Source organism: Leopardus geoffroyi, chromosome A1 (genome assembly GCF_018350155.1).
Source record: "Leopardus geoffroyi isolate Oge1 chromosome A1, O.geoffroyi_Oge1_pat1.0, whole genome shotgun sequence".
NCBI classification, from domain to species: Eukaryota; Metazoa; Chordata; class Mammalia; order Carnivora; family Felidae; genus Leopardus; species Leopardus geoffroyi.
This window is the reverse complement of record NC_059326.1, coordinates 196,295,531-196,406,133: the sequence shown is the minus strand read 5'-3', so window position 1 is coordinate 196,406,133 and position 110,603 is coordinate 196,295,531. Positions and strand designations below refer to the sequence as shown.

The 110,603-nt window shown below is 50.8% G+C and overlaps 3 protein-coding genes across 11 annotated transcripts; 1 reads left to right on the top strand and 2 right to left on the bottom strand.

Annotated features, from left to right (window-relative positions):
* The first annotated feature begins 6,758 nt into the window (after nucleotides 1–6,758).
* Nucleotides 6,759–44,212, top strand: TCOF1 (treacle ribosome biogenesis factor 1). 8 transcript variants are annotated; one of them, XM_045437134.1, is made up of 28 exons: nucleotides 6,766–6,992; nucleotides 9,348–9,403; nucleotides 12,438–12,577; nucleotides 14,596–14,669; nucleotides 15,419–15,605; nucleotides 16,211–16,284; nucleotides 17,798–18,028; nucleotides 19,264–19,476; nucleotides 19,680–19,907; nucleotides 20,080–20,244; nucleotides 20,417–20,599; nucleotides 20,760–21,011; nucleotides 21,102–21,299; nucleotides 25,913–26,050; nucleotides 26,246–26,431; nucleotides 26,511–26,714; nucleotides 26,875–27,015; nucleotides 29,455–29,565; nucleotides 33,826–34,012; nucleotides 35,284–35,402; nucleotides 36,869–36,982; nucleotides 37,315–37,561; nucleotides 38,082–38,167; nucleotides 38,678–38,858; nucleotides 40,759–41,307; nucleotides 42,185–42,282; nucleotides 42,958–43,001; nucleotides 43,814–44,212. In XM_045437134.1, the coding sequence occupies exons 1-27, from the start codon at nucleotides 6,885–6,887 to the stop codon at nucleotides 42,982–42,984; spliced, it is 4,497 nt and encodes a 1,498-aa protein (XP_045293090.1). In that variant the 5' UTR covers nucleotides 6,766–6,884; the 3' UTR covers nucleotides 42,985–43,001; nucleotides 43,814–44,212. The 8 variants fall into 8 exon arrangements, with proteins under 8 accessions (XP_045293095.1, XP_045293090.1, XP_045293093.1 ...); XM_045437135.1 differs by having other exon boundaries at nucleotides 6,800–6,992; nucleotides 38,085–38,167; XM_045437136.1 differs by having other exon boundaries at nucleotides 6,809–6,992; nucleotides 29,458–29,565.
* Nucleotides 44,213–45,378: 1,166 nt separating this feature from the next.
* Nucleotides 45,379–54,413, bottom strand: CD74 (CD74 molecule). Of its 2 annotated transcripts, XM_045437142.1 has the most exons (9): nucleotides 54,195–54,413; nucleotides 50,092–50,264; nucleotides 49,843–49,922; nucleotides 49,241–49,303; nucleotides 48,424–48,519; nucleotides 48,015–48,102; nucleotides 46,778–46,969; nucleotides 46,251–46,313; nucleotides 45,379–45,992 (listed from the first exon to the last, which is right to left on the bottom strand). In XM_045437142.1, the coding sequence occupies exons 1-9, from the start codon at nucleotides 54,269–54,271 to the stop codon at nucleotides 45,982–45,984; spliced, it is 843 nt and encodes a 280-aa protein (XP_045293098.1). In that variant the 5' UTR covers nucleotides 54,272–54,413; the 3' UTR covers nucleotides 45,379–45,981. The 2 variants fall into 2 exon arrangements, with proteins under 2 accessions (XP_045293098.1, XP_045293099.1); XM_045437143.1 differs by lacking the exon at nucleotides 46,778–46,969 and having other exon boundaries at nucleotides 54,195–54,391.
* Nucleotides 54,414–77,175: 22,762 nt separating this feature from the next.
* Nucleotides 77,176–84,288, bottom strand: RPS14 (ribosomal protein S14). The gene is made up of 5 exons (XM_045437145.1): nucleotides 83,998–84,288; nucleotides 81,313–81,463; nucleotides 80,547–80,708; nucleotides 78,323–78,399; nucleotides 77,176–77,296 (listed from the first exon to the last, which is right to left on the bottom strand). Exons 2-5 carry the CDS (start codon nucleotides 81,459–81,461, stop codon nucleotides 77,229–77,231), a joined length of 456 nt encoding a protein of 151 aa, XP_045293101.1. The 5' UTR covers nucleotides 81,462–81,463; nucleotides 83,998–84,288; the 3' UTR covers nucleotides 77,176–77,228.
* Between the last annotated feature and the right edge of the window lie 26,315 nt (nucleotides 84,289–110,603).

Sequence of the window (110,603 nt, the reverse complement as noted above, 5' to 3'; positions counted from 1 at the left end):
ACAGAGACGCAAACTGAGGCATGAGGAGAGGGGCAGCTTGCCAACGGTCACGCCAGTGGGGTGAACCTCATATTCCCACAGGCGTCTACACTGGAGATAAAGCGTGGACACCAAAGGGCTTGTGGTGGGCCTCAGTTACCCTAGTGACCTTGACCTTTAGGGAGACCTTTCTTTGGTTGTACACTGCCCCCTCCTGGTGGGTCCTTCTGCAATGTGGCTCCTCCTGGACCACGCGGCCAAGCGAGGCCCCCTCCTTGCAAGGCAGAGTTGACTGTGCGGAGGTGACACGCTGAGGCAGTCAGGGAAGGCACCGTTAAAGAGGTGGTGTTTGCACTTGGCTTTGAAGAATGACCAGACAGGGATGAGCCTGAACGCCTATCAGGCAGCTGTGATTTATTCTCCTGGTCAGCGGTTCACCCAGAGGAGGTTTGATAAGCAGGGGAGAGATGCGATGCCGATGCCGAATGCAGTGTGGAGAATGGACAGGGGAGGGGGGAGCGGGGCAGATACAGCTGGAGTCAAGGGACGTGTGGCAGTGGTCCAGGGAAGTGGGGTAGGGCCTGCCTCGGCCTCTACCCCACTGGGACCTCACCAGGTTAATTCCTGCCTCTGGGCCTGTTTCCTTACCCGTGAGAGGAGAAAGCCAAGCTCCATGTCCTCCAAAGACTCTCTTCCAGCTCTGAGAAATAAAACCACGTAAATCAGAAATTATGCCGATGAGGTTGTGAATGGCTCCACCCTTTTGGCAGTTAATCCGGCTTTAGCTATTAAAATAAACCAGAGCATCCCCTCTGGCCTACTTTCATTCCATTCTACAAAAATTAAAGCTCCAGTCTGTAAGGACGTATTTACCAGGGTGTTAGAGCGGTGCTGTCGTATTAGCCAGAAAATGGGAAGTGAATAACCTAGGCCATGCATGCTATCTCCCCCCTCTGTCCGTCAGGAGTCCCCCGACCCTGTAGCCGGTGTCCATCCAAGCCCTGCCCCGCACTCACCAGCTTCACGGCCTGGGCCTTAACTCGCTGAGCCTCACTTTCCTCCTCTGTAAACAGGGCAGGGAACCAGTTACCTGCTCCATAGGGTGCCCTGAGGGCTAAGCCAGGAAGTGCTCCCCACAGCACAGAGCCGGCTCATGGTTCAGGAGCTGCCACTCTTACTCAAAAGGCTGTGGCAGACCCCAGCGTCTGGAGAAATGGCTCTGATATATCACTAAGGGAAAAGCGTGAGTTGCAGCGAGAAAGAGAAGAGTAATGAAAACACGCAAACGGGAAGGGAGGATTAAAACCCTATGCAGGGTGTCTGTCTGTGTTGGTCTGAGGGAAGGGAGGAGGTGAAGGGACTTGACCCCAGGCCCCTGAGGTTACCAGCCCATTAGGGGAGGTTCTGGAGGGGCAGGGCAAGTGGGCTGGGAGTGGATGAGATGGAGGGAAGGACTAACTTGGTCTTTATACATCCCTGAATTGTTTGACTTATGATTTCAGTAATCACTTTTAAACCTTTTGTAAACCGTTAAAATCTCCGATGAGGCTGAAGAAAAAAGAAAGCAAGAAATTGTCATCCAGGGAGAGGGAAGGAGGCTATGGGAAACCTCCCGGCCCAAGTGATTTGGCCCAAGGCTAACCCATTGTTACAGTGAATGAAGGGGCCATCTTTGGGTCCAGGGGGCAAAGGCAGTCTTCCCAGATGGGCTGCTCTCTTGAGAGTTCCAGTGCCAGAAGGGCCTTTGTCTAACCTCTTCAACCAAAACAACTGTTGAAGATCAGAGAGGGCAAGAGACTGGCCCAAGTTCACACAGCAGAGCCTGGCCAAAAAGGCAGTTTCCTGACTCCTGGCTCAGTAGCCACCACCCTATATGATGCTACCTTCCAACTCTGTGCGGGAGCCATCCTGCTGGGAAAAGAAGAATATCATGTCCCACCTGCTTAACTTCTTTCCGCTCCGCTGACAGTCCTTTCTTCTCTCATTTCCTGAGTGCTCTCGCTGTGCCCTGCTTGAGAATTCAAGGTGACTAAGGCATGCTGCTTACCCGAGAGGCACTCATCGTCGAGTGGTCTGGAAGCTTCTGGTTTCTACCACTAACAAAGACATCTTTTTCTAAATGGTAAAAAAAAAAAAAAAAAAAAAAAAATGCTCTGAGGCTAATTTTTTTTTTTTAATGTACTGTTTTGTTTGCTGCTGTCTTAATTGTTGCCATGTTATATTTTATCAGTTTAATGTTTTAATTTTGTGCTTGGGCGCTGAGGCAATTCAGTGAAGGGTATCATTCAGAAAATCAAGAAAATTAAAAAAAAAAAAAAAATTCCACAGAAGAGGAAGCCTCCCAGGAGCTGAGGACAAAGCATAAGTGTCTGAAATGAATTTTATTAGGAACAAAACAAAATCAAACAACCTGTTGCCAGACAGAAGGTATTAGACCATCCTGGTTTGGTTTTGTTTTTAATTTAATATCAGTTCTTCATTTTTCCCAACGTCAGCCCAAGAGTCATCATCCCGTTCCCTTTACATTGCCTTCTAGAAGCTTCCCCATTTCTGCTTCCAGGCCTGTACTCACAGTGTGTGTCCTGCCTGATCTGCCCTCTTTCTTCTTCAGGAGATAGGCTATATGCTCTAACCACCCTTGCGTTTGCCAATATTTGTTGACAGGTGTTGGGATAACACAGCCGGCAAGACAACCCCACATCTGCCTTCAGGGAATTGATATCCTACAAAGGAGTTCTTTCTCAACGGGGGTGATGATACCACAAGGGAGTGAAAATTAGTTCTTGGAGCGGTGAAAAACATCTTTGGTTTTTCCCAAAGATTTGTATGATCATCAGCCTGTTGACTAGCTCAGTCGGTGGCCCATCCAGCCACCCAGTCAGGCACCCGGGCATTGCCATCAGTTTGAGTCGTCAACCATCTCCAGGCTCAGGTTGCTGGTTATCAGCCTCAGGGTCGCCCAATCCACAAAGGCTTCCCCTCTCTCCCTGCAAACTGACTCCGTCTGTCTCCACTGCCCTCCCTGCCCAGAGCCCAGAGGTTGGGCACCTCTCTTGCCAACACTTTAGACCTCTGTGCCCCTTTCCCCCACCCATCTGGCAAAACCCGAGGCCTCCGGATAAACCCCACTAAGTACCTTCCCCCGGCCTGCACCTGGGTGGGAGAGCTACGAAGGGGGATATCACTCAGTGGGATGGGACAGGACACACATAAATTAACGATCGCCAGCCTCAACTGGGTTGTCAACACTGGGGATTTTGTGGGCAAGTTTGCTTCTCAACTCAGAATGCTCATTCTCCTCCTTCCTCCAGACTCTTCACCACCTCTTCCTCGCTCTCAGCAGAAGACCTTGCCTCCCACTTTGCAGAAAAAATAGAAGCTCAAGATGAAATCTCCCTTAACATCCCACTACAAACCTACATCTACATCTGCACCCGTCCTCTCTTTGTTCCTTCTTTTGGTTTTAGAGAAGTCATCCCTCCCCCTCTCTGAGACCAACCCCTCCACCCACGTGCCTGATCCTTCGCACATGCCCGTGAACATCACTCACTGATTTTCTCCCCTATTCCCTACACCCCTAATTAAACTCTCTCCCCTTGATCTGCCTTTAAACAAACCCAGCTCTCTTGCGCCTTAGAACACACCTCCCCCAACACGCACACACTGACCCTGTCACACTGTCTCTCTCGTCCGCTTCACTCAGAAACTTTTCAAAGACCCACAACCTCCCTCATCCCTCCTTCAGTCATCAGACCGCTGCCACCTGACTTTCCCCATCACACACACACAGAAGTGGAACTCCCGAAAGCCATCAACAATCGCCATACCTGTCATTAACCCAACGCTCCTGGCTCTCTCCTCACCCCATCTGACTTAGAGCATTCCCCATGGGCTCGCCCCACTTTCCTGAAGCTCTGTCCTTGCCTTCCTTCCCTACACCCACGGTCCTGGGTTTTCTCCTGTCTGTTCACTCCTTCTCAGTCTTTGCAGACACAACCTCCTTTGTGCAGCCCTAACCTGTGGGTTTGCCTCTGAGCTCCATCCCGGGTCCCCCTTCTCTCCTCTGCCCCTGTTCTGCTCCCTGGGCAATCGGCCCTCATCCACATTCACGATGAGCATCTCTCTACTGACAGTTCCCCGTCTTCACGGGAGTCCAAACCCAGGCTTCCAAGTGCCTACTCAACACCTGGACTCGACGTCTCAAAAGCATTGCAAGCTCCACGTGGCTAAAGTGGAACTTGTGCTTTTCATGTCCCCCTCACCACCCTCCCCTCCTCGCTCTGCCCCCACCCCAGTCCTCTCCCAGCGGTCTCTCTTTCGCAGCGAAAGTAGCTGCCTGCCAGGCTGCACAGAAACCTCAGAGTCCATCCTGACACTCTCTCTCCATTCCAACACAGCTCGATGACAATTTTACTTCCTGATGACTCTGGAATCTTCCACCACACTCCACCTTCACTGCCACCGGCATCGCCCCATTATATTCTCTCTGGATGCCTGCCTGTGCTCCTACCCCTCACTTGGCTTCCAGCATGTACACATACACACCCTACTGCACTCTCCACTGAGAATTCACACAGGTCACATTAAAATGAAAAATCATCCTGTCCTTCTTGGACCTACACTGTCAAGTGGCTTCCTATCATATTTAAGATGAAAAGAAAGATCCTTAATGTGGAACCTGCCTCTGTCCACCTTCCATATTCCCCAATCCCCCTGTTCCTCTACGCCCTGCTACCAAGGGCCGTTCTCGCCTCTTCTCTAAGCTGCACCTTCTGCCTCAGGCCCTTTGCACTGGTTCTTCCCTCTTCCTAGGAGTCTTCCCCTCCCATCCTCACCTATACATAGTTCATATTTCCTCACAAATATCACTTCCTCAGGGAGTCCTTCCTTAACCCCTCCTTCCTGTTAAATGCTCTCACGACAATGGTTAACATACATAGAAGCACAGCACTATTGTTCGGAGCCCTTCTGAGCATTTCTGTTTAGAAGGCAGTTACTCCTCGTGACAACCCTATGATGTAGAAAGTATAATTATCTCTATTTTACAGATGAAGAAGCTGAGGCACAGAGAAGTTATGTAACTTATCCAAGGTTCCCTGGTGAACAAGAAGCAAAGCCAGAATCTGAACCCTAGCCCTGTGACTCCTGCCCTGTGTTTACTGTTCCATAAGAAAACTCTATCCTTTTCCTATCTGCATGTCCTCGCTGTTTGTAACAATGTGTCTGTATGACTGTTTGTTTAGCGTGTCTCCAGCGTGTCTCCCGCTTTAGACTCTAAACTCTGTTGGGGCGAAGATTACTTCAGCCCCCATAGTAGGTGCTCAATAAATATTTTTTGGTAAATGGCTGAATGCAGACTCGTCTCCTCCCCCTTTCTCACTCACTGCATTCAGTCACCTAGCCCTGGCCCTGGTTCTTCCCAGAGCAGCAGTAACCCTAGGAGGTTCAGTTATGTGTTTATGTGCATCCTAAAACTGGAAGGAAAATGTTACGTCTGTACACATTCAAAATTTTCTACAGCAGGGTGCCTGGGTGGCTCAGTCCGTTGAGCGTCAGACTTGATTTCAGCTCAGGTCATGATCCCTGGGTCATGGATCAAGCCCTGCATCGAGCTCTGTGCTGAGTATGGAGTCTGTTTAGGATTCTCTCTCTCTCCTTCTGCCCCTCTGAAAAAAAAAAAAAAAAAGGGAAAAAATATTTTTAATTCTCTACAGCAAAGTCTAGGTGGTTCATGCTGTCTCCAGTTTCTCAATGGGTTCATGAAGTTAAAAAGAACTGATGCAAATATTCCCCAACCTACTTCATCCTCTCCCTGCCAACCTCTCCTCAACAAGTACAACAACCTCACATCTAGTTTTTGCTCTCCACGCATCCATCTCTGCATTTTGATGATAGCAATCTTTTAAAAACACAAACCCAGGTCACCCTCCTACATAAAACCGGAGATTCTCTATCACCCTTGGAACAAAGTGCAGGCTCTGCTGGGCAGGAGAGGGTGCTGTAGGGCCTATTTCTTCCCCCATCCTCCTGTGTCCTTACTCTTCCCGCTTTCCCACAACTACAGCCCACCAGCACAGACTGGGTTCTATGTTTGGGCTTCCCAGCCTATACCGGGTGGTTTCTCCTGTCTGTATACAGGCACTGCCCTCTACCTGGAATGCCAGTCCTGTCTGCTGCAGAATCAGAAATTCCTATTGCATCTTTAAGCCTCAAGCTAGATATCTCTTTGGGGTTAGGTGCCCCTCCTCCCTGCGTCCATAGGCTGTGCCTATCCCTGACAATGCGCTCAAGGCATTGAACCATAGTTGCTTGGTTACCGACTCTCCTCCTTTTGAGCTTTGAGGGCAGCCACCATTTCTTAGTCATCTTTTTATCCCTCCATTCTAGGTGAACACTAGCCTAAGGTATGGTGCTCAAAAACGGTTTATGCAGTGAATGAATAATTATAAGTAGTCATGGGCCCTAAAAAAAATCTGTGAAATGAGTAAGAGTGGATAACTAGAAGTTCGGGACCAGAGAGAGATGCAGATTTAAGATGTTCAGAGATGGGTAAGACCCTATCGCACCCGTCAGAGCTAACATGGAAGACAAATGCCTGCAGTGAACGAGTCTGGACGAGGTAAGGGGGAATCATTCATCTCAAGGCTGGGAGGAGGGTCTAGGTCTCAACACGCCCTCCTCCCGCCAATGGGAGGCCTCGTAACCCTCCAAGCCCCAGCCCCTTTCACCCGCTTGGGGCGGGGCCGGCCACTCCAGGAGATAAGACTACACTTCCCGGCGTGCCTCGCGGCCAGGGCAAACGAGGAGCCGGAAGTGGGCCGCGCGAGGTCTAAGGGCACGAGGGAAGTGGCGGGCGGGGACTCAGGGGGGCGTGCAGGTGAGCCGACTGGCAGGGGTTTGCCGGCATGGCTGAGGCCAGGAAGCGGCGGGAGCTTCTTCCCCTGATCTACCAGCATCTGCTACAGGCGGGCTACGTGCGCGCGGCGCGGGAAGTGAAGGAGCAGAGTGGCCAGGTGAGCGTGCGCGGGCCGTGTGCGAGGGCCGCGTGCTAGATCTGGAGAGGTGCTGCCTGCGCCCCCTCCCGTGGCGGCCTGGCGTGCGCCCAGAGCCGGACTCTGCGGTGGCCCGGGAAGCGACCAGGGGTACCGAAGGAGCCGCAGCCTCTGCACACTTCGGCCCCCTGTCGCTCTGGGCCTCAGTTTCCCGAGCTGTGCAGTGGGCGGGCCGGGATGGGAGATCCGACGCGGAGGGCTTTGTAATTCCCGCGCCCCTTACCTCCACCCCTTCCTGGTAGCGGCGGTTTAAAGTTTCCGAAGTCTCTGGCCACGTGGCTCCGCGGGCCGAGAAGGTTGCTGAGAGCCTGAGGGGTGGATTGCGACCAGCCCCCAGGGGAGGGTGAGGAGGCGAAAGAGGGAACCGAGGCGAAGGGGCTCGTGGCCCCTTAGTTGAGCTGAAGCTCGGGCCCTTATCCCTCCCGTATGGAGTCGGGCAGCTTTGGGATTCGAGCTTGTGGTGGAGTCATTGCACACTTCATTCATTCTTTTCAGCAACTCCTGAACTAGCGCTCAGGGTGCTGATGATAGAGTGTTGAGCACAGTCCCCCGGCCCTACTAGAGTTTACGGCCTAAATCCAGTAGGGGAGGTAGACGTAAAGAATCGCAAAAGTAACTGTACACTTAACACATTAAGTGCCAAGAATGAGAGGCGTAGGGCGATAAGACAGGGATGGCAAGTTAGTTGCCTGGGTCAGGGACACCCAGGACAGCTTTCCTGAGGAAATGGATGTTGATTTGAGACCTGAGAGAAGAGAGGTGGATATTCAGGCAGAGGGGCACATGCCCTGTGGTGGGAGGGAACTCGTTGCATTTGTACTGACCTCTGGAAATTCCATCGTGGCTGAAGGGTGGAGTGCAGGGTGACCGGGGGGCTGGCTGGAGCCCCACGGTAGTCTGGTCTTCATCTGAAGAGCAGTGGTAAGCCACTGGAGAGTTTTAAATTGGTAAGGTGGATATTGACCTGATTAGTCAGCCCTCTGGCTGTGGTGTAGGCTCTGGTCCTGATGCTTGCTCCCAGGATCTGCATAGACTAAAGGGTGATGGGCCCTAAGACATGATCCAAGCTTTTCCCAACCCTCTCTGGACCTTGACTGCCTTGGGCAAGAAACATTACCCGTCTTCACTGGGGCATTTGCCGAGGCAAAAGTATCCTGTCCTCATGGAGCTTACATCACAGCAGGGGCAGACAGATGACAAATCTTTAAAAACAAAAACAAAAAAAACCAAAGATACAGTGTGTCAGGTGATCATATGAGCCATAAAAATAAGGCAGGCAAGGAGGATAAGGAATGTCAGGGTTCAGTTATAAATAGGGTGATCAGGAAGCCCCACTGAGAAGGTGACATTTGGGCAGAGACCTGAAGGAAGTGAGGGAGTGAGCTGTGTGGTTAGCAGGAGAGAGCATTCTAGACAGACAGAATAGCAAGCCCGGATGGGGCCGGTGGCCTGACACATTTGAGGGACAATGAGGAGGCCAGAGTGCCTGGGGCAGAGCAGGGTAAAATAGACTATTGGAGTCTCCCTGTTATCAGCTCATGTGCTGGGCACTGACTAGAATATCTTGTTCAGGCCCGACAGCACCCTGGGTGCTGCTCTTATCCCTGTGTTAGAAAGAAGGAGCCTGAAGTGTGAAGAGGTGAAGAGATGAGCTCAGCCAGTTAACACAGGAGCTCTGCCTGACTCCAGATGTACCCTCTTGGCCACCCTGCCCACGTCCCTGACACTGCTGTCACCTTATGTTGCTTTACTCAACCTCCCTGGGGCGCTTGACACCCTCGGTTCTTGACATTTGCAGAGTGGGCCATCTGGCCTCAGCTCCAAAGGGCTGGATTCCACCCGCTTCCCTCTGCGTCTGTCAAGGGACTAGCGCCGTTTGGTTTAGTCTCTTCCCAGCGGATGAGTGGACTGCGGTCATGCCACCTGGATACCTTGGATGTCTGGGCTGTGGTTCATACTGCCCTGGGACGATTGACCCACCTGACCGTTAAAAGACTTTAGAAAGGTCAGGGGTAGAAAAAGCCCCGTCTTGTGGCCTCTGAGCGTGGTGAGTGTCAGGGAGCTGGATAATGCTAGCCTGGCACATTCCAACTCCAGGTTCTCAAAGGTACCCCTCACTAATGTGTTATCTTAAAAGGTTTTGGCTGGAAGGACTTGCCCTGCTTGTCTCTGGAAGGTTTGAGCGGCACTGACGGGGCCAAGCAGACATATTTCCCTGAGCAAAAAGTCTCCCATGAGGCTGTGGAGAGTTGGGCCCAAAGAGGACCCTTATTGTGCGGGGGGGTTAATTGCTGCTTTCTCTTTACTTCTCTGCAGAAAAGTTTCCTGGCTCAGCCTGTAACCCTTCTGGACATCTATACTCACTGGCAACAGTAAGTCCGACGGGGCCTCAAGAGTGGAGTAGGGACAGCCCAAGCTGTCAGCTTGAAATAAGCTAGGATACTAATCTGGTCTGCAGTCTGCCTCCATAGCCCAGTGTGGACACCAGTGTTGCCCCCAGGAAGCCAGGTCGCACACGGGGGTGCCCGATAGGGAGAAAGGACGTTGGGAGCCGTAATCAGTGCTCTTAAGGACCAGAGCTTCTCGGCCGCTTGTTACTCATCCAGTCAACAAACACGTATTGCGTACCTACCTCCTAAATGCTGGGTCCTGCCCTAAGTATGGAGACACTGTCATGAGTGAGACAGACATGGTTCCTTCTTTCCTGGAGCTGATATTGGAGTCAGGGAGGTAGGCATGCCTCAACGAATGAAAGAAAGAAATGTAAAATTAAAATGATGGTAAAGCTTATGAAGAGGACTTGGTGCCAAAACCAGGTTAGCCTAGCCTCATTTAGGGGTTTAAGGAAGGTTTCCCTGTGGTGACCTTTGATTTGAGAGCTGCGGGGAGCGGGGAGTAAACCAGGGAGTAGTAGGTCTCATGAGGCAGGAGTTCACCTGGCATTGAGAACTGTGGGTGCCGAAGCCTATAGCTGCAGCCACAGGACGGATAAGGCCGGGCAGTTGGTGGGGCCCACCTCACTCCGGATCTGAACGTCTGTGGTGAGGAGCTGTGTCTTTGCCCCAAGAGCAGCGGAAGCCCCGGAAGAGGGGAGTAGAGAGCAGCGAGGTCACTGCAGGACAGCTTGGCTAGTCGGGGTGTGGACACCATCATCCAGGCAAGAGCTTGTGGCGCTTAGACAGGAATAATGGGGTAGACAGTCAGCCGATTCCAGGAATATTAGGGGGTGAGACTGGGAGCTGGGGATGGTCTAGAGGGGCAGTCTCGTTGACTCCCAGGTGCCTGGCTTGTGCACCTGCATGGAAGGTGGGCCTGAGTGTGGAGCTGGAAGCGAATGCAATTGGAGGGAAAGATTTCAAGGACCTGTTGAGTGCGAAATGTCTGAAACATGCAGAAAGGAGGAAGGGGTGATAATCCAAGGGCATATCAACAAAGGAATGGTTTGGGAGGGAGGGAGGGGATAATCATTGTCTCCACAAAGTGGCCTGACCCACAGTCAACCAGGGAAGTGAAGGGCCTACAATCATGTCCCATGGGGAATGATTGGAAAATACTGAATTGTCCAGGGTGGAAAAGAGCAAAGGGGCAGGTGATGTGTCTGCACATCTTTGAGGACAAAGGGAGTGGGGCGTTCTGTGGGGCTCTGAGAGGCTGAAGTAGGACCCATATGTACCGTTTTAGGGAGACAGGTTTCAATTTCCGAATAGAAGCACTTGGTCATCAGAGCTGTCCAGAAATGAGATAGGCTATGGTTCCCTATCATCAGAGGTGTGTAAGGAAAGGCAAGAATGGTGTGGAAGAGATCGCAGCTTCCAATGGAGAGCTAAGGTCTTTGAAAGTCCTGTCAGTTCTCAGTTCTTGGCTTTCCTCTGCTCCTAAGGTAAGGTCAGAGTGTAGGGCCCACCCTGCACTTCCTCTCCATCACCGCCTCCAACTTGCCCAGGTGTCTGGGTATGACAGCACTTCCTTCCTTAGAGAACTGCCTCAGTGAGCCCTTCCTTGTCACTGGCCCCTTCTGTGGGTGAGGGGTACTAACAAGAACGAGGACCTCACACCCACCAGAGGTGGCCTCGCCTGATGGTTCCCAGCAAAGTTCAAACCCAACAACTAGCTGTGTGAGCTTGGGCAGACTTGGCTTCCTTGAGTCTGTATGTTCATCTTTATCTGTAAAATATAATAATAGTAAATCAGGGGGCATCTGGGTGGCTCAGTCAGTCAGGCATCTGACTTTGGATCTCATCTCAGGTCTTGATTCTGAAGTTCAAAGGTCGTGAGTTCAAGCCTGGTGTTGGGTTTTGCGCTGGACTTGAAGCCTATTTAAAAACATAAGTAAATAAAATAAAATAAAATAAAATAAAATGGTAGTAAATCAGGTGCTAAACCTGACCATCAGAGGCATTTGTCCCGTAGGTATTTATTGAGCAGCTACTATGCATCAGAACTGTTCTTGATATATCTGGAAACAACCAGAGAGAAATCCCTGTCCTTGTGAAACATTCTGTTGGGAGGAGGGAGAGCGGCAGAATGAATTGATAAGTGTAATAAATGAAACCTGTTTTTCAGGGGGGATTCCCAACAAGTGGCCTTCCTGGGAACAAGGGACCCACATCCCAAACTGTGGTAGAGCATGTCTATCCCAGCTGGAGAACATGGGACATAGACAGTGATTCCCTTGGGAGGGTGAGGTCACAGGAGCTGGTACTTGAAAGTTCCAGGGACTGAGCCTTCTGGGTGCTTGTCCTGCCGATGCCCAAAACTTACTCTTTGACCCTGAGCAAGTCACTGAGTCGTTCATTTTTTGAGAAGTGTGCTATGTGCTGAAGATACTTAACGAGCTAGCAGAGGTTCCTGCCAGCCCCTCCCCCCGCCCCGGGTTTGACCTTGTAGTGAGGGAGTCAGGCAGGAAGTAAGTAGAATAACAGGAGAGAGAAAAGTGCTCTGAAGAAAATGAAACAGGATGACAGAGTGGAGAATGTCAGGGGGAGGGGAATCATGATCAGGGAGGGGCTTTGAAGAAGCTGTATTGGAGCTGAGGCCTAAGGGACAAGAAGGAGCAGGGCTTCCAGAAAGAGGGCACTATAGGTGCTCTAAGTTCTGGAGGAGGGAGAACCCAGATGATTCTATGAACAGCCCGCAGGTGCTGGCACATACCAGTCAGTGATGGTTAGCTGCTGTGACTATGCAATGTCACCAGCCCTTACTGATTATTTTGGAGACTAATAGTTGTAAAACCAGTGTATGAAATGGGTGAAAAGGCAGAATACAAGTGTATCTACGCTGTTTTCAAACTCTGTGCGAATTTCCTGGCAGGGGTTGGGGGCGGGGGGGGGGGGTGTCTTTCTTGTCAAATCTCCTGGCCTTGCCCTTGTCACCTGGTTGGTACAGCCAGTCACCCTTGTCCTGCAGGACGTCAGAGGTTGGCCAGAAGCGGAAGGCAGAGGAAGATGCAGCGCTGCAGGCTAAGAAGACCCGTGTGTCCGACCCCATTAGCAGCTCAGAGAGCTCAGAAGAGGAGGAGGAGGCAGAGGCCGAGACCGCCAAAGCCAGTACGAGTCCCGCGCCCCGGGGGAGCCTCGGTCATTGGTGTTGGTGGGAGCTCAGCCCAGGGCCCTGCAGCTCTGGGGAACAGGCTTTTGGATATTGGGTTGTTCCAGGGGAGAATCCACCTCCAGGTTCCCCTCCAGTGGGCCCTGGGAAGACCAGGACCTTCTAGAGAGAAGGCTGGAGGCCCCCACATATCTACTGCAGTATTTATTTGAATCCTTTCTCGTGGCAGACGTTGTGTCCGAGGTACTGGGAATCCAGTGGTGAACAAAAACTTAGCTGGGCCCTTACAGCCTAATTTGGGGTACAACAGCTACATAAGCCCCCAGGTGATTCTGACAGGTGGAAAGAAGCCTGCGTTTGTAGAAAACCTGCTGGAAAGATTGCAGAGAGGGCAGTTGGCAGGCACCTTTTCTGCGTCACCTGTGGCTGCTGGGGGAGCGGGTGGCTTTCCTGTTGTTTTGGATGTGTGCGGGTTAGCCCTGGAAGGCTGTCCCGGGCACTCTGGTTTCAGAGCATTGGCAGGGTTGACCCCGTGAGGCCTTCACAGCCCCTTCTCCCCAAGTCCTCCCGACAGTTTGTGTTTTAACCAACAGACTTTTGACTCCACAGAGGAATCATCCTTTTTCTCTGCAAGGTTATTAGCTTTTGCTTACATAGAAGGTGATTTCTTGATTCTTAAATGTATTTTCTGATTGTAAAGGAAATACGGGATTCATTACAGATATGCAAATTACTTGTTAAAAAGGCAGGAAAAAAAATTACCCACATTCTTGCCACCTACGATTTGGCAAATTATTCTTCCATTTATTTTTCCTGAGCATGTTTTTAAAAATATTCAAGATTGTATTAAATACATATCTTATATCTTCATCTTTTAAAATCATAAATGCAAAACAAGTCCACTTTGAACTATATGTAAGCATATGGAAGAAAAATGAGAGGTTTTCTATTCTATCCTGGATGGGTCCCTTTTACCCCCTGAATGCATCCTGGTGGGTAGCTTTAAAACTGTCCTGTGCATCTAGTCATACAGATAGCCGTGCATACGTGCATGTCCACACCAACACACTATGTAAAAGCAAAAATTGTTCAATTTCATACTGACTGATATTTGATCTTAATGGATTTTTATTTCATGAATTTTTTCTACGATAAGGGAATCGTTGCAAGAAACACGCTGAAATGTTTGTGGGCAACATGATATGATGTCTGGCATTTTTTTTTCAGAATAGTACTTGATGGGGAAGGGTACTGGAGAGGCCGGTTGACATCACACAGGCCACAAGCTGGTAATGGCTGGGACTGTGTGGTTCGCTGTACTTCCTCTCTACTTACAGATGTGTCTAAAAAAGAGAGGGAGATGGAGTTAAATGCCAGGAAGAGAGTCAGACCGTGCCATTCATCTCAGCAGTGTCCCATGTCACAGCATACCTTAGAAATCTTACCCTGTCTGACATTTGGGGAGACAAGTTTCCTGCTGGAAGATCACCCAGAATCTGTAGGTCTCAACATCTCACCAGTTCCCGGTCTCATAGTTCAGCTCCTTTTCCCAGTACAAACTGTTGAAATCCCAAGCAGCTTTCTCTGTGGACCAGGGGCTGGCTGCCTGACTGCTGCCGCTGTCCTGCTGAGTGACTCTCGGGGCCGCAGCGTGGTAGCCTGTGGGGATGGCCCACCCTGAAGTCATGTGGTGCCTTCGAGGGGGTCTGCAGCAGCACTGTGAGCCAGCGCTTCCTTTTCTGGGGTCTTCGGTGTCTCGTGCCATCAGAGAGTTGGGGCTCCATGGGGGATGCACACCCGTGGCTTTCGTGGTGCCCCAGTCTCCCGTTCCTGGTGGATGTGGCTCGTGCACCCCAGAGCTCTTTCCCACAAGTCTGGGCTCAGTCTCAGATGCTCAGGCCAGCACCAGGCACAGCCATACCAATTGAATCGTTAGGTGAGCTGAAACCTGTTGGCTGTTCTTAAGTGAGAAAAAAAAGCTCATCTGGTTCATGCAGCGGGTGTCTGTGTCTTGCAGCCCCAAGACTGGCGCCCACCAACTCCTCGGTTCCAGGGGCAGTTGTGCCATCAGGCACGAAAGAAAAAGCCAGGGTGAGTAGGACCACCTCCAAGCTGTCGCCCTTTGGGAGTTACGTGCCCTGTAGGGGGACAGTCCCCTGTGTCAGAGAAGGACAGGGTTGTGAGCAGTTACCCAACCTGGATTCAGTTCTGGGCCTTTATCACCAGCTGTGTGATCCTGGTGACTCCTTTACCTCTCTGGGCCTCAGTTACCTTTTCTGTAAAATGGAGGTGATGCCCCACTGCTTTGGGCCGCTGGGCACATCATGCACCTGTAACAATTTCTTTCCTCCTTCATCCTTGCATTCACCTGTTCAGCCAACGGCCTGTTACTGATCCAGTTACTTTCCAGGGACCGTGGGAGGCAGTGGGGGCACCACAGTGAGTAAGACACCTGTGGGTCTGAAAGCTGGAAAACCATTTTCTAGACTGCAGCTCCTGAGAAGGTAGAATACCGTTGCTGGTAGTCCACAAAGCAGCATCACAGACGTGTAAAGCACACGTCCCTGAGATACCTGGAGCGCCAACTACAGCACGAGGTAGTGAGGACAGCCGCAGCAGGCTGCCAGTTATCGCTTAGCCAGTAAATCCTGGGTCCCTAGAGCTGTAATTTGGTTTTCTCCGTGCCTCTGTGAGGGGAGGTACCGTTCTCAGCCCCATCTTAAAGGTGAAGAAACAGACCAAGGGGGGTAATCTGTCCGAACTCCTACGCCTGGGAAGCGGTCTGTGCTGGTCATTCACCAGGCCACACCCAGCGTGTCTGTCACCCCTGTCCTTTGTAGGCAAAGACCAAGAAGGCCGGCAAGGTGGTGAACTCCACACTGCATCCTGCCGCTGGGAAGGCGGTGGCCCACCTTCTGTCTGGGAGGTCACCTAAGAAGTCAGCAGGGCCTTCAGCGAATACCATCCTGGCCTCAGAAACTGAGGAGGAGGGCAGTGTCCAGGCCCTCAGAACCACGGCCAAGCCTGGTGAGCGTCCCCAACTTGTAGACGCCAAGCCCTCTGAGTTTGGGCTGGGGAGGCAGGCCCGGCACTGCTTTGTCAAGCTCTGGGACGTTCTGGAATTTAGAGGTCTGTCTCCATGGCAGTAAGGTCCCGCGGCACCGCAATAAGGGAGGGTCTGCTGCAGGGACATGTCAGGCTTTGCTAAGAGAGTGTGAGCAGCCCAGGTGATGGTGGAGCATTTTCTGGTTTATTGCTCTCAGCTGGGTACAGGGCCCACTGTGGAGGCTGAGGCTAAACCGAGGCCTGGGTTCGCTCCAGTTTCTCGTGTGAAATAGGCGTTTGCCCTGCCTGCCTCAGTGTGATGATGGAAGGAGATGCCCGGACTAGCAGACGGTGGCTTGTGTGTGGTAGGACCTAGCATGAGCCTTCCCGGGGTCACAGAGGTGTGGGCAACACAAGCGTACGAGTGGCACGTGCCTCAGCTGTGGGGCTTCAAGGTAGGTGGGGCTGGAGGTCCGCACTCGGGAAGCGAGCACAGGCACCTGCGTCTCATTTCCTGGCTTGGTAGAGAGCCGGGGAGGGGAGTCCGGAAGGGCAGGCCCTCAGTCCTGTCCTGCTTCGTCCCCCAGGAATGGCATCGGCCAGCCAGGCTGACAGCTCCAGCGAGGAGACCTCCACCTCGAGCGATGAGACATATGTGGAGGTAATTGCCACCCGTCCTCAGGAGCTGCCTCTGCAAACCTCTAACCCTCCCAGGGGCCTGGCCAGGGCTTCGCACACCAGCGGGGCCAAATCAACCGAGCAAGTGTTTCAGGGTGACCGGGAGCTGGAAAGGCTGAGGCCTGGGGAGCAGAGCCAGATGCTGTCGTCACACCGCGGGTGTGAAAAAGGTCTAGGGTTGTGGGGGAGAGACGCCGTCCAGCCTGTGAGACCAGGGAAGGCTTCCTGGGAGAGGTGGCACTGGAGCAGGGCCTTGACGCACAGGGGATTCTCCAGGAAGGGATGTGGGGGCAGGGTTCAAGCAGGAAGACCTGCATGAGCCCAGGGGCAGGCGGGTGGCCATCCTGCGGTGTGGCACGGGTGAGTTGGGCGAGGCTGCTGAGTGGTTCTGGGTGGATGCCAGGCCTGGGCGCTTGGTCAGAGACGGTCAGGTCTTGGTCTGTGGCCTCATCTCTGCTCTGAACTGTGACCCGGAAGTCCTTCCTTATTTTGCAGCTGGGCCTTGGGAATCTAGTGGCAGCACGAGGTGCATGATTGCTGCTGCTATGGGGACGTGGGAGGTGGGGGGGGGGGTCCCTCAGAAGTCTGTCCGCAGTGCTCATGGTTACTATAAAAGGAGAATGTAGAGAGCCCTGAGGGGCCCTAACAAGAATGTGAATGAGGTGAAAGTGCCTTAATTAAGAGGAGATCAGAGGTAGGCAGGGGCCACATCCCTGGGGTGCCTGGAGTACTTACCTCCTGTCTCACCCAGTAACCTGGAGACCTTCCTCCCATCTACCCAAGGCCTATCCTCTTCCCACGTCCATCCCCACTTTCAGGCGCTGGGTACAGCCATAAGAGCACCCAGGCTCCCGTTCCTACTTGGCCCTGGGAAACCAGCAGCCAAACACACAGCCTTGGGGGGCCAGAGGCCAGCAGAGGGCCCTGGCAGCAGCGAGGAGTTTGCGATTGAGGAGATGGCTGCCCCAGAAACCCAGGGTCAGGTGAAATCTACCTGATGACAGATGTGGAGGTAGGGCACTGCCTGCCTTAGGAACGTCAGAATTTTAGAAGTCTAAGAGCCCGTGGAGGAAAGGAATGTGCCCAGGGTACCTCGGCAAGACTGGCATTCAGATCCTGGCCTCCCAGCCCCTGGGAAGGCCGCCATGATCGGATACCCCTGTAGTTGAAGGGGCAGATAGGGTGGGCCTTCTGGTTGAGAGAGGCTGCCCCTGTGTGCCAGGCAGCAGGGGAGCATAGTGGATGGGAGTTCTGCCCCCAAGGCGACACAGACATGGGTTCTAGTCGTGACTTTGCCCTTAGTATTGGTCTTGAGTGACTTAACCTCCCTGAGCTTCTTGTCCCTCTCTGGAAAATGGGTGTAAAGATAGCATCTGACTCAGAGTTCTTTGAGATTTGGATGATGTTAGGAAAGGGGTTTGTAAACCATGAAGCCTCTCATAGCCCTCAGAGGCAAAGATTATTACTTCGTCTCTAATTGCATCCTCTTGTTCCAGGTGAAATCTTCAGTAAAACCACCCCAGATCAAAACCTCACCAGCCCCTGCCAAGGACTCCCTAGGGAGAGGGGCAGCCCCAACCCCTGGGAAGGCAGGGGATGTGACACCCCAAGTCAGAGGAGGTGCCCTGACCCTAGCCAGCAAGGCCAAGAAGCCAGAAGAGGACTCGGAGAGCAGTGAGGAGTCGTCTGAGAGTGAGGAGGGGGCCCCTTTGGAGCCGCCCCACCAGGTGAGTCCTGGGGGCAGACCACCCCTCGGCGTCCTCAGGTCCCCCGAGGCTGCCGAATGGCTATATAAGGAGCACCTCGTCTCCTCTGCCAGATAAGACCGACCTTGGGGTTTGGGGAGCAGGAGGTGGGGGTATGAAAATGAAGGACAAGGGCAGCTGGGCTTGTCAGTCCCCTATGGAAATTGCCTTCTTGTGTGAACCGCAGCCTGGAAGAGCTACTTCCCACAGGGTGGCCTTGCACCCTCCTCTCTGTCAGCAACTCCCCTTTACCTCAGTTTCCCTGTCTCGAGAATGGGATATGGCCAGCCGGTCCTATTGTGAAGGGACTTAAGTTTTAATTGCCTAGTCCTCTGGCTTCTTCGGCCAAATCATGGCTTCTTAGCTAACAGGAATCTTTACCTTCCATCTTTCGAGACCCACTCCTCTGGGCTGGGTGGCCAAGACTCTGGGTGCATCTGAAGGGAAAGCAGAGGGGCTGGGAAGCTGTTGGAGTCGGAGAGCCAGGAGGAGGAAGCATCAGACAGTGGTGGTAAAAGGCCCCGAAGCTGGCCCGGTGAGGCCCAGGAGTGGAGGTCCCAGCCCAGGGCCGGATGGTAAAGGAGAGATACAATAAGTAAAATAAAGTTCATCTTGCTGGGTGGTAATGAGGAAGGTAAGGGGGCGAGGGGCGGGCTGTAGGAATGGTCATTAAAACAGCGGCTTAGGGAAGGCCTTACAGAGACGTTGCAGGCCTGAAGGAGCAGGGCGGGGGTGTGTGCCACGTGGACATTTGGACAACGGTCGTTCTGCTGGGGAGCACGGCAAGTGCCCGGGCCCTGATGTGGCAGTGGGAGAGAGAATTGTGACCCGGAGTACAGTGGTAGACCACGCCAGCCGTGGAGCCTGTGCTCTCAGGGCTCGCCCGCTGACGGGAGCCCCGCCGAGGGAGCCTCTCTCTGATGCCTGTGTGTGGATGACTCCGGGAGCGGTGCAGGGGTGTCGGGGAGAACTGCCGCGAGGAACTGGTGTGTATCTCGGACCTAGAGGAGGAGGCAGTGGTGGCCAAGTGAGCTGGGCAAGGCTGCGAAGGCCCCGGGAGTGAGAGAGAAGCTGTCGGGCCGGGCCTGAGCCCCAGTCCAGGTGGAGAGTGAGAAGCACAGGGGGCTCTCGTGAGCCCCAGCTAAGGCCTAGGCTTCGTCCTGATGGCACACTGGAGGGTGAGGAGGGCAACAAAACCTCCCTTTCTCTCTTACTAGGCGAAGGCCTCGGAGAAAATTGTCCAGGCCAGGGCTGCCTCGGGCCCCGTTAAGGGGACCCCTGGGAAAGGGGCCACCCCAGCACCCCCTGGGAGGACAGGGCCTGCAGCTGCCCAGGCCAAGTCAGGGAAGCCAGAGGAGGATTCAGAGAGCAGCAGTGAGGAGGAGTCTGACAGCGAGGAGGAGCCGCCAGCTGCCAAGACGCCACTTCAGGTGAGAGTCCATGAAGCCGTGCCCCTCCGCAGGAGGCCTTCTGAGGACCGGTTCCACTCTCTGTCTGCCAGGGCCCTAGACACGCTTGGAGCCCTACCTCTTCTCCCCTGCGGTGTGTGTGGCGTCCTTTGCCCTGTCCAGCCTCTTGTGTCTCCTCATGTCCACCCTTGTGCTCCCTCCCGATTCTGCTTGTCTCCCTCCAGGTGAAACCTTCAGGGAAGACCCCCCAGGTCAAAGCTGCCGCAGCCTCTGCCAAGGAGTCCCCTAGGAAAGGGGCCCCTCCAGTGCCCCCTGGCAAGGCAGGGCCTACAGCTGCCCAGGCTCAGGTGGGGAAGGGGAAGGGGGAAGAAGACCCAGAGAGCAGCACTGAGGAGTCCGACAGCGAGGGGGAAGCGCCAGCAGCCGTGCCCCTAGCCACGAGCCCTGTTCAGGTGAGGCTGCAGGACGCCCCGCAACGGCGCAGTCTGCCCCGTTCTGGAGAGCCTGTCTGTCGGCTTGTCCTCCCCTTCCACACCTTGGGTCCCGTGCCCTGCATTTGCTCTCCTCACCTGGTCTTCCCTCACGGCTAGTCTCCTGCCCTGATCCTGTCTTTTGCTACGCCAGGCAAAGCCCTTGGGGCAAAAATCCCAGGTCAGAGCAGCCTCCGGTCCCATGAAGGGGCCCCCTCAGAAGGCAGGGCCTGCAGCCACCCAAGCAGGGAAGCAGGAGGAGGACTCAGGGAGCAGCAGCGAGGAGGAGTCAGACAGCGAGGGGGAGGCGCCGGCCCAGGTGAGGCTCCTGCCTGTAAGTTTCTTCCTTCCCCCTCAATGTCAGGAGCCATCTCCCCCCCCCCCCCCCCACACCTACACGCTGACTCTGTTTGCCCTCTTGGTTTCTGGTGTCTCTGCACACAGCCATACTTTGTGCTCCCTCCCCTGATCCTGTGTGTCTCTCTCTGCAGGCAAAGTCCTCGGGGAAGATCATCCAGGTCACAGCTCCCTCACGTCCTGCCACTGGGCCCCCTCAGAAGGCAGGGCCTGCAGCCACCCAGGGCAAGGCCGAAAAGTGCAAGGACGAGTCAGAGAGCAGTGAGGAGGAGTCAGACAGTGAAGAGGAGGCGCCTACAGCCGTGGCTCCAGCCCAGGTGGGCCCGGGAGGGGCTGCCCCACGGCCTGACCTGAGCCACTGGCACCCGTCGGCTCCCCGGGGAGCTGTGGGGAGGCATGGTGGTGGGGCTCTGCCCCAGAACAGATGGGGGCTCTGAGCTCAGACTCCTTCTTTAGCTTCTGACTTCTTCCTCTCAGGCAAAACCAGCTATGAAAACACCCCAGACCCAGGCCCCTCCAAAGAAGGGCACCCCTGTTACCCCTGCACCTGCCAAGGTTCCCCCGGTGCGAGTGGGCACGCCGGCCCCTTGGAAGGCAGGAGCCACATCCTCTCCAGCCTGCGCCTCATCCCCAGCTCTGGCCAGGGGCGGCCAAAGGCCCAAGGCCTCTTCAAGCAGCGAGGAGTCGGAGAGTGAGGAGGAGACCACTCCTGCCCCACCAGCAGGACAGGTGAGGCCAAGTTGGTCTGGCAGATTCGGGGCTATGCCTCTCATCGCCCTTTGACCTCCTGAGATACGTGTCTCTTCCTTGTCATTGCAGGCAAAGTCTGCGGGTAAAAGCGTCCCGGTGAAAGCTGCCTCTGCACCCACCAAGGGGTCCTCGGGCCAAGGGGCTGTCCCAGTACCCGCTGGGAAGGCAGGGCCTGCAATGGCCCCGGCTAAAGCTGAGGTTCAGGAAGATTCAGAGAGCAGTGAGGAGGAATCAGACAGTGAGAAGGTGACTGCAGCCCCAGCCCAGGTGAGGCCTGGGAAGAGCCAGCCCATCCCGCCCACACCAGGGCCCGGGGCAAGGGTGAGGAGGGGCTTTTCTGGGCTGGGCTTGCCCCTGGCTATGCAGAAGCCTCGAGGGCAGCCTCAGCTCAGCCTGGTTCCCCACTTTTCACTCGGTCTCCTCCCCTGTCAGAGGTGTAGTCTCCCCCGTGGCCTTCTCAGCTCCCATTGAGACTCCTTATGCCACCCGCAAGCTCTGTGGAGCGCTCCTCTGCCTGGTGCTGCCCTGTCTCCCTCAGGGAGTTCCCAGTCTAGATGGGGGCGTGGATGTGCACACAGGCTAGTCCAGCATAATGTGATAAGGTGGAAAATAGGTCACGTACCTGGGTTACAGCACTGCAGGTGGGTAGCATCTCGGGGTTTCCCCAGAGGGAAGGCCTCCTGGAGGAAGTGGCATTGGAATTGTAGGCTTGAAAGATCTGGCCAGGGGAAATGGAGTGTTCCAGGCAAAGAAGCCTGCCTGTTCCCGGAGGGTGGGAGAGTGCCTGGCCTGAGGGAGCTGCCCCGAGCAGAGCATTTTGGTGGGATCACTGGGGGAAATGATGCAGTGGCAGACAGAGCAGGGGGCTTGGAGCCAGACTGCCTGGGTTCAAGTCCTGGCCCCGTTTCCTACCAGTTGATTCCTACCTATCAGGGCCTTTATTGACTCTTCTGTAAATTGGAAATTAGCTGTCACAGGGTTGAGAATTTAATGAGATCTCACCTACCGTACCCAGCAAGGGCCCTGTGCACACAGCAAGCTCACTCCTCTGCCTCCCTGAGGGTGGGCCAGGCTGATGGGGAACAGAATCAGGAGTCCCCTCCCAGCCTGGAAGGGTTGAGCTGGGAAAAGTGAAGATGGCTCACACCTCATGCTCACCCATGGTTTATTTGTAATTGTCACTCTTTTTTTCCCCCCCAATAACCACTCACAAGTTAGTCATTTCTATTTTCCCTGTACCAGAGCACGTGTTTTCTATGGGATTTTCTTTTGTCCCCCTCTCACAGTTGCCTTGTGGGACCCAGGGTCCTGTGATTCCCCTGTGATTTGACAGGTGCGTGTGGGCCCTGTTGGAGTCCCAGCCCAGCAGCTCTTGTCCCGTTTCCACGCTGCAGACACATTCCAGACCAACACCTGAAAAGTTTCACTGTGCCCATCGCCTAAGTATTTGTCTCCCCATCTGAACCTCCCACCAATACCATTAGATAGGTGTTCATTTGCTTTCGTTTCTGGAGGAGGAAATTAGAGCTTAGAAGAGTTGTTTGCTGACCAGCTTCAGCTCAGCAAGCCAATGAGGGTCAGCTGGGCCTGCGCCCCAGCATGCCCGCCTCAGAAGCCTTTGCCTTTTATGCTTCCTCCTGCTACATTTTGGCCCAAACTTTTCCAACCACAGACATGATTATGTTGTGGGGCCTTACTTCCTCCCAAGGTGCAAAACAAAGCGGCTAATCCCTCTCTAGGGGCCCAGCCTTCTAGCCTGGTGCCCTGTCAGGAGATGGTGCCTTGCCTAATTTCAAGAGGCCTGAATTGCCCCCACTGAGACCGGCGGGTCTGATGGGAATCTTGTCTGGAGGATAAGGCTAATTAAGTCCCTGTTATGGGGTTAGGAGGATTAAATGAAATAATACTTGTGTGGCCTCACTCTCAAAATGCTGTCTGTACATACTAAGTAGGTTCCACACTGCTCAGTGTAGCTGGGTCAGAAGTGAGACACGTAGTTGCTGGTCTGCTCAGAGACCTCACACAGCTCAAAGGAAACCATCGTTCAAAATAACGTAACAAAGACAGGATTGGTTCTGGAAAACCAGATGTGCCAGAGACCAAAGAAGGAGGTGATTCTTGATTGAAATGCTATAGGAAGAGAGCCTTTGTGTGAGAAGGGTGGGAGAGCTGGTCAGTCAGAGTGTGAGGAATGGCTGTGTGAGTGGTAGAGTGCCTTTGGAGTCTGACCTCGCCTTGTATGTTGATCTTCCGTCCTGTGATGACGTTACATTTGCTTATCAATTTTCATGGCTTTTATAGATTCCCTAGGGTTTTTTTATATACAGATCTTGTTGTCTGTGAATAAGGACAGCTTCACTTTTTCCTCTTCAATCTAGACGGCTTTTATTTCTTTTTCTTGTCTTACTGCACTGGCTAGAACCTCCAGTACAGTGCTGAATAGCAGTGGTGAGAGCAGACACCTTTGCCTTGTTTTTAATTTAGGGCACAGCACTCAGTCTTTCACTGTTTAATAGGATGTCAGCTATAAATTTTTCAAAGAGTCCCTTTATCAGGATGAGAAAGTTCTTTTTCTTTTTTTAAAGATTTTATCTTTAGGTAATCTCTGCACCCTCATGGGGCTCGAATCCACAACCCCGAGGTCAAGAGTCACATGTTCTACTGACCAAGCCAGCCACGTGCCCCAAGCTCTTTTCTATTCCTAGTTTGTTGAGAGTTTTTATTAGTTGAATTTTTGTCAAATGCTTTTTTCTGTTCAAGTGATCTTACTGGTTTTTTTCCTTTGTTCTATTAATGCAGTGTATTACGCTTAGTTGGTTTTCAGGTGTTAAATCAACCTTTTGTTTTTGTGATAAATCCCACTTGGTCATGGTGTATACTCCTTTTTCTTGCCAGGTTTGGTTTGCTCATCATTTGTTAAGGGTTTTTGTGTTTATATCCATAAGGAATACTAGTCTATAGATTTCATGTGATGTCTTAGCCTGGCTTTGGTATTGCCCAGATAACTGGCCTCAGAAAATAAGTTGGGTGGTATTCTCTCCTTTGTTTTCTGAAGGTTTATGTTGGATTGGTATTATTTCTTCCTTAGTAGAATTCACCAATACAGCCATCTGGGCCTGTATTTTTTGTGTGTGGAAGATTTTTGTTTTTTTAGTGTTTATTTTTGAGAGAGAGCACGCAAGCTGGGAAGAGGGGCAGAGAGAGCTGGGGACAGAGGATCCAAAGCCGGATCTTCGGTAACAGCAGCGAGCCCAGTGTGGGGCTCAAACTCAAGAACTGTGAGATCATGACCTGAGCCAAAGTCGGAAGCTCAACCTACTGAGCCACCCAGGCACCCCAAGGCGGAATCTTCAATTGTTTATCGTAACTCTTGTTTTTCTTTTTTTCTTTTTCTTACTTTTTAAAAATTTATTTACATATTTATTTTGAGAGAGCATACACAAGAGGGTGGGGGTGCTGGTTAGGGAGAGAAAATCCTAAGCAGGCTAGTCGAACACACACATACCACCCCCCCGCTCCCCACTGACATCATGAAGCCCTACACCCTACTCAGGACCCATCTCACAAAATGTGAGATCATGACCTGAGCAGAAAAAAGCAGTTGGAGGCCACCCGGGTCCTTCTCCTTTTTTTCTAATGTAAGTGTTTAATGCAGTGAATTTCCCTGTAAGGACTGCATTAACTTTATCCCATGAATTTTGAAATGTTGGGTTTTTTATTATTCTTTGACCCATGGGTTATTTAGAAGTGGGTTAACTTCCAAATATCTGGGACTATGCAGATTACTTTTTGTGATTGATTTCTAATTTAATCCCATTGTGGCAGGAGAACATATTTGGTATGATTTCAGCCCTTTTAAGTTTACTGAGACTTGTTAGGTCAACTTTGTCCTGGTGTCTTTTGTTTTCTTAAATGTAGGTAAACACATTACTCCCCTCAGGATGACTTTTTGGTGCTGATGAGCACCTTGACCTTTATCAGACACAGTCTGTGCTCTAGAGGGTTTTCTTTCTTGAAGTCCTGATTCTTAATTTCACTTGGTCTTGTGTGGATGAGGGAAGCTGGGCTGTGGGGGATGTCACTGATTAGGTGGCCTCTCTGAATGAGGCAGGGGCCTAGACAGGCTGTCAAATTCCTCATTCTGCTTTACATCAGCAGGCTTTGCTTTCATACTCTTATCAACAATCTCACAGTCAGAGATTTTATTCTTTGTTGCTCTCATCTCTCTAGTCTGTGTTTGCTTGGATACCCCAACAGGCTTTTTGGGGATCACCTGGATAGCCGCTAAGATTAGGTGAAATGGAAGAAACAACAGTGGTTTTCTATCTTGTTCTGCCATGCTGAGTGTCGGCTCCCTCCTCATAGACTAAGATGGCTGCTTGAGCTCCAGCTGTTACCTCAGCATTTCTTCCAGTTGGGAGGAAGAAGACACATGTTTTTTTGCATGTGTAAGGATGTCGAATAGTGTACTCAACTTCCATTCTGTTAGCCAGAAGTTAAATTCATGGCTGCCTGGCTGAAAAGGGGCCTGGAAAACACCTGTGCTCTGGGTAGGCTTGTACTTAGCTAACATTAAGAAAAGTGCTCACGATAATAAGTTTACAAGAGTGCTTATTATGTGCCAGGCACCATGTTAAACATTATGAATCTGTCATTTAATCCTCATAATAACCCTGTGGGTGGGCCTTGTTATGACCTCCATTTTACAGAGGAGGAAACTGAGGTCCAGTGAGGTCAGTGATTTGTCCAACTTCACACAGCCATTAAATGGAGGAACAAGAATCCAAGCTCGGGCCTCCGACTCCAGAATCCGTGTTCTTGGCTAACCACCCTGTTGCACCTCACCTTGTCCGTTCTGTCATCCCTGTTTCTCCTTCCAGGTGAAGACCTCAGCGAAAACCCCACAGACCAAAGCCAACCCAGCTTCCACCAGAACAGCTTCAGCCAAAGGGGCAGCGTCTGCTCCCGGAAAAGTGGCCACTGCAGCAGCTCAAGCCAAACAGGAGTCCCCGGCCAAGGCAAGGGGGACCAGAAGCCCCGGGAGGTGCCAGAGGTGGGGTGGAGAGGAGGACCAAGCAGTTGCCTCCTCCTGGACAAGGGCCCTGCGCGGGCGGAAGGGACTTCCGTACGGTCACATTGTGGGTGGGGCTTAATCGAAGTGGAACCCTGTTTTCGACTTCCTTCCCCAATACACTTACCTCTTCACGATTCAGGTAAAGCCAACAGCAAGAACCCCCCAGAGCAATGCTGTCTCAGTGAGGGGCCAGGGGTCTGTGGCAGCTCTGGGGAAAGCAGTGACCACGGCAGCCCAGGCCCAGCCGGGGCCAGTCGGGGGCCCACAGGAGGGCTCGGAGAGCAGCGAAGAGGAGTCAGACAGTGACGGGGGAGCCCCCGCTCAGGTGAGGCCCGGGATGGACCGAGAGCAGCCCCATGCTGTCCCTTTCACTCCCTCCCCTGACTCTGTTTCTCTCACTCCAGGCGAAGCCCTCGGGGAAGACCCCCCAGGTCAGAACTGCCTCAGCCCCTGGCAAGGGGTTCGCCAGGAAAGGGGCTGCAGCAGTCTCCCCCGGGAAGTCAGGAGCCGTGGCCACCCAGGCCAGGAAGCCAGAGGAGGACTCGGAGAGCAGCAGTGAGGAGGAGTCTGACAGTGAGGAGGAGGAGGCGGCGGCGGCACCAGCCCAGGTGAGGCCTAACGAGGAGGCGGCTGCCACGTGGGGCCTCTGAGCCACTGCCACCCACTCCTCGCTCAGAACTTGGGTTCGGGGCCAGGTGAGGAACGAAGACCAGATCGAGGCTGCGACTCCCGGATCCTTATCCCACCTGCTGTCTTCCATGTCTCTAGGTGAAACCTGCTGTAAACCCCCCCCAGAGCAAGGCCTCCCTGACGAAAGGTGTCGCAGGCACTCCTAAATCTACCAAGGCTCCCCCAGCACGAGTGGACATACCAGCCCCACAGAAGCCTAGGCCAACGACTCCTGCCAAGGTAAATGAGGCCAAGAATCCAGAGATGTCACAGGGAGTCTTGAGGAGACTTGGACTGGGAGGCAGGTACCATGCATCCCCTGGGGAGCTGGAGGGAGACCCGTCCCTCACCTGGGCCCTCATGTAGGCGTGTACATCTCTCCACGGAGAGCTCATCTGGTGTGAAGCCTGGGGAGTGGAGAGAGGGGGCTAATGAGGAACCAACTTTTTTTTCCGGACGGTCTTCCTTCTGTTTGCAGAATGCAGCAGGAGCAGCTGTGTCCTGTAGAAGTCCAGGGGGGACAAACTCCAGGACTTCTCGGGCTCAGACATGTGCTGGAAATGATGTACATAGGACTGGTGGTCAGCATCGAGCCTCGGTGTCAGGAGAGACCGTAGCGGGTGGTGGCAGCCAGGGCAAACTGGAGAGCTCTTGCCCCATCTAGAAACACAGTCCCTGTCAGCTCCAGCAGCCAGTTGTGACCTTGTAGAAATGTACCCTTCGGGTGGCCAGATCTTCGTGTTGTTTTTTGGTTTTTTGTTCTTAATGTATGTTTATTTTTGAGAGAGACGGAGACAGAAGGCGAGTGGGTTGAGCAGAGACAGAGGGAGACACAGAATCCAAAGCAGGCTCCAGGCTCTGACCTGTCAGCACAGAGCCTGACGCGGGGCTCGAACTCATGACCATGAGATCATGGCCTGAGCCAAAGTCAGATGCTTAACCGACTGCACCACCCAGCTGCCCCCAGATCTTCATTTCTTAAGGGGAATCGCTGTGCCAGGCTGAGCCCCATCCCCTCTTAGGTTCCTGTTTTCTTCACATGTAAAACAAGTACCAGGAAGTCTGTTGAGCACTCCTAGCACTGATTTCTGCCTTCAATGCACAAGACCAACTACGAGTGCCCTCTCTTGCTGGTAGACCTAGAGGGATAAAAGATGTTGGCCCTGCCCTCAATGGGACTTGTAGTCAGTAGGGCAAGGTGAAGTGGCTGTATTATTGAGGAATATTCTGGTAGTGCTCTGTCCGATGGAACTGGGAGAACAGGTCTCTGAGAGGCCAAAAGAGATGATTGAGCAGAACTTGAAGGAAGGAAGACCAGGGGTTCACCAGACAAAAAAGTGGAGCTAGGCACTCTGGAGCCCGAGGGCAGGGGTTGCCAAGGGGAAGGGATGTGAAGTCAGGTGTGTTCCACAAAGGCCAGCCATCCTGTAGGCAATACTCACTTCTAGTTGCTCGTTACCAGTACCATTTTTGGGGGGCCTCGGTGCCAGACTAAGACACAAGGGTCCCGGCCGTGTTTAGACATGCAGTATTTTGGTGTGTTTTTGTTTAAGTTTCAAGTGGTTTCCTGTATCAGGACATCTGAATCTTCAGGAGAAAACCTAACTGCAAGAGCTTAAAGGGGATTGGCCATCTCCTGTTTTTGGGTACAACGTTTTGGGGTAACGCTGCTCTAAAGGTGGTCCATTCAGCTCGGCATCATTAGTAACCTCGATTTCTTATGCTCTACCTGCCTCATTGTCGGGGCAGGGCTGCAGCACCTGCAGAAAAGCTAGGAAGTCCCCCAGCTGACCTCCTTACCCCTTATCTCCTTGTCCAGATCTAGGACATGTACTTCCCCTGACCAAAAAAAAAAAAAAACCAACCCCAAACTGCTCATTGGTAAGGGTCTTGTGGTTCTGTGATTGGCTGGGAGAAAGGGCCACCCTCCTCAGAGCCTGGTGGGGGGCAGAGAGACTACCAGAGCAGAGTTGGGGTTCTGCTAGCAAGGAACACATGGGGGCATGGCAGTTGCAGCGTGGGTTGTAGCTGACCCATTTAAAGATTAGGAAGTGACACCATTTTCGGGATCTTCTAGTGTCTCTTGAGAAATTGGATTCGGGCAACCTAGGTGGCTCAGCCACTTTGGTGCTGGGCTGAGTAGTGAAGAGGGGCCTCTGCCCTGCCCTGGGCTCCCCTGAGCTGGTTTCCCCCGGTGCCTGCTCCTCTGGCCCCCCGACAGCAGCTTCTGCCCAGCCAGCCTTCCTCGTGTGTGCCTGGCCTGGCAGGAGGGGATGGCAGCCTTGGGCCACCTCCAGCTGGCTCCTGCCTTTTCCCTGGGGGTGTTACAGCCAGATGTGAGCTGTGCTGGGGCCGCTGGCTCACCTCTGCAACCTCATCCTGGGCTGCTCTGTCCTCATTCAGACGCCTGGCCAACAGCACTCCAGCCCCCAGCTGTTAGTGGGTCTGACTCGCGCGTCCCTTTCAAGAGTACACTCGGGAAGGGGTGTTCGCAGAGTGGAAGCCTGTGTTTCCACTGGCTATGGGGCAGGCCAAGCCGGCAGCTGTCCTCCTGTGCGTGTAGTAAGGGGCTGTGCTGCCTTCCATGGACAGCCAGCGTGTGTGAGGGTCATTGCTCACTGGCTGCGGTCCCCCTCAGCTAACACCTTCTCTCCCCTACCCGTCTGCTTGTCCCCTCAGAAGGAGAGTGACTCCAAAACTGCCAGAAGCAAGACCCTGGCCCCAGCACGTCCAGAGAAGAATGCCAGAAGGTCCTCGGAGAGCAGTGGCGAGGAGCTCCCGGCCAACCAGGTAGGCCCTGCCTTCTCTTTGAGACACTGCAGACTCAGAGCAGGGCAGTGGGCCTCGGGTGGGTGGAGTGGGGGCGAGGGCAGCTCTTTGCCATTTAAACGGCACTTCACAATTTCCTGGACTCTTCCCTCTGTTTTGATACATCCATCTTCACAGTAACCCCTGGGAGGGGGGCAACAGAGCATCCTTGAACATTAGGCTTCAGAGCCAGTGTAGGGTCAACACCAGCTCTCCCGGCCACCAGTTCCGTGACCACGGGCACATCTTAACCATTCTGAGGCCCAGACATTTCCACTGAAGCAGGCAGAGTAACAGTCCCCCTCCTGTGTCTGTGCTCTGCTGTAGGAGGGCACGTGCTTTTGCCCATTTGCTGTGTCAGGAGTCAGAGCCCAGTGAGTTGAAGTCAATTCCCCAAATACCCGTGACCCATAAGAAGCCAAGGCAGAGGTAGACGCCGGCCCCCTGCCTCCCTGTATCTCTCTGCTTCGTGTGTGGCGCTGGGAGCCTTCCCCACGGGGTTTGTCTGAAGCCAGGGGGCAGACCGTGCTGGCGCACCTGTGGCACACGTTCACGTGCTCTGCTGCACCCCAAGCCCTCCCCAGCTGCACCCCTGAGGTTGGGACCAAGCCCCCCGGGTCTCCCCAGCTTCCTAAGTCTACAAGACTGGTGTTCAGGCCTGTGTGAACCCCAGCCTTTCTAGCAATTTCTAAAATTGCCCTTTGTCCTCTATCCCCAAGTGCCTAGAAGCTTCTGCCAGGTCCCCTCAGGGACGCAAGTCCTCCAGTTACCAGATGAGTGGGGTCTCCTTAACCGTCTCCCGCACATACCATACCATGTGCTGACCAGTCCATCAGCAAGTTCACAGGTGCTTGCACACCCCGAGTGGTGGGGCACGGGGTTCACTGCCTTTCTCTTCTCAGTAGCAAGGATTATAAAAATCCTGATGAATGGCTACATCTGACGTTGTTGGTCACTTTGTGTGTGCCAAGCACTGTGCTAAACGCCATACTTCGTTATTCTGTGTAATTCTTACAACAGCCCTGTGAGGGTAGGTCCCTCTTTTATTCCCATTTTAAGGAGGAAGGAATGAGGCTCAGAGAAGTCGAGCGACCTACCCCAGCATCACACGGCCAGTGCCAAGTGGACAGACCTGGCGTTTGAACCCAGGCCGTCCGTGCTCTGCCCGCTGCCCAACACTGCCTCCCCACTCCTCTCCAGGGAGGGAGGAAGGCGGTTCAGCATTGCCCTCTAGCTCTCCATGGCACCCTTACGAGGCCGCCTTCTCTGTGCCTTCTCTGCTCCGGATCGGGACAGCTGGGAGGGAGGGGGCCGCCTCGCCCTTCTCTGCGGGGGCGGACTAACACAATTACAATGAACATCACGCTTAAACTGAACCATTTAATTGGTACGTTAGTCCTGAAGATTCTGGAGTCCCTGTTAAAAAAGAAGGACAAAAGTTGACATTTTGCGCGTTTCCCTAGGATTCAGGGAAGACGGCACAGCCTGGGGAAGCCGCAGCCTCCTCCTGACGGGGGGTTTTAGCGCCTCGTCCTCAGCGCGCTGTGATTATCATCATTATTATGCATTTGTCAAGCACTTCTCTATTGACAAGTTTCACTCTGTCTTTATTATTAGCCCATCAGTGGGGAAAAGGGATCGATGCCAGGGTAGTGGGCAGAGCCTCAGGCTGGGAGGCGGGGAGGGGATTGTGACTCCATTCCCAGGCTCCCTCACTGTGCCTCAGTCTCCCCACCTGCAGGGATGGGCTCCAGCCTCTTTCTCTGAGAGGAATTCCTGGGGGTGGTCTGTGGCTCAGCCCTGTGGTGCTGGCATTGCTAACCCCAGGCGAGGGTCTGTGCTAGGTCTGGGGCAGGTACTGTATTAAGAAGACCTAAGCCCTGCCTTCAGAGTTTCAGGTGGAGTCAGAGAAAAAGGCCTGTAAGGAGCTAAATTAGGGCATTAAGCGGGAGCCCTGGCATGGTTGGTCCTAGAAGGAGCTCCTGTCTGGTGCCTGGAGAACTAACTTCCAGTACGGCTCTGGCACAGTTTGCTGGTCACCCTGAGTGAGGCCACTTGCCCTCTCTTGAGCCTCAGCCTTCTCAGCCCGTGGGGTGACATTCCCTGGGGGCTGGGGAACCACCGAAGCTCCAGGCTCCTCCTTGGAGGGTGGGATTTCCTGGCCCCTTAGGGCAGGGCTGGCCCAGGACCTGTTAACTAGCCCCAGGCAGCTCTCTGAGGCTCTTGGGGTGCTTTCTTGGCTCTGTTCTCCCCTGCCCCCTGCGGGGTTAACAGCCTGGGCTAGTCGGCCCCCTCCCCCACTCTGCCTCAGACTGGAATGAGGGCACAGTTGGAGAGCTCAGCTCTGACAGAAGATCCCCAGGTTTGCTTCTGCAGTGGGAAGGGAGTCCCTGCATTCCCTCTGGGCCCTTGGTGCCCACAGGGCCGCCCAGCCTAACGTTCAGGCTGCCTCAGCTTCCAGTGAGTCTTTGACTGTCACCTCTGTATGTGTATGATGTGCTTTGCAGTTTCCAAAGCGAATCAGAGCCCCTCTGGTGAGCAAGCCCAGGCTGGGATTACTAATAGCCCTTTCAACAGGTGGGAAACTGAGGCCCACGAAGCTCAGGGGTTGGGCCACATGGTGAAGTCTGGCAGAGGGAGGATCAGAGGCGGGTTTCCCCTCATCTGTGGGTTGCATGACCCACCTTTTCAACTATCCACTGCCACTGGACTACTGTCGTGTCCCTGCCCTCCGAGCCAGGCCCCCTGCGCCGCCCCCGGCCCAGAGGCCATGTGGGCAGGTGGAGCAGGGAGGAGGAGGCGTTTGCTGCCGAGCTCCTTTTAACATCCCAGACGCTATTGTTTGCCTTGGTGCGTTCGGTGCCTCTCTTCATCCCCGACAATCTGTTCTTCTGTCTTCTCACATATATATAGATCCCCCCTCCCTCAACTGTAAGCCTTCTCCCACTTTCCATCCTTCTCTCTTTCATCATGTGGGAAGGCAGGCTCTGGAAGTGGCAGATCAGAGCAGCCGCGGGGGAGGCTGTTTGGCAAGGGTAGGAAGGGCCCCAGCCCAGCAAAGCTTCCAACCTCCGCAGTTACCCCTCTGCTTTACTTTTCACGGTGCCTCTCCCACTGCCCCCCTGCGCCCTGGAGGTAGGCAGGGTGGTGAGGTGGGCAAGACTGGGCCCCAGACGTCGGCCTTAGGCAACTTCCTCCTGCTGCTCCTGCTTCCTGCGTTTCCCCCCAGGCCAGACAGGGAGTGGAGCTCAGACCGAGTCTGACCCGAGGGTGGAAGGTGGGCTCATCTGGCGGCCTGACTCCTGGCTCCATGCGTGCGAGGGGTGGGCATATCCACTGGAGCTGTGACCCCAGCCTGGTCCGCGGGATCCCGAGGAGCTGCCGCTTTCTCTTGTCTTTTGCTGTCTCTCTGGAAGATGGAAAGCCTGCCCAAAGATAGAACAGCATCAAAGAACCCCCACGTGTCTTCCCCAGCCTCAGCGGGTCTGCATTCGTGACCAGGCTCGCTTCACACAAACCCTCCGCTCCTTCCCCAGTACCCCGGCTTCCTTTTTTTTAAAGGACAGCCACCATCCAACGTCACCCCTGAGAAGCTGACCCACAAAGTCAGTGTCTCCATTTCCCGGATTGTCTCATGAGTAATACTCTTTACATCTGGTGTGTTCCATGGAGTCCCTTAGGTCTTAATGTGTTGGGTATTTCCCCCGTGCGGTTTGTTTGTTGAAGACATTGGCTCTGTGTCGCTGGGTGGTGGCACCCTGGGCCGCGTCTCAGGAAGCCGCATCAGAGTCTCTGGGGTGGGGGCAGCTCGATGATGCACAGCTCCTCAGGTGAATGTGTGTTAAGGCCCAGGCAGCTGAGGGGCGTGGTGCTTAGAGCACCCTGCTGGGCAGGCATCTGGCCCTGGCTGTGTTTCAGTTAAGCTGTGCGCCCTTGGGCAGTTCTTTTCTCCTCTCTGAGCTTAGTTTTCTCACCTGTACAATGGAGCTTCTGCTGCTGACCTCAGGGGTTCCTGTGAAGGTCCAATGGGCTCCTATTGAGCCGTGAGGTACTGTGCAGGTCTTAGCAGGTGCATGGCCTGAGGGTGAGCCGGGAGTGCCCTGGGCGGCTGCAATGGCCTCTGCCTTCCCAGCGGCCCTGAGCTCTCTGGACCCCTTGCCCTGTAAACCCCCACCCAACTTCCCCTTTGCCTGGCCAAGCCTTTAATCACTCGGGGGGTATGTTTTGTTTTTGTTTTTCAAGGTGATTAAACCCCCTCTGATTTTTGTCGACCCTAATCGTAGTCCAGCTGGCCCAGCTGCTACCGCCACACAAGCCCCAGCTGCAAACACCCCGAGGAAGGCCCGGGCCTCGGAGAGCACAGCCAGGAGCTCCTCCTCTGAGAGCGAGGATGAGGATGTGATCCCTGCTACGCAGTGCTCCATTCCCGGTGAGCACAGGCCTGTAATGCAGGGCTGACTCCCCTGCCGCACCTGCCAGGCTCACCTGGGAGGGACCGCCGGCACGTAACATACGTACGCACGCACACACGCATGCACCAGCCAGTACATCCACATGCACAGACCCCATCGAGGCCCGGAGGGGAGAGGATGCTGACAGAGTCAACACAGCATGTTGGTCAGGTGGGGCTTGGTTCATCCCTATAAGGAACTACCTCCGATCTCCATTTCTGGAGGAGTATTTGCCATGACTTCTGTGTGCTGACTCCAAGGGGTGGAACCCACGCTAGTGGCTAGGAGCTGCAGAGCAAGTTTGTACATAATCTAAGGAAGGGCTTTGTAGTGAATGACGGCCTGAACAGGGAGAATGGTAGTGAGCCTCCTGTTCTTGCTCGTATGTAAGGAGGGTTAGGTGATCCCCAGCCAACCATTGTAAGCAAGGATTGCATCTGTCAGGGGGAGATAGTGCCATATCTGGGGTTTCTTTTACTTCTGAGAATCTGTGGTACGACCGACGACATCAGGAAAGTGGTTAATATTGTAATGCTTTTTGTGAAGATAGTAATAATACCTGATCTTGGTAGGCTAATTAAACACAGAGCAGCACAAAAGAAAGAATGTCCCTGTAACCCCACTGTCTGGAATAATTGTTGATGTTTTATAGCTGTTAACTTTACAAAAACTTAAGCTTTGTATGTGTTTTTGTAAAGTGAGATCACACTGTATGTTACCCTCAGGAATTTTTACATATTTTGACGTTACGTATTTACCACGGGATGCCTGCTGGCCACAAGGCAGTCCCTCGGGTGGACTTAGCCTAGTTTACGTAGGCAGGGCCGTACTAGAGGGAGCGAAAGGTTTTGTCTGGGGGCTCTGGGACTAGCACGAGTGGTGCTGCGGTGAACACGTGGACCTGAGCCTTTGCGGATGACCGTGCTATTGTTGTGGAGACTCTTCTAAATGCACAGAGTCCCATTTGGTACCGGTGCTCCCCACCATTACTCAAAGTAGTGGCCTGGCCAGCTGAGGGGGAGCATCGTCGAAGACAGAAGAATGGGGAGGGGCAAAGGGAAATCCTGGGGTCACTGCCACAGCACCCTGAGCTTGTAACGTGAGATGGTGACAGCTCCTCCGTGCAAGACTGAGGGAGGGCATTACACAGGCTTCTGCGGATGACATGAGCCCTGGGCCAGGTCCCCAGGCTGATATCGGGGATCGCTCTTGCGTGCACTGACTTACATCCCGCCCCGCTCCGTCTCAGCCACTAGAACAAACGCGACCACGCTCGTGGCCCACCCAAGGCCCGCTGTCAGAGCCAGCAGCAGTGAGGCGTCTGGTCGGGTATCGGAAGGCAAGAAACAGGAGGCACCAGTCGCTCAGGTACCTGGCAGGCAAGGGAGAGGGAGGGCCGTGCAGGCCAGCAAGGGTGAGGGGCCCTCTGTCCCCTCGGTACCCGCACATGCTGCTGGGTGGGACTGCCATTGCTTTTGTCCACCACCCACCCCCAGCCCTGACCGGGTTCCTGGATTCCTTTGAGCTAGGAGGAAGCGTCCTCCGAAGCACGGTGTCCGGGCCGAGCCGGCGCTGCCCCGCGCACCCCTCGGCAGCCGTTCTGGCTCGGCTGTGCTTTTGGTTTCTTTTTCTCTCTCAGTTTGGAATTGCCGGGAACAAACCTTGCACTTTTGTAGCGTGGATAGCGGTGACTTCCTAGCTTTCACCACTTTCAGTGCATTTCTGTTGGGTCTTTGCCTAAATCCAGAAGCCTGAGCAGGGTAGAGTTAATGGCTCGCTGTTCAAACAACGGAGCTGAGTGCTGCCCTTCAACAAGACAGTTGAGATTTGTCCAGGATTATTCAGGGCCCGAACCCAGGTCTCCTCACAGCCGGTCCATTGCTCCTGGGGCCATAGCGGTTAGTTTTTCTGTCCCGTTGCACCTCATCCCTTCTGAGAGGGCAGGAGGGAGCACCCTGAGAGGGTGTTGGGTGGGTGGCTGGGCTTCGGTCACTGCACCCAACAGCCTGCACCCATTCGGCCGTTCAGCCAGCAGATGGTGCCAGGCACTGGGGATGCAGCAGGAAGAAGGCAGGGAGCGTCCCTACCCTCACAGGCCATCAAACGAGGACGCCAGAAAATAAAAGTACTCACCAACTGGTGGGTGCTTGAAGGAAAGAATATAAGCTAGAGAACAATGGGATGGGCCGCTTTAGGAAGGATCGGCAGGACTGGCCTCCCCAAGGAGGCTACAGAAGCAGGCGAGCCAGGGAGTTCTCCAGCCAGGGAAACGCAGGTGCTGGGACCCTCAGGGGAGGTGCTTGGGGGTAAGAGACGGAGGAAGCAGTAAGGCGAGAGGGGCCGGTCCGGACAGGCCATGATGGGGGCCACGCGGCAGCAGAGGGGGCCTGGAGGTTTTCAGAGGGAGCCCTGCCCAGCTCTCTTCCAGTTCTCTCTCCCCGACTACTGGCGCATGTGGGAAGCAGGAGCGGCAGGCACCAGGGAGACTTTGAGGAGGCTGTTGCAGCCACCCAGCTAGAGACTTGTCCCTTGTGAAGGCTTCGGATTGGGTTGGGGGACTTTGGGTAGGGGCCCGGCTGCTTCCGACCCCTGGGCTAGAAGCCTTTGGATCCTCTGAGAACGATACGATTAGCTTATAACCTGAAGCCTGGCTCCATTTTCTGCCCACATGGTGGCATTGCCCCTTTGACTGTCCCTCAGTCCCCCACTCCAGCCCCATGGCTCCTTGTGCAGTTACAGGTCCCCTCCCGTGCCAGCCAGTATCTGCCCAGGGCACGGCAGAGATGGCATCCTAAGAACTTGGGAGTCTCAGGGCTGCCTGTGGCTGTCCACAGGTGACAAAGAGGAACCCTGCTCACCTCCCGCTGACTCAGGCCGCCCTGAAGGTCCTTGCCCAGAAAGCCAGTGAGGCCCAGCCTCCTGCTGCCAGGACCCCGTCTTCAAGTGGGGTGAGCTGGGGGAGCCGGGTGGTGTTGGGGCCCAGGCCCCACCCTGGAGGGGACAGTGATGAACGATTACAGAGCGCAGAAGGGAGGGCCCAGGAAGGGGCCCGAGTCCCAGGGCCAGCATTTGCCTGCCGTGTGACTGTGACGTGCACACTTGTCTCGTCCCCATACCCCGCACTCTCTGCTCCCTGGTCTGAGCATCTGTGGGAGGGCTGAGGCCTGGGTGCAAAGCAGCTAACAGTCGCCTAGCCGTAGGGTAACTGGGTGTTCGGGAGGCACCAAGATTTATTTCCCTTCTTTTTTTTTCCTTCCACTCTCTTTTTTCACCAAATTAGGTTGACGGTGCTTTGGGAACACTCCCTGTGATGAGTCCCCAGAGAGCCCCTGTGCAGGCCAAAGTGACCAACAAGTTCAGGAAACCTGAGGTTCCTGTGGTCCAGCAGGCTACGGCCACCCCTGCAGGACGCCCCAGAGCCAAGGCCTCTGATACCTCCAACGACAGTGAGGACAGCAGCGGCAGCTCTTCAGGGAGTGAGGAGGATGCTGATGGGCCCCAGATGGTCCCCTCGGCCCACAGACTGGGTGAGGGTCCCAGGAGGGGAAGGCTCGGCGGGCCCAGAGGAGGGGAGTGATGGCCTGGTGGAGCCCTGAGTTTAGGCCTGTGCTCTGGATCTTCACTTGTTCTGCATCCTGGGCCTAGTCATCCCATGCTGGGCCTCAGTTTCCCCACCTGTGCAACCCCATGAGGAGGTTGGTCCAAGTGATATCAGACTCCGCTGTTTGACCACTCCCAGCTTTTTCGTACCAGGCTCGTAACTGGTCTCCCAACATTCCAGGGGCATGCCCCCTTCCCCACCCCCAGAAAAGCAGAGAAGCGGAAGTAGGGCCTCAGGAATTAGAACAGAAGGTTTTGGCATTTGGATGTCTTACTTAGAAGGCTGCAAACAGCCGTTGACCCTGGAAGGGAGTCATAGGAGCAGGTAAAGCCTTGGGCGGGAGGGCGGGGGGCATGTGGAAATCTCAGGCCTTCCTGGGGCCTCCCGGAGGGCTCTGCCTCACCCCACGCAGCCGGCCTCCCAACAGGGTGCCTGTGCTCCTCCAGTAGGTCCGGCCCCCTCCACAACGGAGACCTTGGTGGAGGAGACCACAGCAGAGTCCAGTGAGGACGAGGTGGTGGCACCCTCTCAGGTAACTGCCAGGGAGAGGGCTGGCACCTCAGGGGCCTTGGGGCGGGAGCTCGAGGCCACCTGATGCCTGTTAGGCCGAAGCCATCCCCCGCGGCAGGGCCTGGTGTCCCCGAGGCCAGGCTGTCTCCTCCGCTGAGGCTCTATTTCAGCCTAAGGCCATGAATAGTGGACTCGGAGTCTGTAGAAAGGGCTTGCCTTGATTTTAGATGAGTCCCGGAAGGGAAGATATTTTGTAACAGATGGGATTTCTTTAAGGTTATCTTCTGTACACGGCAAGCGCTAGTGATTTTCCATTCGCCTTAGCTGTAAGAAATTGTCTTTTTAAATGTGCCTGACGAAAATAGGTACTAATTAAAATAGTGCAGGAGACCCATACAAAGGGCTAATGTGCCCACCACCGACAGGGTGGCCCGACCTTAGGGGCTCCCCATTTAGGGGCACCCCAGCAGGCCCTGTGCTCCAGGGCTAGGTGGGGCAGGGTTCCAACCTCGTTCACAGTGGGTTTCTTCAGTCTCTCCTCTCAGGTTATGTGACCCCTGGGCCAACTCTGGCCAATTCCCAGGCTTCAAAGGCCACTCCCAGGACAGATCTCGACCCCTCGGCTTCCTCTACTCCCGCCACCAAAGATGCCCCAGACGGCAAGCAGGAAGTGGAGCCCCAACAAGTAGCAGGCACCATATCCCCTAAAACAGGTGAGTCAAGGGCCACAGGAAAGACACAGGGGGACCCAGGGGGACAAGGCAGTGGGCCCCTTCTTTTTCTCCCTCAGGAATAGTCCCACCACCGATAGGGTTGTGTGTGTCACCAGGACCTTTCCAAGCGGGGCCTGGTGCCCCAACGCCCAGGTGTCTGGCCGTTATGATACGAGACAGCCTGGAAGTCGGGTTATCCAGCTTTGTGGGATGCTGGTGCATCTGGTAGGGTGAGCCCTGCCTTAGAGCAGTCTTGCCTCTTTCTAGCTGTGCCTGTTGACAACTGGGCTCGTGGTACGGGGTGTAAGGACTCGGGAGCTCAGACAAAAGGCAGGAGCCACGTTTGGAGAAGTTGCTAGCACATGGCAGAGACCCCCGGTGATGGACTGATTTGTTGTAAAGCCTCAGACAAGACCCTGGGCCACTCTAGGCTTGTGTGTCTTAACAACACAGGGCAGGGTAGATCCATCTAGTCAGCGTCAAGGCATGGCACATACAGAAAATAGTCACGTGGTATTAGGGCAGACTAGAGTGCTGAGGTCACCCGGCCATGGGCATCAGCCAGCCCTGACTTGCCAGGGCTAAGGGACAGGGATCTCAGGTGGGCATGCCTGGGCCAGCTCTAGGGATTCAGTCCCCAGCTTTGGTGTTCCAGGGTATTTGTAGACAGGAAGCAGACAAGTGGGCTTCTGGAGGAGGAGGTTGCCAGCAAAAACTCTGCCCTCCTCAGCTGCCTTCTCCAACCCCGACCTTTGCCAGGAAGCAGCAGAGGACCGAATTGGGCCTCCCTCTGTCCCGGGACCCCCTCCGCTCAGCCTGTCGTGTCCACCTCCCCTCGCCCACCACAGCCCTGGAGCCAGAGCCGCTTCAGAGTTTGCTCCCGGGGCCCAGTGCATGCTGTGGGGCACAGCCCCCAGCCCTGTGATGCGGAGCTTGGCCGAGTCACCTGCGCACCTTCCAGAGCCCTGCGTGTAGGCATTCTCGTGCCCGTGAAGCCCAGAACACAGTAGAGAGCTGCCGAGTCCCCCGGGAAGTTAGGGGCAGCGTTGGGACACTGCCGACGTCGGCCCCCGCATACACCCCTTCCGTGGCTGTAGCTGCAGCTTGCCGGCACGGGTCAGCAGAGGAGTCATTGCTCACTTTCTTCCCCAGTGTTCTTTGTGAGAGGCGGGTGCGACAGGGAGACATTTTAGAGGGGGCTGTGGAAGGCTTTTTTCACACGTGTAGTCAGCACACAATTATCAAAGGAGAGCAGAGGCGTGGAAAATTCTAAACAAAGGCTGTACCAGAAGTCACTCTGGCAGGCAGCAAACCTGCTTAGTCAGCCGCCACGTGCTTATACAGCATGCCCGTCACCCCCCAAGCTGCCCTGTCCCCTGACCAGCTTTCACCGTGAGTCTCTGACTTGGAATAGGGCCCTCCTTGTTCATCTGAGCTCTTACTTTACAAACAGGGAGACTGAGACCCTGGGAGGCGCGTAGTCCCACAGCCAGCTGGCGGTAGTCAAACCTGGAATCCAAGGCCCTTGCCTCCCAGCTCTGGACTTCTGACTGGACAAGACCATCTCCCTCCTGTCTGACCTTGCGTTCTGTTGACAGATTCAGGCCCCTTCCTCAATTAACATTCTGGAGTCTTTCTCCACCCCCAACCTGACTCGGGTTTTTTGTGTGAGGAGACAAGAGAGTGAAGTTTAAAACAGTAAAGAAAAGAGCTAAGTTAAAAGCTGCTGGAAAGGTGTGAGCCAGGAGACCCCGCTGGGGCAGAGTGACCACTGGGCTGCCTTTTCCCTGTCTGTACCACATCAGGGGAGGTCGGTCGTGTCCCTAGACCCTTGGCTCTTACACAGTGAGTCTGTTTCCTGACTCTCCCTGATCTGTGACCCCATATCCTCTCTCCATAGGCAGAAGACAGGCTGGTCCCACGCCTCAGAAGCCCCGGAAGCCCAAGAAGGAGGCTGGGAGCCCCCAAGCATCCACGCTGGCGCTGCAGGGCGACATCAGCCGGCGCCTCCTGAATGAGCCCTGGCCCCTGAACGAGGCCCAGCTCCAGGCCTCGGTGGTCAAGGTCCTGACGGAGCTGCTGGAGCAGGAAAGGAAGAAGGCTGTGGATGCCGCCAAGGAGAGCAGCAGGAAGGCCCGGGGGGGCCGCAAGCGGAAGCTGTCGGGGGACCAGACGGCTGCCAGGGCCCCCAAGAGCAAGAAGAAGAAGCAGCCGGTGGCCGGGGGAAGCGGGGAGGGTGCAGTCTCGCCAGAAAAGGCCTCCGGGACTCCTAAGGGGAAATCCAAGAGAGCCGGAGTGAGTGGTGACATCAAGGAGAAGAAGGAAAAAGAGTCTCCTGGCTCTCAGGGGGCCAAGGAGAGGCCAGAAGGGGAGCCGGGGACGCTGAAGGTGGAGGGTGGAGACCAGGGCAACCCCAAGAGCAAGAAAGAGAAGAAGAAATCCGACAAGAGTAAGTGGTGGACCGCAGCCAGGAGCGCGCTTCCTGCTGAGAGCGGGTCCCCGCTTGGCCAGCCCGGGCGAGCGCTCAGTTGCACAGAAGGGAAGGGCTGAGGAATGTTTGTTTGCAGCCCCCGGGCAGGTAGTGGCAAAGCCAGAACTGGACCCCAGAGCGGCTCTGACTTCTGGGGCGATGCTCCGGCTTCTCAGGGCCCCAGGCACCTAGGTAGCAGGTTCCCCTCAGAGCTCCCAGAAGCGGCCCCCTCTCGAGCTCTGTACATGCCCGCATGCAGTGGAACCCCCTGTCATCCCCACGCTAGCCCTGTACCTTAGGTGACATTCCCATTTATGGGTAGAATGTAGCTTTTTAAAATAAACATGTACGGGGCGCCTGGGTGGCGCAGTCGGTTAAGCGTCCGACTTCAGCCAGGTCACGATCTCGCGGTCCGGGAGTTCGAGCCCCGCGTCAGGCTCTGGGCTGATGGCTCAGAGCCTGGAGCCTGTTTCCGATTCTGTGTCTCCCTCTCTCTCTGCCCCTCCCCCGTTCATGCTGTGTCTCTCTCTGTCCCAAAAATAAATAAACGTTGAAAAAAAAAATTTAAAAAAAAAAAAAAATAAAATAAACATGTAGAGGTTTTAGAAAGTGAGTTAAAAATAGTCCAAGTGGTCTGTGGATGGGGCAGAAACCCTGAGGTGGGCCCCACGGGCTCTCAGGCCAGGGCAGGTGGTCACAGAGCCCTATGGGTCTGTGTTGGGATGGTTCCCTGATGTGTGGGGAGAGCCCGGACCTGGTTTCGGCAGGAGTGGGTTCTAGGACCCTGGAGACCTGCCCTGTCTCCATACTGACCCCGCCGCTTCTGGTACTAAAGAGGTTTACTTTCTTTCCTTAGAAAAAAAAGACAAGGAAAAAAAGGAAAAGAAGAAGAAAGCAAAAAAGGCCTCAACCAAAGACCCTGACTCGCCATTCCAGAAGAAAAAGAAGAAAAAGGTAGCGTGAGTTCCTCAGGGGTCTCTGGCCAGAAAAAGGATCCAGACCCCATCCTGTGCATGTCAAGAGTATGGGTGGGGTGAACCAGACCTGGTCCCTGCCCCCTTTCCATTCTCGGGGTCCAGAGGTTGGGGGTTTGCGGGTTGTGACACACTGGAGAGGACCAGGGGAAGGCAGGTGCCACCTGAGGAGGGACAAGGTCTGTGCATGTAGAAGCCGTGAGGTCTGTGAGGTAGAAGGATGTTCTTGGGGTGGGTGCAGGAGAGCCCCCAGGAGGCTGGAGGCCAGCCAGGTAGGCTGAGGTGAGAGGAAACCTTCCCTGGGATGTGTGTACCCCAGCTCGCAGGGTATCCCCACCACAGAATTATGGGTTCCAAAGACCGATCACATGAGGTGGTGGGAGTGGAGGGGGCTCCACACCTTATATGGGTGCAGTTCTCTCCTCAGCCAGCGGGGCTTCAGCTGTGCTCAGAAAAGCTGAGCATCTGTTACTCAGAGACCCAGGCTCCTTCCTGGCCAGATGGGGCCCCATCCCTGCCCTTGGGGACCCCTATATCTGTTCTCGGGGAGCCACGAATCCTCAGGAGGGAACCATCATATCGCTCCCGGTGGGGGCAGCATGGGGGGAGGGGGGGAGATGCTTCCAGTACATGCTTCTACTTGTCTCCCTCACAGAAGAAGACAGCGGAGCAGACTGTGTGAGGGGCACAAGAGGACAGGTATGCTTCCTGGCCCGGGGATCCCTGCTGACCTCCCCTCCCCCGTGAGGGTGGGAGGGCAGCTCTAGCATCTGGCGCGGTCACAGGGGGCCGGGCAGGCGGGCTGGAGAAAGTGGTTCCGTCCCTCAAGGTCAGTGGGACCAGCGAGGTGATGCCAGAAGTCAGAGCTGCAGAATCAGAAGAGTCCAGAACAGCAATGGCAGTGACCAACACGGGGCTCCCTGGGTGCCCGCGCGGCTCGTGCCTTAGGAGCCGGGCACGGGGCTAGTGCCTCTTTGTGTATGGGGATGAGGCTTGAGGTCAGATAGGGCTTGGACTCTCCCCACCACTGTCTAGTTCCTTTTCCTTTTGATTTTGTAACTTTGAGGGCATCGTCCGAGGCAGAGGAAGAGACAGTTTAGTCAGGCCAGGCCATTCCTGGGGATCTGGGCTCGCTCTCGGGGTGGTGGTAGGAGGGATTGAGTGTTCCACCCGACTGATCGGCCCCAGCAGCCAGCAGCCTCCTGGAAATGGGGGTAGCCCAGCCTGCCTGGGTGTGGTGAGGGTTAAGTGGATCGCTAGAGCACTCAGCCCAGTTCCTGGGACGCGGGCAGGGCCACCAAGTGCCCTCTGTGGTTAATGCTCCTTCCCTGCATCAGAGATACCAGGTCTTGCTTTTGTTTTCTTCTCTTCGGAGAAAAGGGTCAGAAATCTTCCATCTGGGTGTTTCCTTCACCCAGGGATTTCTTAGCCGGGCGGTGACCAGCCCCGTGCCTCTGCCCTCTGCCCACCATGGGTTGGAATTGAATCTTTAAGCTTCCCTCCCTCCCCAGAAGACGACAGCCAGCTGCAGTGTCCGTGCTGGCCGAGCGAGGGAGCCCTGCAGAGAGGCTGGTCCGAGGAGGAAGAGGAGGAAATGCATCCAGATCCAGTGACCTCCACTCACTGATTCCACGTCTGACTTCTGTCCTGACACCGAACGCTTCATATAGATGTGTACAGTATATATATATATTTTTTTAAGTGACCTGCCTCCCCCTTCAAACCCAACATGCCCAGAGGCCTCGGGACTTTGCACCTCTTTGCCCTGCAGACCTAGCGAGGCCCAGCCTACAGCTCCTTCCATCCCTGGTCTCTGGCTGATGCTGAGGCCTTGTCCTCCTCGATCAGTTTTTTCCCTGTTTTGTTTGTGGTTTTTTTGTAACAACTCAAAATAAAAGGCTTGAAGGAAAGGTGGGAGTTCCTAGTGCATCGGGGACAGACGTTTTGCAGCTGACCTATTCTTGGAAGGGAGAGTCTGGCCGACACCTGCAGGTGAACAAACCATCGCTCAGGATTTGTTCTTTACACATCAAGGCTCTGGGATGCTTTGGTGAGTGGGACAGACAGGTTGCCAGAGGAGACTCTGCAAAGTGCCCCAAGGTATTGAATCGGTGGGGAAGGAAAGGTTCCTGGAAGAAAGGGCGTCTCAGCTAAGGGGACCTCAAGCACGGTCGTGGTCGATTTGCTAGGGCAGGCCAGGCAAGTACTCAGAGGCACGAAATGGAAGCGGGGGGGGGGGGGGGGGGGGGTACTTTCCCAGCCACCTTTTGAAGTTAGGGTTTGAGCTGGAGGCAGGCCCTCTCGGGGAACCACGGGCAGAGGAGGAGCAGGAAAACCAGATAGGCCTGAGGTGCCCTCGTGTCCAGGTAACAGAGGTTCTGTGATGGTGACGGTGAGAAACAAGGAACACAAAAGAGCTGTCCGGGTGATCTCTGTATGACTTGGGGAGGGCAGCAGTGCGGTTGCCCAGAGCAGCGTAGAGCACCAGAAGTCATGGCGATTTCTCTCCAAAGCTTCGAGCCTTCTGCTAGAGTGGGAGGCCGTGCAGATAGAGTGCTGGGCCGGAGGCCTTGGGAGACCCAGGGTGGCATCCGGCTGCGCCCTTAACCTGGGGCCCTGCCCCCGTGCTTGCCTCTGTCCCTGCACCAAGTGTGTCGGTCTAGAGCAGGTACGGTTTTGATAGGCGTGAGCCCCCTGGTTCTCCACAGCCCCCACTCGCTGGCAGGCCTGACACCGGGCCTGGGTCATTGCCGTCTGTCCTCACACTCGTACTGTTCTTAGTACAGAAATGAGAACAGGGATCTGGGAAAATGGCAGCTGGACCGAGAGGAGCTTGCACTTAAAGAGCGATGGGCAAGAGCCTATTTCTTTTTGGAAGCAGAGTATTTCTGTGCGTTAACATGGAGACCCAAGTATGTCTGTATCTAAAGAGTGCACCCCCACAGCCCGCCTGGCCCCACGGGCCTCTGGGGGGCTCCCTGGGCTGCGCCCTCCCACCCACACCGCTGGATTCAAGGTCTCTGTTACCTCCTTGGGATAAATGAACCAGATCCCAACAACAGTCAGGAACCAGAAGTGGTCTACTTACTATGTTTTATTCTCAGAGCCTCAGCCCTGGGGGCTAATGACAAGCTTGACTGCACACAGGGAACTGGGGGTTGGCAGAAAGGGAGGTGGGGTTGTGGAGAGGCTGGTTCTTCCTGGGTGAGTGTCGCTAGAGGGAAAGAGTGGCTCCTCCCCCCCTAGTTAAATAGGCTACAAAGCCAAGGCCGAAAGAGAGCGACAGCAAACATGTTGGGTGTAGGGAAGCATTGTGCCCTCTCCCTGCACCTTCCCACTTCGTCCATGGGCCTGGATCTTGGGGCTCCATGTTGGAGGCTGAACTGGGGGTCAGCCTAGCTCTTGGTTCACCTTTGTGGGCCGTGCATCCCTGCTGATGTATGGGGTTTGGGCAGCAGGGCCCGCGTCGTTAAATCTGTGCTGCTCTGACAGGACGCGTGTCCAAGGACGATGGAGAGCCAGGTGCCAGGGTGTCATGGAAGGAGGCGCAGAAGGGGAGCTGGTGAGCAGGGGAGCGGTGTGTAAGGGAGGGGAGAGGGGCTAGGGTGGGAGGAGAGAGGGGAGCAGGGAAGCAGTGGCCATGCAGGGCTGGTTGTGTGCTGGCATCTGTGTCTGCTGTTCACATGACCACTATGGAGAAGAGAAGCAGCCGGTTAGGGTTGAGGTCCCCTGTTGTCCCTGACCCTTCCCAGCACCCTGGGATCTCAGAGCAGTTGAGGACTTGCCACCCCTGCAGCCCCTAGAGGTGGTGCTCGTGTGAAATGGTTGTCCCCGGGGAGGTTGGAGAATGACCCAGGGTCATGCTGCACTGGCCATTCATCCGTGAGGGATTCGGCCCCTCTAGGGATACGTTGCTGGGGACCAAATGTCCCCTGCAGGAGCCCTTACCTTGGCCCAGGTCCGGCTTGGTCATGCCCAGCCCAGATGACAGGTCTTCAATGTCCACTGACTCTGCAAAGGAGTAGCAAGTCCATTTGTCACTTGGCAGTCCAGCCTCCCACACCCACTGGCGAGGGGCCTGGGTCATTCTTCCCAGCCCAGCCACGGGACTCTTGTCGGATGGCAACAACCAGGCGTGGTCGGGGAAGGCCACGGGAGGGGATGATGACACAGGATGGGTGGGCCTGTAGGACTCCCGGATGCACTGTGGGTGGTGCAGGGCTGCGTGAGCATCACAGGTGAGGGACAGAAGGACAGACGAGTAAGTAGATGAGTGGAAGTGAGGAGAGAAAAGGTGGATGGACAAACACGTGAGGAATGCACGGGTAGGTGGATGGATAAAGGGGTGGCTGAGCGGCTGCCCCCAGGAGCTCGACTGTCCGGGCCACGTGTGCGCCAGGAGGGACTTCTCGCCCCGCAGCCTTCCTGGACCTTCCTGCTCCTTTGACACTCCCTGGCCGAGTAGGCACTCTTACCACTGCAGTTACGGTGCCCGTGGCTCCTGGTGTGGGGGACCTCGGTGCCGTTGGGGAAGACGCACCAGCAGTAGCCGGTGCTCCCATAGCACTGGAGCGGCTTATAGTTGCCGTTCTCGTCGCACTGGGGCCTGAACGTGCCAGGGTGGACGGCGGGAATGCGGCTGACCTCTTCCTGGCACTTGGTCAGTACTGAAGCGACAGGCATGGCGAAGACAGTGAGTGAGCAGGCCCTGGGCCAGGGTCTCGGCAGAATGAGAGATCCACATACCACTGCTGTGGGCCTGATGCCTTCTGCCCAAGTGGCCGCGCTCACTCTACCCATTGCACAGATGGGGAAACTAAGGCATGGACCAACAAAGTCTGAGATCAAAGAGGAAGTGAATGGCCATGTGGCTGATTTATCCCAGAACTTGATGATTTCTTCTGACACAAGGCCTATTAAAGTTTGGGATCGCACTTGTGAGTCTTATTTGTAGGGAAAAGCAATGGGCGTCTCGGGAAGTCTGAGCTGCTGTTACCGGGGTTATCCAAGTACAAATTGGGGCTTTGTTGAGGATGTAGAGGGAATTCAAACATTAGCTGGGAGTTGGTCGAGATGACACTGAACGTGCCTTCTGTGAACCTATGACGGAAAAATCGGAGGCCTAGGGTGGGGCGGGCCACTGTTCTTCTACTTCCAGACCTGACGCCCAGAAGGAAGACCCTGGCCCAGAGTTGCATGGCAAATTAGTGCCAGGATGGAGACCTGGCACTCTGCGATGCTTCAGGGCTGAAAATCCTGCCATACGTTGTCCACAAGATGGGAGAACCCCAAGGCCCTCTTGTCCGGCACCTGCTGTCTGTGAGCGTGAGGAGGTCCCTCTGAAGGTGGGGTCATGAGCCCTCCCAGCCCCCTCAGGAACCTGTGCAGTGTGGAGCGGGGAAGACCTTGTGATGACACCTGGGATGTTTTGGGCGGTTTTGCTCCAGGCCAACTTGTGCAGCGCTGACCTCCGCAAAGGAGGTCATCCCCTAAAAGGAGGCCTCTGCCTTGTGGGCCCTCAGGCAGAATGGGGGCTGGGGGTGGGGGGAGCAGCCAAGGCCAGAAGGAACAGGCAGGAAAGGCAGAAATGAGAGCCCTGGAGAGTCCCAGTGCTTGGGTCAGGGAGTGATCAGGTCCTACCCTCTGCAGCTCCAGGAGAGTCCCGAGGGAGCCCCCAGAAGCGCTGGCAGCCCGAGGCTCCCACTCCCATACCTTTCAGTGGAATGTCGGCGGGGTGCTTCTCCAGGGGGTTCTTGCTCATTTCAAACAAGAGCCACTGATACATCCAGTTCTCGAAGACCTGATGGGATGAGGCAAGGGGTCAGGCTCATCAGCCCCCTCCAACCTTCCCTGGCTTTGCCCCTGGGGACAGACATGGAGGGTCTGACAGGGACTCAACACCCCAGAGTCCAGCTGCAGCCCGGACCCACGGAGTTTGGTCTAGGTGGTTCCTCAGCTGCAGCCCTCCTCATGGCTGTGGCTTTGTTGGTGTTGGCCAGACTGCTGCAGCTCCCTGGGGATGGCTTCCCCGGACCCCACCCCCCTCCCTGTACAGCACCTTTTCCCAGCCCTGTCCTAATGTCGGGAACCAGAGGGAGCCAGTGTGGGGAAACCTGCTGACCTTCCAATCCAGGGTCCCCATGGTGTTCTTAAGGTGTTTCAGGTTCTCCGGGAAGTTCCCCTTCAGCTGCGGGTACACCTTCAGAGGGTCACCCTCCTGCAGGGTAGCAAGGCAGGAGGGAAGGTTTAAAAAGTGCTCCCCGGCAGGCACGGTGAAATGTGCAGCCCGTGTTCCCCTGGACCCTTGCCGTAACGGAGCCAGTGGGGACGGGAGGCGGCAAGGGCCGACCAGCGGCACAGCTACGTGATCCCCAGGCTGGGAGTAGAGAAACCCAGGTTCCAGGCCCGGATCTACCACTAACCCCCAGTCTTCTTTCTACTCCTTGCAGACTCTTCCTCACCTTTCAGGCCTCCCCTCCTCCACACCCCCTCCCCTGCCGTCACTCAGTCGGGTCCTCTGCTTCTTTCCATGCAAAGCTCCCTGCATGTCCCTCATCACCTGGTCACTTGTCTGCCTCCCACACTAGTCTGGGACTCCCATGGGATTAGAAGCGAGTCTGAGTGTTTCCCAGTGTGAGCCCAGAGCCTTGCAGTGCCTGGCACAGAGTAGACATGCAGAAGAAATTTGGGGAGGAAAAAGTGGGCATCTTGAGCAAGTCACTCCTGGGCTTTGGGCCTCAGATTCTCTAACACTCAAAAAAGGGGATGGCAGGGCTAGACTATGACATTGAAGGGTTACACTGGCATTCGTTCACTGATCCGGTGAGCCTGTCCTGAACGTCTCCTGTGAGCCCAGAATGGTGCAGGCCTTCGAGCAGGCTTTCCCTTCAGGGGAAACCAGGGTGGGTGGGCAGGGTCACTGGCTGGGTCCCACTCACCAGGAGCATGTGCATCACGTGGTCCTGTGTCATGTTGCCGTACTTGGTGGCGTTCTGCACGGGCTGTGGAAGGAAAGAAAAGGGGGTTACCAGCACTGGCCCACAGAGGAGGCGCCCTGCAGCAGAGCCAGCAGCTGGAGTCTGGGTAAGAGGCCCAGGTGCTCAACAGGAACAGGCCCATCTCTGCCACCTCCAAGCATGAGAGCTCAAGCCACTCACTTTACCTTCCTGCATCAAGGTCCTTATTGGTCAAATCTGCATAAGCTTTCCTGTCCAGGACTTTGGGGACAACAGATTGTTTTATGAACAAAACCATTACCCATCTAGGACATCAAGAGCTTTGGGAAAGAGGGGACTGAGATGCTCTGGGAAACGAGAAGCACTTTGTAAGCACCCCAGGGATGGCCCCCAGAGGCTCTTTCCTCCCCCACTCCTGGGAGCCCTCTTCTTCCTAGGGTGGGCCCTGTCCCACCCCTCACAGCGGTCCACTCCCCCTAGCCATGCTTTTCCTGGCTCAGCAGTCCTCCCCTGTCCCTTGGCACCTGCCCTCCATCTGGGCTACGTAACACCTCCCCGCTCCACCGTCCTGGGGTCGTCCTTACCGCCTGGAGCAGGCCTTGCATGGGCATCGTCTGCATCAGCATGGGGGTGGCCACCCGCAACTTGTTCAAAGGCTTGGCAGCTGTGGGAACAGGAGGTACATACAGTATGAGCGTGGGTGGCCCCAGTGCCCAGGGAAGAGAGTACTCAGATGAGGGAGAAGAAGGCAGGCCCGGCCGGGTGCTGGAATGGGGTCTCTGAAGCCAAGGGACGTGGGGTGGGGGAGGTCAGGATGGAGGCGGGGCACGCACGCTTGGGAAGCTTCATGCGCAGGTTCTCCAGCTGCAGGTTCTGTGCGGTGACCGTCAGCTTGTCCAGCCGGCCCTGTTGCTGGTACAGGAAGTAGGCAGTGGTGGCCTGGCCAGCCAGGAGCAGAGCCACCAGGACAGAAAAGCCTGTGTACAGGGCTCCTCGGCTGCACTTGCTGTTGGGGGGATGGAGAGATAGGTCAGAGGAGAGTCCACAGAGGTGGCTGCCCCAAGGACTGACAGAGTGGGGGGATGCCCCATTTCTATCAGTCCCTCCACCCCCTCGGCTACCCCTAACACACACACACACACACACACTTTAAGCACAAACAAGTGCCAACGGGCATGCAGCTTGAAAACATTCCCCAAGCCCCGTATTTCCAACCATTACTGTTCCTACGGTCCGCCTAAGCAGAAATCCTAGATCTATCCCCTGGACTTAGGATGAGTGGGGAAGAGCCAGGGACAAGTGCCTTGTCCTTTCTACCAGGGGATTTCCTGAGGATCAGGATTGCCCTCCAGGGGAAGGTAGTTTTCATCCCCCACCTACCCAACCCCCGCGGTGAAATCAGAGAAAAAGGAAAGAAGTGGGACCTGGACAGCAGAGTATGTGGCCCACCTAAAAACGAGAAGTGAGGCCTTGACATTTCAGGGGCAGGTTGGGGGCACTGGACGATGTCAGACTAGAACAGGGCCAGGCACCACCCCCTCTGGGGGCACATCCTCTGCCCCAGACTCTCAGTGTCTTTGAGCAAATCTCTGCTGTTCTTTGGGCCTGTCATGTGGATGCCTCTCACCTCAGCAATTCTAGGATCTGGTAGTTTTCTTCTTTGAAGTAAGATCTGACTGTGACCACAGAAAATATTTCAAATGATGATACCTACCCAGGGGGAATTTCAGCGGGAGTGTGGCGCTGAGCTCCCTGTGTAACTGGGAGAGTGTCTCACATTCCCTAAACTGGATGGCCCTACTGGGAGGAGTAGCCAGATCTCAGCCCTTGGAGCTGTTGGCCTTGGATACGGTTTGCCAGGGCACATGGACGTGGTACAGTTTAGGGAAGGTAAGGATCCTGTGCCAGGAACCTGAGAGTTCCTGGCCTGTTTTCTCCCACCTCACCCCAGAGGCGGGACTACTAACTAGAACCCCGGTGGGAACTGTCTGGAAACTAGGGACGAGACTGCATTCTGCTTACTGCAGGAACAAGAACACTTTAGGAAACTCCAGGAGACCCTTCTGCATAGTAACTCATGACATCACAAACAGAGCTCATTCTCATTGGCTCTCTGCTTGCCAGTCCTCTGCATTTTCTGGGCCAAGGTCCAGACCAAAAGATTGTTGTTCTGTTAGGACAAAGCAAACACCCTGCATGGGGAAGAGGAGACCAGACAGGAGGGGAAAATGAAAACAAATCCCACTTCTAGGGCTTCTCAAGGAATAGGGGTAGCCAGCCCCTAAAGTTTGTAAAAAGTCCACCCAAGCCAGGGTCTTGTCTGGGCTCAAGCTCTCCAGCTCATTACCTACAGGCTCACGTGCGCCCCTTCCGCAACCCCACACCCAGTCTAATTCTAGTCTTAGGAGAAACTGAACGTCAGTTTCTCATATGAGCATAAGAATCTACACAGCCATATTGGAGATAAGGCCTGGTATGGAACCCTGGCTCTGCACCCCCTTATCTCAGGGACGAGGGGCAAGTCACTTAACCCCTCTGAGTGAGTAACCTGAGATAGGAACAGCTACTCAAAGGGTTGTTACAGAAAATAAGATCCTGAGGGTAAAGCCCTTGGCTCCATACCTAGGCACACAACACTGAACACTCTCAGGAGTTAAGAGTTAAAACTTAGCATCTGGTTTCCTTCCTCTTTTTGCATCTTGAATGCGGTCCCCTGGTTCTGAATAACTGCCAACTCTTGTCCCCTCTATATTCATTTCCTCCTTTCCACTACTTCCTTCTTAAATAAACAATAATAACCGGCTGAAGTCAGGAGCCAACCAGAACTAGCAGGAATCATGATACAAATGTTGCCAGGCAGAAGTGCTCACAAAAGGGTCTGAGATCAGCTCAAGGCTGGGAAGGACTGAGCACACAGGGCAGGTCAGTTTTAGAAGCAGTAACTAAACTAAAAGGAAAACCAGACAAAGATTTGAGGAGAGGGCACCCTCTCTGTACACTGAGCCCATGCTGGGTCTGCAACTCACTGGGTGGCCTGAACTCAGAGGGCCTCCATCTCCCCTCCCTGCAAATCATGCTTCCAGATGGGGGCCAGATGGTAGTGAGCTCACACTTTGAAATCAGGCTAGTCCTGGGTTCAAATTCTGACTCCAACACTCACTAGCTGTGATAACTTAGGTAAGTTGCTAACTAACAAAGCCTCAATTTTCTCTTATGTAAAAATGGGGATGGGGTGCCTGGGTGGCTCAGTTGGTTAAGAATCCAACTCGATCTCAGCTCAAGTCTTGATCTCAGGCTTGTAAGTTCAAGCCCTGCACTGGGCTCTGTGCTGGGTGTGACGCCTACTTAAAAAATTAATTAATTAATGAATTAATAATAAATAAGTAAATAAATAAATAAATAATGTGGGGATGAGAAAAGTACCCGACTCTAGGGTTACTTTGAGAATTAGGATTGGGTTTAGCACATAATTAATCACAGTAATTACTAACAGTGACTGAGGACTAGTAACAGGTAGACAGTGAAAGGGGACTATTATCGTGGCTAGTATCATCATTGTCTATTTTTACTGAGACCCAGAGAGAAGCAGTGATTTGTTGCCTGGTCACCTGTCTCGCAGAATGCAGTTCCTCATGACATCTCTGAGCGTCTCTCCCAAATCTCTTTCTGCCTGGTAACAGCTGACATCACAGCTCTAAATCCCTGTAATTTGCAAATTACCTTTTTTTTTTTAAGATTCTATTTTTAAGTCACCTCTACACCTAATGTGGGGTTCGAACCCACAACCCTGAGATCAAGAGTCACATGCTCTAGTGTCTGAGCCAATCAGGACCCTCAATTTGCAAATTACTTTTTGAAGACTGAGGACTATGGGGACACAGGGTAACTGCATTCTTTTTTTTTTTTTTAATGTTTATTTTTGAGGGAGAGATAGAAGGGAAGGGGCGCAGAGAGGGGGAGCAAGAGGGAGAGAGAAAGAGAAGGAGAGAGAGGAAGAGAGGGGGAGAGAGAAGGAGAGAGGGAGAGAGAGAGAGAGAGAAGGAGAGAGGGAGAGAGAGAGAGAGAGAGAAGGAGAGAGGGAGAGAGAGAGAGAGAGAGAGAAGGAGAGAGGGAGAGACAGAGAGAGAGAGAGAGAGAGAGAGAGAGAGAGAGAGGGAGGGAGGGAGGGAGGGAGACCCAGAATCTGAACAGGGTAGCTGCATTCTAACCCTGCTTTTTTTCAGGAAACTTCTGGATGAGAGAATCCTGGGGCTGGGAGAGGGGTCCCGGGGTCCTCTGGGTGGCTGCTCTGGCCCCTTGCTACAAAGGAGAGGGACACAGGCAGGGCATGCCCACATCAACCTTCAGTGCCTTCTACAAATTTAGCCAGAGTCCCCCTTTGCCTTTCCCCGACCCCTTCCAGCATCTCTCAATCCCTCCTGTAATGGCGGACACGTCCATCTACTCAACAAACACCTGTGACTATACTTCCCTGATACAAACTCATACACTGGTCCGTGGGAATTAGAGAGAAACCCCACTGTGATGAGCTGCTTCTACCATCCTCTTTGCGAAACTCTGTTTCTCCATCTAGGATCCATAGCATTTTCCAAATCTCGTCCAAAGTTTCTAACCTAGGATTCACAGTCCAGCTTCCCGAGGTCTGTGAAGCCTGTGATATTGTTTGAAACTCTAGGGAGAGAATCCGGGGCTCTCTCCTGATTTTCAGAAGCGTATCGTGCAAAGAAATATAAAACTCCTGCCCTCAAGAAGCCCCCTCATTGTACAGGAGGGAGAACAGAAGACCTGAGCAGGCCAGAGACTTGCTCAACATCACCCAGAGTCAGGGCCTGAATCTAGCCGTCCTGCGGCTCCCCATCTAGTGCTCCTCCCGCAGCACCTGGGCACGGCTGTGCGGTCCGGGATTTGTGTGCTCTCTCCCGAAGCTCACACATACCTCTCCGGGGCTGCAGGGCGCTGGCCCAGAATGGGCAGCTGCTCATGGTTGGAGATAAGGTCGCGCTGGTCTTCCATGGTTCTGGCCTCTAGTCTTCCCCACCACACCTGCTGCTGCTGCTGCCTCCTGGGTGTCTGGGACCCTGAACCCGTGGCCACCTCTTGAAGTCGGGGCTGAGGAGGAATCTGATTCGTCCACAGGAGGCCACTCCGCCCACTAGTTAAAGTGGAAGTGAGAACCACAGAGCTGGAAATACCCCCACTTGGGCAAAGCTGCCTTTAACAGGGCAGGATGAGGGGGTGGTGATGCTCCCCAGACAGGTGAAAAGGCCAGCATACTTCCATTGGTTGCTCAGGGCCCTCGTCACTTGTTTCCGGGCAGACCTTTGGATTCATAAGGCACTTTGGATATTTCAACAAACAGGCAAATGTTCACTCCCTAGACAGGAAACCACTTTGAAAGAGAAAATGCCTTTGTCTCCCCTGTTCCCCCATAGATAGCTGGGTGCAGAAAGAGAGAGGAAACGGTGGGCTCAGTGATCCCCCTGCTGCTTCCTAACTTGAGCATTTCATGAACTGAGTCCATGTTTCTAAGGCTCTGGGACTAACATTAACTGCCACTTACTAAGTCCTCCTTTGTGCCAGGCACAGTGCTAATTGTTTTACATGCTTTGTTTCATTTGATCTTTACAGTGACTCTTTGAAGCCTGTTTTATTTTATTATTTCCATTTATAGGGAGGGACACAGAGGCTTTTGAGAGGTTATGTGCTTGCCTAAGATCATGCATCCAAAAAGTGGGGAGTCTAGGTTTTTAACCACTCGGCTCTTCCGTCATGCTGATGTCCAAACCACGTATTTCAAATTCAGGACAGTGGGGGCCTCTGCGGAAGGCCTGAGAAGGGAGATTTAACTGTGTTGGCAAGGTTTTATTTCTTACTATCTGTGGCTCACATACCACATTTGTTTTATTAATCTTTATGTCTTTTATGTGTTTCAAAATTTACATTAGTAATTTTTAAAATAATTTTAACAGCTTTTAAAGACTCTGTGGTTTGGGGTGCCTGCGTGGCTCAGTCAGTTAAGTGCCCAACTCTTGGTTTCAGCTCAGGTCATGATCTCATAGTTTGTGACTTTCAGCCCGACATCAGGCTCTGTGCTAACAGCACAGAGCCTGCTTGGGATCCTTTCCCTCTCTCTCTGCCCCTCCCCTGCTCACATTCTTTCTCTTTCTCTCTCTCTCTCAAAACAAATAAATAAAGTAAAAAAAAAAACATAAAACCTGTTAAAAATAAAAACAAAATAGACTTTGTGGTTTGAAGATTCAATGAGTCTAAGATTTCAAAAGTCAAGGGAGATAGTATATGTATTTTGAGGAGACGGAGAAGAGCAGACATGGCCTTCAATGCACCAGACCGGAGTTCAAATTCCAAGTCAGGAAGACCTAGCCCATGACCTGAGCCAGTGCCTTGACCTTTCTGAATTGTTTCTCTCCTTTGTAAAGGAAGGACGATAATACTAAACTTGCTAAGTTGTAAGAGTAAATAAGCATTTAGCACAGAGCCTGGTAACCATAGGAGATGCTCAAGAAATGAAACTGTTACTCAGATATTTACTAGTTAAGATATTTTCTGGATAATCAAGACAAATGAAATTATGTATCCATACAAACTTGAACACAAATGTTCATAATAGCCCTCAAGTGGAAATAACCCAAACCCAAAGTCACTAGATAAACAGATTGTGGTTCACCCATACAATGGATACTACTTGCAAAAAAAGGAATGAACTATTGATACATATACAATCTGGATGAATCTCAAAATAAGTATACTATATGAAAGAAGCCAGAACAAAAGAGTATATACTGTATGATTCCATTTAGATAAAGTTCTAGGAAATGCAAACTAACTTACAGTGATAGCAAAGAAATGAGTAGTTACCTAAGGATTGAGGGGGTGTACGGGTGCCTGGGTGGCTCAGTAGGTTAAGCGTCCAACTTCAGCTCAGGTCATGATCTCGTGGTTTGTGAGTTGAAGCCCCACGTCGGGCTCTGTGCTGAAAGCTCAGAGCCTGGAGCTCACTTCAGATTCCATCTGCCCCTCTCCTGCTCACACTGTGTCTCTCTCAAAAATAAGTAAATATTGGGGTGCCTGGGTGGCGCAGTCGGTTAAGCGTCCGACTTCAGCCAGGTCACGATCTCGCGGTCCGTGAGTTCGAGCCCCACGTCGGGCTCTGGGCTGATGGCTCGGAGCCTGGAGCCTGTTTCCGATTCTGTGTCTCCCTCTCTCTCTGCCCCTCCCCCGTTCATGCTCTGTCTCTCTCTGTCCCAAAAATAAATAAACGTTGAAAAAATAAATAAATAAATATTAAAAAAAATTTTTTAATGAAAAAAAAGGATTGAGAGGGTGTGGTGCAGGAAGGGACAAGAAGGAGGGATGACAAAGTGGCACAAAGAAACTTTGGGGGCACTATCTTGATTGCAGAGCTTTATTCATGATGTATGCACATGTCAAAGCTTACCAAATTGTACACTTTAAATACACAAAATTTATTATGTATCAATCATACCTCAATAAAGCTATTTTTAAAATAAGACTTTTGGGGGCACCTGGGTGGCTCAGTCAGTTAAGTGTCCGACTTCGGCTCAGGTCATGATCTCATCATTGGTGAGTTCGAGCCCCGCATTGGGCTCTGTGCTGACAGCTCGGAGCCTGGCACCTGCTTCAGATTCAGTGTCTCCCTCTCTCTCTGACCCTCCCCTGCTCATGCTCTGTCTCTCTCTCCTTCAAAAATAAATAAAAACATTAAAAAAATTTTTTTAATAAAATAAGACTTTTTAAAAACATTCCTTTTTTTTTTTAAGTTTATTTATTTATTTTGAGAGAGAGAGCAAGCAGGAGAGGGGTAGAGAGAGGGAGAGAGAATCCCAAGCAGGCTCCAAATAGGGCTCAAATTCACAAACCATGTGGTTTCTAAGCTGAAACCAAGAGTAGGATGCTTAACTGACTGAGCCACCCAGGAGCCCCTTTTAAAAACATTTCTTAACCCTCTCTCTCTGCCCCTCCCCCGTTCATGCTCTGTCTCTCTCTGTCCCAAAAATAAATAAACGTTGAAAAAAAAATTAAAAAAAAAAAAAAAAAAAAAAAGAAGGGGCGCCTGGGTGGCGCAGTCGGTTAAGCGTCCAACTTCAGCCAGGTCACGATCTCGCGGTCCGTGAGTTCGAGCCCCGCGTCAGGCTCTGGGCTGATGGCTCAGAGCCTGGAGTCTGTTTCCGATTCTGTGTCTCCCTCTCTCTCTGCCCCTCCCCCGTTCATGCTCTGTCTCTCTCTGTCCCAAAAATAAATAAACGTTGAAAAAAAAAATTAAAAAAAATAAATAAAAACATTTCTTAAAACACAAGCGACAAAGAAAAATAGTGTGTTGTACTTCAAAAGTCACTATAAAGAAAGTAAAGAGTCAGCCCCCAAATAAGAGAAAACATTTACAAATTATATATCTGATAAGGGTCTAATGTCCAGATTATATAAAGAGGTATTAGAACTCAATAGTCAAAAGACAACCTAATTTCAAATGGGCAAAGGATTTAAGCACATCTTTCTCCAAAGATGTACAAATGGCCAATAAGCACATGAAAAGATGCTCCACATTATGAGTTATTAAGGAAATGCAAATCACAGCCACAATGAGGTGCCACCTCACACCCACTATGGTGGCTGTAACCGAAAAGACAGACAATAACGAGTGTTGACAAAGATGTGGAAAGAGTGAAACTGCCATATTGCTGGTGGGAATGTAAAATAGTACAGCTGGGGCGCCTGGCTGGCTCAGCCACAGAGAATGCCACTCTTGATCTCAAGGTCCTAAGTTTGAGCCCAACATTGGTGGTAGAGTTTACCTTTTAAAAAATAAAATAAGGGGCACCTGGGTGGCTCAACTGGTTAAGAGTGACTCTTGGTTTCAGCGCAGGTCGTGATCTCATGGTTGTTAGATTCTCTCCTTCCCTCTCCCTCTGCCCCTCCCCACTTGCTCTCTCTTTCTCAAAATAAACTTTAAAAAATTATGGGGCGCCTGGGTGGCTCAGTCGGTTAAGCGGCCGACTTCGGCTCAGGTCATTATCTCGCGGTCTGTGAGTTCGAGCCCCGTGTTGGGCTCTGTTCTGACAGCTCAGAGCCTGGAGCCTGTTTCAGATTCTGTGTCTCCCTCTTTCTGACCCTCCCCCGTTCATGCTCTGTCTCTCCCTGTCTCAAAAATAAATAAAACGTTAAAAAAAAATTTTTTTTAATTAAAAAAAAAATTAAAACATGGTACCACTACTTTGAAAAACAATTTGACAACTCCTCAAAAAATTAAACAGGGTTACCATATGAGCCAGTAACTCTGCTCCTAGATCTGGCACAAGAGAAATGAAAGCATACCCCCACACAAAAACCCGCACACAAATGTTCTTAGCACCATTGTTCTTCATACCCCTAAAGTGAAAACAACCCAAATGTCCATCAACTGATGAGTGAATAAAATGTGGCATATCCATACAATAGAATATTATTTAGCCATAAAGAGGAGGTAATATATCAACAGAACTGTTTTTTTTTTTTTCAGAAACAATGAAGTACTGATTCATGCCACTAAATGTTTGAATTTGGAAAACATCATGCTAAATGAAATAAACCAGACACAAAAGGCTACATACTGTATGATCTATTTCTGTGAAATGTCTGGATTTCCATAGAGAGAGAAATCCATAGAGAGAGAAAGTAGATCAGTGGTCGCCGGGGGCTGGGTGGGGAGGGGAGGATAGAGAATGATTGCTAATGGGTAGGAGGTTTCCTTTTGGGTGATGAATATATTCTAGAATTAGATAGTGGTGATGGTTACATGACTTTGTGGATATATGGAAAACCACTGAGTTGTACAATTTTAAAAGCTTGAATACTGTGTTAGGTGAATTATAGCTCAATTTAAAAAAAGATTTCTTGGTAATGATGGCTAGAACACACATATAGCTTCACTTCCTCTCTCAAATGACATTTTTTTTTTTTTAATTTAAACTATAAGGACAAGGAGGACAGAAGAGAAAGCAGCAGCAGAATTTTGGAAGCTGGAGAGCATATACACTAGAGGTAACTCCTGTAGCAGATCCAGAAAGCTAAATCCTAAACCTGCAGCTAGAAAAGCTGACAAGCCACCTATTTCCATGGCAGATGTAAATCTGCTCAGGAACTGGGATATTAGGCAACTGGGTAGGAGTAAAGGTGGGGCTAAGAAGAGGAGGATTGGTTGGAAGTCTGCTTACCAAACAGTTGGATACCCACTTCCTTTCCTGCCATAAGTTCCTCCTCCCTCTCTCAGGGAAGACTGGAAGTTTATCCTCTGGCACAGCATAGGACATGGGCTGGTACTAAAGCTAAGAGTCCCAGCCTTCTCCCCACTCCCGGTTCCCCAAATGCTAGAAGGCAGGCCTGTCCCTCCAGGCAGTACATGAGAAGATCCTTCTTTGGGGAACATGACCATCCCAGGAGAAATGACCTAAAAATTCTGACATTGGGGGTTCCTCAATGAAACGGATAATGCTATAGGGGAGCTCTCAGTGGATAAGCCCTACTCATGGATCACAGCTTCTACTTGGTTTTTTAGATAATCAAGGGTTATAGAATATCTGAAGAAAGCCTCTAACATAAAAGAGAATGAACAAAACAAATAACCAAACCCCCAAAAAGCACCACGGAGGAACAAAATGGCCATGATTAGCATTAGAGACATAAAATATGATACTATACCCATGAACAAGAATAGATGCCCTTAGAAGAAAAACACAGCTGAAAAAAAAAAAAGAAGAAAAACACAGCTATTGAAGATTAAAAGCACAAGGGCAGATATTAAACAATTGGTAGATGGAAGATAAAGGTTTTTTTTTTCATTTCTCAGAAAGATAAATTTCCCACAAAGACAAAAAGAAAAACTGGAAAGAAAAGAAAAGAGAATTAAAGACCAGTTTGGGAAGCCCAACAGCCAAATATCAGAGTTCCAGAAATAGAGAACAGAAAATCAAGGGGAAGAAATCATCAGTGAAATAAGTCAGTACAATTTCCAGAATTCAAGGGCATAAATTTCCAAACTGAAAGGGCCCAGGGAAGACCAAGGAAAAAGCATGAAAATAGTCTCAAACCAAGGCACATTATGGCGAGGCTTCAGAAAAATAGAGACAAAGAAAAGATTCCGCAAATTCCAAATTTCCAAAAAGGAAAAAACATGTACAAAACACCAGGAATCACAATGACTTTGGACTTCTTAACAGCAACCCTGCAAACCAGAAGATAATGGAGCAATGTCCTCAAAATTCTACGGGAAAGTTATTTCCACCCTGGCATCTTCACTGAGCCAAATTATCAAATATGTGAGGGTGTCATGAAGATATTCTCAGACATTCAAGATCTCAAAATTTTTCCTTTCTCAGAAAGCTTCAGGAAGGTATGCTCCACCAAAATGAAGGCGTTCACTAAAAATACAAGGAGACCTGAGACACAGGAAACTGAAATTCCACTTGTGAGACAGAATAGGGATCCCCAAGAGGGTGGTGCACAGAAATTCTAGGAGTCAAACGAAAACATCTACATTGGATCAGGCCCAAAGGCTCTGAAAGACATCTCAATGTGACAAAATTGATACATATCTGATATGTCTGATAGATATATGATATGTACTGAGAGGCAATTTAGGTAGTTTTTGGAGAGTATAAAATTAAATTATGATAATTTCACTGAAAATTAAGTAAGTGAAGGAACATTCATACACTGTTGGTGGGACGCAAACTGGTGCAGCCACTCTGGAAAACACTATGGAGTTTCCTCAAAAAGTTAAAAATAGAAGTACCTCATGATCCGGTAATTGCACTACTGGATATTTACCCCCAAAATGCAAAAACACTAATTCAAAGGGATACAGCACCCCTATGTTTATTGCAGTATTATTTACAACAGCCAAATTATGGAAGCAGCCTAAGTGTCCATCAACAGATGAACCGATAAAGAAGATGTGGCACATATACACAATGGAATATTATTCAGTCATTAAAGAGAATGAAATCTTGCCATTTGCAACAACATGGATAGAAGCAGAGAGTAGAATCTTAAGCAAAATGTCAGAGAAAGACATATATCATATGATTTCACTTATATGTGGAATTTAAGAAACAAGAAAACAAGGGAAAAGAAAAAAGAGAGAGAAAGACAAACCAAGAAACAGATTCTTAACTGTAGAGAACTGATAGTTACTGGAGGGGAGGTGGGTGGAAGGATGGGTAAAAAAGGTGATGGGGGAATTAAAGAACACGTTTATCATGATGAGCCCTGAGTAATGTACACCTGAAACTAATATAACACTGTATGTTAACTGTACTGGAATTAAAATTAAAAACTTAATTTAAAAAAACAACAAAAAAAGAAAGGCTGCTGGGTGGCTCAGTCCATTGAGCAACCCTCTCTTGATTTCAGCTCAGGTAATGATTCCAGGGTTGTGGAAGCAAGCCCTAAGTCGAGCTCACGCTGAATGTGGAGACTGCTTAAGATTCTCTCTCCCTCTGCCCCTCCCTGACTCCTGCTCTCTCTCTCTCTCAAAAAAAAAAAAAAAAAAAAAAAAAAAAAAAAATAATAATAATAATAAAATTTAAATAAAAAAATTTAAAAAGGGGTGCCTCGGTGATTCAGTCAGTTGAGTAACCAACTTTTGGTTTCGGCTCAAGTCATGATCTCAAGGTTCATGGGTTTGAACCCCACATGGGTCTCCGTGCTGATGGTGTGGAGCCTGCTTGGGATTTTCTCTCTCTCCCTCTCTCTCTGTGCCTCCCCTGCTCATATGCACATTCTCTCTCTCTCACAAAATAAATAAATAACCTTAAAAATTTTTTGAATACAAAATAAAAGAAAACAGGGGCACCTGAGTGGCTCAGTCAGTTAAGCAGCCGACTCTTGATTTCAGCTCAGATCATGATCTCGTGGTCATGGGATTGGGCCCCAAGTCAAGCTCCATACTAGATGTGGAGCCTGCTTAAGATTCTCTCTCCCTGTCTCTCTACCCGTCCCCTGCTCACATGCTCTTGAAAGAAAGAAAGAAAGAAAGAGAGAAAGAAAGAAAGAAAGAAAGAAAGAAAGAAAGAAAGAAAGAAAGAAAGAAAGAAAGAAAGAAAGAAAATTAAGCAAATGAAAAACCAAGACAACTATTAAGTCTTGGGAAAACAGAAGTTATATATCAAATCAATAATAATCCTAGTATAGTATGTAACTCATATTATTGTTACTATGTAACTCATATTATTGTCATAATATGGTAAACACTGAATGCTGATCATAAATAACCAAACATATAATAGAGGTATAAGGGAGGAGGAAAGGACAAGAAAGAGTGACATAGAAGGACAGAAGAGGAAAGAAGTCTAAATCCTCATCTTCCACTGTGAAAAACCAACCAGATAATGTTTAAAATTGAAAAATCAGGAAGTAAAATCAGAAGTTATTTAGAGATACAGAGATAGATACCAAAAGAATCAGCTAAAAACGTTTAACTGGTATAAAGAGGAAGATGAGGAAATGCTATTTTTCATAGTAAGCCTTACAGAAGTATTTGATTCTTTGACTATGTAAATTTTTGTAACTTTGATACAAAGGAAAACTAAATTTAAAAATAATGAAAAAAGGGGCACCTGGGTGGCTCAGCCGGTTGAAGCCTCCGACTTCAGCTCAGGTCATGATCTCACGGTTTGTGGGTTTGAGCCCCATGTTGGGCTCTGTGCTGACAGCTCCGAGCCTGGAGCCTGCTTCAATTCTGTGTCTCCCTCTCTCTCTGCCCCTCCCCTGCTTGCACCCTGTCTCTCTTTCTCTCAAAAATAAATAAACATTAAAAAAATTGTTTTTAAATAATGAAAAAATACATCAAATTCAATTGATTGTAAGCTGACTGTGAAAACAAAATGGCAGGCCAAAACCTTTTCCTTGTGAAGCAACTTTAGGCTAAGGCCAAAAATGACCCCAAAAGTCAACCTGCTCTTGCGTGCAGGAGACTGGAGACTAATTCCAGCCAGGAGGGTGGACCCCAAGACTGAGTTTCTCCAGGGTGGGTGGGAGAGGGCTCTAGGCCCCACTGCCTACTGAAGGAACCCTATGCCACCCCTCTCCCTGCATTGGGAAGGAGACAAAGTGGTGAGGAGCAGGAAGACTTGGTATCTAACACATCCTTAAGGTTAACGCAGGATTCAACGACCCCGTTGTTCAGATGGGGAAAGTCTGGCTCAGAAAGGGGAAAGGAACTGGCCCAAGGCCATACAGCGAGGTCACAAAACGCTGGGTCTGGCCCCTGCAGTTACACAAAAGAGCCAAGAGCCAGTCTGAGGCAGACTTCCTGTATTCACGTCCAAGTTCTAGTAGTTGGATCACAGGGCAGAGAAAACGAAAATACAAGGTAGGTGTGTTGGAGACATCAAGAGAAACCAAGGAAATGTTCAAAGACTACTGGGATTTGTCAGAAGGATCCAGGATCCAAATGGAATGGGCAGCTGTCAGTGAAACATGGGACATTTCCAGAATCAATCAGAATAATTTACCTGCTCTTTAGAAGAAACTATAGTCCCACCCCAGGTGATAAAGAAAAATTCTTCTTAAAAAAAAATTTTTTTTTAATCTTTATTTTTGAGAGACAGAGACAGAGTGTGAACGGGGAGGGGCAGAGAGAGAGGGAGACGCAGAATCTGAAGCAGGCACCAGGCTCTGAGCTCTCAGCACAGAGTCCAGTGCGGGGCTCAAACTCACGAAACGCAAGTTCATGACCTGAGCCGAAGTCAGATGCTTAACAGACTGAGCCACATAATGCTCCCAATAGTCTTCTTTTTTTCCAAATGTTTATTTATTTTGAGAGAGAGAGAGAGAGAGAGTGTGTGTGTGAGCCAGGGAGGAGCAGAGAAAGAAGGAGACAGAGGATCAGAAGTGAGCTCTGTGCTGACAGCAGAGAACCCAACGCAGGCTGGAACTCACAGAACGTTGAGATCATGACCTGAGCTGAAGTTGGACGTTCAACCAACTTAGCCACCCAGGCGCCTCAAAGAAAAATTCTTCTTTACACAAGAATACAAGAAAACCAACATAAAAGAAAAGATAGAATTAGAAAATCACCTTTTAATAACCTCCAGTGCAATAGCTGGTTCAGGTAAGGGCCACCAATGGATGCCAAAACCATGAGATGAAAGGTTGGAGAAAGAAAGGATATCATGCACTGAAGCAGCATCCCAAAGGTCCTCACTGATTGCAAAGAGGGAAAGGCACTTTACGAGGGTGTAATCCTGCTATCAGCACCAAGTGATCAAACTTAGCATCACCAATCGTGGGACAGTCTGACAACAGGTTTCCTAATGGGATATAACACTGAGCATCAGCTGGGAAATATCTTTGCTAAAACATCATTAACCTGAATCTACCTTTTTTTTTTTTAATAAGTTTATTTATTTAAGAGAGAGAGAACTGGGGAGGTGCCGAGAGGTGGGGGGAGAGAATCCCAGGCAGGCCCCATGCTATCAGCATGGAGTCTGACACAGGGCTCAAACCCACAAACCGTGAGATCAAGACCTGAGCCGAAACCAATCGCTGGATGCCTAACCAACTGAACCACTCAGGCATTCCAACCTGAATCTCCCTTTAGACCTAAGTTTCAGTTTACAGTAGTTAGAAGAATAGAAGAACAAGTGAAATGACACCAGAAGGAAAAAGACAAATCCAAGGACAGTCCACAAGACAATGACTGTTACCATCAAAGAGTCAATGCCATGAGAAAGTGTGTGTGTGGACAGGGTTCTGTATTTTAAAAGATTTAAGAAATAAAAAAGAAAAAGAAATGTAGGGATACCTAGCTGGCTCAATCAAGGGAGCATGCAACTCTTGACCTCAGGGTTGTGAGTCCAAACCCCATGTTGGGTGTAGAGATTACTTACAAATAAAATCTTTAGGGGCGCCTGGGTGGCTCAGTCGGTTAAGCATCCGAGTTCAGCTCAGGTCACGATCTCACAGTCTGTGAGTTTGAGCCCCACGTCAGGCTCTGTGCTGACAGCTCAGAGCCTGGAGCCTGTTTCAGACTCTGTGTCTCCCTCTCTCTCTGCCCCTCCCCCATTCTCATTCTGTCTCTTAAAAATAAGTAAACATTAAAAATCAAAATCTTTCAAAAAATAAAAGATTTACAAAATTTAATAACCAGGTGCAATTTATAAATCTTGACAAGATTCTGGTTTGGGAAAAAAAAGCTACAAAAGATATTTTTGAGAGGCCGAGGAAATGTGAATCTGGATTGAATATTAGAGGATATTTCGAAATTGTTACTGCTTGTCTCAGCAATAAGTGTGAAAGTGGAATTTTTGGCTGTTAAGTGATTATGTTTTCAGGAGCTGAAGACTGAATGAAGTACTTGGAGGTGACATGACTTGATGTTTCCAACTTATTTTCAAATGGTTCAGAAAAAAAGATACAGATAGATAAGAGGTAAAATTAACTAACAACGGTTGATCATAGATGGTGGGTATAGGAACGATAAACTTTTCTGTATGTTTAAAGTTTTGCATAATAAATGGTTGGCGGAATGGTTTTCAAAGCCTACACAGGAACCGTGTTGGGTACTAAGAAGACACTATGTTGCCATCACTGTTACCTTGACACTTGTGGGGGCAGCGGGCTCTTTTACAGCACAGGCACATGTGCATCGTAATCTTTATTGGACTTTCTCAATAACTATTCAAAAGGTTTTTTGGGTTTTTTTTCATAGGAAAAAATTCCAGCTCTACCACTTACTAGATGGGTGATTTTATGCCAATTACTTAACTCCCTTTTGCCTCAGTTTCCTCAAATGGGCATGCTAATAGAACCTATCTTATTGGGTTGCTGGGAGAATTGAAGGAGTCAACACACACATGCCTGCCATAGAGACTAAGTGTGCAGAATTTAGGTAGTTCGGTGATATGATTTCCCTGCAAACTTGCCACGTCTGAATTAGGGACCCTGCCTGTGTACAGAGATTTGGAGCCACTCAAGGAAAGGGAGCAGCAGGCGTGTTTGTCTGAGCATGTGTATCCTCCCACCAGGGAACTTCCTGGGAGTCTCGAGATGTACCCTTCAAGCTAGTCAGTTGAAATGCCTGCTCTCCCTTGGTGTGGACACTCTAGGCTCCACAGGTGTGAGTTCCCGCCAGTTCATTTGGGTGAGCCAGGAGGTGGACTCTCTCAGGACCTCAGGCCCATCCTGTTCTCCTCCTCAGTCCCCAAGTCTCTGAGAGGGCGGAGCCACCCCAGGTAGCAGGCCGGCAGTGCGTATCCAGCCCTGCCCACCACCCCGCATGGCCTGGCCATTCTTTTGGTGGGAGGTCTCCAAGGACTCTGGTACACTTGGGCTGTGAACACAGAGCCAGGAAAGGGGCTCTTCGTGGGGAAGGAACAGGTCCGGGCTCCAGTCCCACATCTGCTATACCTGCCCCAGGCAAGTTACTTACTTCACTTCTTCCATTCACTCATTTAACACTTATTTATTGCACATCTTCTTGGTGCCAGGCACCGTCTTGGGTACTTGGGCTACATCAACAAACAAAGCAGACAACCATCTCTGCCCTTATGGAATTTACATCCTAGTGGGAGATAAGCAAGTAAACTATACTGTTTGTTAGAGAGAGATGAGCAAGCTGGGCAAAAGGGAAGGTATTGCTGGGGCAGGTGGATAGGGGTAGGGTGCAGTACTTTATAGGGTGTTGGAATGCGCCTCACTGGCAAGGCCAGATTTGAGCATAGGCTTGAGGGTGAGGTTGTCTACTATGCCCACGTCTGGGGGAAGAGTGTCCTCGGCAAAAGAAAGCCAGAGAAAAGGTCCCATGGTGGGGATGTGCTTGGCATGGTTGAGGAATGGCAAGGAGGCTAGTGTGGCTGGAGTGGAGCCTCTGAGATGGAGAGAAAGTGCACGAGGTCAGTGATGTCTGGTGCCAGGCCCTCTTCATGGTCTGGTGTGGCCATCTTCATGACTTTGACTTTTACCCTGAGTGAAATCAGGAGCCATGGGAAGCCTTTGAACAGAGGAATGCTGTTATAATTGTGTTTGGCTTTTTTTTTTAAAGAATGCTTTGTTTTAATGTTTATTTTTGAGAGAGAGAGAGAGAGGAAAGGAAGGAATGAGGGAGAAGGCAAACAGAGACACAGAATCCGAAGTAGACCCCAGGCTCTGAGCTGTCAGCATAAAGCCCAACATGAGGTGTGAACCCATGAACCATGAGATCATGGCCTGAGCCAAAGCCGGATGTTTAATCAACCCAGCCACCCAGGTGCCCCTCTGATTGTGTTTTAAAAGGGTGGCTTGGGCTGCTGCTTTGAGAATCTCATTGGACTGCTGTGAAGGTCTAAGGAGAGCCTGGATGGAAAACACTTTGTAACAAAAAGCCCTGAATACAGTACAATGCTCTGGGGGAAAAGAGACTAGCTGTTCTGCTTCTTCCCATCTTATCCAAGAGACACTCGAGTAAGGAAAGGATTTGACTTGCCCAAGGTCAGATGCTCTACAATCAATTTAGCATCTGGAACTCCTGGACTCTTCTCCCAGGTGCCATCTGGCAGGTAGGTAAATAGCTTTTGGAATTGTGGTCTCAGTGAGTGCATCTGAACAGGACCGACTGAGTGGTTCTCCCCCATGATTCGTTCATCCAGCAAATATGGATCAAGCACAAGTTCTCCACCCGGCATTAGGATATAGGGGCAATCGAAGACACCTGGTGAGGGCTGAGCCCCAGTCTTTTATGGAGCAGGAGTCAGATATCGGTCAGAGACCAGGCCACCAGTGGCTGGGGGTAAGCTTAGGGGTCGGGGGTCAGTCCATGGCTGGAAATCAGCATGAGGCTGGAGGCAGAGACCAGTCAGGAGGCTGTGGTAAAAAGCCAAGCTGGAGAGGCAAGGCCTGGTGGAGCCTGTGGCTGGGAGCATGAGGAAAGGGAACGAAGAGTAAAAACGTCAGGAGGAAAGTCCACAGGACTTGGGGGAGACTGGGTATGAAGAAAAGGGTGGGACCAAGATGCTGCTGAGCATTCCTACTTGGGTGACAGAGATGATGTCATTCACAGAAACAGGAAGTCCTTGGCACATCTGAGGAACAGAAAGAAAAGCTATACGTCTGAGCATAGTGATGCAAGGGGGGGTGCGGTTTCAAATATTGTTGCCGAGACGGGCAGGGGCCAGATCATACAGACTTGGGTCTTAGGGGGTAGTATTCCAAAACAATGGGAAGCTAGCAGAGGGTGTCAGGCAGTGAGGGACTGTGCTTGGTTGATGTTTTAAAATCATTTGTGGCATATAGATTTAAGGGGGGCAGGAGTGGGAGCCTGGAGACCAGTTAGGATGAAGTAGCTTAGGCGAGAGATGGTGTTTTCCGGTGGTGGTGGAGACAGGGAGAAGTGGATGGATTCCATAGCTGTTTTGAAGGGAGAGATGTCAGGTGTGGGCATGAGATCAAAGGCAGTGCCTGGGTTTGGGGTGTACAATGGATGGTGCCATTCATCAAGACAGGGAAGATGGGAAAGCACATTCTGGGATAGGCAGACTCCAGAGTTCGGCTCTGGCTATGTTCTGTGTGACATCCACATGTAGACATCAGGTAGATGGTTGAAGGTACCACACTGACACTTAAAAAAAGAGTGAACACGGACATTTGTAAATGGTTAACTCGCAGATGGTATTTAAAGCCATGGGACTAGGGCTGAGCCCTGGGGACCCTCAACATTTAGAGACTGGATGGAGGAGCAGCCCTGACCAGTGCGGAGAAGTCGTCAGGGAGGAGAAGGAAAACCAGGAGAGGGTGCACTCATAGACCCCAATAAGGGAGTGGGGGGGAGGGTTTACTGCGCCCGATGCTGCTCAGAGAACCAGGCGGAGAAGAAGCCCCATGGGCTCGACCACATGGGGGCCACGGGAGATGGAGACAAGAGCAGGTCGGCAAATTGGGTCAGGAGGTGAATGGGAGGGGAGGAAGTGATACCAGCATGAAGGGGGGGGGGGGGCAGGGAGTTGGGGGCCAGCAGCTGGAAGAGGACTCAGGTCACGGCTCTCGAGCATGTTTTGTGGATGGGAAAGATGAGGGAAGGGGGCAGGGGCTTAATGGTGCTGAGGAGGAGGGGCCTGCCCAGCTCCTGCGCGGGGCGTCCTGAGGTGCTTCTGCACAAGCTGCCCCTCCAAGAAAGGCCGCTCTGCCATCCAGCCTCCTCCGCAGCGCCTCCCCTCCACGGCCTTTCTTCTTCTCCTCCTCACCACCCGGACCTCCTGCCTCAGCACGGCAGCTCATTCCCCCAGTGCTGCCACCACCAGCACCATCCACTGGATTTGAGCTAAGTGAAACTTCCGGAAGTATACCAAGGCCTTTGTTCCTGGCTTTCATTCCCTCCTAGGGTCTCACCTCTTTGAGTGCAACTTATTCCCACATGGTTGCTCATTGTATTGTCACAACAGCCCTGCGAGCCTCAGGGGGGTTTAGGAGATGTACAAGTACAGCTAAGCGCGCGGCTAGTAAGTGGCGAAGCTGGGACTTGAACACACGTCTAGGCTGTCTGCAGAGCCTCTCACGCCTTTTGGCCAGTCTTGGTGAAGGCGATGCCTCCTGTACTCCTGTTTCCATGCGATGGGTTTGAAAGGCAGATGGGATTCTTTCCCCATCTGTGTTTCAGGGGGGCAATTTCTACAATTACTCTCCAGACAAGCTAAGTACCAGTTCACCAGGCTTCTGTCCTGCCCAGGAATGACCCTTTCTGAACATTTCCTCACATCCCTGAGAATCTGTTTGCATGCCTTCAGAGACAGAGAGCATATTACTACATCCACGAGCAGCCTATTCTAGGCAGGAGGATAGCAGAGCAATCCAAAAACAGACTCCGACCCCAGATGCTTTGGCTGAATCTCAACTAGTATCCTGTGCCTGTTTCCTCACCTGCAAAATGGTAATGATAGAAGTGCCTACTTCCTAGTGTGATTACGAGGATTAATCAGATGCTACATTTACATGGCCTGGGAAGTACATCATAAATTTCACTTATGAGCATCATCATCATGTTTCCTGAGGGCAAGCTACAACTCACTTTACTGCAACCTCCACTTGTCAGGCCCTTGGAATTCTACCCTCTTCTTCATTCACCTGCAGTTTAATCCTGTTGTTCTGCAGTCCTCAATTTTTATTTTCTCCTGACGCCAGGTTTGGTTTTTTGGGTGGTTTTTTTTTTTTTCGTAAGCTCAGTTATTTATCACGCAAACGTGATTTTCCTAAGATCATGATTTCTCCTTGACAGAGTCACTGGTTGTTTGCCAGGCAAGCGCAACAGTACCAAGCACATAACTAGGCTTGGAGAATGACAGCTTAAGGCCTCACCTCCCACCCTCACAAGCCCACTTGTCGGCTCCCAGGCTTTTGCGCTCCCTGGATTTGGAACCCTGTGAGCGGGCCCACGTGACTGCTTATCTACCATCGGGGCAAGATTATGTCATGACTGAGAGCCCAGATTCTGGAGACAGAGCCAAGTTCAAATCCAGACTCTTCTGCTTACTTGCAACATGTCATCTTGGCCAAGACACTCAGTGTTCCTGAGCCTCAGTTTCTTCATCTGCAAAAATGAGATGATACTACCCTTGTTTACTTTATCAGGTGCTATGAGGATTAAGATAATGTATATAAAACCCTCAGCACAGTTCTTACCTCAATAAACATTTGCCATGAATGTTCTAGGGCTATGCCATCTAATAGAGCAGTCACTAGCTCTCTATATGTGGCAGTTGAAGCCTTAAACGTGGCTAGTCTGAACTGAGATGTGCTGTTAAGCACAGAATACACATTGGATTTCAAAGACTTAGTATAAGAAAAGAATGTAAAATCCTTTGATAACTTTTTATATTGCTTATATGTTGAAATGAAAACATTTTGGATATATTGTATTAAATAAAATATATTATAATTAATGTCATTTTTTCTATTAATAGGTCTTCTAGAAAATTTGGAATTACATGTGGCTCAGTTTTGTTGCTTACATTATATTTCTTTTGGACAGTACTACGATGGTGGGGCTTCTGTCATTTCGGGTGGGCGATGGTGGGGGTGGTTGTATTTTTTTTTGTTTTCCAGTGTGGCAGGGGGGAACAGTATAAGTGGTTTTGAGGTATTCGAATTTTAGTGGCTGTATCTGTCTCTTATAGATGGTATTTGAGCTGCAAAGGCTCTTTGGAGATTAAGTAGGCCAATCTTCTCTCTCTAAAGATGGGGGAACTGGGGCGCCTGGGTGGCTCAGTCGGTTGGGCGGCCGACTTCGGCTCAGGTCATGATCTCGCAGTCCGTGAGTTCAAGCCCCGCGTCGGGCTCTGTGCTGACAGCTCAGAGCCTGGAGCCTGTTTCAGATTCTGTGTCTCCCTCTCTCTGACCCTCCCCCATTCATGCTCTGTCTCTCACTGTCTCAAAAATAAATAAACGTTAAAAAAAAAAAAAATTTTTTTTTTAAATAAATAAATAAAGATGGGGGAACTGAGGCCTACCCAGAGGCCCATGGGATATGCCTAGGGCCAGAGAATTAATGATAGCAGAACTCAAATCAGAACCCAGATACCTTCCCCATCCCAGCAAGCGGCTGCAGGTCAGAATAATGCTGCCACCTGGTGGTCACCCATAGATGAGCGTCACAAGCCAGGGCGGCAGCTAGGCTCCCTCAGAAGCAGGACTCAGCTGCCATCTACTTCCCTGTCCTCTGCAGAAGCTGGAACAGGAAGGACCCTCCTCCAACCTCCTTCCAGTCTGACTGCACAGAGCCCCAGCTTGCCAGGGGTATGAAAGTGTAGTGATTAAGGGCACTATCTGTGATTACAGACAAGTGAAGGATTAAATCCCAACACTACTCCTCCTAGCTATGAGGCCCTGCAAAAGCCACTTATCTCTGATCCTTGGTTTCCCCGTACGTAAAATGTGGGTAATAATAGAGCTTACCTCAAAGTTATTAAATTTGAGTCAACAAATATCTACAAAGCACCACCACTTATACACTGTTCCTGGTACTGGGATATAGCAGTGAACCTAAAAAGACAAGCCCATGGTTCTCAGTGTGCCCTTTAGACCACTGAGAGCAGCAGCACCTGAAAACTTGTTAGAAATGCAAATCTTCAGGCCTCCATCCCAGATCTACTGATTCTGAATCTGACACATGCTCAAGGTTGAGAACCACTAGACTTGGACACATAGATTATATATCAGGTGGGGTTAAGTGATATGAATATGGCAAATAAATGGCTAAGTATCTTGAGAATAATGGCCGGGGGTGGGGGTTAGGTGGGGAACACTAATTGATCTGTGAGGGTCAGGGAGAGCCTACCTGATAAGGTGACAAGTTCCAGCAGACATCTGAAAGCAATTATCTAGAGGAAAGGTTAGAAGGACATGCCGTTTCCCCTTCAAAACACATCCTATATTTATAATAAGTCCTGGGGATAGAAGACAGGTGACTATAGTTAATTATTAAAAAAAAAAGACTTCCTGCAAACTGCATACATTCTACTTATATCCTCTTGGCCACAACTTAGTCAGATGGACCACACCTAACCACCTGAGGAGTCTTTATTCTGATAAACCATATATCCAGCTAAAAACCGAGAGTCCTATTTACAATAGAAAATGAAGAAAAAGCATTTTGGTGAACAATGGTTTCTGCCATACTAAGAGATTCTGATGTAACCAGCCTTTGGGAGTCTGGTTTATACTTGTATGCCTCCAATGATGGGGGATCCCTATCTCATGAAAATTTTATCCCCTCTTTGAGCAGCTCGTTTAGAAAACTCTTTGATAACTCAAGTCTACCTCTCTGTAATTCCTACCACCGTGGGACTACACGGAACAAGACTGCTTGCTCCCTCTTCCCCAAGGGAGAATTTACCTATTTTAAGTCCCCTATACATCTTCTCTTTGAACCACCTAAGGTCAATGGCTTCCCCCCTTGGGAAGGGTTTTCCTGATCCGGCATTAAGAGATTAAAAATGACCTTGACAGTAACCTCATGGATGACAGGGAGCCACATCATCACCCAGGTCCATGAAGATGAAGTGGAAGTCTAGTGCTCTACCTCAAGCAGAATGTGAAGGAAGCCAAGCAGGAATTGGGGAGTTCCAGTCTTGTTGGACTTTTGTATTTCTTCAGGTTTATTTTGTAGTTCAGAAATTCTTCCTTCTGTTGGCTCTAATCTGCCATTGAACCCGTCCACTGAGTAGTTAATTTCAGTAACTTTGTATTTTTCGTTGGTTCCTTTTCGAAGACATCTGATTATATCTTGCCTACTTTTTTATTCCATTATTTCTTTAAGCATTTCATATGTAGTTATTTTATTTTTTTTAATATACTTTAATGTTTGTTTATTTTTGAGAGAGACAGAGACAGAATGCGAGTGGATTAGGGGCAGAAAGAGAGGGAGACACAGAATCAGAAACAGGCTCCAGGCTGTCGACACAGAGCCCAACACAGGGCTCGAAGTCACGAGGCTTGAGATCATGACCTGAGCCAAAGTCGGATGCTCAACCGACTGAGCCACCCAAGCGCCCCTGTAGTTATTTTTTTATTTCAGAGAGAGAGTGTGAGCTGGGGAGAGGGGCAGAGGGAGATAATCTTAAACAGACTCCACAATCAGTGCAGAGCCTGATGGGAGAATCAATCCCACCACCCCAGGATTATGACCTGAGCCGATATCAAGAGTTGGAATGCACAACCAACTGAACCAACCACCCAAGTGCCCTGTTAGGTAGTTTTACATTTTGATAATTTTAATATGAACTCTTTGGGGGTATATAAATCTTTTGTTTCTGTTTGGGGTGCTTATTTTCATGTGTTCGTATCTTTTTTGGGAGTGGAGGGAGCAGGAGTCATATTTGGTTGAACCTAATCTGTGAAAAACCACTGGGCTTCAATTGTGCTTCTGTCCAGAGGAGCTTTTGCTTTTTATCAAGAGCCCTGACACAGTCCTACTTAGGACTTATTAGCCCAGAAATCTGAGGATTTCTGGCTTATTGTGAAGGTCAAGCTCAGCTCCCTCACCGTGGGGCCGAGGATAGGGAGAGGGGCAGAGCCTAAACTTAACTTCCTGGCACTGACTTAGTATTTGCCTTAAGAGTTACCCCAACTTTCTTTGCTGACAGCTATTCCCCAATCCATATCAACTTGATGAACTTTTCTTTCGTTTCTTGAATGCCCCTGGGTATTTTTTTAAAATTTTTAAAAATTATTTTAAGTAGGTTCCACACCCAGTGTGGAGCCCAACACAGGGCTTGAGCTCATGACCCTGAGATCCAAGTCGAGCTGACATGGAGAGTTGGCCACTTAACCCACTGAGCCACCCAGGTGCTCCTCCTTTATTTCTTTGAAGTCCAGGAATGCATGTTTGTTTTAATTTATCAAGGATCTAGAAATAGAAATGCTTTTTTAAACTATCTAGTTTGCAGAATCTATGTAGTCTACAGTAGGGGAAAGCCCATTCACCTATTCAGTGATTCATTCGACAAGGCATTATGGAGCCCATACTTATCCAAAAGCTGGGGCTGAGGGCTGGGTGGGAGGCACTGGACAAGACCCACTTTACCTTCTCAGAGCTCACACATTAGTGGGGAAAATAGGCTAGAATGCAGGGGGACGGTGGTGGCACATGGGAAGTGGGGGGTGCAGTGGGAATTCAATAGAGAAGCGCCTCGAGGGGCAACCAGGAAAATAACTCTGAGAGAGGGATGAAGAACAGATTCTAACAGATGAGAAGACAGTGAGGTGACATGGGGGAGAGTAGATGCTGAAGAAGCCAAGCTGGGAAGGGATGTGAGCAGAAGACCGAAGGCACAGAGAATTGGAAAAGCAAAAGGACTAGGTTTGGCTTGGGCAGAGTGAGAGCGTCAAGTATGGGCAGGACCAGGTAACAAAGCATGTGGTCTAGGGCTAGGCATGGAGACTTGTTTGGTAGACTTACAAGAGCTCAGGTCAGAGAAAGGAGCCAGGAGGGCAGGAGGGACCATTTCTCAGGCCCTGGCTGGGGCTGCAGCTGCAGCCCACAACATCAGGCTCACCTGCCAAGGCTGGGCTCCCGTGGTTCGTGGTCTCAGGCGGGGAACAGCTCCTCCAGTCCTGCCTTGCATGTCTGTGGCCGACAGACTGCTGTTTCAACCTAAGCTGTGCAAACTGGCTCTCCTTGCAAACAAAACCCTGAGAGGAACAGCTTTCAAAGACCTGGCTGACTGCATCTCTGGTTACCAGGAAACAACAGTACAAGTTGCAAAGTCCCATCACAGGAAATAAAAAGAATGCTCTAGCAACCGCCAGCATTTTTCCACCAGGATTCCAGCCAGCTGTCATTCAGGCTCCTTGGCATAAGAACTCAACAAGCTTAAGAATAGTGGGAGCTTCTTCAGAGCCAGGCACTGTGCTAAACACTTTAATCTTACTTAATTCTTATGATACCCTAAGAGGCAGCCATTATCACAGGAAGTTTCACTAAATGGTCAAGCGGTTAAGTAATTTGCCTAAAGTTAGTCTGAAGCTGGGAACTAGGTATTTTCGTCCAGGCATGTTCACTTCTTGAGGGTCTGTACACATCCTGCCTTAGCAATCAGGCTGCCGGTAAGGAAGTACCGTTTTTTCCCCCTAACACTTTTAACTTTGGAATAATTTTAGATTTACCAGAAAGTTGCAAGGATCGTATGACTTTTCTACATACCACTCATCCAATTTTTCCCCTCATGTTAACATCTTACATCACCACAAAATATCTGTCAAAATTAAGAAATTAATTGAACTTCAGGCCTTACTCGTATTTTACCAGTTTTCACGCTAACGTCCTTTCCGGTTCAGGATCCAATGGTGCATTAATTAGGTCTAATCTCCTTTGGTCTTCTATCCTTGTTTTTCATCACTTTTGACTCAAGCACTGGCATTCTGCAGAATGTCCTCTAATTGGGTTACGTGTTTCTTAAGAGTATCAGAGTTCAAGTGCTCTCATCATCTTGCATCTAGAGTATTGTTAACCATTGAACAGCACAGGTTTGAACTACGTGGACAATTCACGTGGATTTTTTCAATAAATACACATAGAACTGTCTTCTCTCTTCCTTATAATGTTCTTAGTAACATTTTCTTCTCTCTAGTTTAATAAGCCACCCAACAGTGGAGCAGTTACCATCACAGGGCCCTATGCTAATCTCTTGCAGAACACTCTGTACCATCTGGTACCACTGGGTCCTCGGAGGTGGATGCAAGCTTCCGGAGAGCAAAAACTTTTTTAATCACTGATGAAAATAGGGCTTGGTGTGTATTTGTGGGGTGACCGAATCTCTATGTACTTTATGTACTGATGTGGAACAATCTCCAAGATCTGCCAAGTGAGAAAAAGCAAGACGCAGCAGAGTGCACTACCAATTTTGCACAGAAGGTGTGGGGGGCGAGTAGACACCCACGTATGTTTATATATGGCTCAAGTCTGGAAGGCTCCTCTTCTGCTCAGACTACACTCGGCTCAACAGTTTCCACTCTGCCCTGGCTCTTTAAGAATTGGTCCATTTTTGGAACCAACATCTGCTTTTCAAAACAAGGTCTCTAGGGTCTTGGTCTGCTTTAGATGATGGAGGCAACAATGCCACAACCAGCAGAGTGGAAAACACCCAACTGCACACAGGTACCTCGCCTCTCCTTAGGCTCCTCCTCCCAGGAAGTCACTTCACAGAACACAGGCTCATCCTGTCAAGTGTCAGGGGCCCAACCAGTATCTTCTGTGTTCCTGTTTGGCAAGTCATCCGTATCCTCTGCAGTAATATATCTGTTAAAGGCCTCCTGCTTTATCCTGCACCTGTGATCCCAAGAAGTCTTATGCCCTGGTCAAATGGAACCAGGAGGAGAGAACCAAGTATCCCCGAAGGGTGGCCTCTACATGAAGGAGAGAAGACTGGAGTCGAAATAGCTTACACAAAGGCAATTTATTAACAGAAAACATTAATTTGAGGAATCCTGTTCACAGACGGCGACCACGGCGACCCCCCTTCCTGCGGGTGCTATCGGAGGGGATGGGGGTGACATCCTCTGTGGGGAGGAAGAGAAAATATCATTGCCTAGAGACGGATGGGAAGGAGTCCGGGCCTCCCTAGACCAGTGGCCTAACACACCAACAGTGGATCCTGCTGCTCCCCACATAAACCCTCCATACATAACACACGGATGCGGACTGCCCCATCTGCTGCTTCCTCAAATTTTCCGATGTAGTCTGAACTCATTTTTCTGAAGGGAAAACTGAGGCTCAGAAAAGGCATACAACTTACATACGAGGTCAGAAGCAGGCGAGAAATCACGTTGCTGACATCCAGCCCACTGACTCTCTAGTGAAAAGATTCTCCTACTAAACAGGGCAACCTAACACTATCTTCTTTCCAGTCAGTAAAAGGTTGAAAATATGCTGAAAAAAATAAAACCTTAAGAGGAAAAGGTTGGACCACCAGATTGAGGGATCAGTACATGATGCGACCATGTGCACAGAAAACAGGAAAAGGCTAACACCTTCTCAGGAGCTAGAAAGGATCAGGAGATCACAGGCGTGAGGAGGGCAGGCACTACACAGATATAGGGGATTTGCTGTGATTCTCCACCGCAGGAGTTGCCACTCCCTGCATTCAGTTTTCATGGTCACAATGACTAGTGTACTCTTAATACTTAGTAGGCAAGGACCAAGGATACAGATGGTCCTACAATTCAGGAGACAGACTACACAAAACGCCAACTCCCTTAAGAGACACTATAAAGGACAAACAATTCATCTCCTATCAGTTCCACCAGCCACTGTCCCAAACCCTATACACCAGGCAGTGTGCGGCACAGGGGTTAAGAAATCAAACTGCGCTGTCCCAATGTAAAAGAGAAGGTCGACATTTACAACAGATGATAGGGGTGTTCAGGGAGAAATTCTGTCACATATTGCCTCTTGCAGCCCCCATTAACAACCCTAATTGCCAACAGTCCCCAGACCAAGCACTGCATCCACTGGGTACATCACAAGCTTTCTGGGGTTAATACTTCAAAGTAAATCCAAATGCTAGCTAGAGGGGGGACACTTACCAATCCGCCCAATCTTCATTCCTGAGCGGGCAAGGGCTCTGAGGGCTGACTGGGCCCCAGGTCCAGGGGTCTTGGTTCTAGGAAATGAGAATCTATGTTAAGAAAAGCTTTGTCCAACTCATTAGGGGTTCTTTCTGAGATCCCACAACCCTCTAGCTAAGGAATCGGCAACTTTCCTTAAAGGGCCAAACAGTGGAGAGCCCAACATGGAACTCAATGAACCTGAGATCAAGACTTGAGCTGAAATCAGGGTGCCTGGGTGGCTCAGTCGGTTAAGCGGCCGACTTCGGCTCAGGTCATGATCTCGCGGTCTGTGAGTTCGAGCCCCGCGTCGGGCTCTGTGCTGACAGCTCAGAGTCTGGAGCCTCTTTCAGATTCTGTGTCTCCCTCTCTCTGACCCTCCCCTGTTCATGCTCTATCTCGGTCTCAAAAATAAATAAAACGTTAAAAAAAAAATTTTTTTAAAAGACTTGAGTTGAAATCAGAGATAGACACTTATCGACTGAACCATCCAAGCACCCCCGAACAATAAATACTGAAGGTTTAGTGGGCCACTTATGATTTTTGTTGCATACTTTCTGACCCCTGGGTCATAGTTTGTGCTCTGCCCTGCCTGCAGCCCATTTAAAGCACTGTCCCTTTTTGCCACAGGCTATAATTCTTTTTTGGTGATCTGTTCATTTTCAACTGCTCCACCTGCCCCAAACCAAGACCCTAGCATCTTTTCAGTGGACCACTTCATCTGGTCTGCTTTCCACACAGCAGCCATTGTTTTTGTTTTGTTTTGACGCAAGCACTATGCCCAATGTGGGGCTTGAACTCATGACCCTGAGATTAAGAGTTGCATGCTCTACTGATGGAGCCAGTCAGATGTCCCAACACAGCAGTCACCTTTAAAAATGTCCAATCTTAAAAAAAAAAAAAAATTAAAAAAAAAAAAAAAGGGGCGCCTGGGTGGCGCAGTCGGTTAGGCGTCCGACTTCAGCCAGGTCACGATCTCGTGGTCCGTGAGTTCGAGCCCCGCATCAGGCTGTGGGCTGATGGCTCAGAGCCTGGAGCCTGTTTCCGATTCTGTGTCTCCCTCTCTCTCTGCCCCTCCCCCGTTCATGCTCTGTCTCTCTCTGTCCCCAAAATGAATAAACGTTGAAAAAAAAAAAAAATTTAAAAAAAAAAAAATGTCCAATCTTGGGGTGCCTGAGTGGCTTTGTCGTTTTAAGTGTACAACTTCAGCTCAGGTCATGATCCCACGGTCCGTGAATTCGCACCCTGCTTCAGGCTCTGTGCTGACAGCTCAGAGCCCGGAGCCTGCTTCAGATTCTGTGTCTCCCCCTCTCTCTGCCCCTCCCTCACCACGCTCTGTCTCTCTCAGAGAAGGGGAAAAAAAAAAAAAAAAAAAGTCCAATCTCAGGGCACCTGCGTGGCTCAGTTGGTTAAGTGCCCAACTCCTGATTTTGGCTTAGGTCATGATCTCATGGTTCATGGGGTGCTAACAGCACAGAGTCTGCTTGGGATGTTCTCTGTCCTTCCCTGGCTAGTACTCTTGCTGTCTCTCAAAATAAATAAACTTTAAAAATGCCCAATCTCATCAGGTCATTACTATTAAAAAGTTCTTTTGCTCCCCCCACCTATGGCTGAAGTCCAGCTCTTTACTGCTTAAGACCCAGCAGGAACTTGCTCCTGCCTAGCTCTCTGATCACAATTCACAACACTCTTCCCACAGATGTGCCAAGTCCATTCCCACTCGAGACTTTTCCACTGCAGCTGTATCATGCTGAATACTTTCTCCCTGTCCTTCTTTCACTGGACCACTTCCTGGCACATTTAGGTCTTAGTTGAAATTACACCTTGTCACTAACTCCCATTCCTGACACCATACCTTTACTTCCTAGCACTTGCCACAAATGGGAAGCACAGGCGCCCCTGCTTAGGTTGTTTAAAGTCAGACTCTCCTACCAGCCTAGGTGCCTCTATATGGGAGACGAGAGGTGATACCTACTCTTTTCCATCGTTCTTTTCTAGTACAGCAAACACAATACCTGGTATGCAATGAGTGCTCAACAAACAAAGTTGGGGATGCAGAAGCGGTGGTGCAGCAACCAACTACTAAATATGAACACACTTAACATGTCCTGAGCAAAGTCACAAGAGAAAAACCAAGCCTCAAATCCAGGTGCTTTGGCATCCATGCCCAGAGACCTCACCTCCCGGCCCCCGACTCACGTACCTATTTCCTCCTGTGGCCCGGAGTTTGATGTGGAGAGCAGTGATGCCCAGCTCCTTGCACCTCTGGGCTACATCCTGGGCAGCCAACATGGCAGCGTAGGGAGAGGACTCATCTCGGTCAGCCTTCACCTTCATCCCACCAGTCACACGGCAGATGGTTTCCCTAGAACAAAAGCTCACGGTCATTCTGCTCACGCAACAAGGATTCTAAGTACTTAGCACATCCTAATGAGTGCCACAGTTCGGGTATGGCAGAAGATGAAGGTCAACTCGAATATACATCCTTTCTAACAAGATGGCCATGGGTTCTGCCTTGATGGGGATCAAAGACCCAAATGAATGGGACGCTGTATTAACAATATAAATTTACTTTTACATTTAATCCTCTCAATTGCTTCATGACATAGACGTTAACCTCACCGTATAGATTATGAGAAAACCAAATCTTAGAATTTGAGTGACTCTTGCTAATGGTGGCCAGAACCTGTATGTAGAGCTGACTTCCAGTCCACCACTGCTCCTACTAAGTACCAAGAGATTGAGGATTCAAGGATCACCACACTTTAAGGACACAAGGGCAGGGAACGTCTTTCTTGTAACTCAAATGCCTGGGAAATCACAGTATTTGTGACTAAACAAATATGTTTCCTTATCTGAACTTTTTAATTCTTTCAAGAGAACCCCTTACACTGCCACCCGATTCCAGGAGAATTTCTTCCCCCAGACCCTTGCCAGTTTGGTCTGTACCTCTTCACCCAGGTACTCACTTGCCAGAAAGATCGGTGACATGGACAAAAGTGTCATTGAAGGATGCAAAGATGTGGCACACGCCAAACACATTTTCTCCTTCAGCTACCTGAGGTCCAAGGCTGATGACCTGTTCTTCTTTCTTTTCTTTCCCCTTTCGAGGTGCCATTTCTGAAAGGAAGTAAAAAAAAAAAAAAAATCCCGAAGTTAACAATGGACAAGAGGTTTCCACAACCTTTTCCTGGCTATTAAAGGAAATCTCCAAGTTTTGCTCCTCTGTGTCTCTTTCCCTCCACCCTGGGAATCTGTGCAATCTCATCTCTGCCTAAACTCACTTCTCTCTGCACTTAGGAGAGTTCAACTGGTGGCTAAAGAAGCAAAGTACCTTGAGATAACCTTTCCCCTGAATTTACTTAAAGCACAGATCATAGCACTTGCTAAGCAGCCCAGAGTTCTAGCAGCAAGACCACAAGTATCCCTCCAATTTTTACCAAGTCGGCCTCAAAACCACGAAAAACACTGGCTTAGATCCCTAGAGACCTCCAAGTTCAACTGACAGCTCTGCAAACCCGGGTAATCAATTCTTCCTGGGCCTTAAAGCCCACAATATATATCCTGAGAAATTTTTAAAGATTTGTTTAGTGACACAACAAGTCAGTTGCAGAGCAGTGATGAGAACCAGGTTAAGGGATTCCTAGTCTACACTCCACAACACTTCCAATACCAGGAGGGCTTCTGGTCTCCTGGACCCCAAGTATCATTTACTGGTTAGGCTCAAAGACTTTAAAGACTGCATTCAAAAAGATTAGTAGAAGGCCAAGACCAATGACCTACCCATGAATTGGTGACAGCTGAAGACCCTTTACGGAAGACACCTGCTGCCTGAACTCTGCACTAACTCCTACGCTTAGAATTCAAGGGTCCCTCACCCACATACTTCCCTAGTTTCATCTCCTACTATATCCTGTACCAGATCCCTCCAAAAAGCCAGTTCAAGGGCTATCTCCCATCCTCTGACAATTCATCTCCTGCTATCCATCCACTACTGATTAAAACCAAATGCTTTTTTAAAAAATTTTTAATGTTTTAAACATTTCTAAATGCTTATTTTTAAGAGACAGAGACAAAGCATGAGTACAGGAGGGGCAGAGAAGGGGGGGACGGGACACACACAGAATCCGAAGCAGGCTCCCCCCTCTGAGCTGTCAGCACAGAGCCAGACGTGGGGCTCAAACTCACGACCATGAGATCAGTGACCTGAGCCGAAGTTGGACGCTTAAGCAGCTGAGCCACCCAAGTGCTCAGAACCAAATTCTTAAAACTTTTACTAGAATCGAACATTAAAGGTAATAAAACATATCCTTTTGGAAAGCTAATGGAAAAGCCCCATCCCAAAGACTCAGTGTTAGCAAAATCAAGTAACTCTAATCTGACATAGCATGTAATGGAAGTGCAATTATTCCATCAAAGGAGGAAAAGCAAGTATGGGTAAGTGGAAGGCGAAGAGAGGACTACTTTCTGCCCAAAGCACCTCCTGACACTCAATCCGAACGATTCCCTAACACTTCCAGAAGACACTAGAAATCAGAAGGGCTCAGGTGACTTAGGCTGCACCCTTTCGGATGAAGACAAATTTGGCCTTGCCTTGGTTCGTAAAGACAGTGGCAAAAACAGACTTAAAAATCAGTGCCCCGACTCCCAGTCCAGCACTTTCTACCCTGTGCCAAGATGCTTTTATTCCACGAAGGACCACCATTCCAGACCCGAGAAAGTCCGTGTCTCTTGCATTCCTGGATCTCCCCAGTGCCTTCCTTATACAAGGTCTGGGGAGTGACCACAGTAAGCACATGTGTAGGCCTTAGAAATACAAAGTAACTGTTTCTACGCTCAAATTACATCCAATGGAGTAAGAATTTTAAGGAAGGGGCCAAGAGTGCTCACAGGAAAAGTTTTAAATTCTGCCTGGAGAAGCCCAGAAAGACTAGCAGATCAGAACTTCAGCAGATCAGATTCATCAGGAAGCATGAATACGAATTCCTAAAGTGGCCACCCCACAAATGCCGCCCTGAGGTGGTGATGAGACGGGTCCTTGCAGAATATATAAACGCATGAAAGGTGCTCAACCAACACTGACATACATCCTTCTCTACCTTTAATTTCTGGCTTTGTAAGGCGCGCCCAGTACTTGCGACGTGCCAGACCTAGCCATCAACCGGGTTCAGGGAGCACCCAACACAAAGCCGTTTTTTCTGATTCCGTCCCTGAATCCCCACCACAACCCCCACGGAATCCGGAATACAGTTAATCCTACTTCCCAAACAAGGAAAAAAACTACAGATTAGGAGCCCGGCCTACGACCGCTCAAGAAGCTGGCGGAGTAGAGAGAAGCCACATAGGACTAGGGTCCCGGGTCCTTCCCAAACATGCTGTGCGGCCCCTTAAACGGAACGGTGGTGGCAGCGCGGAGCGAGGGCCTTCAGGGCTGTAGCCACACTCAACCCCCTCCCCTTCACAAGCTCCTCCTTGAGACAAGACCGCCGCTTCCGAGACCAGGCGCGAACCTGAGTCTGGGGTCGGCCGGCCGCGCCCCTCTCGCCTGGCACCTGACTCGGCTTCCGCGGAAACACCCCAGCCCAGCGCCCCGAACCCCGATGGGTCGCCCTGCCTCAGGATGCCACTCGATTAAACCCGCTGAAGCCTCCTACCTGCGCGTCTTCGCTAGACTCCGCCACCGGAAAGAGAGGGCGAGAGAGGGCGGGGCGACGGGTCACGTTCGCACTCCCGGAAGTGTACGTCTGAGGTCACGGAGCGAAGCCGGTGGCCCGTTTCTAAGGAGTTGAGGACTCGCCCTCGGGAAAGGCGGTTTACTTAAAAGAGCGCTAAAGGAGGCAAGGGGCAGGGTGTCGCTGCGAGCGGGTCTGTCTCTGAGACTGCACGAAGCAGCTACATCTCCTGAGCGAGGCGGGCCCTTGTGCGAAGATGGTGGCGGCCGCACCTAGACGGACTTCTTCGATCCTGACCCGGGGCCTAGTCGGCCCGGAGGCGGCAGCGCCTCTCGTGGCGCGGAGGGCAATAACAACCAACTGCCTGCTTTCATCACAGACTATGGACGGCTGGCTATGTCCTGAACAAAATAAGGATAAATTATTCAATATTTATTATATACTAGCTTGGGCTGAGCGATTTATAATGCATTGCTTCATTTAATCCTCACAAAATTATCAAATAGATAACTTTTTATTTCTCTTTTACGGATAAAGGATATTAACCAAGATTACACATTTGTGGCTGATTTGGATTTCTGACTTCAAAGACTGTATGTTTGATAGCTACTTCCATGTATCCCTCTAATAGTGAAGGACCTTGAAGGGTTGGGAGGTGTATAGATGGAGATATGAGGAAGGGCAAAGAAATAGGTCGTGTGTGTGTGTGTGTGTGTGTGTGTGTGTGTGTGGCCCATGTAATAGACTACATATATTGCATATATATGAAATTTTTGAACAAAATTAGCGATTATACAGGGTAACATATAGCCCTTTCTTCACTAGAGTTGGTGCCACTGAACAGCTTTAACTCAGTTTAGCAAAGACCTCCTTTTTAAAAAAGTTTCCCCTTTACAAAAGCAATTAATTACAGAATACCTATAAAAGAGAAACATATAAACATTCTCAAAGGAGAGTACAAGGAAGACAAAAGAGAAGAAAGCAGTGACAGTCTTACCCACCACAATTAACACCTTGGTGTACGTCCTTTCCAAACATGATCTATGCAAATATGTACAGAAGAGACACTTCCTTTTTTTTTTAATATATGAAATTTATTGTCAAATTGGTTTCCATACAACACCCAGGAGGCACTTCATTTTTTTTTAAAGAAAAGAGAATAACCTTGCAATATTTTTTCCCAATGGCTAAAAAAATCTGTGCTCATAAACAATCCACATGATAAAGTGTATAGAAAAAAGTAAAACTCGGGGCGCCTGGGTGGCGCAGTCGGTTAAGCGTCCGACTTCAGCCAGGTCACGATCTTGCGGTCCGTGAGTTCGAGCCCCGCGTCGGGCTCTGGGCTGATGGCTCAGAGCCTGGAGCCTGTTTCCGATTCTGTGTCTCCCTCTCTCTCTGCCCCTCCCCCATTCATGCTCTGTCTCTCTCTGTCCCAAAAATAAATAAACGTTGAAAAAAAAAAAAAAAAATTTTAAAAAAAGTAAAACTCATTTCTAAATTCTTTCTTCTTTTTTTTTAAATTAATGCATGTTCATTTGGAAGTCACTTGAATGTAAAAAGAAAAACAAGTATCCATCCGAAGACAAACACTGTTTACAACTTTAAATACGTATGTATGTAATACATATACATACCCACGTGTATATATATGTATATATATCACCTTTATTTTGCTTTTGGCATTATGCTATAGGATGTTGCTATATAGTTTTTAACTTTTGATTTTGAAATAATTGCAGACTCACAGGAAATCACAAAAAAACACGTAGGGAGAGTTCCCATGTACTCTTCGCCCAGTTTCCCGTAGTGGTAACATCTTGCGTAACTATAAATCACAATCACAGGAAACAAGCGATTGCGATGTATGCATAGAGTGCTATATAATTGTATCACACACGTACACCTGTGTAGCTACCATCACAATTACCACACAGAACTGTTCCTTTACCACAAAACCTACTTGTGCTGCCTCTTCAGAGTCCCATCCACCTCTCTGCCCCTCCATCTCTACCACCACCCCTAATCTCTGGAAACCATTCATCTATTTTTCAGCTCCAAAATTTCATTATTTCAAGAAAGTTATATAAATGGAATCACAGGTATGTGACCTTCTGAGATTTTTTTTTTTACCTAGCATAATTCTCTTGAGACACATCCATGTTGTTACATATATCAATAGATTCATTCATTTTTATTTTATTTTATTTATTTTATTTTTTTTTTTAATTTTTTTTTCAACGTTTATTTATTTTTGGGACAGAGAGAGACAGAGCATGAATGGGGGAGGGGCAGAGAGAGAGGGAGACACAGAATCGGAAACAGGCTCCAGGCTCTGAGCCATCAGCCCAGAGCCCGACGCGGGGCTCGAACTCACGGACCGCGAGATCGTGACCTGGCTGAAGTCGGACGCTTAACCGACTGCGCCACCCAGGCGCCCCTATTCATTCATTTTTAATTGCTTAGTAGTATTCCATGTAGATTTACCATATTATTTTATTTTATCTTATTAACTTGTTTTATTTTATTTTATTTTTTTTTAATTTACATCCAAATTAGTTAGCATATGGTGCAACAATGATTTCAGGAGTAGATTCCTTAGTGCCCCTTACCCATTTAGCCCATCCCCACTCCAACCCCTCCAGTAACCCTCAGTTTGTTCTCCATATTTATGAGTCTCTTTTGTTTTTATATTATTTTTGTTTCCCTTCCCTTATGTTCATCTGTTTTGTCTCTTAAAGTCCTCATATGAGTGAAGTCATATGATTTTTGTCTTTCTCTGACTGACTAATTTCACTTAGCATAATACCCTCCAGTTCCATCCACGTAGTTGCAAATGGCAAGATTTCATTCTTTTTGATTGCCGAGTAATACTCCATTGTGTGTGTGTGTGTGTGTGTGTGTGTGTGTGTGTGTGTGTGTGTGTGTATACCACATTTTCTTTATCCATTCATCCATCGAGGGACATTTGAGCTCTTTCCATACTTTGGCTATTGTTGCGAGTGCTGCTATAAACATGGGGGTGCATGTGTCCCTTCGAAACAGCACACCTGTATCCCTTGAATGAATACCTAGTGCTGAAATTGCTGGGTCATAGGGTAGTTCTATTTTTAATTTTTGAGGAAAAAACAGTCATACTGTTTTCCAGAGTGGCTGCACCAGTTGGCATTCCCATTAGCGATGCAAAAGAGATCCTCTTTCTCCTCATCCTCGCCAACATCTGTCGTTGCCTGAGTTGTTAATGTTAGCCATTCTGACAGGTGTAAGGTGGTATCTCATTGTTGTTTTGCTTTGTATTTCCCTGATGATGAGTGATGTTGAGCATTTCTTCAAGTGTCGGTTGGCCATCCGGCTGTCTTCTTTGGAGAAGTGTCTATTCATGTCTTTTGCCCATTTGTTCACCGGATTATTTATCTTTTGGGTGTTGAGTTTGATCAGTTCTTTATAGATTTTGGATACTAACCCTTTATCTGATATGTCATTTGCAAATACCTTCTCCCATTCTGTCAGTTGCCTTTTAGTTTTGCTGATTGTTTCCTTCGCTGTGCAGAAGATTTTTCTTTTGATGAGGTCCCAGTAGTTCATTTTTGCTTTTATTTCCCTTGCCTCCAGAGACGTGTTGAGTAGGAAGTTGCTGCGGCCAAGATCAAAGAGGTTTTTGCCTGCTTTCTTCTCGAGGATTTTGATGGCTTCCTGTCTTACATTTAGGTCTTTCATCCATTTTGAGTTTATTTTTGTGTATGGTGTAAGAAAGTGGTCCAGGTTCATTCTTCTGCATGTCACTGTCCAGTTTTCCCAGCACCACTTGCTGAAGAGACTGTCTTTATTCCATTGGGTGTTCTTTCCTGCTTTGTCAAAGATGAGTTGGCCATACGTTTGTGGGTCCATTTCTGGGTTCTCTATTCTGTTCCATTGATCTGAGTGTCTGTTCTTGTGCCAGTACCATACTGTCTTGATGATTACAGTTTTGTAGTATAGCTTAAAGTCTGGGGTTGTGATACCTCCTGCTTTGGTTTTCTTTTTCAAGATCGCTTTGGCTATTCTGGGTCTTTTCTGGTTCCATACAAATTTTAGCATTGTTTGTTCTAGCTCTGTGAAGAATGCTGGTCTAAATTCTTTCTTCTAGCGATACCACCATTATCAAATGATCATTATTGAATTGGAGCATAATTCCAGAAATAACTGTCTATATCTATATTTTTATCATAAAACACACAGTCTTAGGTAAATGAAATCATATTCTGTATGCCATTTGGTAACCTTTTTTTCCCTCAACATTGTGGACATCTTCCCATAACTATAGAAGAGAACTACAACATTTTTTTTTTACAAATACTTAACATTTTATTTGTTATTTTGAATATTAAGTGCATTCAGAAGAATAAAGAGACTATAAACAGATATGAAAAAGTGTGCAAAAAAAAAGATTTCCTCTCATCTCTGCCCCGGCAACCCTATACTCTTTCTTGCAGCAACCAGGAATAGCTGTATCTTTTTTAATTTAAAAAAAAAATTTTTTTTTAACATTTATTTATTTTTGAGAGAGAGGGAGAGAGAGAGAGAGAGCACAAGTCGGGGAGGGGCAGAGAGAGAGGGAGACACAGAATCCAAAGCAGGCTCCAGGCTCTGAGCTGTCAGCACAGAGCACATCACGGGGCTCAAACTCACAAACCGTGAGATCATGACCTGAGCTGGAGTTGGACGCTTAACTGACTGAGCCACCCAGGTGCCCCTATTTTTTTAAAATTTTATTTAATGTTTATTTTTGAGGGAGAGAGAGAGAGACAGAGTGCGAGCAAGAGGAGGGGCAAAGAGAAAGGGAGACACAGAATCCAAAGCAGGCTCCAGGCTCCGAGCTATCACACAGAGCCGGATGTTGGACTCAAACTCACAAACTGTGAGATCAGGACATGAGCCAAAGTTGGACGCCCAACTGTCTGAACCATCCAGGTGTCCCATAGCTGTATTGTATCATTTTTAACTACTACCTGATATTCCTTTGTATAGCCAAACCATTATTTAACCAGTTCTCTGTTGGTGGGGACAAAATTTGTAAATGTAAACAAAACTGTCAAGAACATACTTGTGTCTTTCTTTCCTCAGGGTAGATTGCCAGAAGTCAAAAGGAATATATATTTGAAATTTTGATACATGTTGCTAAATTGCCCTCCAGAAAGTTCATGTCAATTTCCACTTCTGCTTAACTGAGAAACTATGTCTCTTAGTATTGTACTTCTTCCATGGTTGGTACAGTGAGATGTCTCTTTATGGATTGTTTTGAGCATTTGCATATTTTCTGTGAATTGTCTGTTGATAGTCCTGAAAAGGGAAGGCTTTTTATTCTCAAGTAGTAAATTCCTCAATAGAAGAGGTATGATAGCAGAGACTGGAGAATTGTGGAGTGAGCTCTTGCTTTGGATAAGAGTTGTACTAAACAGACCTTGGTGAGGGAAACATCATGAAGGGAGACTGGCTTAATCTTACGGCTGAAGGCAGTCCATACAGTTACTTCACAACTTATTTTTTTTAGGGGCACCTGGCTGGCTCCGTTGGTAGAGCATGTGACTTTTGATCTCAGGTTCATGACTTCAAGCCCCAGTTGGGCATAGAGCTTACTTTTAAAAAATAACACAAAACAAATATTTGTTTTTTTAAAAAGAAGAACCTATTTCTTTTACAGGGAAGTCTTATCTTCATATCAAATCATCAAAGCCACTGCTTTCAAACTCCACTTTGATTATTTAATCAACATATGTATTGTTTCTACAAAGAGTTGTTAGTTGTGGGCAAAAATTGTAACCTTTCTTGGCTTTAGTTTTCTATCTGTAAAATGGGATAATAACGGTATTTAAAAATGTATTTTCAAGCGTATGTCTTCATTGGGTACTTGCTCTGTGCCAACCTCTGAGATATAATAATACTGACATTTAAGCTAAGACTTAAAGGGGTGCCTGAGTGGCTCAGTCAGTTGAGCGTCTGACTTCGGCTCACGTCATGATCTCACGGTTTGTGAGTTCAAGCCCCGTGTTGGGCTCTGTGCTGACAGCTCGGAGCCTAGAGCCTGCTAGGAGGGATTCTGTGTCTCCCTCTCTCTCTCTGCCCCTCCCTGCTCATGCTTTGTCTCTCAAAAATAAATAAACATTTTTAAAAATGTTTTTATTTTTATTTTTTGAAGGAGAGAGAGAGACAGAGCATGAGCAGGGGAGGAGCAGAGAGAGGGAGACACAGAATTCGAAGCAGGCTCCAGGCTCTAAGCTGTCAGCACAGAGCCCAATGCGGGGCTCGAACCCACAAACCGTGAGATCATGACCTGAGCCAAAGCCGTACGCTTAACTGACTGAGCCACCCAGGCGCCCCCAAAATAAATAAACATTAAAAAAATTTTTTAGAAAAGACTTATTGGGCACTTAGTATGTGTCTTGCACTGTTCTAGATGCTTGGGGTACATTTGTGACCAAAGCAGACAACGATCCCTACCTTCTTGGGGTTTATATTCTGGCAGCAAGGGCAGGCATAATATCTAAATAAATTCTCTATTATGTTACAAGGTGATCAGTTACTACAGAAAGAAGAAAAAGTTGAGTAAGGTAAAGGATATTGCAGGGGTGGGGGGTTCTCACGAAAGGGGTGGGGCACGTAGCCGATTCAAATCGGGAGGGCAAGGTAGCCTTGTTGAGAGATTTGAGCAGAGGGGGGAGGCAGGAAAAGGAGCAAGTGTTGCCAGAATCTAAGGGAAGATTCCAGCAGGCAGAGGGAACAGCATGTACAAAGGCCGCAGGTGAAGCGCCCATGGCATAGTCCAGGAACGGTAAGGCCAGTGTAGCCACAGTGCAGTGATGAGATGCAGTGATGGGAGCTAATGGATGGTATGGGCACATCATATAGGGCTTCAGGTCATTGCAAGGACTTTGGTTTTTATCCTGTAAGGAGCCATCAGAGGGTTTTGAGCAGAGGAGGGACAGAATCTGACTTATTTTTTTTTTAAGTTTATTTATTTATTTAGAGAGAGAGAACACGAGGCGGGGAGGGGCAGAGAGAGAGGGAGAGAGAGAATCCCAAGCAGGCTCCATGGTGTCAGCATGGAGCCTGATGTGGGGCTCGATCCCACAAACCGTGAGATCGTGACCTGAGCCAAAATCAAGAGTCAGACACTTAACTGACTGAGCCATCCAGGTGCCCCCTGACTTAGGTTTTTTAAAAAAAATTTTTTTTTCAACGTTTATTTATTTTTGGGGGGACAGAGAGAGACAGAGCATGAACGGGGGAGGGGCAGAGAGAGAGGGAGACACAGAATCGGAAACAGGCTCCAGGCTCTGAGCCATCAACCCAGAGCCTGACGCAGGGCTTGAACTCACGGACCACGAGATCGTGACCTGGCTGAAGTCGGACGCTCAACCGACTGCGCCACCCAGGCGCCCCCTGACTTAGGTTTTAATAGGACCAATGAGGATGCTCTGTGCAGAATAGACTCTCAGTCGGTGTAGGGGTGGGGGTGAGAGGTAGCATAGAAGGAGGGGTTCCAGTTTAGAGGGGAAAGATACTGGTAGCTGAGACCCAGGTGGCGTCCGTGGGGGCAGAAAGAACTGATTAAAATTTCATTATATTTCTGAAGTAGATCCAACAGGATTTCTTGATAGGTTAGACAGGAGACATAAGAGAAAGAGAATTATCAAAAATGATTCCAGGGCACCTGGATGGCTCAGTCGGTTAAGTGTCTGACCTCGGCTCAGATCATGATCTCACGGTTCGTGAGTTCAAGCCCCACATCGGGCTCTATGCTGACAGCTCAGAGCCTGGAGCCTGTTTCAGATTCTGTGTCTCCCTCTCTCTCTGCCCCTCCCCCACTCACACTCTGTCTCTGCCTCTCAAAAATAAATAAACATTGCAAAAAAATTTTTTTTAATGATTCCAACACTTATGGCAGAAGAAACTGGAAGGATGGAGTGGTCATCACCTAGGATGGGGAAGGCCGAGGGAGGAGTTGGGTTTCAGGGGAAGATGAGACGTTCAACCTTAGGCCTGAGTCTGAGGTGTTCACTGCACATCCAAGTGGAGATGCCAAGGAAGTTTTGGGGATGGATGAGTCTGGAATTGAAGAGCGGCGTCTTCAGCATCTAGATGGTATTTGAAATCATGAGACTGTTGATGACCACCGAGGGGCTGAGTGCAGATAGAGAAGGGGAGTTCAGGGACTGGGCATCAGAGCATGGGGATAAAAGAAAGAGACAGCCAAGGAAAAAGAAGCAGGGAACAGTAAGATGGGAGGAAAACCGAGAGGGAGGGCGTGTCTGAGACGCCAAGCGAAGAAAGGGAATCAAGGAGAAGGGAGTGGGCAGCCGAGAAGTATCTACCTCGGTGAGGCCGAGAATGTGCATAGAAGCCGCAACACGGAGGGCACTGGGCACCTCCACAAGAGCAGTTTCAGCATGCACGTGTATCAGGGGAACGTGTGAATGGAGTAGATGTAAGGAAGAAATGAATGTAACGTGTGCAGAAGGCAGAGGATGAGAGAATGAGGAAACGGGATCAAGAGGTTCTTCTGGGTTTTCTCTTTTAAGGTTGCACCCACAACAGATATTTGTACACTGATGGGGGTGAAAATTTGAGGAAGGAGCTGTGTCCTTGAGCATGTGAGATCTGATGGGCTTTGGTGCCCGCAGGGATTCATTGGCTTTGGGTAGGAGCATGGGTGGTGCATCTGTGCAAATGAGGGAGAAGGAAGGTGCTGCAGGGAGCAGAGCACGTGTGGGGAGTGGAAGCTTGAGAACAGTCTCATTGGGGGAGTGGCATGAGGCTGGGGGTGGGCAGAGTGACATGGAAGGTTGGAGGTGATAGAAGACTTGAAACGATCACCAAGGTCCAGGGCAGTAGAGGATGATTCCCAGGCAGCATTTAGGGCCCCCTTGAGGTTGGTGGTTGATGTCTTTTTCCAGCCACGTTCGGCTGCATGGATGCAGGCATGGAATAAACAGTGCGTTTGGAATAAACGAGAACTTGAGAGACCGGCGGGAGAAGGAGGGTGAGTGCACAGAACAGTGACCATGACTGAGCATGACATTGAAGCTGGATGACTGGGGTCATGAGAATGTCAAGGGGCTAAGGGACACCCTAAAGGCTGTGGGGGCAACAGGTCAGAAGTCCCAATGGGGCCAGAGACAGCTGAAGTCAGTTACCGGCTGATACTTTGGGCTGGCGATCAGGGGCCCGGGGGCATGAGACTGAGATGTTGGTTCAAAGAGGAGTTGCAGGCAGTGGTAAGACCATGGGAGTGAGTAGTCCAGATGGGCTGGGGAAGGAGATCCTTGGAGTGAGTGGATCCAGGGTGATGGCAGCATCCTCTGTGTGAAAACTGAGACGACCAAGAACTAAAACAGGGATAGCATGATTGAGAATGAAACTGAGTCCAGAGGAAAGAAGTCCTTGAGGATGGCAGGATGTGCCCCAGGGGTTGGTAGATGTCTGCACTGAGGGAGTAATGCTCCCTGGCTACACGTGTGCGGTGACAAGATTCAAAACTGGCGTCCTTTAGGGAGGAGGGAAGGGGAATGGCCTGGAAATAAGGAGTAGGAGAACAGCATGCTCACATCCTGCAGTTCCTACCCCCTTCTCTCACTTCTATAGCAGGGAGGCCACTGGGGGGCCTGCAGGGAAATGCAGCGTCTTCAGGGGAGGGCCAGGTTTCCTAGGACGAGACGGGAATATCCAGAGAAGAAACTGGAAGGAGAAATCTCATTGCTGATGGTCTGGAATTCCTGAAGGGAGCAGAAGGCTTTGAGGAGCTGAAAGGGAATCGAAGTTGGGGATGGGGGGGGGGGGGACCGAGGAGGGGCTGCCAGGGCCCCACAGGGACCAGAGAGCAGAGACAAGGGAGGCCCTGGGTGTGGGGTGGGCAGATAAAGGCCCCAGAGACTAGTGACTGAACATCGCAGCTGCTTGTTGGACAGCAACAGCAATGACAGCACCTACATTAATGATTTACAGCCTGCCGGACCCTCTACTAAGCGAGGTGCATGTATCATCCCATTGAATCCTTTCTTTTTTTTTTTTTTTGTTTTTAATTTTTTTTTTCAACGTTTATTTATTTTTGGGACAGAGAGAGAGCATGAACGGGGGAGGGGCAGAGAGAGAGGGAGACACAGAATTGGAAACAGGCTCCAGGCTCTGAGCCATCAGCCCAGAGCCCGACGCGGGGCTCGAACTCACGGACCGCGAGATCGTGACCTGGCTGAAGTCGGACGCTTAACCGACTGCGCCACCCAGGCGCCCCCCCATTGAATCCTTTCAATCACCCTGTGAGGTAGAAATGTTTTGTTCCCCTCATTTTACAACGAAGGAAACAAGCAAGCGATCAAGAGCCATCAGTGGTGGTGTGGAAACCTGAGCCCACACAATAGGACACCAGAGCCTGGATATTTTATTTATTTTTATTAGAAAGAGAGAGCATGCACGAACCTGAGAGAGGGGCAAAGCGAGAGAGAGAGAGAGAGAGAGAGAGAGAGAGAGAGTGAGAGAGAATCCCAAGCAGGCCCCATGCTCAGCATTCAGCCAAAAGCATGCCACGGGGCTCGATCTCACAACCCTGGGATCATGACCTGAGCTGAAATCAAGAGTTGGACGTTCAACCGGCTGAGTCGCTCCAAATCGCTCCAGGCGCTCCAAAGAACCCAGCTATTTTAAATCTCAGATCCAGGTGTTTTCTAAATATCTGTCGAGCAGGTAAACGAAGAGCAGGGCATTGGCCTGAGAAACCCAAACCCAGCCCTTTGCTGGGCACTCAAGCCCAGCCTGGAATGCCCCATACTTCCTGTGCTTAGCAACTGTTCATACTTTAATTTCCTCATGGATTCCATCCTCTGCTCCCCTGGGAGGCTAGTTTTGCAAAAGGGAGCAAGGGAAGGGTGGGAATAAGAAGCTGTGGCCCTTGGGGCGCCTGGGTGGCGCAGTCGGTTAAGCGTCCGACTTCAGCCAGGTCACGATCTCGCAGTCCGTGAGTTCGAGCCCCGCGTTGGGCTCTGGGCTGATGGCTCGGAGCCTGGAGCCTGTTTCCGATTCTGTGTCTCCCTCTCTCTCTGCCCCTCCCCCATTCATGCTCTGTCTCTCTCTGTCCCAAAAATAAATAAACGTTGAAAAAAAAAATTTTTTAAAAAAGAAGCTGTGGCCCAGACAGGAAGAGATAGTTCACCACAGACCCACAGCCTCCTAGCCCAGTGGGCACCAGGCCTTGGAGGTGGGGCCCAGCCCAAAGCAGTACCTGTGTCCTTCCTGGAAACTCTCAGTTTCCATCCTCCATCGGCTGTGACCTGCCTGCTTCTGATGCTCACAGGACTCACCCTCAGTCTGAGTGCATGGGCGCTGGACCCTCTCCGCACTTACCATGCGGAAGGAAGCATTACAGAGCTTCTGTCAAGGTCTTTGTTGAAGGAGAATACAGGCAAAAATCACGGAGTATGTGGAGCAGGGCACGTGGGTTGTCTGTGGGGGCTACAGAGGGCAGGTTCAGCTTGGTCAGGGGCCTCTGGGCAGGTGCCACTCGAGTAGATGCCCAGAGTGGGAGTAGGGATCAGCCAGGACAGGGAGAAGAGGGTTGGGGAGAATTTCCAGGCTGAGAAGTTAGCCCGTGGGAAGGTCTTGAGTCCGTAGAGAACGTGGATCACTCAGGATCATTTGTGAAGTTCTGTGAAGTCCCGTGTGGCTGGAGCGGAGGGCATGGTGGGAAGTGAGCTCCAGGGCTGGGGGCTGAGAGGCTAAGTGCCTGGATGGGCAGCCCCTGTGTTTGCTCCTAGGCCCAGCGCTGCCCAGGGAGGGAGATCAAGGTTGGGGTGAGGGAGGTCCCAGGGAGCTGCGGCCCCCACCCTGAGTGAAACAGAGGGGCTAAGAGTACCAGCTCCCTCCTAGGTTTCCCACTAGGTGGCGCCTGATCTCCACACTGGGAGGAAGGACAGGGGGCTGCTGTTGTGTTAGGGAAGGGCTCTGCAGTTTCTGAGCCCAGAAGTTGATTGGGGAGTGTGAGTGTGAGTCTGTGTGTGTAAATCTGCACTTCAGTCAGGACATCCACCTGGGACATGGTTGTGATGTGGTCTTGGCATACATTCTCCCTTCGTGCTCAGCATACCACCAGGAGCTCGGATTTTTGTCCTCAGTGTCTAGAATGGGAAGCCGAGGCTAGAGAAGGTCAGGGATGTGCCCAAGGTCACTGGGCTGGTTCAGAGTGGAGTAAGTGGATAGAGGTTACCACCAGGCCCCCCAGATCTGGATCTCAGCCTCTGCACCTTGCCACGCTGCAGGACTGGCTTTCAAAGGACCTGCTCTGGGTCAGTCTGAAGGGGAGAGCAAAGCCCAATGGGTTGGTGATACCAGGATACGGATTCTGGGTCATTTATCCATTCAGCACACTCCTTGAGTGCTGCCATGTGCCAGGCACTGTGCTAGGCATTGGTGAACAATAAGGCAATGGATATAGCATAGACCGGAAGGCACAGCTAGCAGGGGAGATGGCCAGACGACATACGAGTAAACTGGCCAACAACTTTATGGTTACGGATTGTCGTAAGTGCTGTGAAGGAAACAGGCAGACCCAACAAGGCCAGAGGGGTGGGCTCCTTCTCTTGAAGGGGGTGGGGACCGGACTCTGAGGAAGAGACCTGAAGGGTAAGAAGGCACAGCTAGAGGAAATAGCTAGTCCAAGAGCTGCCAAGGCAGAAAAGAGCGTGAGGGACTGCATGGAGGAGGGGGCAAGTGAAGAGGGGGAAAGAAGTAAGATCATCCAGGAATCCAGGAGCCTGGTGAACCCGGGTAAGGAGGGTGCCTTGGGAAGGCAGTGAGGAGCTATAAGCAGGGCATTGCACGTTCTGATTTGTGTATTTCAAAGCTCACCCCGAGGGCAGCTCGGTGGCTCCGTCAGTTAAGCACTGGACCCTTGATTTCAGCTCAGGTCATGATCTCATGGTTCATGAGTTCGAGCCCTGCTTGGGGCTCCACGCTGATAGTGTGGGGCCTGCTTGGGATTCTCTCTCTCTCTCTCTCTCTCTCTCTCTCTCTCCCCCCCTCCCCCATTCATGCTGTCTCTGTCTCTCTCTCAAAATAAATGAACTTCAAAAAAAAAAAAAAAAAGCTCACCCTGGCCCTGTCACTTTTGGAGTTACCTGTAGGACATCCCCGTAGACAGAGGGGGCAGGCAGTCGAGGCTCACTGGACAGGCCAGGGCTGCTGGTGTAACTTGAGGAGCCTCTAGACTGTACTCATATCAAGGGATTGGGGGAGGTCACACAGCCCACAGTCCAGGTGGCTCACGGATGGAGGGTAGCAAGGGCCCCCTCACTGCAGGTGGGCAGGGGAGCCTGGCTGCTGGAAAGGGGAGGCCTCTTTGAGGGAGGTGGAAGAACGGAACGGCCTCTGAGGGTGTCAGAGACCTAGCCTGGGTGGCCCTGGGACTCTGGGGACAAGCTGGAGATGCTGACTCTGTCTCTTTGTCTGGTTAGATTCTCCTTCTCAGTGGCACTTCCCCCACTGCCATCTGGTAGGCCCCAGAGACAAGACCCCGGGTGGGGGCGGGGAGGCCAGCCCCAGGGATGGGCTGTAATTCTAGCTGGGGGCAGGGTTCCTGAGTTTCAGTGCCACCTGGTGTGAGGTTCCTCTTTCTGGCACCTCCCTCATGACTGGCTCTCTGCTGACAGGCCCTCCTCCCCAGCTGCGGGGCTGTTCAGCTAGCTTCCCACCTGGAAAGACATTGAATCAGGTGGTACCGCATGGTGGGGGGGGGTGGGGAGAGGGGTAATTGGAGGGGGCTGCCAAGCTTAATTAATGGTTGTGAAGTCCTGGAAACTGCATCCGAGAGGTGCCCCCCCCTCCACCTTGACTTTCATCTTCAAAACTTCCCCACCAGCCTGGATGAAAGGGCCAGGGAGGGGCCAGGTATTAATAGTAATTATTAGTTTCACTAATAAAGAGAAGACACGGGATTGTCACCAAGTTTAATTTGCTCTCCCCTCTTTGTCTACCTCTTCTCTCCTTCCTCTGTCTCCATCTCTCCCTTCCTCTTTTCCTCCTTCCCCCTCTCATGCCTTGCCACTTCTGTGTGTCCTTGTTTTGAGGCCTCAGCATCCTGCAGGTGGGTCTGGGTCTCGGCAGATCCTTGTGTTGGGATGTCTGGGGCACCAGGATATTGGGGGAGCACCCCTTGTCTGGGTTGCAGAAGGAGGGCAGGAAAACATGTGGGTGTGGGTGTGTATTAGGGTGTTTATGTCCATTCATTCATTCATTCATTCACTGTTTTACAAATGGTTATCGAACACCTACTGGGTGCCAAGCATTGGGTTGGGCCCCAGGGATTCAATGCTGAGCAAGACAGACTCGGGCCCCGCCCTTGGAACCAACATCCAAGCGGGGAGGACGGATAATAAACAGCAAACTGAGAAGTACACGCGAGGTCACAGACTGAGGTGCACATTAAGTAGGGATAATTAGCAGCTATGATACAGAGTCATGTGGGGGACCACTTTAGCCTGGGGGACTAGGGAGGCCTCCCCGAGGAGGTGGCGTTTGGGCGGAGACCTGAATGATGGGAAAATGGTCTGCAGGGAGGACAGCCTTTATAAAAGCCCTGAGGTGGGAAAAAGCTTAGAATGTTGGAGGATGAGAAAGGAAGGTAAGGGGCCCTGTGACGGGAGGGGAGAGCTAGATGGAGAAGGGGCAAGATGAGCTGGTGCATGGCCGTGCCCTCCCCCACCCCGTGCATGCACACCAGCCCCACACCTACTAGGGTGCTCTGCTCTCACTGTCTTGAAATTCTTCATTTTTTAAAGACACCGGTAAACTTTATGTTTTTTAAGTTTATTTATATTTTGATAGGGAGTGGGGGGAGGGGGTAGCCGGGGTGGGGGATGGGCCGAGAGCTAGGGAGAGAGAGAGAATCCCAAGCAGGCTCCACACTATCAGCGTGGAGCCCCAAGCAGGGCTCGAACTCATGAACCATGAGATCATGACCTGAGCCCAAATCAAGAGTCAGATGCTCAGCCGACTGAGCCACCCAGGCGCTCCCTGAAATTCTTAATTTTTGAACAAGGGGTTCTGCATCTTTATTTTGTACTGGACTCCACAAAGTATGTAACTATTCTTGGCTGGGAAGGTCGGCAAAAGAAGCGAATGTCTGTGTAAAAATACGAGGGCCACTGGGCTGGTGTTTGGTGAAGGAAGGAAAGAAGGAGGGAGGGAAGGGAGGAAGGAAGGAAGAAGGGAAGGAGGGAAGGAAGGAAGCCATGTGCACACATGTGCGAGCTGATCAGTGAGGCTGTCACATTCAGGCCACGTTAGCTTAGACCAGGAGCTGCTGTTATGTGTGGAGGGCTCACATGAAGATGTGGCCCCAACCAACACCCCCCAAAGTCCTGCGGCCCCTGCTGCATTTCCCAGGGCTTGTTGCCTGAGGGGCTTCCAGAACCTGTGTGTACCAGGCCTGAAGCAGCACCATGCAGGGAGTGAGGCCAGGCTCATCCCAGGTCCCACTTTGGGAAACAGGGGGACTCCTTCACCCCAAGCGGAGGTAGGTCTGTCTCGCCTGTATGATTTGAGACTTTGGAGCCAGACAGACTTGAGTTCTAATCTGACTCTGTCTAGTGGATGTAAATAACTGAACTTTGAGTAGGTGATTTGCTCCTCTGAGCCTCAGTTTCTGCATCTACAAAATGGGGGTCACCACTTAAATTTGTTGAGGGGATTAAATGAGGTAAGAGAAGAACTCCTGGCTGAGCCAGAGCTTGGTAAATATTTGCAACAATAGTTATCATTATCATACAATCTCTGGAGCCTTGGGTAAACATTCGCTTCTGCCTCTAAATGTCTGCATAATCATGAACCAGCATTTAACCCTCCTGGGCCTCGGTTTCCTCTTCTCTTAAATTGGACTGATAGCAGTCTAACACATTTCTAACCGGGGTGGTCTGGATGAAACCGCATGATCACTGAAGCTTCTCTGTAAACTGATATGTGTGCACATGAGCTGTTGGCACACTCCTGACCATTTGGGGGCAGGTTTTCTACAAATCTGCCCACCTGGAGAGAAAAGGACCCTTGGGTTATTGCAGCGCATTGAACCTAGTTCCTGGATTCCAGCCCTGAGTTATTTTGCGCCCTTGCTGGAAAGTCTGCCCTGAGAGCTAACCTCAAGTTCAAGGTCTGCTTTTGGGCAAGGAAGAGGAAGGTCCAGAAACTGCAGCAGGGGAGGGAGAGGATGAGCTGAGGGAGGACAAAAGAGCCGGAGCCCAAATCCCTGGTGGCCTTGCTTCCTGCCTCCCTTGGGTCAGCAAGCAGCCAGAAAGCTATGAGAATTAGTCTCTGACCAAGGGTCCCAGGGGACAGGGTTGGCGTGGAAAGACCCCCCACTTCTCTCTCACGGACACTCCCAGCAGCTGATTGGCAGGTGCCTCCAAAACTCATGGGGATCCCTAAGCAGCACCAGCACCAGCCTGGGAAGGGGAGCCCCTCCCCCCTAGAGGAGATCTGGCCAGGGGAACCTGGAAGAGAGAGCGAAAGGGCCCTCTGTCATCCCTGAGTGAAGTCTGCGAGCTCTGGATCCATGCCTAGGAACGGCCACAACCAGCAATGTGACCTCAGGACTATTTAGCCTCTCTGTGCCTCAGTTTCCTCATCTAGAACACGTTACTCCTTCTGAGTGCCGCTGGGAAAACTAAACACTCTAAGGTTCTTAGCAAAGCCTGACAGACAGTGAGTGCTTTCACAACATTTGCTGTTATTATATTCCTTAAAAGACGAGACCACTCAGCACGCTGTGACGGTCTGTCAGATGTCCTGATAGACTAGCCCTCCTCTATATTTTGCTATAGTTTTGGTTGACAATAATCATTCATTCATTCATTTACTCAGTAAGTATTTATGGAGCATATTTATGGCAGCAAAGGGTGGCAGATGGGGGACCCCAGGACTGCTTGTCTCCTGGAAGGGCATTTGAGCGAGAACTCACATTTATTCAGCACTGACTCTGGGCAGATTCCCACTACCCCGGAGATGGGCATTAGCCAGCTAACAGCAGAGGGAGTCTGGGTGAAGTCACAGACACAAAAGCACGCAGCAACTCAGTGGCAGCGCTGGGACTCAAACCCAGGTCTGCCTGCCTCCAAAATGTGTGCTTTTCCAAATCTAGATTCCGGGTCTACCTTCCTGCTGCCCTTCCCCTCAACACCTGGCCCCTGCCCCCACTTCGGCACAGCCACATCCCTAGAGGCCAAAGGTTGGGCTGTGTTCCCTTGCCCTCTGTAGCAGGATCTTTGTCATTTCCTCTCTGGTTCTCCTGACCATGCAGAACAACCTTGGGGCTTTCCTCAGAGGGGAAACCCAGACTGGAAAGCAGCCCATGGAAAATGTGGCTGCGGGTGACTCCTGATGTTTGTCTCTTCAGCTGCAGAGCGTCTGGGTGCTTGGGAGTGGAGCAAGGTGGGAGGCTCCCGGGATGCGTGTGGAACCAATCATTCCCCCAGGGACTCCCTCTGGCTCTGTTACCTGAGACAGGTCATAGCGGCTCTTTGGGCCTCAGTTTCCCCACCTGTAGAAAACGGAATAGTCACAAAGCTCCAGCAGCAGGCTCTCTGCATGGCATTTGGGCTGGGAGTTTATGTGCTATTGGCAAGTCCTGTCCACCTTTCCTCTTGCACTCTCAGGAGGATAAAGTGGGACCGTGGCTGCACAACCACTTTGAAGTGGAGGGCAGAGTGGGGGCAGATCGATGTTGACCAAGCCCCTCACTGTCCAGCTCCAGCTTCTGCCTTGCCCAGACGCCCGCCTGTACCTAAGTCCCCATTCCCCAGACCCTCTGAAGGACCCGAGAGCCTGGGGGCAAGGTTGGAGTCCGGGGGTCTCTGAGCCTGGCGTGAGCCAAGAAGCCATTCACCTGGAGGAAACACCTGTGGGGCCTTCCCGCAGCTTTCCCGATGTCTCGCCATGCCGGATTTGTGCCTTCACTTTCCCCGCAGGCGGAGACAGGAGAGGGAATTTGGGAGTAGGAAGAGGGACCCTGTGGTTAACCAGAAGGCATCCTTCTGGCAGAGCACAACACTTATGCCTCGATTGGGAAACCCTTTCTGCTCTCCAGCCTCAGTTTCCTCATCTGCACAACTCAAGAGATACATCACATGACCTCAGAGAGCCCTCCCGGCTCTTCCAGCCCCAGATGGCAGGTTTCTGACTTCTGCCCTCCTCCGGGGCTCCAGGCTTCAGGCTCCAGCAAATGGAGACCAGTTCCACACTCGGCGGACCCCATCTGGGATTGTAACCACACTTCCCAGCTCCGTCTGCGGCAGCAGTCCCCAGATGCTCTCTCCGGGGTGGACAGAAACCAAGGGAGGGAGGCAGGGGCACACCCCCTCCCCAGGAAGATTCAAAGGCAGGAGTCTCACTTCCAGGCTTGTGCGCATGGATGGAGAGATGATGAGCTGGAGGGATGGCTGGTGCGGCAGCTCCACACAGGCAGGCCAGCACCCTGGGCACATGGGCACGCCCACCCCTCTTCCACTGGCTGGGCCAGATGGAGGGGGCAGCTGAGGGGAGGGCTCCTTGCCCTCCACCCCCCTGGGACTCGGCAGGGGCCTGGATTTCTTTCCACACAAAAGACATCGGGGTGGGGCGGGAGCCTTAATCCAGAAACAGACTTGGGGTAGACTCAGGGAAGCGTTTTAATCTGGTGGAATCACCATTATAACATTACAGAACCAGAGTATGCTGCCGAATTCTAGAATCTCTGAGGCACCACCTCCTAGAGTTGTAGAAAAACGAGGCATAGATTTTAGATCTCTAAACTGCTGTCCAACACTGTAGCCGCTGGCCACGTATGGCTAGTGAGCACTTGAAATATGGCCAGTCGGAATTGAGATGTGCTTGTAGATGTGAAGTACCAATGGATTTGGGATTTAGTACAAAAGAATTTAAAACATCTCATTAATAGTTTCTTTATATAATTGCATGTCAAAATGCAAGTGGTTTGGGTATATTGAGTTCATATGATGTATTACTAAAATTAAGTTCACGTCTTTCTTTGTATTTTTTTAAATGTGGCTACTAGAAAATTTTAAATTTGATTTGTGGCTCGCATTATATTTCTAATGGACAGAACTGTTCCAGAACCTAAGAATCATAATATTTAAAAATCTCAGATTCGGGGCACCTGGGTGGCTTGGTCGGTTGGGCGGCCGACTTCAGCTCAGGTCATGATCTCGAGGTCCGTGAGTTCGAGCCCCGCGTCGGGCTCTGTGCTGACAGCTCAGAGCCTGGAGCCTGCTTCCGATTCTGTGTCTCCCTGTCTCTCTGACCCTCCCCCATTCATGCTCTGTCTCTCTCTGTCTTGAAAATAAATAAATGTTAAAAAAAAATCTCAGATTCATGAGGGGTGCCTGGGTGGCTCAGTAAGTTAAGCGTCTGACTTTGGCTCAGGTCATGATCTCCCGGTTGGTGGGTTTGAGCCCCATGTCAGGCTCTGTGCTGACAGCTCAGAGCCTGGAGTCTGCTTCAGATTCTGTGTCTCCCTCTCTCCCTGCCTCTCCCCTGCTCACGTTCTGTCTCTGTCTCTGTCTCTGTCTCTCAAAAAAAAAAAAAAAATTAAAAATTAAAAAAAAAATCTCAGACTCATGAAATTGTGGCATTTCAGAACCTTAAAGTGATAGAATTCTAGAACCAGACTTCCAGATCTTTACATTGCTTATTTGAATCTTAGACACTAACTCTTAGAGCCTAGCCTAGAAGAATTGGAGAAGACTCCTGGTCTTTCTCCCACCCAGAGTAGGGACCCTTCTGTTCAACCCTGACCAGTGCTGATGAGTTTCTGGCCCACCCCTTCCCATCACCTGGCAGAAAGCGCCCTGGGGCCAAGGCTGCTGGGCTCCTCAAATGATTAGTTTCTCCATGTTGGGTGGGATCTACCCCCTGCAGCTTTTTCAACCTTTGAGATTGGTTCCCAGAGCACCTTCTAGGGCCTTCCAGACAAGTCTGCATCCTCCTCCCCATGAAAGGTAAGGACTCTGGGTCCTGTCCCTCCCCTTCCCAAGCTGTTGGCCTACAGGCTGCAGGGACTACTTTGACAACTGTTCCTAAAGATGGGCTTCAAGGACCCCCCCCCCAAGCAGGGACCTTCAGGTCCAGATGACCCTCTCTGCTTCCCCATCCCTCAGAACTGTTCCTGGGGTCCCAATAACAGAGGTGGTGGGGGGAGTCCTTCCAGCCTCTAATTTGTAGATTATCCTGTCTGTCCATCTGGATAGCTGGCCTGTACCTCATGGTCTCGACTCTGCCTTGTTTTCAGCTCCAGGAAGATGGGGGGTGGGTGACCATGGGTACTGGGGCGTGGTGTGGCACAGGAATCAGGGGATCCATTTAGAGTGCCCCAGATCTGCTTGAAAAGTGAGACTCTGAGAGGAAGAAGGAAGAGGCCTTTTCCCCAACTGAATCAGGAATTCCAAGGTAGGACTAAGCGGCAATGACTCAGAGGGCCCCAGCAATTCAGAGGCGGAAGACCAGAGGTCAGTCAGGGAAGGCTTCCTGCAGGAGGTGGGACTTGAAGGAAGGGGTGGGGAATTAGAGTTGTGAAGAAGTGGAGGTGAGGGAGTCCTGGGCAGAAAGGATGTTTGTGCTCAGGTCCTGAGGGGCCCAGGCTGCCTGGAGTAGAGGGGTCAGTGGCGGGAGGGCTGTGAGGGTGGGGCAGCTGGCTGAGGGCAACCTGTGGGTTAGCCTCTGGGGATGGGAGTGTATGCTAGAGAGAGAGGGAACTCCAAAGAGTTCCAAAGGGTCCCTCACTCTTCCCTCCCCCAGCCCCGCACCATCTCAGGACAGACCCAGCCCAGGCAGGTCCCTGTGAAGAGGGGCCTCGGAATGATAAAACTTCCGTGCCTGTTGGAGCAGATAGCCCCAGACCATCATGCCCGTCACGGAGCCAGCTTCCCACCAGGTCAGCTCTGCCCCGCTCCCCGTGCTGGTGCATCTGCAAGAGCCCAGGAATGATGTCAACACTTGGTCCTGGGCGTCCTTGCCTGGCTACTTAGTGCCACTTCCTCAGCTTCTGCTCTGTGTGCAGCGGGGCACCGGGGACGGCTGCCTGGCAGGGCCCTCCCAGGTCGTCCTGGCTGTGCTACATCAGAGGTGATGGGGGCAGGGCTCTGCCCCTCCCTGGGCCTCAGTCTCTCCATTTCTGGAAGGAGGGCAGATTAGGACTAGTTCAGGAAATAAACTAAGATGCCAAGGGGGCCCATAATGCGAATGACGAAGTGGACTGGGCATGTGTATGAAATGGTGGGGACCAAGGAAAACGGGACAGCAGCCTCCAGACCAGGTGACCTAGACCCAGACCATCCCTCCCAGCGTTATGTGGGGGGTACGTGTGGGGCGGGGGGGTGGACTTCTACTGGGGCCCTGAGTCTCAGTTTCTTTAGCTAAAGAATGGGCATTATAATGCTTAACCCCACCCCCAGGGTGGGAGGTGATGAGAATGAACCAGGATAATTGTTGGAAATCTTATAGAGAAATGCCCCCCCCCCCAACTTTGATTAGTGTAATCTTGTTTAAAAAATGTTTGTGTGTGTGTGTGAGAGAGAGAGAGAGAGAGCATGAGCGGGGGAGGGACAGAGAGAGAGAGAGGGAGACTCAGAATCCAAAGCAGGATCCAGGCTCCCAGGTGTCAGCACAGAGCCTGACACGGGGCTTGAACTCCTGAACCGTGAGATCATGACCTAAGCCAAAGTCAGCCGCTTAACTGACTGGAGCCACCCAGGCGCCCCTGATTAGTGTAATCTTTTGATTGAGTGATGTTAAAAGTATTTAGCTCCAGGGGATCAATTGAAGAGGATTGAAGAATGAGGAGGCCAGACAGTGGAGGAATGGATGAGAAATGGCCTGGGGGAAGGGGCAAGGCCAGGCAGAGTACCTCTGACCGGCAGGCAGCCGGGAGCTGCAGCCAAGAGGTTTGGGAAAGAACAGTCCCTCCAGGCCCTTGGCACTTGCCACCCTGACGGCTGAGCCTTCCACTCCGCTTGTCAGGCTTCAACTCAACCCTGGAACCTGCCCTGCCCTCAGGCGACTTTGAGCTCTTGCAGTAACATCATTTAGAGACCACCTGTGTGTGTGTGTGTGTGTGTGTGTGTGTGTGTGTGTGTGTGCGTTTTTTCCTTCACCAGGTTGTAATTGGTGCATCACAATGAACACAGAAAAAAAAGAAATTAAGCGATTTACATTTGTTTGCAGAACCCTTTACCTCTTCCGCATTGTGAAGATGTTCACCCTCCTTTCCCTCCTTTCCCATTCTAGCTGTTCTATGGGTCCACAGGGTCAACAAGAAGAAAGCAGGCAGGTGGCCCAAAGATCACGTTTAGCCTCAGCTCCGCTCCTTTGCCAGCCATGGGGACCTCCTACAGGTTAGCCACATCTCCACTTTCTCATCTGCAAAAGGGGAGTGAAAAATCTCCACCGTGTCTACCTCTCAGGACTGCTATGTGGTGCCCAGCACTCGGTTTCCAGAATGAGAAAATGCTTTCCAAAACAAAGGAGAAGTGCTGCCCTGGAAAGGGATTGTGCTGGGTGAGCCAGTGGCCAGCGGCGGCTCCTGAGAGTGAGAGACAGTCTGGGGAAGGGGCGATATGGATCTTCAGGCTCTGCCCAAAACAAGAAACTGGCCCCAGAGATGGAACTGCTTTGGAAACCAGTTGCAGCATCAGTGAAAGTGGGTGTACAACAGGGAGGAGTAAGAAGCCCCCACCCCCCGGCAGTGAGGGAAGGGAGCACAGAACCTAGGTGGGCTTGGACAGTGTGGGGGCTCATGGCCCCTCGGCACCAGGTGGGGTGAAGAGTGACAAGAACACAGTCCTTTAGTTGGATGGACCTGGATTTGAACTCTCCTCAGCTACTCCTGTCTGGGCGACCTTGGGGAAGGTGCTTCGCCTCTCTGAGCTTCATGCTGTTTGGGTTGCAGAGTAACAAACAGAAAGTGGGTGGCACGCACCAGGGCAAGTAATTAATTAATTGCTGTTAATTGCTCCTATATCCCATCTCAGACAGACAGTATTTGGTTGGTTCCCGGAACATTCTATATCCATTGTCCATCTGAAGCATGGATAATCTGCCCATTTCACAGATTTTTTCCTTTATTTGTTTGAGAGATATCAAGATCTGCCAGGAAGCACTCAATGTATGTGTGTGTGTGCGCGCGTGCAAGTGCGTGCATGTGTGCATGCGTGTGTGTGTGTGTGTGTGCGTGTGTGAAAGAGAGAGAGAGAGAGAGAGAGAGGAAACTGTTACACCATGTGGTCAGTGTTGTAATTACGGTGACTGTATTCTCCAAACCACAAATCAGGTCACGTGGCTTGACAGAGGCTATTTTCTGCCTCCCCTGAAGTCCAAACATGAAATCACATGTAGTTACACATTCATTGAATCACCTTGTATTTTTTTTTAAAGAAGCAAATGACATGAAATTTGGATTGTCCTTGACAAATCCCCCTGTAGTCCTAGAAAACTCACTAGAGCCATGACTGGGGCCCTTAAAGAGCCTTGGCAGAGGCCAGATGACTTCCCGGAGGAGGTGTTGCTTAAGGGGCCTTGAAGACTGAATAGAAGGTCTCCAGACAGAAAAAGAGGAGGTGGCCTGCATGCCCTTAGGACATTTAGAGCCTGAATGCTCTAAAGACAACCTTGCTAGGAACTGCGGATTCTGGCAACTGTGTCTGCTTTCAGTTACTTTTCACTTTCATTGTTCCAAAGACCTGCCGCAAAACAAGATTGTTACAGGCCAGTGTAACCACATGGTTACCCTGCGTTGTATCTTCCGTTGTATCTTCCGAGGCATGTACTCGTCCTCTCTGCCGTGGACTATGCATTCCTCAGGGGCAGGGGCCATATCTGTCTTGCTCGTCTCTGTGTCCCTCCTCTCCTGTCCTCCCCCATAAGGATGGCATGAGGAAGACTATAGGAGAGGTACTAAAAATGTCAAATAAATAAATGAATAAAGTGCCGTTGATGAACTTTTCACAGGTAGACAGTCTCTCTATTTGGTCCTGCGTCTACTGAATTTCAGCTCATCTGTTTGGTTAGTGACTCTGTGCGGGCTGCCTACCCCACATCTGCCACTGTGCAGGGTGGTGGGGCTCTGAGGGGCGTGAGACCAACAAGGGCCTGCCCACACAGAGCTCACACTCTAGGGGGAGAGATGGGCAGAGGACAAGTAACTACAAGGGTGATGAAGAGGGGGTGAGACATGTAGACCCGCAAGCCTGGTCTGGATTAGGGGTCAAGGGGAAGCCCCGCAAGAGATGGAATTTAGCCTGAGACTTAAAGTATCCTAATTAATACTTAACATTTAAATAATGTCCACCCTGTGATAGACACCACCCTGAGGGCTTTATGTAATTAACTCACTTAATACTCACAACAGCCCTGTAAAGCACAATGCTATTGTTGCCCCCATTTTAGAGGTGAGGGAACTGAGCACAGAAAGGTTGACAAATAGGACCAAGGTCACATAGCTTATAAGTGGAAAGGCCAGCATTCAAACCCAGGCAGTCTGGCTGAGTCCGCACTGTTAGCAAGGACTTAGTCAGGTAAAGGGGAAGGTGGGACATTGCTTATTTAGGATAAGAGGTGAGGCTGGACATCAAGGCAGGGAATTTATCCTAAGATCCATGGGAAGCCATTGGTAATTTCAAGGAAGAAACGAGCACGATGAGGTTGCATCGGAGGGAGCAAAGCGGGAGGGAGGGAGGGAGAGAGAGAGCAATTAACAGGCTGTGAACATGGGCCACAGTAGGGACAAAAGAGCTGCTTGGACTAGGGTGGCAGTGGTGCAGAAGAAGAAATGGGGTTGTTAGGTTAAAAACAAATCTGGAGGCAGAGCCAATGGGACTTGCTCTTGAAGGGGGTATGGGGACAAGGGGCTGGTGTCAGATTTCTGGACTAGACATGTGAATTGGGGACACAGGAGGAGGAAGAGGAGGAAGAGGAGGAGGAGGAGAAGAAGATCTGGGTGGAAGATGATGAGTCCAGGCTCTGACTTGCGGAGTTGGATAAAGGTGACCTTCGGACAGCCCAGGGACATGTCAAGTGGGCAGAGGAGAGGCCACCTGGGGCGGAGGAGGGGGTCTGGGTCTGGGGGAATTGTCAGCACAAAGTAAGTCCCCAAAGCTCTGGGAGGTGTGGGTGGGTCCTGAGGGGATGGAGGAGGAGGGTATCTGGACCGCCTTCCTCAGGACTTCCTGGGGTGTGGTTGGAAACGCAGGTCCTCAGCTTCACCCAGTTCCATGGAGGCAAATCTTCCGGGTTGGGCCCTGGGCCTTGCCTCCTGGGAGGCTTTCTGGGTGCGTGGGAGGGCCTTGGGGCCAGCTTGGTGAACAGCAACTCTGAAGACTTGGGAAGCGTCGGAAGAGGTAGCTACCCATGATGGGGAGTTACCCCAGCTCACTGCTGCCCCCCAAACACTTTGGACCTGCAGCTCCAATGATGAGATGCCAGATCTCCATCAGCTTGGTCAGGAGGATGGCTTTGTGACCTGACTGGCCACCCTTCCCCTCAACCCTCCCACAGCATGACTCTTATCACCTCTTCCACCTGCTTACAGCCGTCTTCTCCACCAGGTCCTCAAGATAATGTCTGATCCGTGGAGCTTCCCCCAAGAGGTCACCTATCATTTGCTCCTAACCCACCTCTCCAGTTTTCTTGCTCATTTCTTCCTTCCTGCTTCCTCCGCCTTCTCCTCCTGCCCCCTCCCTCCCGCCCAGGCAACACTCAGCTTTTCCTGAGCACGTTCTATGTGGCCTTTGCACGGGTTGTTCCTCGTGCTGAATGTGTCCTTCTGCCCGCCCCAATCCTACCCGTTCATCCTGCTCCTGCTCCCAGGCTGCCTCTCCCCAAAGCTCCCTCATTCTATTCCCCTCTTACTATGGGCCATAGCCCTTGCCCTGGTCCTCCCTAGCAGGCAATCCCTCCTGGACACAGGAGGGACATGCAGATTGTCTCCGAACATGCTCGTCCACTTGACTGCAGACCCATGTGTCTTTCATCCCTGCTTCTGCCTTCCCGGTACAGGAGCTCAGTGCCTGGCACAGTGAAGATGTTCACAGGACCTCAGGTGGGTGGAAATCGTCTTCTAACATTGTTTTTTAATATTTGGGACACCTGGGTGGCACAGTCAGTTAAGCGTCTGACTTCGGCTCAGGTCATGATCTCACGGTTCATGAGGTCAGGCCCTGCGTCGTGTTCTGTGCTGACAGCTCAGAGCCTGGAGCCTGGTTTGGATTCTGTCTCCCTCTCTCCATGCCCCTCCCCCACTCATGCTCTGTCTCTCACTGTCTCCCAAAAAGAAATAAACATTGAAAAAAATTTGTTTCATGTTTATTTATTTTGGAGGGAGAGAGAGAGAGCATGACGGGACAGGGCGGGGGGTGGGGGATGGGAGGCAGAGAGAGAGAGGGAGACACAGAATCCAAAACAGGCTCTAGGCTCCAAGCTGTCAGCACACAGAGCTCGATGCGGGGCTTGAACTCACAACCCATGAGATCGTGACCTGAGCCGAAGTCAGATGCTGAACCAGGTGCCCTGGAAGTGGCCTTCTAAAGCAG

Bases quoted from the DNA above. Each gene is read 5' to 3' on its own strand.
- TCOF1 (XM_045437134.1), top strand. From the start codon at position 6,885: ATGGCTGAGGCCAGGAAGCGGCGGGAGCTTCTTCCCCTGATCTACCAG. The intron at 6,993-9,347 runs GTGAGCGTGCGC...ACTTCTCTGCAG, and splicing joins TGAAGGAGCAGAGTGGCCAG to AAAAGTTTCCTGGCTCAGCC. The intron at 12,578-14,595 runs GTACGAGTCCCG...TGTGTCTTGCAG, and splicing joins GGCCGAGACCGCCAAAGCCA to CCCCAAGACTGGCGCCCACC.
- CD74 (XM_045437142.1), bottom strand. From the start codon at position 54,271: ATGGAAGACCAGCGCGACCTTATCTCCAACCATGAGCAGCTGCCCATT. The intron at 46,970-48,014 runs GTATGGGAGTGG...CTGTCGCTTCAG, and splicing joins CGCCGACATTCCACTGAAAG to TACTGACCAAGTGCCAGGAA. The intron at 46,314-46,777 runs GTAAGAGTGCCT...ACTCCTTTGCAG, and splicing joins CGGGCACCGTAACTGCAGTG to AGTCAGTGGACATTGAAGAC.
- RPS14 (XM_045437145.1), bottom strand. From the start codon at position 81,461: ATGGCACCTCGAAAGGGGAAAGAAAAGAAAGAAGAACAGGTCATCAGC. The intron at 78,400-80,546 runs GTACGTGAGTCG...CTCATTTCCTAG, and splicing joins CGGGCCACAGGAGGAAATAG to AACCAAGACCCCTGGACCTG. The intron at 77,297-78,322 runs GTAAGTGTCCCC...TCCTCCCCACAG, and splicing joins AATGAAGATTGGGCGGATTG to AGGATGTCACCCCCATCCCC.